At 43.6% G+C, this 121,900-nt stretch overlaps 8 protein-coding genes across 10 annotated transcripts; 6 read left to right on the top strand and 2 right to left on the bottom strand.

Annotated features, from left to right (window-relative positions):
* Positions 1 to 28,446: 28,446 nt before the first annotated feature.
* Positions 28,447 to 34,691, top strand: emc10 (ER membrane protein complex subunit 10). 2 transcript variants are annotated; one of them, XM_071907606.2, is made up of 8 exons: positions 28,447 to 28,596; positions 28,744 to 28,810; positions 29,686 to 29,798; positions 31,084 to 31,197; positions 31,362 to 31,546; positions 32,244 to 32,337; positions 33,652 to 33,749; positions 34,359 to 34,691. In XM_071907606.2, exons 1-7 carry the CDS (start codon positions 28,504 to 28,506, stop codon positions 33,736 to 33,738), a joined length of 753 nt encoding a protein of 250 aa, XP_071763707.1. In that variant the 5' UTR covers positions 28,447 to 28,503; the 3' UTR covers positions 33,739 to 33,749; positions 34,359 to 34,691. The 2 variants fall into 2 exon arrangements, with proteins under 2 accessions (XP_071763707.1, XP_071763705.1); XM_071907604.2 differs by lacking the exon at positions 33,652 to 33,749.
* An 8,003-nt stretch (positions 34,692 to 42,694) lies between these two features.
* Positions 42,695 to 50,633, top strand: LOC139918268 (tripartite motif-containing protein 16). The gene is made up of 5 exons (XM_078284892.1): positions 42,695 to 42,768; positions 47,975 to 48,001; positions 48,179 to 48,241; positions 49,070 to 49,209; positions 49,777 to 50,633. The coding sequence occupies exons 1-5, from the start codon at positions 42,714 to 42,716 to the stop codon at positions 50,179 to 50,181; spliced, it is 690 nt and encodes a 229-aa protein (XP_078141018.1). The 5' UTR covers positions 42,695 to 42,713; the 3' UTR covers positions 50,182 to 50,633.
* A 598-nt stretch (positions 50,634 to 51,231) lies between these two features.
* akt1s1 (AKT1 substrate 1 (proline-rich)) lies at positions 51,232 to 56,463 on the bottom strand. The gene is made up of 6 exons (XM_071907613.2): positions 56,332 to 56,463; positions 54,963 to 55,795; positions 54,590 to 54,875; positions 54,394 to 54,477; positions 54,098 to 54,273; positions 51,232 to 52,889 (listed from the first exon to the last, which is right to left on the bottom strand). The coding sequence occupies exons 2-6, from the start codon at positions 55,374 to 55,376 to the stop codon at positions 52,752 to 52,754; spliced, it is 1,098 nt and encodes a 365-aa protein (XP_071763714.2). The 5' UTR covers positions 55,377 to 55,795; positions 56,332 to 56,463; the 3' UTR covers positions 51,232 to 52,751.
* Positions 56,464 to 58,311: 1,848 nt separating this feature from the next.
* On the top strand, positions 58,312 to 68,727 carry tbc1d17 (TBC1 domain family, member 17). The gene is made up of 17 exons (XM_071907597.2): positions 58,312 to 58,383; positions 59,816 to 59,911; positions 59,998 to 60,075; positions 60,206 to 60,317; positions 60,464 to 60,647; positions 60,848 to 60,959; positions 61,737 to 61,907; positions 62,085 to 62,210; positions 62,323 to 62,426; positions 62,529 to 62,623; positions 62,722 to 62,838; positions 63,430 to 63,530; positions 64,402 to 64,501; positions 65,047 to 65,144; positions 66,752 to 66,868; positions 66,966 to 67,052; positions 67,784 to 68,727. The coding sequence occupies exons 1-17, from the start codon at positions 58,357 to 58,359 to the stop codon at positions 67,949 to 67,951; spliced, it is 1,893 nt and encodes a 630-aa protein (XP_071763698.2). The 5' UTR covers positions 58,312 to 58,356; the 3' UTR covers positions 67,952 to 68,727.
* Positions 68,728 to 72,570: 3,843 nt separating this feature from the next.
* Positions 72,571 to 74,621, top strand: ccndx (cyclin Dx). The gene is made up of 5 exons (XM_071907583.2): positions 72,571 to 72,629; positions 72,699 to 72,861; positions 72,991 to 73,206; positions 73,610 to 73,915; positions 74,472 to 74,621. Exons 1-5 carry the CDS (start codon positions 72,571 to 72,573, stop codon positions 74,619 to 74,621), a joined length of 894 nt encoding a protein of 297 aa, XP_071763684.2.
* A 780-nt stretch (positions 74,622 to 75,401) lies between these two features.
* Positions 75,402 to 81,349, top strand: nucb1 (nucleobindin 1). 2 transcript variants are annotated; one of them, XM_071907595.2, is made up of 13 exons: positions 75,402 to 75,503; positions 76,550 to 76,688; positions 76,842 to 76,949; positions 77,098 to 77,230; positions 77,968 to 78,071; positions 78,483 to 78,668; positions 78,761 to 78,851; positions 79,075 to 79,133; positions 79,468 to 79,560; positions 79,685 to 79,774; positions 80,543 to 80,716; positions 80,814 to 80,931; positions 81,044 to 81,349. In XM_071907595.2, exons 2-13 carry the CDS (start codon positions 76,554 to 76,556, stop codon positions 81,127 to 81,129), a joined length of 1,377 nt encoding a protein of 458 aa, XP_071763696.1. In that variant the 5' UTR covers positions 75,402 to 75,503; positions 76,550 to 76,553; the 3' UTR covers positions 81,130 to 81,349. The 2 variants fall into 2 exon arrangements, with proteins under 2 accessions (XP_071763696.1, XP_071763697.1); XM_071907596.2 differs by having other exon boundaries at positions 81,047 to 81,349.
* A 5,684-nt stretch (positions 81,350 to 87,033) lies between these two features.
* LOC139918267 (liprin-alpha-3) lies at positions 87,034 to 109,332 on the top strand. Its single transcript, XM_071907584.2, has 31 exons — positions 87,034 to 87,095; positions 87,195 to 87,378; positions 91,485 to 91,586; positions 91,764 to 92,034; positions 92,088 to 92,122; positions 92,585 to 92,713; positions 92,896 to 92,988; positions 93,659 to 93,711; positions 93,822 to 93,915; positions 94,131 to 94,265; positions 95,048 to 95,131; positions 95,433 to 95,564; positions 96,241 to 96,303; positions 96,393 to 96,472; positions 97,281 to 97,449; positions 97,828 to 98,021; positions 98,860 to 99,100; positions 100,048 to 100,181; positions 100,277 to 100,431; positions 100,607 to 100,706; positions 100,832 to 100,913; positions 101,058 to 101,258; positions 102,806 to 102,871; positions 103,438 to 103,461; positions 103,633 to 103,808; positions 104,252 to 104,349; positions 105,913 to 106,088; positions 107,170 to 107,238; positions 107,338 to 107,506; positions 108,634 to 108,695; positions 108,985 to 109,332. Exons 1-30 carry the CDS (start codon positions 87,034 to 87,036, stop codon positions 108,684 to 108,686), a joined length of 3,624 nt encoding a protein of 1,207 aa, XP_071763685.1. The 3' UTR covers positions 108,687 to 108,695; positions 108,985 to 109,332.
* A 1,986-nt stretch (positions 109,333 to 111,318) lies between these two features.
* On the bottom strand, positions 111,319 to 118,924 carry ntf4 (neurotrophin 4). Its single transcript, XM_071907610.2, has 2 exons — positions 118,523 to 118,924; positions 111,319 to 113,807 (listed from the first exon to the last, which is right to left on the bottom strand). Exon 2 carries the CDS (start codon positions 113,786 to 113,788, stop codon positions 112,268 to 112,270), a length of 1,521 nt encoding a protein of 506 aa, XP_071763711.1. The 5' UTR covers positions 113,789 to 113,807; positions 118,523 to 118,924; the 3' UTR covers positions 111,319 to 112,267.
* Positions 118,925 to 121,900: the final 2,976 nt, after the last annotated feature.

The following is a 121,900-nucleotide window of genomic DNA, read 5'->3' on the forward strand; positions in this document are numbered from 1 at the left end:
AGATTACATGTGAGCAAAGTTTCAAGTTTAAACCCTGTGTTAAACAGAGACAGAGTAAGAGAGACTCAGACTCATCCTGCCACAGAGAAATGAAGGATAAACCTGAGCGATGGCACACCATGCTTTTATGCCATATACTAAATGATGCAACATACACAGTTTACCTCAAAAGGCAGGGAAACAAAACCACAACAACAAGGAATCAAACACTGACCCATAAATGTATTATTTACTGTAGTTGACTCGAACAATATTTCACCAAGATTGCCTATACTTTTAAGTGAACCAATTGCTTCGCTGCAAGAGAAGGCAGAACATCTGAATAGACTGAAAGCTTCAGCTACAGTAACATTTATCCTGTACAAGAGTGCAGAGTGTCGGTGCTGTAGCTCACTCTGACATAATAGCTCTACACCAGGTTGGGCTTTTGTCAGTACGAATGACAACAGTTCAGTGGTTTACACACACAAACGCACATACACACACACTAACCCTACCCAGTCAGTCACACACTCATCGTCCAATCCTCTGCTGTGGCATTCATCATAACACCATGACACGGTCCGATCACACTGGTGCCAATATGGTCGCCAGTGCGGAAAACTGTAAGCGTGGAAAGAAGCCTATCCACTGGTGGCAGCACACCTTTTACTCATCTAACAGACTTATTTGCATACAAGCAACACAGCTGGGATAAACTGTCAGATCCAAGAATATAAATCTACAATTTACAAGCAAGTCATAAAAAAACATGGAAAGTGTGTCATTCAGAAAGTGATCGACATTTAACCTCAGTTTATTTCATTTAGGCTACATGAGGCATTTCAGCAGGTTTTTGTATATGTTGAGTCTTCTTAAGGTGCTGTGTGTAGCATTTTTAACATCAATAAGTCATTGTCAAATCACTGTAATTGTAATGCCTTGGTAGAATTACTGTAAACAAATGAGACCATGGTGGAGATGATTGGTAGCCTCTATCCCACGCCAGTGGTGTTGTAAGTTCAAGTGTTTCTCAAAATTAACACGTAATTTAATTCTTTGGCTTTACTGAAGAGGATAAACATGTTGGAAGTGATTTTTCTTTTTACTCCTTCCCAGTGGTGTAGCCAGGATTTTATAACTAAGTGGCCAAATATAATTTGTGGTTGACCTGCAATAGCTTTAAAATGTAGGCCACAGATCTAATTAGGTTGAATGAACAGTGAATTTCTTCCATGCAATAACATTGTAGTTTGATCCTTCTAAGGTACACATACCCTGACACATTAATAACCAAATCTTGTGTATTTTGCAACTCCGCATACTGTAGATTTATTATGTAACATCACAGACTACACTTTTATCTGTCTACCTGCTAGTGCACCTGCATTGTAGGTAATCGAGTAAACTATGGTAAAGGTAATCTCACACTCATGTCTGTTAAACAGCATCTAGGCTACTTGCTTACTCACTTTTGGAGCTTACATTTGAACAAGAGCTTACATTTGCAGTGTGTTTAACTTGTTCAGCAAACACAGCTAGTGTCTTACAAGAGAAGTCTACGAGGTTTATAACTTCATCATAGTTGAGGGAATCTGTCAAATCACGTCCAAAACTTAATAGGCTGAGACAATTCAAACATGTTGTGAGCACTGAGCTCCCAAGAGAGAACTTAATGAGACTGACGCTTGAAAATAGTCTCTCATAGGCGCTATCAATGGCGTCAGTATGGGATACATGTCACAGTCACGTGAATCTAATGAGCGACGGAAACGGCTCTCCTTGCTCACGCTTGTAAATAATATGTTGTATAAACACAGACAGTTCTGCGTCTGGTACATTAATGTTCAACAATTTCGTCACAGCAGCAAGTCTTTGTTTAGGAGGAGGATCTGTGTGTTTGAGTGGGTTCATGAAAATAGCAGCTCACAGCAGAAATGTGGCCAAAGCCTACGCTCCTGCTCCTTCCTCCATCTGCCATCATCACCACAAACTCTGAAAGCTTTAGCTCAGTTTGCTCTGGAAGAACAGCGCCCTCTTCCTGTTTTGTGCCGTAAAGCGATCCAGCAGATTTCCCGTCAAATCCGATCCAGCGGCACACAGTGGAAAATGCAGTGTAGCGGCCGCTTGAGGCTGACTATCTTCTCGGTGATGGTGTCATTTGTTTACAGTAATATACTGTGACTCAAACAAAATGTATGTGGTACGGATTTATTGATGTTTAAATGCTACATGTAGCACCTTTAAAAAGAAAAACGCACCGCACTACCCACGTTCAGATATGGGTAGTGTCAGGTCTGGGTAATGGCTTGGCTGCTGTATGTATCTTGTTTTAATGTCACTCTGATAAAGACAATCTGTTAGCTTATTGTGGTTAAAAATTAAAAAACAAGGGCCGTCCTAGTGGCTCAGAGGATTAAGGCGTGTGTAACGATGTACGATGTCATGGGTCTGAATCCGGCCCAGGACCTTTGTCACATGTCATCCCCCTCTGTCTCCCAGTCTTTCCTGTCTCTCTCCACTTTTATCTGTCTAATAAAGGCAAAAAATACTAATAATGACGATAAAAATCATACAACTGAGGTCAAGGCATTTAGGAGAAGTTTTTGGAGTACCGCCACTACCATGTTCTTTATGCCTTGCTGTTGACTTATACTAGTCAATAGCAATAATTTAACTTGGCACCCAGCCAGTAGGTTGAACACTGAAGAACTGCTGCTATAATTTTCCCATAAAACAATTACTTTAGTGTTCTCAAAACCACAATTCAAGGGAATAAACCAACCTCTTGGCCCTGGCAGCATGCATAACCTCTACTAGATGTAACAGAAAAAACACCAGTATCAGACCGGACAACCAGGGAATCTAAATATAGCTGCGATTAAAACTGTCACAAAACATCTTCATACCACAGTGTTGCTGTGCAGGCACATATTTCTGAATAAAAGCTGCAATCTCTGTTTCCCTAATCAACACAGGGCTTTAATAAGTCAAGTTAGGTCAGGGTGTGTGTGTGTCTGAGTCGTTTGTCTTATATAGCACCATCTGTAGCTGTTACTCTTCAATAAACTACAAGTCACCAATGATGAAAAGGGTAGCTTGTTGCTCTGGCCCCTCTTTAAAGACTGTGCATTTATGTAACGACAATAATAACAACTGCAACAAACAGATCTACCTTAACCACTCATTAACATCAAGTGCTGAGGTGTATATAATAAAAACATTATATTCTACAGGCTAATATAGAGATTTTACATAGACTCCCATATCTACTGTAACAGGAAAACAATTCAAATCTACCCTTTACCTCAGCACACAATACTGAAAACAAAATACTGCACACGCCTTTAAATGAAAAATCCATCCGCACCCAAAATCCAATCCAATACTCCAATACACTGTTATGTATCATCAATCTGTGATGTTCAATGCATTCCAGGGGTTATTTTGTGATGAAGTGTTGTTATTTACTTTTTTTTTTTTTTTTTATTGCTATACCCACTTTCCATCAATCTGCCTCGTCTAACTTCTACTTCAGTTAGTGATTTCCTACTTTTCCCAGAATGCCTTTCAACAAGCGCCAGGGAACGGGCGTGAAGTTGTTGCCTTCAGCTGTGGGTTATATGTGTAGGTGGAGGAGCGATAGCGATAGCAAATTAAGAGGAAGGGAGCGAGTTTTTGCTGCAGAGGAAAAAGTGAGTGTCGCACCCCTGACTCACGGCTGCAGTGCGTTCTGGTCTACTGAGGCTGCTGTTGGTGGAGAAATTGGTCTCTCTGCTCCATACAGTGGATTTCTCCCTGTATGATTGCTGAGCATCGGTGCAAAATGGCGGCTCTAGAAAGAAGCCCTTTCTCTTTGATTCTGAGGCTCTGACACATTTACCGTTAATGTTTTAGAGCTGTTTAGATCCATTTCCATTCGCCAATAGTTGGTTTTTTTTTTAACAGTGTTCAAATATTTGAGAGTGGATTTTTCCTTTAAATGCTAAAGTTAACAGAAAAGCTCTAACCCTCTATTGTCAGAAAAACCTGAACTTGTTTTTTCTTTTGTCTTTGAACAACCATATCCTCATATAACCTACATGACTTTGACACTACTTACTATGATATGAACGATTAATTTAGGTTGTACAGATTTATGTCAGCTTAAAAAGGTGAGTGAACTCTATTCTGTAGCCTACATAAAAAGGTGGGTAAACTTTGATGGGTTTCCCCTCCACTGCATCCCTGCTTGTCACATTGTAGAGAATAACGTTTATAATGGGACTTCAGTTAACCAGAAATTGCACTGGCGGTGTAAACATGTTGCTAGCCGCAAGCTGGGCCCTTAGCTGCAGCCAGCAGCGCCCATAGGTTTAAATGAGGAATGCTAACACTGCTAACAAGACGCTTTTATTGTGGTAGCTGAAGGACAAATGTGAAAGATTAATATGCATGTACTGTATGCATTCCAGAAATAAGTCTATCTAAGCTAAAATAAGAAATTCAAATATACACAGACACACATACACACACACACACACACACACACACACACACACAGTGGCGCTTACCCACAAATAAAGCAAAATCTGCGTTGCCTCTTAACACCTAATTCAATTTGCATCTCTGGTACTTAAAATAAACAAGTGTGAAAACTCACAATCTGTCCTAAATATTAATGAAAGGATAGTGAACAAACACTGAGCAGTAAACCACTATAGCACTTACAGTACCGGTGTGAATGTGTTGTGAGTGAGGTGAGTGTGTGTGTGTGTGTGTGTGTGTGTGTGATGCGTCAGACTAGCAGTGACAGGTACAGTGAGGATCATGCATCTCCACGCTCAGTCCCATCACCACAGAAGAGAACTTCTGTGCTTATTTCATCTGTGAGCCTTACCCTCCTCCTCCGCCGGCTTCTCTGGATGAGGGGAAAGACACACAGTATTTTGAATGAGGATGATGATGATGATGATGATGATGATGATGACCTACAGACAGACACACCTACAGGACAAACACACACAGACAAACAAACACTGATCGATGTGTTTTTCTTACCCTTCTTGTCTGCAAAAAAAGAGAAAAAGAAGAAGAATCTATTAGAATATTAAACCATCTTTATGAGGTGCTAATAATAAAATATTTGTTTTTCAGTGGTTATTGTAGTTTAACCGTATAATAACTGATTATTGCATGCGTAACTCAATAGTGTAAATTGGATTTCAGGAGCACAGCTTGTGGGCTTGGATTAGATGTCATGAAGGGACTTACCAGCAGGGGCTGCTGCAGCCTTATCGCCCTTGGCTGCTGCAATTAAACAACAATTATGCAAATTAATTTTTACATCCTCATTATTCCATATCATACAGCACCAGCAGCCCAGCGTCTGGATAGTCCCTGCTGCTGAGCTCAGGCTCAGTAAACTGTTTAAAGAACCACATCTTGTGATCTGAACCCTCATGAGACTGAAAATCATTTCTGTACAACACTGAAGGTACTTGTTCATCCATCTACTAATCTGCGATGCTATGCACTGAGTTTTTTAAATATGCATTCTGCTGCACAGTGTGTACACAAATGCTTTCAGTGAACCTGTGGAGCCATACAGTAGAAACACAGTCTGTCCTCCGCAGACAAACAGAAACCAGACCGAAACACACCTCTATAAACACACAAAATTATGCACAAAATATACACTTTTAAATAAACAGTTTCATTCCAATAACATAAACACACATTCACAAGTACCCACAGAGGGGAACTGCATTCAGGCAACCTTGCTTTGTGCACCTCTTACCGATTTCTGCAGGGTTTGCCTCTGGCAGAAGAGAGAATATTGGATTTCAACAGGGGAATAGAGCATGATTCAAATGAGGCATGGTTTATAGAAACAGTGAGGCTGAGATAAATATAAGTAAGTTTTTCAGAGATCATGAGGAATAATTGGGCTTAAAAAATTCTGAAAGGGGCGGCCTCAAGACAAAAATGCTTTTGATAGGATAAGTACATCAAAGTTCCAGGATCCCAGATCTAGGTTACTTTAGAAGCTCAAGGGTGTCTAATGAGATAGCAGATTAGGAAAGAGTTTCTGTCTGCCAGACAAACTAAAGCACACAGCTGCACAGTAATAATTTAACTTTGGCAGCATTCACATCTTAACCATCCATTTCAATAATTTCACAGGTCTGCGCCCTCATTTAGGCCCCAGTTTAAGTGTCAACAAAAAAAGGCTTCATTGCCTGACTCTGCCAGGAAGTTAGAGTCAGCACAGAGCGTTAATCGGCCCAGCCACGGAAATGAATGAGGACATCATCTTGACAACCATCGTCTCTCCCAAACCGCCAACAACAAGCCACAACTGACGCTGCAGAACTGGTGTCCCATGAGTCTACTTAACAGTGGGTTTAAGATATCAAGGCTTTGGCCTTGGCACTCTGCTTGTGCTCAAGGCTGGCATACTATGTCTGGCATACTGGGAGGGGGGGGGGCAACACGTCTATTTTGGATAAGGTTTGTTTTTCAGGCAGCAATCTGTTAACGCCTCTCAGCACACATGTAGCTTTAGTTCTGCCGTTGCCCCCATAGTGTTCGATCCAAGAGGGGGTCCGTGACGCACCAGGCGGGACAAAACTTTCTTTAGGCCATGGTTCCTGCCTTGGCATCAAGCCCACCCCCCGAAATGAGAGGGAAGTGGGTCACAGCGGAGACTAGTTGGGCGTTCTGGTCCTCGGTTCAGTATGGCCGCTTTACCTCGACGACAAGGTCCTGTTCTGCTCAGAAGGATTTGCTCTCTGACTCAGACAGCAGGAACAACCTTCACCCAGAGAGACAACTGAGGCGTTAAGTAAATGTCAGAAAATCACCATGGAAACAGCCCTCTACTGTTTCTCTCTATGTCTGATTAATAATATAGACGTTTTACCAAAATGTTCTGAAATTCAAAAGTGTGCTAGAAGAACAGCCCCATCGGAGTGCGGCTATTCCAAAAGGAATATCGCTTGCTTTGAGCAGGAAATTTCATATGAAAGAATGTTAAGAAATGCTATCAAATCCCCGGTCTGATGTCAGCGCTGCCTTGATACTTTAAAACATTTAAAACGACTGTCAATAATGATACTGCAAGCAATTTTGCACATTTCTACTTATTCCTGCTTGATCATTGCCTTTATGTTTTTTCTCTTTGTTTCAAAATCTGGATTGTCAGTGGTGTTTTGACAGATAAATAGCATAATAGTTTAGATAGAAAAAAGATGTTGAACCAAGTCCAGCGAAAACATGAATTGGATTCCATTGAATTTTTATGCGAACTGACAAAATGCGCTGTAAATGTAAAATAGAAAAAGTCAAACACATAGTCAAATACACACACACACACACACACACACACACAGCTCTCCCAACAGATCCACCCACCAACTCCCATAAGTAGGATTCCCTTTTGACTTAAATGGGCCTCTGTGTGGCGTGAGATGAATGTAGAACAAAATCCGTTTGTTCAGGTCAATCAATATGTCACAGACTTACTTACTTACTTACTAGACTTAGCTGAATTTTAGCCATTCATATGTGCTATCCCTGTGTGTCAGTAATATATATAAAGATATAAAAAGAATTCTTGGACATGTAGAATGAATAAGGGAAAAAGGAAAAGGTGACTATGGCATTAACTTGATATTTTTGGGTGATGACTGAACATTTTCTGACTAAAAACCGATGATATAAAGCTTGGTTGGATGTAAAAGCTCAATGAATATGCAAAGTCTGAGCCTTATTCATTCTCAATTGCGCAGTTCCAGGCTGCACAAATAAGAGTTTTGGCTCTCTGAGTTGACGGAAACATATTCATATTCAGGAATGGCACATGTGACTTCTTAAATAATGCGGTACGATGCTTTAACTAACTTTAACAGGACTCCTGCAGGATTGAATACAACTATGTGGCTGAGGAGACACTAATGCAAAGTCCTACTGCAGTCTCTCAACGATAGCTATTACTGCTCCTCAATATTAAATGAATAAAGTCAATATTTTGGTCACATGACAACCTGAAAAAAGTGTTGGATTAGAATTGCTAATTTGTCTGTGAGGGGGGGGGGGAAATAGCCTGATTCTTACTCTACCTGCCAACCTCTCCTTTACATCATGACTTGAAAATCTGATGACAAAACATCACAGGCCATAGCTGGGATGTGAACAAACATAAGGTATGAGATGTGTTTGGCCCGGGGCACGGCGCTGTCTCACTGCACAGAGGCAAGATAGCTAGATTCTCAGCAATCACCCTGCGTTTCCCTCTATTACTTCCAGCAGCGTTTCTGTGTGCAGTAAATTGAGTTTCCACAAAAGTACTTGAAGGTCACCACTAGCTCCTCTACGGATGATTACACGGGAAGTTTATACATGTTATCAGTTCCATCCTTTCATATCTAATTTATAAGCTTTTTCACTGCTCAGTATTTTTCCATTTAGACAGTTTACAATAAGGGGGGGCTGGGTATCTAGCAAGTGCTTTAGAGCTTCAGTGCGTCGCAGGTGAAAGATTTTATGCAGTTGACCACGCAAAAAAAAATGCAAATTATTACACATCAGAAACAACATACAGAGAATGCTGAAAGATATATTTAAAGCTGCAGCGAGGCAGCGAGGGGTAACTGAAAATTTGAATACCCAGAAATCATATAACCAAACAAACTGCACACAGCTCACTCATGTTTACCAACCGGCCGGTCTGTGATGCTTCATATCAAAGGAAACCAAAGAGACAAGAGAGGAAAAGATCTAACGCTGATGAGTCCAGCTTTTTCTGCTCACTGCTGTTTAGGAGACAGTTTGGATTTGTATTCTCATTACAGAGCATCAACATGTTGAAAAAGTCATGCTTTTGGGGTTAATTTTTGGAGTTTCCATTGATAGATTGGAGAGCCGCACACAGGCGTCAAGATGTGAGTAGCACTATAATGATGAAATTGATGAGATTTTGGTCAGAATTGCTCAATATGCTGGAAAATGATGTGAAAATAGGGTCCAGGTTGAAAATGGTGGAAGTTATGTTTTAAGTTTTGTCACTTCCTCTGGGTGGAGAAGTGGCCATACCCAACATCTGAATGTAATTTCCTTTTCATTTCTAATTCCTCTAAAAGGCTAAATAAATGAAATCTGAACTCTGAAATCTGATTTGGGCAGACAGGACGAATCTCAATTAGTGGGGCTGGGACGCTCCTCTCTGTTGCAGCCCCACTTTGTGATTTAGTCTGATAAGACGGGTGGATTCTTACATGAAATTCTTGCCTAGTGCAGCTTTTAAAAAACTTTCTGCAATTATCCACAGGCGACCTGTTTCTCCTTCAGCCCGGTTTGCCAAGCCTTCTCTCAGGTTGCTGTCAGCACTCCCTCCATCACAGCCCGGCCGGCCCCCTCCCTGCCTCTCTCTGTCCCGCTCCATAGGGAAAGCTCTAAGCGCAGCGCTAAGTCACAGCCAGGACAACTCTGACCCTTGAACCTCAGCGCTAATGCTAAAGGTAATGCACAGCGGATGGACACTCTGTCTGAGCGGATGCATCTCCCGGTCTCATCCGCGCTTCATTGGCGGTCTTCTCTGGCCTACATAAGTCCGCTCTACAGCCGTCTGCTGCCCCCCGTCTTCGAGGTATCTCTCTCTTAAATGGATAACGTCTCTCTCTCTCTCTCTTGCGGTCTCCATTCCTTCCTCCTTTTCACTTAATGCAAATCCCTACTCTCAGCACTTTCAGCACCGCCGTTTCTTTGTCCTACTTTAATCTGATTCCACTTTCTTCTGAAGAAAAAAAGAAAAAAAAAAAGAGTTGAGCGGGATCGAGAGGAAAGAGCAGGCGAGGTGAAAACTGTAGCGGGGGAAAGAGAAGAAGAATGAGAGAGGCCAAGAGGGGTCAGTGACGGTGTGAAGCCCAGCATTAAGAGCCTGAGGATTGGGTTCTTCAAATTGGGCGGTGGGGGAGATGGATACCGGGTTTATATTTAACAAATATCGTGTGAGATACTTGATGAAAGATGGTTTTATTTACTCAGTTCTGGCTGACCCTCGTGCTCGGTCCCTATCAAGACTTCCTTTAAATATACACATTACTCGGCCCTCTATGCACGCTTAATTATAGACTGTGTGGTTTTTTTCCTGTGACAGCGAATATTAGTAAAGCTTATCACTAATGCCATTTTAAACTCTCAGGAGCCTTAATGCCCTTACAATATTGCTCTGACCAATGATCATTTAAGAACTAAGTGCTAGGAGTAAAAGAGCCAGAATAAAAGCTAAGGAGAGAGATGGAAGGGATTTTTTTTATTTATACAATAGGTATGCATTGCCCTTTAAAGCTCAGTTGGCAAAGCACAGCTCTAATGCTGCCTGGGTTAAGGATTTGTTTCTCACCCATACTTAAAAATGTATGCATTCTCGATTCTGTAAGGTGCTTAGGATATAAGCGTTCACTAAATGGCATGTAATGTGCAACATATATTACACAGAATTACATGGTAAGACATACTAAAATCACGATTATACGCTTTGAAACAGCGTAGTGTTACAGTTTGATTGTCGTAGCAAATAATGACAGAACTAAATGATCTACATTTTCTTAAGAATCAGGGATTTTCGCTGAGCTACAAGTTGGGTTGAGTGATTTGGCCAAAATATCAATATCAATGGTGTTTGACAGATTTTGGTTTTCAAATATGAAAAGCACATGAATCTAGGATCCCTACACACAGGTTTCTCCTCCAGTTAGACTGTTTAAACTTCATAGTGTGCTTAAAAAATAAGTAAAACTGTGGAACAGATCAACCAAAAAATATGAAGTGAAGTACGATATATTGCCTAGTTCCAGCTGCAGCCTACTATATAAAAGAACGTTAAAGTGGTTATCCGCAAGTTCCTTGTTGTTTTTGCTTTTGGGCGCCATCTTTGTTGCTAAGCGCTCGTTGCTGTGGTGTTTCTGCACTGCTCTTCCCACAGATCACCTGTCAATCAAACAGTGTGTCCAGCACTGTGACGTCTTGTTCTTTGGATTTTCTGTTGATGAAGTTTGAGTCTCTGTAGGTGGCGCTCTTTTATTTGTCTGTTCAGCCATGGTGGCTCTCGCTGCTCATGCTAACTACACAGTTCTTCTTCTATTTAATCCAAACGAATGTGAATTGTAAAACGCATCACTTCCTGTGTGGCAGAGGATTTTTTCCCAGCAAAGACCTACCAGACACCAGGTGTTAACAGCAAATGTGAAAGCTTTCATGAACTGGATATGGGCTGAATCACTATTGTGTTATAGCAATTGGCAGTGGAGAGTATGAAAAGGAACATTTATTCATGTGAAAATGTTAAGAACCAAGAAACTGTATCATGTTGCTTCTGGTCTATTCTACAATAAAACTGAGTATCAGTAACACTTTATGTTTTACATTATGTTATGACCGATAAATAATGAGTAATGAGCACATGTACACAATTCCTGCAGATTTACAGTGCTCCTCCTGCTCCTGCTCACAGTCTCTCTCTCTCTCTCTCTCTCTCTCTCTCTCTCTCTCTCTCTCTCCCCCTCCCCACCCCTTTCCCTTTTGAAGGGTAACCTCTGTGGAATGTTCTTAGTTAATCTCTCTTGACATTTCCCTGTCTTCCTTCCCTACGCCTGTCTCCCGCTTGTTCAGTTGGATAAGCCAAAGGAGTCAGGCCGAGCCCAGCATTTCAGTCGTCAACTCTTTCTCTCATTCTCACCACTGGCCGAAGCCAAAATGGGCACAAACTCCTTATATGCATTTGTTTGTGTGTGTGTTTCCCGATACTACATACTGAGCAGCTGTCTCTTTAAACTAAGAGGCTGATATGTCTAGCGCTGCTGATAAATGCAGCGCTTAAGTGGTTTTGTTTCTGTTGGTGCATGATGTTGGAGGTCTGCTGAATACATTTAGTCACTTAAGCAGGTCTACAACCGTAAGCTATGGCAGCAGCAGACGTGTTAACTAGAGACCGGGGCCAGCGTGGCCTCCTCTCTGGCTGAGCGTAAGACCCATTGGTGGCAACATGCCGCCCCGCTGTCCATATAGTGTTAACGTTTCCTGGAGCACTTTTACACGCCGTCCCTCCTCTACACACGACATACAAGTCTGTTAGTCACAGGTGGAACTCCAAGTCACAGTGTATTTGTGTAGTTGTATGTAGTTGTTCTAGTTGTACCTATACATGTAGGTACAACTGGAGTCTTAGTTACTCAAACGTATTTCAGAGTCAGACCTATTCTAACTGAAAAAAATCTAGGTTAGCTACTTAGCCTAGCTGACCTTCCAAGTTCAAACTAGCCATACTAGCCTATAGCGGTCTAGGTAAGCTAGTTAGCTGACTTTCCAACACAATGAATAACTTGGTCATGAATGAACGGAAAAAAAACAACATTGTCATTTGTATTTTTATTGATATTCTGACCAGAGTTCCTTCTTTCCCGTTCATGTTTGTCAGTTAGCTTGCACTCCTATGGTTCTCCTTCTAAGTGCGTTCAGTACCTCGGCCTGTAGCAGCGCGCTCTCTAGCGCTCCAACCACAGATGCCTCGCTATGTTGTCAGAGAAGCGAGGGTTACGTCATGTAACCCAGAACATCCTTTAGCTCCGCCTGTTACCTCAGCCAGTGAGATTATTTCTGCCTCCAGAGCAGCTCTGCCTCTGTGAAATGTTTGTACAACTAAAACTCCAGTCTGCTCCAACTTCTACACACATTTCCCAGTGCAATTAAACCGGGAACCGCTGAGCACCTTAAGAGCAGCTCGCTCCATTATTATGTCCCATGGTCATACAAGGCCAAACTGCTACTGTACTTAAAATATATGATGGTGTGACAGAGATGCGTCTTTTATTTGCATAATATTCAAATATAGATCCAAGGGGGGCATATTGGCACAAGGATATAAAGGGAAGATTAATATTCAAATGCTCTATTTATAAAACTGAGCATGTGGATGAGTATCAATGGTATTATTGGCACTTGGCTGGCATCCATGCTGGGGGCAGAGCGTGACTGATGGAGTTTCACCATTTTATGATGAGGATGGAGACTGATGCTGTCGGCAGTATCGGGGTACACTTAAGCCTCTGCTCTGTCTCTATTGCTCAATCATTTGCCAAGTTAATTTGACAGTCCTGGTGATATGACTTACAGATATATCAGATACTGAACAGAACGTCACCGGACAGTAGGAGGAAAGCAGGAGAAGGTAAGGGGATAAACTCGGAGTAACGGTGAAGTAAGGGCAAGACGTGCAGATTAGTAACGGATGCTGTAAAGCCGGTGTCAGAGGACAGACAGGTCGATTCCAGTAATTCCAGTTCTTGGAAATGTAACTCCGATCATATCAAGAACTATAACCACATAAGTGTCACAGTAAGCGTAACTGCAGTAGCTTTTCATGAAATCGTTCTGCTACATAAACGGGCCTCTTAACAGCTTTAGTAGATCCAGTTGGGAGCATTTTGCAGATCTAGTTTCTCTGACAAGTTAAAGCATTATCAAATAGCAGTTACTATGAGTATTTAATTTGAATTTCAGACGATTCATTCTGTCACACGGTTTCGTTTACTTTACAGCTTGGTCATCCCACAAATGACGTGACCATTAAGCTATCTGAAATATCATGTTCCCTTCACCTTAAAAAGGTCTGTCGATCTTTTCCTCTACATCCCCGTCTGTCTTCCCTCTCTTGCCTCTAAATTCAGCCATTTTGTCAAACCAGGACTTGAGTCTATACAACAGTGCCAGATTAAAGTGTAGCACAAAATGCTGCAGGATTTTATTCTTTTCTGTTCTATTTTAGATACATTACTGTGGCATTTCTCCAGGTAGACGGAAGCATGATACAGAAACTACTTCCAGCCGTTGTTAATGTGGACCGACCAAATGTCAATTTACATCCTGACTGTGGCCTTTCAACTGTAACTGCAACTGTCAGTGAGATGGTTATTTCATTTGATGGACAAGTGCACACAATTTTAAATGGACGGACCGTTCAGGAATGGCTCTGGGAAGGTGTTGGATGACCCACTTTATGCTTTAGGCTGCTGAGTTTCAGCTAGAGGTGAAAATATATAGAAAAGTTATCTGCCGCACCATTAAGGTCCTTTGTCATGTCCTTGTATCAGAATTCATTAAAGGTGCGATGAAAAACTTTTTTTCAGAAGATCCTGGTAAAACTCAACAGATGCTTCTACCTACAACCTTCTGTGCACAAGACAAACATAAAATAAAAATAAAAGACCTCTTCTGAGTGTGTGTGTGTGTGTGTTGGATCACCTGACATACCTCAGAACCATAAACTTGTCCAGGACAAAATTTAACTGTTGACATTATAGAATAATTAATTGGAACTATACATTATTAAATGAAAACCGTGATCAAAATCCTTTCAGTCCTTTTAAAGGGAAAAACATAAAGGCTCCATGGTTAAAGAAATACATCAAGTATAGTACAAGTTTTTTTAGGTCTTTTTTTTAGTCAGCTTACCTGTTATCTGCTTAAGTGTTGGCATGGAGCACCAGAGCAAACATGGACACATTTGGTGTCTTATGGTGTCATCATTTGACGGGTAAGTTGACCAAAACTCCTGTGTATTACTCTCTCTGAAACCTTTCCTAATGTACATCCATCAATAGTTCTCTGACACCTAAACAGAGGTTTTGCTTCTTTTTTTTATAGTGGCACTAAGTTGTTGTTGCTGCATTGGGGGTGTAAGCTGTTGGGTTTTGTGGGTTTATGGCTTGAGAACTGCAGGTATTGATGATCTGATACAGCAGGTTGGTGGCAGATAGATTATTTTTAGGACACTCTGCTTTATTTTCTGGCATGCAGCAGACAGAAATAGGAGAGAGAGACTGTTCAAACGCACTGTAAAATGCAACATAACTGGAATGTTCTTTGTAGGTGTGAGGTGATAAAATTGCAATGATTGGTGAAAATTGCCATCCCAGTCAATTTTTGAGCAATTTATGGGGTATAAATTATGTTGAAGTGGGAGGATTTGTCTTAACCTTGTCATATTTGTAAGCAATATATATAATAGCAAATTCCAGGAGGGACTGGACTGTACTTGAACATATGAAAATATTTTGAATCACTTCTATCTGAACGGTGTTTCTGACATGAGGGTCCTTATGTTATTCAGAGGTTTATACCACAGGCTATTATTCTGTCATCTTTTTCCATAACTGAGATATTTGGTAGCCATTTTGTGTTGATTTATTATTGCTACAGGGCTGCAACCTACAGTTTATATGACAACATACCATTCAGGAAAAAAAATACCTTTCTTCCTCTATTTTATCTAGGTCTCAGACGCCGGCACTGAGATCTACAAAGACCTTTGTACATAGAAAAAGGTCAAAAAATGATGTTTCTCCCACTGAGACGAGTTGATAAGCCTCTAAAGGTGCTGACATCCCGGTGTTATTTAGACTATGTATGCCGTAACGGTCATGTATTAAACCTGTTGTGGTGTAGGACGGAGGGATTAGACACGCAAGGCCGTGGAGGGAGCGCGAGGGACGGGACGCTCGTATATAACACTGGTTTATAGTGATGGTGATAAGAATTATGGCTTGTATGGATTCCGCCCGTGATGTCTCTCTCACACCCTCCTCCCCTCGCCTCTCCCCTCTGCCACACATGTGAGGAGGAAGATTTATGGATGAAAAAGAGGAGGAGAAAGGAAAGGATATGGTAATAGGGTTGGAAGACGGGTAAAAGAAGAGTGAGAAACTGAAGATGAGATTTTATGGCATTGCTGTAAACTTTTCCCCGACTACAGGAATGAATTATTATTATTATGTGAATAAAACAGCCCCAACATAAGAAAACAATTGGTAAATGCAACTCCAATTTGGGGATGAGAAATCTGTGGTATTCGGTAAACAAAGGCCGCTTTAAATACCGTATTAAGCTGTCAGCCACCTCAGCTTTCCATTCATTTCCTTTTGTCTTCCAGCGCGCATCAACATAGCCGGTGCTCAAAATAGGCCAAGGCCTCTCTCAGATCACAGAGGAAGCCTTTAGAGGAGAGGATAAATGAACAAATTCTGGCTGTGGATCCGCTGCCAAGCGCTTTTGGGTGTGTTTAGAAAGTCTTAGTTAATGATATATCAGGGCTCAGTTAACTTTTCACACTCTCTTTGTAAGCTCTGCTGGCACGGTCGGTTGACTCTGCATCTGTCTGTAATCCATCAGGGGACGGAGGCATACCTGGGGGGACTTGATGACGGCCTCGGTATGAGGTAACGCTACACTGGACCAGTTGTGAGACGGCGCGGTGGGGGGTGGGTGGGTGGGGGGTGGAGCGGGGGGGTCACAGGACGCCAGCCTCCCTCTGCCCTGCAGCCTAAGGGCGATGGGGGGGGGGGTGGAGGTTGTAACCTTTCCAACTAATCAACTGCTACTCTCTGAAAACAAGGAGGTGGGCTTTCCTCGGGCTTCATGATGCCCGGTATCCGGCTCTCGAGGAGGAGGGAGGGGTGGCGGGCGGGTGATGGAGGGGTCGGGGGTGTAAAGATGCTGACCTGTAGCAGCATTACAGTTAATTAGGATTTGTGTTGTGTTATTTCTGCACACCCACAGCAGTGGGGCAGCTCCAGCAAACCACCGCCGGCTCCCTGCAAGGTCCAGTTTTCTAATTGACTCGTTCCAAAGAGTCCGCTGCTTCATCGGCCAACAAAAAATGGGAAAAATCCACAGAATATGCATAGAAAGGTCATCAAAAGAACGGGGGATTGGTTATATTTTATTCTTTTTATTTTAGTTACCTTTTATCTTTCTCTTTTTGTGAAGCACTTTGTAACCACGGTTTTGAAAGGTGCTATATAAATAAAGATTTACTTACTAATATTCCTAGCCATGTAACCAATAAAGGCTTTTTAACTTTTGGAAAGAGACAGAGTGCCTTTGATTATATTTTTTGGGATTCCCTTTTGATGATCTTTCTATGCATATTCTGTGGATTTTTTTTCCCAATTTTTGTTCTTTCCTACTGAACTCCCACTTCCAAAGAGCACCCATCCATTCCACACTGAGGACCCATTGCACTCCTCATCTTCTGTCCTACTCTTTTTTTTTTTTTTTTTTAAAGCTGGGTCAACCAGGGACTAACCAAGTGGACACATTCCCCCCTCCGGAGGCGTCTTTCCCCCTGCGGACCCACGAGGCCACCACCTTGTTCCCAAGCAGCAGAACTATTCTTAAGGCTGTTTATTGGGGTGCGTGCTTCTTCCAGATCCCCACGGCTTCTTGAGTACCAGACGGTCTTAGCGGCGGTGAGCGAGCCGCCGCCGCGGGGGGAGGTCACATGAGCCGTAACCAGCTGATCGACAGGGGCAGAGGGGCTCCAAAAGCTGAGAGGCTGAGACTGAGTTCAAAGGAGGGGCAACGATTCAGGATGGGTGGAAACGCAGGAACAAGAGGAGTCTGAGGGTCGGTAGTAATGTGGTGATAGGAACATGATACACATGATGTCAGGATGTTGGATTGGCCACACATTGGTAAGACACAGACATGCAGGGATGGAATTACTTAGTGATAGAGGATAAAAATGGGAAGGGTGTAGCACCGATTAAAAAGAGAGATTTCAGGCTCTACAGGCTCTTCCAACTGGATTAATCTTTTTTAATATATTTTATCAATAAGAAGAAGAACATATACACTACCAGTCACAAGTTTGGACACACTTGAATGAGTGTACTATGTTTTTCATTATCTTTAAAGCCATTTTGATCTAAAGGCTTATGCTTAAATGCTTGAAATTTGTTTCTTAGACAAATATAAATAGTGAAGTTGATGCCTATGTATGAATTTCTTTCCAGAGCCTTTGCCTTTCCATCAAGGCAAAGGGCGGCTACTTTAAAGAATCTAAAATATAAGATAGTTTTGATTTGTTTAACACTTTTTTGGTCACTGCATAAGTCCATTTGTGTTGTTTTGCAGTTTTGATGTCTTTACTTTTATTATGAAATGTGGAAAATAGTAAAAAGCAAGAAAAATGTGGTGTGTCCAAACTATTGACTGGTAGTGTAAGAACACATCATCATCACTGTCAAATAAACAGCCTTGTCTTTAGCTTGACCACCATGCACTTTTGAGTGTTTGAAAGGGTTTCATAAGCCCGAGAGGTCGGAGGATTTTATCACCCATAGAGGGGCATGTGATCTTTCATCTGGATTGAAACATGTAAATCACCATAATGGGAGTTGCGAGCTTTTCACAGGACAACAGCGATATGATGAACGTCCCACAGACTGCAGCGTGTGTTGGCTCGGCTCGATGAATGCCAGCGGAGAAAGCAGCGTAACAGAATGAGGAAGGCAATCAGGGTCAGATAGATTAGGTGTCTGAGGTGGAGAGATACGATGCAAGGTAGTTACACCTGACTTGGCAGAGGTCCCTCTAGCAAATCATCCAGCTCATCTCTCCGCTTTTATCTGTGAGCTCCTCCCCTCCCCCCCCTCCTTCCCTCCTGTCCTCACTCCTTTGCCATCGAAGCATTCGTTTCTCAGATTTCAAGCTGCAGGGTGATTTACGGCGCTTTAAGGTTGCCGTTGAAAAGGCAGCGGGGCATATTTTAGACCTCCCATGACCGATATATAAACATTACAACATACAGTACGCCCAATGCCTTTCAGTATCACTTATTGCAATGTTGCATCAACAGCTGGTTAAAGTTTAAATACTTTGGTTATAAAAAACATACAGTAAGGTCATACTGTACTGTTGGAGGAGCACATATAAGAAACACATAAATCAAAAGCAGAAATACTTGGTTTCTATATGAAACACATTGATAAACAATATTACAGATTACAGACAGCAATGAATTGATTAATTGATTGATTCAGTTATTGCTATCCAATAGTGGTGTCATGACATGACAGTAGGGCCGTATTCATCTAACCTTGAACTTTACATCATAAGTTAAGTATGCTGACTTCTGCCCCTTCACCAAACTAATTCCTGCTTTCCTCAGCACAGTGAAGCAGACTCAGGGCCTCGCCTCTCACACAAGACATTCATCCCTGCAAAAGCCGTTCTGTTATCATTAGCAGCTCCCTTTTCCAGCACTTCCAGCCATTTCTTTCCATTTCATTAGTCTCATATTATTTTTTGCTTACCCCCAATTCATCTAATAAAACAAATAATAGATAATAAGCAAACAATAAAACAAAACAGATAATGATTCCTCCCTCTAAAAACATTATAAAAAATGGTTATTAAAAGAATCAAGTCAAATACAAGAGTTACAAGAGACAAGAATACAAAACAGAATTCAGATTCTGTTCCTATGATCTTAGGGAGTTTGGCCTTCATATGTTAACATGGAAAAGTTTCCCTCTAAGCTAGAAACAAGAGAGCCAAGACTCAGGATAATGTGATCAAGAGCACTGACAGCAAATGGGAAGCCGACTTTTTAAGGACACAAGGTCACTTCTGAGGGTCGACCCATGAGGACTTGAGTAAGTTTTCTTGTTAATAACAGTTAGCGTTACATTGGAGAAAAGCTAATTTGGTTGTAAAAGCACATAAAACACTAAAAACACTTCATTAAACTACAGTTCCATCTCCAAGTTTTGCCTCTTGGTGATTTCACAGATTTTAGCTTTTGTTGTTCTCGTTCACAAATATTGATGCAGTTGTACATGACTGAATAGCATAGAAATGTGAATTTGTTCTTAAGGTTGATTTGGGTGCAATGTCATCTGTTAGCAGTGTTTCCAGAAGTGGTGCAGCAGCAGCTGCTTTGCCCTGACAGCTGCTGAACACTGGGACAGTCTCTTGACTTAAATTGACTATATTAGAGTTAACACTTCTCTTCCTTGACTGCTGCTCTGTAAAAAAGACCAAACCGGACCGGGTTTCCCCAAAGCATCTTACGGTACTTTGGTACCAAATGGACTAAACGCAATTAACTACTAATGTTCTTTTTAGAAACCAGGCTCTGACTGAAGAAGAAGTGAAGAAGACAATACTACAGAGTCAGTGACACATCATGATACAGTGATACAGTGCAGCCTCATTTATCCAAACCTCAGACATTTCAATTAACCCATCGACCAAATGGGCTTTCTGAATGAAATGCTGCGTCACACAATTATATTTTGTTAAGAATGCACTGTGGGTTGGAAATTCATTGCTATCGCATTTCAGTTTACTTCAGTCATCCAAACATTTCACTAGATCAAACGATGTCCACTCCCAAAACGGTTTCTACCATAACGGCACAGTTTGGACCTGCTTACCTGGCTTCTTGGGCTCAGGCATGTCTGTCTGTCTACAGTGATCCTCTGAACGCGTCCTCCTCCCTCCTTGTCTGTGGGTCTGTCTGCTTTTCCTCCTTCATCCCTTTTTATCACCCCAATCCCCCCCCCCCCCACCACCACCAGTCACCCCCTGGGGGGGGACAGTGGGAAGGGACAAGGAAGGAAGGGTGACAGAACGGCTGTCACATGAAACCTTGGGAAGAACTCCAGCGCTCTGAGGAGAGAAGGGAAGGGTATCGGTTCAGGAGGAGAAGAGGGAAGGAAGACGCCACAGAGGTGAAATAGGTTCAGCGCCATAAGGAAAAGCACGGCCCCTCGGGAAAACCTGCCAACTCATTAACTCGTTAGGACCTGGAGCCAGGACATTAACGAACTGATTGATGCTAATCAGCACCGACTGACACGTTGAGTGATGCTGGAGTGGCCGAACTGGTCAGATGTGTTTTTCGTTTGAGCCACTTTGGCCAAAAATTGACACTTAAAATATCTTTTCTAACTGAACAGGATGAGAGGGAAAAAAATCAGAAATGAAAATGAGAGCAAAGCAGCAGCCTTGTGTTCCCAGGCTATGACAATCCCATTTGTTCTACAGTAGCTGCGGCTGTCAACAGGCTATATTTTATGGGGCTCGCGCAGAGATGAGAGGAACAAGGTCAAAGACAGCAGAAGGAGGTCTCTGACCTCATAAGTTCCTGGAGTGGTATACTTTCCAACCCGGCACAGACATGAGCGTATGCACACACACAAACACACACACACACACAAACACACACACACGCTCGCACAGAGGATTTATAGTGCGTTTTTCATGTGTTGTTGAATAATTTTGCCATTATCCTGGAAGATTAAGTTGGCGTAGCAGCAGTATGCTAATATGTGCGACAGAAGTGTGTATTTAATTGCATGTACAATCAATTGTGGCCTTCCTCCTCCTTCCATTGATCATGTACGGGACAATATGTTTTACAAATGCCTATTCAGGCCACAAATGGGTATTGTAAACATGGGTGTTAAATGATGTATTTAGGCAGCTTTTCACATTCCACTTAGTCTCCTGTACACAGTATCTATTCTGGACTCGCTCTCTTTATTGTAGACCAGGATGTGTGTCTGCAGGACTCATTACACATGGCTACTGCTTCCTCACAGGTTTTCTCTCGGCCCAAATTGCCCAGGCAGCAACAACCTTGGCTATAACAATAAACACTCTTGTGAACTTTAATTTGGGAGAGAGAACTTAAGTCAGAAAGATAGACAGAGATTGAAGAACGGCTATTTTAAGCAAGTGCAACTTGAGATTCAGATGTTCAAGGAGAACAAAATACCCTCGAGGAAGATATGGAAGGGGTGAGGTTCTGAGCAGGACAAAAAAGATCTAGATGTGTGTTAAACCTACAGTGTATTCTAGCTTTATCTTACTCAACTTTCAAGTAATTTATCATTAATAAATCTTTCTCGTAAGTTCACAGCTCATCGGTGATGAATCGTAAGGGTAAAACTTTGGGCCAAGTGATTTATACTATGACTGAACTCTTTGAATAGGTTTAAATAATTCATATATTGCAGACATTAAGTGGATATAGTGTAATATAGGTGTCCTACATGACCCAGTGATCCACTGCAGAGGAAGACAGCAGACTCTTTAACACTTCAGGGTTTAGACACACTCTGTATTGAGGTACAGGTTAAGCCAACTGAAGCAGCTATTCTCCATCTTCACCTCACTAAACTGGTACAAGGGAGAAGTTTGAAATGAGGGTTCGATCAATATGGGTCTTTGGTGGCCGATACAGATTGATATTTTTGGATTGAATCTATCTGTAGTAGATATTTTGTGCCAATATTTCTACACTGGACAATTTTTGAGCCAAAAAATTAGAAGGATCCAGTGTTTCCCCCCAGAATTTTATTCCTGTCAGGGTGGAAAAGCCTCTGAAACAGCATTTAGACCATCATGGGACACTAAACCTCTCCACTGAAACCCATACGGATTTTCAGGTGGGACAGCAGCTCCTTAAGGGTGAGGCGGGTTTCATTACAGATTTTACAGACTGTTGAGTAAAATCCTCCCACGCCACACTGGAATGATTTCTCTGGTGAAACATCTGATCTAAACAAAGTATATTCCTGCATAATTGTGATGAATCTGAGCAAAACAGCGCATTAAAATTAGGGTTAGACTCATGTATCGATTTGGACTGGCTGTGGTTATGGAGGAGCCTCCATCATATCGGAGGAAGACAACATGACAGGTCGATATCGGTGTGATGTATCAGAAAATCAATGCATCCAAGAGGAAAGCTTGGAATTTAATAGTAATTTAGGCTAAAACACACTTCAAATTCTCTGTAACACCAAAAAAAAACAATGCTCAATCTGAATTTTGGAGTTATAATGACTCATATTGTCTTCTTTTGGGAATATAAGTGGCTTGACTTCATAGAGAAAGGATTTTGCTAGAAAGGTAAGCAGTGAGATGCCGATTGTGGCTGATCAGACAGTGATAAACCAAAAACGTCCCTTCGAAATGAAGCTACAAATGAGCTGCTGTGCTGCGATAAAGTATTCACCACCTGTTTGATTTTCTGCATTTCTGTGTTGAATTTGGTAATTTCTCTTTTCGGGTTGTGGTACTTTATAGGGAGAGAGAATGAGAGCAAAAAATGATACCACACTTTGGTGTTTCTGTCATTTGTTTGGTGGTGATCAAACATATCTTCATCTTCAGGTGTGAAAGAGTAACGCCACCGTCCTCCAAACCCAATTAAAGGGATAATTAAGGCAAGCTGTTTCAATACTTTACTTTTTGCTTTTTTGCAAATCTGACTAACTTTGGCCCTTACCAGCAGAGTGTCAGTAAACAAGTTGTTTTCATGCCCGCTCCCATCAATACATCTTAATAAGATTTTAGGGAGTAAGGTGTTTTCTTGCTTCAGAGTGATGCAGCACAGTGTGAAGTACCTTTGTCACTTATGGATGGCACTTGATTCCAGCTCAGAGAGAAATTAAATTATCACCCCTCCATCACTACATGTGGAAACACAGAGGCTGCACTCTCACTGTGCCTCCTCTCCCTTAATTTCACTATGGAAAGTCAATGAAGAAATTGGACAGAAAAAAAAAAAGAAACTGCTAAAAGTGTCCCCTCTGTTCACAACACTGTATATCTAACAAGCAGCATTTACTGTAAGGCTCTTTCTGTCACTTTTTGCACACGGTGTACTTTTACTTTCTGGAGTGTTTATGTGTGATATAGTGATAATATGAATAACCATCTTAGTGGCCTTGTGGCTATCTGCTCTGACTGGGCGAGGCAGGTCTCTTGCACTATAACTAACTTTAGACAGAGAGTATCAGCAGACATTTCAGAAGGGAAAGTGTTTCCAAGTTTTGAGATGAGAAATCTGACTCTGACAGGTGTTTATCGGCACTCAAAGTGGTGTTTCAAATCACTCAGTCACTTGTTTTATTGCCCCCCTCTGAAATGATAACATCTCCGGTGACGTCTCAGACACCACTGGTCTGATTTGACGAAACCTGAAGGGATGATGCAGCTTGGCACTGTGTTCCAGCATTTAAAAATTACACTGACTGATCTGAAGGGGGCGCTATAATTCAAGGGCAAATTTCAAACATTGAAAGGTCGTAACGGCTACACCACTGGTCCGATTTTGACAAAACTTTAAGGGATGATGCATTTTGGCACCGTGTTCTTGTGTTTAAAAACATTACACTGATTGGCCTGGTGGGGGCGCTATAATTAAAGGTCAAAATTTTAAACTTGAAAACTTGAAGGGATGATGCAGCTTGGCACTGTGTTCCAGCATTTAAAAATTACACTGATCAGATGGAGCCGCTATAATTAAAGGGCAAATTTCAAACTTTGAAAGGCCATAACAGCTTCACCACTGGTCCGATTTTGTTTAAAAACTTTGCACTGATTGATCTGATGGGGGCGCTATAATTAGCCCTAACTCCTACACCATAAATTCAATCAAGAGGACACTTGATGCATAAGTCCAACTATCCTTACAAACGACACTGACTGGCTTAATGAGGTCAAAATTTTGAACTCAAATGTGATATATCAGACACCACTGATCACATTTTAACAAAATTTGGAGGGATGAAATATTTTGGCACGTTCTGGCTTTTAAAAAAAAATACTACTAATACTATTAATAACTTTAAATGATTATCCCAAGCAAAGACAGCGTCATGCGTGGGGGACGACGTGTTTACTGTTGTTTAAATACGACAACATGTTTCAAAACATTTCTGTTGAGTGTCACGATGCAGCGTCATTTTTCATAATGCTCTATTTTAACGCCGCACACATGAGGCCCACAAGACATTGACAAGTGTATTCCTTCAAAATGAAAGTCCGGTTGCAGTTTCTCATAAATATACGTGCTTTCATATTTGACTAAGAATAGTAAGGTGACACCGTTGTTTGGAGTGGTGACAAAGAGTAATGTGCTGTCCCAGTAAGGGGGAACAGATACTGTATAGGCCGACATAGTTTCAAAGGCAGAACCCGGGGGAATCGCATGCCTCAGTCACCATATGCTCCACACTGAGCCCCCACATTCAAACCCAACTGGAACCCAGGGAGGAGAGACAGGCTGTGTCCATAGAGAGTCTGATGATGATGATGATGATGATGATGATGATGATGATGATGAAGATGCCAAAAGCCCAGAAAAACTATAAGAATTACACAAGACATTCTATATCAGTCATCACTCATTATGGGGCTGAGACTCAGAGACTCATCGAATCTAAACCAACTTGATTCAAACTTTATTTATGACTTTATTGGACATATAGACAAGAAATCCTGAGGTCAAGAAGAATCCATCTCAGATTTGGGGGATTTTAAAGGGAATGTTAAGGAATTATAGAAGGTTATAGTATTAAGAAAGACCTTCAAGGGGAAATTAGGCTGCATTATCAGACAATTCCTTAATATTCCTTTTCAAATCTTCCAAATCTAAGACAGATTATTCTTGACCTCAGGGTTTCTTGTCTATATGTCCAATAAAGTCATAAATAAAGTTTGAGTAAAGTTAGTTTAGATTCTCTCCTGACTAGATCTTTGCTTGTGTTGTATTAAAATCTCATGTGTACGTCGCTTTGGATAAAAGCGTCTGCCAAATGGGAAATTGTAATTGTTTACGTCATCCTAAATTGGAGGAAGACAATCCATTGAGTGCTATAAGCTGTAGTAAGAGTAAAAAAAAAAAGTAAAGTAAAAGAAAACTGAGGTGAAAACTTTCTGGATGTCCAAAAGTGCGTGTTGGCTTTGTGATATCCTGAACATTAAAGGGTCAACATGAGATGACTTGCATACAAAACTGCTTCAAAACACATTTTCAGGACTCTAAGGCTGAAACACTGAAGTTAAAATGATGGATGCCTTTCATTTGTTTCCCAGTGGGCTCTTATCTGAAGGATTTCTCCCTAATCTGAACAGGTTTGAATACAAATTAGTTGACATTTCCTCAAATGGTCTATACTTTAAATTTTGAGTAGTAAGCATCATTGGCCATCTGAATAGAAAGACCCAGAAGACACAGTCACCAACTTATAACTATCACAACTTATGGAATATTGTAGGTTTCCTTTTCCTACCATCAAAACATGAAAACACTGCCATTTTAAACAATGCTATTGTTTTTACACTGCAAAAATTCTGCATTGACTAAGACACACATTCTGAGTTTACTGCATATTAATGAAAGTCTCCAGTCAGGAATAAGAGCTTAATGGATATTTAGGTAAGAAACCCAGGCTGAGATGGACCACAGTGCTGAATAAAGCTTCTAAAACCAACAAAATATAAACAGCTCTGCTCATCATTGGACCGTGTCAATATTTATTGTTCAGCTGAGAAAATTGTATTTTTAGAGCCCTTTAAAAATGGAGGTGGGGGTGAGAGGAAGGTTGAGTGCTTTCTCTGGTGTGTGAGCGTCATCTGCTGGCCCCGGATGTGTCGGCACATCCAGAGTCAAGGAGGTGATGAATACTAAATAGATCTACATTCATGGGTGTAGTTTAGGTTTGGCAGAGTCTATGGTATTTGCAAGACCCGAGGGGCAATAGTGAAATCTATTTTTAGGCAGATAAGCTAGAGAGTACACACGTCTCATGGCAAAAATTAAATACTTGTGGTCTTTATTTTATTTCTGTCCAACTGATTAATCAACAAAAAAAATGCCCTGAAGAAGACCTACAGTGGTCGAAACATGTTGGCTTTTTTAATGATTTAGCCACTACAATAAAGGCTTTTTAAGTATTTTCTTCCTCGTGGTTATATATTTTTTTTATTTGGAGTGCCTGGACTGTCCTTTTGTATGTAGCACTCTTTTTTCCCCCGCTTTCCAAGAGCACCCGATACATTTTTGATCCTAGTTTGACAATATAGAGCAACCAGTCATTTCCTTTTTTCCTTTTTTTCTGATTAATCAACAAACTGAGGCATCTGTGGGCGAGAGTGATTATTAGAAAAATGATTAGACTATTGATCGGCCCAAATAGTTTGTGTATGCTCACCACCTGGCCGTCAGTTTCAACCACCAAGACACAGTGAAACTGTTAGCCTTGCAATTGATATCATTAATTAAAACAAATTTCCACATATTTACTTATCTAATTTGAAAGAAAAACGTTCTGTGCATTTCTAGGCATTAAGGCACAAACCAGTGGGTGATCTCAAAATAAACAATATTAAAGTTTATTTATGCTGAATTAAGATTTGTTTTTTATCTCCTGTTGCTCCTGTTCTAATCTTTTTCATTTTATGGTTTTACAGAATACTGTGTTTTAGGATGTTGTGCCCTCAAAAGTCACCAAAATGACTATTTAAGAGCAGCACCCCCATAGTTTTGATATTTACAGCTGTTTATGCATTGTTTAAATATGTAATAATGTATTTAGGCCCACTGCTTGGTCTAAAACCGGGCTATACATTGCCAAAAAGATCCTGGGCTTTATGAGAGCTAAAGCATAGACACGACATAGGAGTCACATCTAGTGCTCAGTGTGTACAGTGTAACTGTAATCTGCCCAAGCAGGAAGCAGCATGGTCAGTCTTGGTTCTCCTTCCTGTGAGCAGCAATAAAACATCTGGCTGAGCAGTTTTGCCTTCAAAACAAAAGCACAGAATTTGAAGGTGCATTAGATAACGTCTTAACTTCCACTACTAGGGGATAGTCAGAAGCCCAGAGCAAAAAATGTGTCCCAGAAAATTGCATATTAGGTCAAACAGGTTAGTAAACATCACTCTTTTGTAGCTCCCACCAAAGTCAACCCATTTAAGATTATTCTAGCAAACCATCTAAGGCCACTGCCAAGTCCAAATCAGAATCAGAATCACTTTAATTTGCCAAGCACAAGATAATGTTTACCTCGTCACCTAGCATTTTAAAGGATTTGTGCATGTAAAGCTGTCAATCATTTGTGGACCAACCAAGTGTTATTAGGCAAGATGAGAATGTAAACAAAGCTGTGAGATTTGAATGGTGCAGGCCTCTCTCAACTTAAAACAAGGGTGTTGTAACTCAAATACAAAATAAATACACTTTGTCATTTTATAATATTTTTATTCACCACTGTGGTTACATTTTCAGATAAAATTTGAGTAAGAAACTAAGAAAATGTGATCTAGATCTACAGAAGTTCCCTATTGAATCTTTAAAACATTTCTAACTTAAGTATGATTATTTTGTCTCCATTATCACGTTTGGGTGTTTTTTGCAGTCCTGTTTGCAGTCCTATCCTAATAAAAGGATTCTGATTCTGATTTATATGCCCTGTTGGCATAGACCAATATGATTACAAATATATTTTGTAATGGAAATGCTTTTTATATTTTTGCTTTTTTTATTGCAAAAGTTCAAAAATTACAAACATTTATACAAATGTAGTCAACACTGTAAACATTAGTAAGCTTTGTTGTAGTAGAAGTAAACATAAAGGATAGAGGAAAAAAACAAGATAAATAATATAAGAAATATATAAGAAAAAAATAAAATATATGTATATATATGTTGTTTTTGTTTTTTCAAAATTATTTCAAATAATATTTCAAAGCTCCTTTAAAGAGTTATAAACATCGCTGTGAAGCTTGAATCATTTTTCTGGCAGACTTTTATCATGAAAAAAAAAACAATCCGGAAGTGCTAGTGTTGCTAGTGGGTTGGTCTTCCGGTCCAGCAGAGCTCCCTTCCTGATTCCTGTCAAAATGGCTCATCTATCACCATTTCAGATTTCAATTTTTTCCACTGTTTCGTTCTTCTTATGTACGAATTTTGTATGTTGTAACAACGGCAGGAGGGTAAGTGTAAATGTCTTTAATTTAACCGCTACATTTGCTTGCAGCGGAGCGGAAGCTGCACCTGCTAAGCAGCGACCAGCATTAGCTAACATTTCGATAATATGACTGGCTGACCAGCTAACGGCTAGCCTTCATTTTTTGTCCCAGGTTGGCGATGCTCTGGACACTGAATTCGGTGGTTTCTCGGTGCCTCTTGAGCATTCCTTTGAAGTCGGTGAGGAAATTTTCTGTACATTGCTTATTACTGTTTATGGTAACGTTATCCATTAGCTTTTAGCATTGCTAAAGCTGGCAGGCTAGATGCTAGCATCGATACGTGCCGTGCTCTTGTATGGAGAGAACCTAACACCAAAATCTATTAACAAATCTGGCAGTTCGTTTCCTTTTTTACTGGCAAATGTTCGTACCTAGTAGAACATAGCGTAAAACCTTATCGGAATATTTAGGGTCTTCTGTTATAGGCCTACTCGGCACATATATATTATCAACGTTGGGAAACGTTAGACGATTGGGGGAGTAACAGGCGAATTCATTCTAATAATTCAAAAAGTAAGTGCTGCTTGTTGTATTTGATATATGCCGAATTGAAAAGTGGCCCCTAAATATGCGTAAAAGTTTTAAATCATGTTCTACCAGGCGTGTTCGGTTCCCTTTGCCGATAACCAAAGCAACATTAAAATTGCCAGATCGTTGAATGAAATTTGGCGTGATGTTCTGTTCATTCAAGGGAGCACGAAATGTATCCCGGCTAACTAGACGCTAAATGAATAGCCTTCTGTTGTTATAAACTACATGCTAATCAGATATTGTTGTTGCTAAAGTTAGACTCTAACTGCGTTCTTTCAAAGAATTTAAATGTGTAGCTAGTGTTTGCTTTCTGTAGATAAACTGTCTGTTATGTTAATACGTAGTTTATTTTAGGTCAGTTGTCATTGCTGTGATATCTACACTTCTAGTCAAATATTTGAAATATTTCACAAGTACCACTTCCGTGACTGACCCATGCTAGTCCAGTCACTGGCATCTTGCCAGTCAGTCATGTTGTTTGCCCCAGACTTAACTCGATGTCTGTCATCCTCCTTGTCTCAGATGATGTGGCTAAGTTTCGGGTTCGTGGAGCGCTGGTGTTGAAAGCTGGAAGGGAGCCGAGCGTCTCGCTGTCTCAGAACCAGCTATCAGAGGAGGACAGGACCAAACTGAAGGTGAAATATGAGAGTTCGGTTGAAAGGGTTTGGGCTTACAACTACTGTGGCCTTGTCCAAAACAGTCACACTTCTGAGCTTGGCAGGGTCGGTCCGACTCCTCTTGTTTCAAATAATTGGTTTTTCTTTTTAGTTGACGGTTCTTAGCAACCTAAACTTGTTGTTGCAAACACCCAAGCGCCTACTCTTGATCTCACAGACCTTTATTTACATAGTAATAAAAAGCAATAAATAAAATTAATACCTTCAGCGCATCTGTAAAGTATATATATATGTGAAGTAAAAACCATATCACCGGGCATCCCTACTATCTACCTCAGTACAATTTAACAAGGTAATGAGTGAGTTTCAAGCCATGGTGGGCAGGGCAGCCTAGTGAGAGCCTATTGAATAAACAGACCTGTACTGTAGTAAAAACACCACTAATTTGTAAATCACTTCTTTAAAACTAAACAAAAGACCTCATCAGTGTTTATGTCTGGGAGGACTCTCTGGACAATCCATTAGCAGCCACAACCATAGACCAACAGACAGCAGCAAAGAGCTCATAAACTAGTGCTTGAAGCAGGCTACTTCCCCGTGTTATGTTCACAACACCGGCTACGTTAACTTGGGCACAGTATACTGGATACTGGCTCATATCCCGGTTAAGGTAGTGTTCGGGATAGGCTGTTTATATGCACCTTTTAATAGCCCACTCTTGAATATCGCTGTATCCATGATGTACCCACGAGTAAACAGAACTTCCGCCTATCGGTGTTCTCCTGCCAATGATTTAGCTAGAGGAAGAAGCTAGTTACAGCTACAGTGAGCTTGAACTCACCATGAAAACCAGGATACATACATCATTATCCCAGATAATATGGGAATATCCCATGTAGCATATCCATGTTTCTCATAGCCGGGATAAGAGCTTATCTGGGTTGTTGGTAAACAATATTCCATTTACATGCAGTACTTGAATATCCTGAATGTTAAGGGAATATTAGTGTGCATGTAAACATAGCTAATGTCTACATTAGACTAGTTAGTATTTTAATTTTGTTCATGTTGTATGGGTAAATATATAAAATGTGCATCTTAACCATTACAGCATTATTCACAATAGATGATTTTATTTTTACATAATTCAGGATGGCAATAATGTAAGAATAGCAATTTCAGCAACACATAAAAACGGTTTACCCAGAGATGGGTACAATAGGATTTGACAAGTGTAAAGTCAGGTTCATGGCTTGAATTTGTGTGTTTAATGAGTTTGTTTTGAACTTCATCGACTCCTCAGGAAGTGGCGGCGGTGGACGGTCTGTACAGAATCAGAGTGCCTCGTGTTTTCCTGCAGACCGACAGGCAGACCGAGCGGCAGATGGAAGGACACCTCACAGCGTTCGTCAGAGCCGTATGTATTTCACTCATCTGCTCATCACTGCAGCAGACAGACTTAAGACAAATGGACCTTTTAACATACGACGCATGCCATTGCTAAAAAAGACCCTTATTTCAGCAAAGCGATATATACCGGTCTAACCCCAGCATCAACCTTTATTCTCCTCTGCTCCTTAGTGTGCCATGGTTGAGTCCCATCTGAGCGACGTCATCAGCCTCCACACGGACGTCTCTGGCTACCTCATCGGCGTCTCCATTGTGACGCTACCCGGAGCCTGCAGGGGCACCGAGGTTGAGGATGAAGTGGATCTTGAGGTTTTCAACAGCACACTGAGCATCGTGGCTCCTGTCAATGCACCTGGGTCAGTCCTAAATTATATGTTTGTTAATTGTTTTTTCTCATAATACTCGCTGCTAAAAAAGAACCATGTCCACGTAGGGCTCGGCGATATGGTTGAAATCCGTATCATGATATGTATAAGGATTTTTTTCTATATCGATATATGTCACGATATGGCTCACGTATGCAAATAGCATGCTAAGTAATCAAATTAATATTCATCAAACAAAACTGAAATTTTCAAATAATATTCCTTAAAAATATACCTCATTTTGTCAGAGTTTTAAAATAAAATTAGCTTGTTATCATCAATTCAGACAGCAGAATTGCATGTCACAATATCCCAAAATCAAAATATCATCACGATATGATTCAACTGAAAGACGATAAAGGATAACATTGTATTATCGCTCGGCCCCATGTCCGCGTCTCACTGTGGTTTTACTTGCCGCCTGCCTCCACTGTTCTGTCATGCTTGGCTGCCGGTGTCTTGGTTTCATCCCTGCCTGCAGATGTCTGCTGTGCATAAGTGAAATCCTCCTGTGCACACAGGTGTAGCTTCTCCACATATCTTTTATTCAGTTGTATTTGCCTTGGCGTAGCAGCACTGTCTCTTTTCCCACAGGTAGAACAAGGCTTCGTACACCTTCTGCCTTTCGGATACACTTTCTGCCTCGTCTTTGGGTTTGTTTGAATGCTAATTGCCGCCTTTCTTCCAGGCCTGAGACGGCTCTGTTTCTCGAACGAATGGAACAGGAAATGGAGAAGAAAGGGAAGAATCCGCAAGAGCAAAAATCCTTCTTTGCTAAATATGTAAGTACTCATGCTGAATACTTCTGACAAGACCACCGGTGTGTGCCTTAAGATGTTCTCTCTCCCTTCAGTAACAGGCTCTGATGATTGTAATTGCCCATATAGTGTATGGATAAAGGAAAATGGCTGTTTTGAGTATTTAGCTCATCCTCTCTATATTTTTTTGCTACATCAGACCCACGCAAACTGTTATTCAGTGCATACAGCATGTCTTGAGACATCGCAGAAAGTTCACACCATTACTGTGGTTTGAGAAAGTGCTATTTTAGTTCACTCTTTGATGTTCACTGATTTGATGGAATTCATTTAAAGTGACCATTCAAATCAAAATGCTGTGGATGTACAGTAAATAATATAAAATAAAGGTACAGTGTAGGATTATCTCCCAAAATGTGGAAATGGCCGCGCCTTTTTTGTGCTTATCGTCTGTTGGATTGTGTGTTTTTGGGTTCACCCTACCATGCGCTTCACAGTCTTCCCTGTTTAAGTCCTTGTCGCCGCTTCAGGCTGCACAAACAGTCAGGACCCGCTTTGTCCCGCCGTGTCTCCCTGTCTGTGCTGTCGCTCTGGACCCGTCATCCTAGATTATTCAAAAAAGAGTTCCACTTTTCACTTTAGTAGTGTAAAAATAAATAATCTTTTTGAATTTTGAATCTTTTTGTTTGTATTAAACTTAATATTAATTAATATTAATATAACTTAATTTAACTATATTAAACAATTTGTTAACCTGATATTTATTTATTTTTATTTGCATTTTTGAAAAATGTATGTACAATAAAGCAAGAATAACAGAGCATAACTGAATAAGACACAGTAAAAAAAGAGGAAATAAATCAAATAAATGATCATGATAATCATAAATAAGGAATAATAATAGAATATAAAAAAGTACATTAGTTATAATAACAGATAATAGGATACATTACTAAATGGGTAGAGTATGTCAAGTCAGAGGATAAATCATATCAACCTAAGTAAACGGTGTACAATGTTTCTATTTGAGAAATTTAAATAAATATCAAAATATACTCTATGCTGTCTTCTGATATTTTAAGCACTCACTGAGCAGCTTCCAAAGAAGCTGTCTGTCTCCACACAAGCCATATTTTCTTTAAAGTATTCCCATGCAGCTCCCGGTCTCGTGTCCCGTCCCGTCCCGTGGCTTCGTCTCGCCTGAGCTCCTTCCCGGTCTCTAACTGTGCTCTGCTCTGTGCTGCGCTGTATCGTGCCGTGTTCAGTGACCTGTGTTGACTCTGTGCTGCGCTGCATCCAGTGACGTGGTGTTGACTTGCTGCTGTGCTGTTGTTCCAGTGGTATTTGATTCTGGGAGGTGCAATCTTCCTCATGGCCACCAGTTCGGCACAGCCCCCAGCAGGGGGAGACAGAGAGCAGAGCTGATTCCCACTCAAGTACTGTTCTCCCTTTTGGCTCGTTCAGCAAACTCACTCTGGGCTGTCTGTCTCCCTTCTCCCTCTAGCGAGTTGTGTGTTTAACTTCTAAGCAGCGTGACTAACTGAACTCCACCCCGCTAGTTCCCCCACTCCTTCCCTCTTTCCCACTCTTTGATTCCATCCAGGTTCAATGCCAAAGACGTTTCAGGCTGGTTACCTTTTCTTTATCCACAGTTCTCCCATTCTGTTGATTTGAAATACTCTACAGAAGCCTGTAATTGACTCTTTATAGGAGGAAACGCTCGAGTGCCTCCCTCCTAAACCACCAAGATAGTTAACACGTTCAAAATATAATCAGAATTACATAAAATGTCACTGTGTAAATGTTTAGCGTGGGAATGTTTTTGGCATTTGACCCTCATATGTGTTCTTCCTCACTGCTCAACAGTCTCTCACCCACCTGTACACCTTTTTTTCTTCTCTTCTGTTGTTCAGAAAATGACTTGGACCTAATCTGGGATGAAAGAATCAATCTGGAATTGTTGAAAAGAGGTTTCAGTGAAGTTAATTTGTTGTCTTGAAACCAAAGATATTTACTTTGCTGTTTCTCCCCTTCTTCTTCTCCAGTGGATGTACATTGTGCCTCTCGTTCTCTTCCTGATGATGTCCGGCGCCCAGGACCAATCAGGAGGAGGAGCCGGTGGGGGAGCGGCCAATGGAGGCGGCCGATGATCACCATGCCAACATAACATAACTCTTTTTTTTTTGTGAACAGTAGTTTGTTGAACATTAATTCTCTTGAACAGTTTCTAGTTGCTGTACATAATGCTATTTAAGGAAGATAAATTGTTCTCACACACCAATTAAACTTGTACAGTTAGACAGATAATCTGCCCTCCAGATGTCAAGGACTGCGTTTTTAATACTGATGGGGAAAATAAAGTATTTATTAATACCTGACATGTTTTGGGTTATGTCATATGTTATTGTATTCATAGTAGTGACTCCCTGCTGACTATTTCACTCAAGATAAGAAGCTGAGACCGGTTGGTTCCTCATGCATGTTGTCCAGACTGATGGAGAAGCTTTTTTAAGAAGCTTATTCTCAGTTCTCCACTAGAGGGCCTCTCCTCTGAGGCTCAGGTTTAGGAGTAACACCATTACAGTAATGTGATTACAATCTAATCTGTTGCAAGCAAAAGGCTATTAATCAGAAAACAGTGTGATTACTTTTTAGATAACTCCTAAATATGAACAGGAAAGCCATTTTGTGGAATTTTGAGCAACCTGCAACCTGCACCTTGAAATAATGGATAATTGTTTTTAGATGGTAACACTGTTGAAATTACTGTCTGCAAATTGAAATAGATTTTCTGTTTACTAACATACTGAAAGGGGATTTTTAGAGCTGAAAGGAACAGGAAATCATATTGAGTTTAAACAGTGAAATACATTACTGATTACAAATTTAATCAAGTAAACTGATTTATAACAACATTTTTAAAGCAGCCCTAATGTAGGAATTAAATTTTCTTCTTATTTATGTACATATATGATCAAAGGTGTTTAATAAAGACACAAATCAGATTTTGTTCGAGTGGTTAAACTTAAATATGCTGCCTTTTCAAAAATCTCCTTTTTTACAGGCAGTTTCTGACTAACTCCAGTAAACACATCACAACTGGACTTGGTCCTGATTGGCTCCCTTATTAAAGAATCACTGATCTGTTTAGTTATCTGTCTGTCGGAAAGCTTCCAATCAGGGTCCAGTATTGTGACTGCAACCATCCAATAAATGTCCTTTAAACTATATTTACTTGCAAAACATCATGAAGATCATTATTTTTTATTTTGAGCCGTAGTATATTTGAAAACAAAATCCTGAAAAGTGAATAATATGGAACCTTAAAAGTGATCTTCACTATAGATGTAGCCGTATCCAGTGAATATCACTCAATTGTACACAGAAACATTTCATAGTATCCCACCAGATATTTAATTAGGACATTACATGTGCATGTTGATAGAAGCCAACCTGCAAAGACTGTTTTAGTTAGCAAGACAACCACTCTGATCCCCTTCAGATTTATAGTACATAACCTTTCCTATCCTCAAGTTCTGCCTTCTCTCCCTTCTTTATCCAGAGTTCCCAATGGTCAGGGAATTCCTGGAATATCATGGAATAATGAGAGGGGTGTATTCTAGACAGGGAAAGTTGAGGAATTTGATAAATTCTCTGGGAAAGTCAGGGAATATCAGGCAATTATACAAATATCGTACAACTTGTTTCACACATTTGTTGCGCTAGATGGTGGATTTGAAGAAATTTGCTTGCATACTTGCTTATTTATTTATTTAAAGATACAAAACATTTTAAAAGAATAATATAAAAACATTTTAGGTTATGGGAGCACTTTAATTAGCTGACTTAGTCATGGAAAGTCATGGAATTTTACATCAGGGCCACGATGAGAAACCACATCATTTTCAGTCTCATTTACTCCACTACATCCTCTCTTCCTCCACTTCTCTTCCCCTGCCTGTGAGCCTGACTCCTCCACCTCTCTTCCTCCACCTCTCTTCCTCCACCTCTCTTCCTCCACCTCTCTTCCCCTGCCTGTGAGCCTGACTCCTCCACCTCTCTCCCCCTGCCCGCGAGCCCGACTCCTCCACCTCTCTTCCTCCACCTCTCTTCCTCCACCTCTCTTCCCCTGCCTGTGAGCCTGACTCCTCCACCTCTCTTCCTCCACCTCTCTCCCCCTGCCTGTGAGCCTGACTCCTCCACCTCTCTTCCTCCACCTCTCTTCCTCCACCTCTCTCCCCCTGCCTGTGAGCCTGACTCCTCCACCTCTCTTCCTCCACCTCTCTCCCCCTGCCTGTGAGCCTGACTCCTCCACCTCTCTTCCTCCACCTCTCTTCCTCCACCTCTCTTCCCCTGCCTGTGAGCCTGACTCCTCCACCTCTCTTCCTCCACCTCTCTCCCCCTGCCTGTGAGCCTGACTCCTCCACCTCTCTTCCTCCACCTCTCTTCCTCCACCTCTCTTCCCCTGCCTGTGAGCCTGACTCCTCCACCTCTCTTCCTCCACCTCTCTTCCTCCACCTCTCTCCCCCTGCCTGTGAGCCTGACTCCTCCACCTCTCTTCCTCCACCTCTCTTCCTCCACCTCTCTTCCCCTGCCTGTGAGCCTGACTCCTCCACCTCTCTTCCTCCACCTCTCTCCCCCTGCCTGTGAGCCTGACTCTCCTCCACCTCTCTTCCTCCACCTCTCTTCCTCCACCTCTCTTCCCCTGCCTGTGAGCCTGACTCCTCCACCTCTCTCCCCCTGCCCGCGAGCCCGACTCCTCCATCTCTACTCCCTTGCCATTTTTGGGAACTAATGTGAACCTCGGCTTCTTTGCTCTGTCATCCTGCCACCTATCTGTGTATTTATAATCATGAGTCAGATTCACGACAACATGGCTTTAGAAACAGAACGTTCTAAAACCCCTGTGTCAACATCGCCCATCCCCTTCTCCGTGTCTGTCAGTCAGTCTGGCTGTTTTTAGTCCACGTGTCCAGCTGTGAGGAATATCCTCTTATTTTCGGCGGCTCAGCGTTGAGCTTCAACACTTTAGTGCCCTCTGCCCCTCCCTATCACCGGCTGCACCCTTCTCAGAACGACCCAGCAGTCTCACACACACACACACACACAGCGTCCCGCTCTGTAACCTCTCCTCCACGGCCTCTTCTTGCCATCTTGCTTGACAAAGTGAGGGATAAGGTGATAAGAGCAGCTGAGGGAAAGAGGAGAGTTTGGATGAGGCGAGCGGGAGAACGACAGACATTTGTTTGTAAAGAGATCTGCCTCTGTGTCAGATGGGGGGCAGAGGTTGGAATGAACGAGGCTGGTGGTCAATCCATGTGTTTTCCATACAGTATCATCAGAAAACAGGATGCTATGTGGATTAAACATGTTGCACATCACCCTATGCCGTTCTTAATGCTTCCATCACCACATATAGACCCCAAGAAACCAATCTCACCTGCCCAAGCTGTGTCTATATGATGAAGAAACATTTTACGTTCACCGTAAACACCGGTGATTCATGGGACAGCTATCAGCGTGACGCGTGATAAATGTCCATCTACCAGGAAGCCGGGGACGCTGACACGGAGACACATGATTGTTGTGATCTTCAGGAATGGAATCGGATTTTGCTGCTAAGAAGAGGAAACACAAAAACATGTGCGGCTTCCACCGGGTGCATAGCAGATGGGAAAATGCGATGAGCTACGCAGCATTTAAAAATAAGCACTAATCCCTGTCTTGGTAAAATTGACTTGAGACTTAAGCTTGAGACTGTGCTGCAGTGAGTGGGAAAGCAGCATCTTACAGTACAACTCTGGACTTCTTCTTTAATTTATGGAGTCAAAGTAAAGGTATGAGCATCTTTAAATGGTGCTATGTCTAGCATTTTTAAACATCAATATATATATCTGTCAAATTGTGATAACTTGATATAATTACCATGAACCCCCCCTCCCCCTACCTGACGTTTTTGTTTTTACTGAAGAGGATAAACATGTTGAAAGTGATTTTTCCATCGGCCTTTCATTTCACCATCTGTCATTGCCAGAAACTCTGAAAGCTGAGAACACCACCATCTTCCTGTTCTGTGTCGTAAAACAATACAGTGGATTTCACCAAATCTGACCACATGAAATGTAAAATGAGTAGAGGCCGGTAAAGGCTCACAATCCTCTCGCCTCATTTGTTTGCGGTAATTATACTAATGTGTCAAAATTAATGTGGTAATGATTCATTGATGTGAAAATGCTAGCACCTTTACCTGTTAGTTGACAGATACCACTTAGCCTACATGATTAATGCATGGTAAAATATTGGTGAATGGATAATAGGTAAATAATGTAATCAAGTGTGGAAGTAACTAGTTACATTTACTCACGTTACTGTAATTGAGAAGCTTTCTTGAGTAGCCTACTACTACAAAGTATTTTTTCAAGTGAGTAATTTTACTTTTATTGAAGTATTGTATTGTACTTCACTACATTTTAAATTACATCCATTACAGAGGACAGATTTTGTGGCTCTCCATAAACAGAAACTGGATCAATGTAAAATGACAAATTCTTGCAGTGCATTTGCAGTGAACAGTCAGTCAACACAGAAGAGAAGAGTAATCTGGCTTTACTTTTTTGTGCATTTCATTTTGTAATTTCCAAATTTTCCAAATAAAACAATCTAGTTTGAACTCTGTCCTCTCATCATGTTAGAATTGCATGGAAAAGATCACAGCTAACAACTTTCTCTTTTCTAAAAAGTAACTCAGTAACTTTTACTCTGAGTACATTTTAAATGAGCTACTTTTTACTTTTACTGAAGTAGATTTTTACACCAGTACTTATACTTATACTTAAGTAAAATATCAGCAAAGTAACAATACTTGTACTTGAGTAGGATATTTATACTCTTTCCACCGCTGAATGTAATACAGGGAAAGACTGCAGGAGAAAACAAGCTGTGGAGCGGGGAGGACGGCAGGACAGGGGGGAAAAGAAACATACATGAAACAGGCTACCGCTTGCATACCAGCGGTCACTCATAAATCTCGTGGCTCTCTGTCGCTTAGAGACCACCAATGTCACCATGACACCGTGTGCCAGGCGGGGACGCCCCCCTCATGACACCTTGTGATTTAGGAGCGGTTACAAGGTTTATGTTGCACTAAAGCTGCGGGGGCCTTGTTGATTTTGGCCTGTCATTTTCACACTGTAAATCTCAACACTCTAACCATGCGTGGTTTTTGGAAGATGCTCAGTCATGATCTATAACTAGGTAAAACCTCTGTAACATTTACCGTATCTCATTATACAGTTAAACATCCTTACTTGCTCTCTGGTTACTAGCTTTTTTACGTTCACAAAAGAAATTCAAAGCGATCGCAATAATATGTGATTTCCTAAATTAAGTGGTAGGATTGTGTATTGCTTCCTATTCAATTGTGGTGACACTGTCATAGTTTGGAATATGGGGGAGCACACACACACACACACACACACACACACACACACACACACACACACACACACACACACACAGAGACACATACAGTACATACAGAATATTTGAATCAAGCTGAACTACTATTAATTTTCAATGTTATTCAGGTTGTACAAAGGTACTGACGAAATAAATATGTTAATCGCTAAAAATGAATACAGAAATGTACTCAAGCTCTTTATTACTTCCCAACAAAATTCTCCACATCCTCCACCGGCACATGCTAAATGTTTGAACTGACCCGTGCTATTTCTCTGCCCTGCAGTGGCTTTGTTAGGAAGGAAATGACAGTCTCACATTGGGTTATAAATAATACTTGTTTCACCAGCGCAAAAACAACTCCTACGGTCACTTTGAGGTAAACACAGGCCACAGCGTTCATGCTGACATCCAAATGCATGTGGACAACAACACTCTGGGGAAAAGCGAGAGGAAAGAAGCAGCTGGCTTGTCAATCAGAGGAGAGGCGAGAAAACTACGAGGGAAAGACTCCAGCGTCCCTGAAAAGCTCCCCGTCCCGCCAGGCCTTCACAGATTACAGCCTTACACCCACTGGATCCCTTGTGTCCCATCATGCTATACGTTTCACCGTAGCGCTGTCATGTTAGCATGTAATGAAGCAACCTGATAGGCTATTGGACGACGGTGCCGCTTGTTAGTGTAGAATATTGCATAGTGATCGTGGGCTGTATGAGGTTGTGCATAGCGGCCCTCAACACACCCAAAGGTCACGGAACAATCCGGTTTAAGCCGGGCCACTGACAGCATTAAGCTACAGGTGTTGAAATTTATTCGCGTGCCGCACACTGGACATATCTGGTGTTATTGGGGCCAGCGCTAAGCGAGTAGTTACACTTCATTAAAATTCTTCTTTTAATAGCTTGGGTTGCCAGTGAAACACTTTCTCGTGACAGGAAGTTATTTTCTATTTAGTATCAATTAAGACGTGCCAATGAAGGAAACCCAGCAGCCTCAAGAGTGTGTGCTGTCTGCCCAGGGAGTGTGTGAGGATACACACATGGAACGGCTTGATTTCTAGAGGGGGATCCCACTGAACTTGAGCATTGAAACATGTCATCTGTATACTCTACTGCATGTCATTTTGAATATTTACCACTGTCTCCTGAAGGCAATGAGAAGGAAATGAGAGAAAAGAGATTGTCCCGCCTTTTAATCTGTGATGTCACTGCCAACAGCTACACACGAGATACATTTTACATAGAGGGAGACTAATGTTATGGACACCATATGATTGTGACTGAGTTTTTACACCCAAATCTGTTGTGTGACATAGTAGTACCTGAAATTCTGAACCAGAAATCACCCTACCCACCCCAGATAATCACTCTGGGTCCCCATTTCTAATTTTGCCATTTGATTCTTAATATCTTCATACAGTTACACATCCTTACTTGCTCTCTGGTTTCTAGCTTTTGCTTATGTTCACAAGTGTAAAAATTCAAGGCGACCGCAATAATATGTGATTTCCTAAATTAAGTGGTAGGATTGTGTACTGCTTCCTAACCAATTGTGGTGACACTGTCATAGTTTTGAATATGGGGGAGCACACACACACACACACACACAGACACACACACCACACAGAGAGAAACAGTAGGCCTATATACAAAATATTTGAATCAAGTAGAGCTACTATTATTTAAGTGAAAAGTTTAATGTTATTCAGGTTGTACGAAGGTACTGGTCTAGAAAATGAATATTATCTTGCATTGAAATATATAGAAGAAGAAATTCATAAATTAAATATAAGAAGAAATCAATTTGTTAATCCATAAGAATGAATAAATAAATGCGCCTAATTACTTCCCAACAAAATTCATTAATATTTAAGAATGGTACATTTTATTAAAGAAAAAGCAAAGCGTTGTTATAAAATGTGTGAGGTAAAAGCCAGGATGTAAACGACAGACCTCACAGTACTCCTTACTGTTGAGATAAAATAGATAAGATAGATAAAATATACTCAACGTATAAACGTGGAAGTCGACACTTCAGATTGCCCAAGTAGACATAGAGACTTCTGAAAAGCAGCGTTGCCAAAAAATCTGCTCAAGCAGTGTAGTTACAAGCTGTTATTTTCGACCTCTGACCACACCAGCAGTTCACTTCACTTCACCCGCAGGTTCGTTGCCAAAGAGCACTTATGGCAGCGGTGATGGATGATATGTGGGACCGATGACAACTTTCCAGTGAGTAGCTGGCTGCTACCTTTTAAATCCCGACTACCTGCTCTGCCTATACCCAAACAAGCACCTGTAGCTTGTGTCAGTTGTTCAGAGCTTTAAAAATCAAGGCTCTTTACTTCCTTACTTGGGCCAAAGTTCAATAGCAAGTTCCTGTGAGTCAAAAGAGGTTATGTTGCTATGGTGACACAACAAAGTGCAGAGCCCACACCATGTGAATGCTCACACCGCACTTTCTAGAAATATTCCAGAGATGCGTTTGCCACCTTTGACCCCCCCAACCCCCCCACCCCCACCCGCCCGGCTGCAGAATCCCCTTTCCATTCGTAGGTGGATGTTTGTTAAGTTTGTTTGTGTCACGCTTTTCACATGAATGTGTGCGTGTGCACCTCCCACACATGCCCGGTCCATGTGTATGTAAATGAGATTGCATACTTGGGATATACTGGGTATTTGCTTGTCTCCATCTATCTGATCCCTAGAGGGGATCACTGAAGTCACAGGAGTTTCAGATGTCAGGACCATCCCTTCGGGTAAGCGTTGCATCCAACCAAAACGTACGCACATCCCCTCCTCCTGATGAACCTGCTTCCCCCCCCGCATCGCCCCCCCCCTCCTCCGCCCCCCTCCACACCCCTCCCCATTCTTTTGGAAGTAAATAAGAGTGATCCTCCAGAGAGACACGGGCAGTATCACATGCGAAGACCTTAGAGTTTGATGCCAAACAGCGCTGCGAGCACCAAGGGAATCATGCCTGTGCCTAATAAAGCGGGTAAGAAACCATCCTCTCCTGAATGTCTATGGGCTCCTCTGAGGGACATTATACTCTGAGCCATGGGAGCAAAAGCATCATTTCTTTATTTAGCATTTCTCATTGAAACTAGTTTACAGTCAGCTGCTATTTGCAGTAGCCACATTCAGGGAAGTGGTACCAACTATGCTTATTGGGATGCATGGCATTTATATTTTGACTGCTTTTGATTCTGTGGCATACATATTAAAATATATATTTAAAAAAGCTGTGCATGTGGTGTGCATGTTCATACAGCTTCGAAACGCAGGATAATTAATGGTGACTGTGAGTGCAATTCATGATACTTTTAGCCTTCAATTGCCTAATGCCATGTGGCCTCTTCGCTCACTGTTCAATTACTTGTTCCAGTCAAACTAGTTCTTTTTAAAGCAGTTTATCTTTTTTCTTACTTAAATGCATTTGCAGTAAGATTCACATAAAGGAACTCCTATCGTACCCATACCTGGGGTCCTCCTATTTAAAAAAAACCCCATCACTATTTGTTCTCATTTGTTCATTATCTGTGAAATGTCATCTGTGAATGCCCAAGTTTTCCATTGAGAAACATCAGTACTGCTCTTTGTTGGAGAAATGCTGGTGTAAACTATTCAGAACAAACATGGAGTAAATCTTCTGTACCGTCTGCCGTCAACAATTCACCCATAAAAATTGTACATTCTAGTCAGCATGTCTCGCAGCTTGTTTGCTTGCTCAGTTATAGATAGATTAAAGACGTACTGTAACTGCACCTCGCTTTTTTTTGCCGCCTGTCACTGTGTTTTATTACTAATTTATGATGTGTTTCTCATGTTGTTTATTTGATGTGGTTAGGTTACCTCGCGCTTATCGTCCCCGTATGTCAGCTGGGTGCCAAACATCCTTCCTCACCTCCCGTGCCGCCAGCTTTCTCCCCCTCATTAATCATCTCAACAAACTGCATGAAGCAGATTCTCCCCAGGCCGCTGTGTTTCTGCATTTGCACACTCCCTTACTCGGTTCCCTCCAATGTCACGGCCTCGTCTGCCATTTCAGAGCTCACATTTCTGTCTGTCTGTCTGTCTGTCTGTCTGTCTGTCTGTCTGGTCTCTCTTCCTACGCAACATGGCGCACCGGTCCCGCCATACCTCCCATCGCTTCCCCTTTCTTTCCCCCCATCACTACAGGTCGCTGCTCGATACCCAGCCTTATCGTCCCCTATGCCTTCTCATGCTCCTTCTGGATATTTCCAATCCCATGCTCACTGTCCGCCATTTCATAATAGCCTCAATAACCCCCCCTCCCATCCCGAACGTTACTAATCCCTCCTCTGGCACCCATAGTAATGAAGTGTGAAATGCTGCACAGTAATTCAAGTCCCAAAATGTAAGAGCCCATCTGGGTTTTATTTATGGCTGTTTGGTTCTGCCATTATGTAACATTACGCCGCTCTCCCAGCCTCTGGACCCTGACCGCTCCCGAGGATCACAATTAGTACCAGAGCTGAGAACCATCAAAAGTTTATTTAGTCACCGTAGCGAAAGATTGGATTTGCGTCAAATGCGGCAAGTCTAATGAGTTAATGTAATTAGCTAATGTTGGTTGCATGAAAAAAAACACTAAACATAATTGAATAAGATGTTTAATATGGAAATTCTGCATTGGGTGTTGACAGGAGGGTTCGCGTTCACGGTTCAGTCACTTTTCGTGTATCAGCCACTCAAAAGGCTTTTCCTCCTCCTCTCTTCTCTCGCCTAAAATCTTCCTTTACTAGAATAATTCTCCCAAAATCTACATCCATCTGCCCCTCCATGCTTCGCCCCCCGCCCTCCTTCCATCTCCATTTCAGGGCTCCCAGCCAGGGGGTTTTGACACTTAACAGGAACCAGAAGGATGAGTCTAGGCCCTGGCCGCCTCCGCCCATCCTTCTCTCTCCTCATCTCACTGTCAGTGGCTTCTCTGATCTCGCTGTCTCAGTGGGATGTTTCGAACCCGATCTGCCGGTCCCGCTGAGAGGGGGGTTGAGGCGGTCCGCCTCGTTCGCGATCGTCCAAAACAAACAACTTCCTTGCCGTGGCGTCGGGGGGTCCGGCGCTGACCTTTGACGGGGGATCTGCTGATCTGGCCTGCCCTCCTGGACACGTACACAGAGGGATAAATCATTAAGTGCTTTCTGTCTGGCTACACATCTCTCTCAGGCTCTGTGTCTTATTGTTGGAGTGGGTCAACACCAAAGTCCAAAACATTCCCCTAGATGTACTTTCCTCTAAAATTACTCTCTTGACGTATTTCGCTCAACTTCTGCTCTCTTTCACAAGTTCCGTTCACAACTGCCAGCTCAATATTTTTCACTCGATACACTCGATATTCAAGGCCAGATACATATTCACTTCCCCTGAACTATTCATGATCCGCCTTGTTTTTCTGTTACATTCCCTTTGCCCCCACATGTTCCTCTCCCTCACACCTCCGTCCCGTTCCATGTCTCTTCCATGTCTCTATTGCCGTAATGTCAGACCATCAATCTTTTTGAGTATCTGTTTATCCTCCTGCGGATCTCCATGGGGCTTTGCTGTTGATCCCGCTGAGCGTGGACGGGCATCTGCGGGGGCTTAACCTCCACAGAGAAGCCAGAGAGCTGTCAGATCGACATACAGTCCACGCCTCACCTCTCCCGCCCGGCCTGATATCTCACTCCAAGGTGACTCCAGGCGCTCAGAGAGGAGCCAGAAACATCTTTGCACTCTTATAGATTTGAAGATGAGTTTATTTGCCGGATGTCTGTCGCACGGTGTAGTATTTCTCTGAATGGCTGTCTTCTAATCTGCCCTTGTGGCGACTCAATAACTCCCCTTAATGCCTTGATGAACCCTGCGTCGGTGCCAGCGCCATTCCGCAAATCTTTTCCTTCGCTGTGTCCCTGTCTCACCCGCTCTATTCCTTTAAGGGCGAGTTCAGGGAAGAAAGACGGATGAAGTGATCTGTCACCAGCCTCTCTCTGCTCCACCAATTTCCAATGAAGACTATATGACCTTCACTCTATCCCTCTCTCTCCTGCCAAATCACGCCTCCCTCATGCTATCTGCATCTGTTGTCCAGCGTTATGTACATAACAGTATATGCATAGTTTACACTGAAGTCACACATTGTACTCCTGTGGAGCACGCTGCTCAGTCAATAAGGACATGTGGACAATATCCAAACTCCAATCTGGTCTGCAATTGGATCCTAAGCTTCACTAGTGTCCAATTAATATTCCCGCATTCCCTCGTCAATTAACTAATTTTCTAGTCTTAGTGGCTGTGGGTCAGGTAATAACTGTGTTTGACATAATGGCCCCCTGCATAGCTGTAATATATATTTAGGTTTTTAATTACATTGCCCAATGACACATAGTAATTTGGGCTTTTAAGGCAGAGGCTTGAATCTCTGCATTAAAAGCCAAAGGTTTTAAAGTTAGCTCAGTCAACTGCTGGCATCCTCACTACCCTTCTCATCTCATTAGCCTCACTTAATAGAAACCCTGGCCAAAACGATTCAAGGAAAGCAACGCCTTCTGGCTCCGCTCAGCTCCCCCCGACTCACATCTGATGTTTGCAGATGTTGCAACAGGCTCACATTTTTCCTCCCGGTTGTCATGCTGTCGGATTCTTCCACGGCTGTGGGCCATGCAGACCGGAGAGGTTATGTTTCCCCGGGCTCAGGCCGGAGCCAGGACGGACTATCCTAGCTGAAAGAGCTGACTCCCCTCTCCTTACAGATGGATGGCTGCACCGCCGTGACCAGTGACCACCTGTCACCCACAAAAAATTCACTGGTGTCACGGGCTTCCCAGGATCACTGCAACAGCCCGGACTGTAAAGACGAAGCATTAGGATGATCTCTTAGACCTTTCCATCACTGAGGGATATCATGGGTTATCTTTACGCATATTTTTTTCCACAATCAAACACTGTCACCCCGTCTCCTTCGTATGCGCAAAGGTGTATTGACACATACATCACTAAATGTCAGAGAGAAGGGAAAATGTTTAATGCTTCTATCACCTGTTCCCTTTCTTGCCATACTGTAGGTACTAAATTATTAACAAAGCATGCCTCTGAGCAATAGCATACCTTGAGATTAAGCATGACAGATAATGAATGGATGGCATTAGTGTGACAGTCCACAAGGCTTACTGCATGCTGCTGACCCTACAATGATATTGGTGCAGTTGCTGCAAACTCTCAACTATGGGGCACTCCGGCAGGTCTGCACTGACATAAAGTATAAGCAAATATGTCACAAATTAAGTAGGAAATGTCTGGTATCAGTCTCGCCTTGTAGGAGAACCACAGTTAGAATCACCCTTATATGGAACCAGAGCTGAGGAAAATCAAGGCTGTTCTGTCTAATTTTGGCAGCCGTTGACGTGATTGGCATGGAAACGGCCAAATCAACCGCATGCCGTGACGTAACTGTCTGATAGGCGAGTAAGAGGGATGAGACTGAGGAGCAGGTTGTCTCGGTGACAAATGAGAAACCGTAACTTGAGCGCCGATCCCCCCCCACCCAGGAGCGCGATGGCCGACCACAGTGGCCCGGTATTAGATCCCGGTTTTCTCAGAATGTCAAAGGACACACTGACGGACTGGAGGAGGAAGAAAGCGACAGAGATTTCACACACGGCCCGCCACTTACAGACGCTAGCTGAGAGAAACATGCCTTCGGCGGTGTGAAATAACGGCATCATACACAAAGTATATTCTTAGAATGAGCTGGCACCCCCCCCCAAGCCCCCTGCTGTCACGGACTGTGATGTGTGTTCTTAACGAGTGCAGGCCTTTGCATTCCTCCTGCTGTAACCTAAACCCTGGCCCGCATGGGGAAACTGCATGAATCAGTGCTGAGAGAAAAGACTGGACATAGCGCGCATACCCCTCTGTGATCTAGTCTACTGTATGGTGCAAGACCAGCAGAAGATGTAGATGAATGACAGCCTGGCGGAAGCACTGACAAAGGATGATGAGAAAGAGGAGGGAGACAGATGAAAAGGTTTTAGCTGGATGGCTGGATTTTACTCTCTTGAATTGTTTCTTGAGCCTTTTGTACCTTTGTCACACAAACCTAGTGAAGCTATGCTGGTATACAATCCAATCCTTTCTCTCTCTCTGAACTGTAGCGGATTGCACTGAAATAACACATTTGCTTTGTCTTTTTTATTTTCCAGGAAGAAAAAAAAATGGTGCTGCAGAAGGTAAAGAGCAACACCGTGTATTGCTGTTGGGAAGCCTTTGTAAATCCCCAAAGGATAATGAGATCCCATAAATTAAATTAGACAGGTGGTGTCATGTAAATTTGATTATCCACTTAGGATGAAGTTTAATGCATTTCCCTCTAATTCCCTTGTTATCTCTCCTGCCCGTCACCTCAGAGAAGCTGCCTCCGTACGAGCCCAACATCCCCGAGCCAACCACCAGGGCAGACTTCATGAAATGTAAGGCTGACTTTTTATCCTTTAGGATTGATGCCATACAATAGTGACTCAACTTATACCAAGTTCATGAAAGCTTTTACATTTGCTCTTCTAAACTCTTAGGAAGGGGGGTAATGTGTTTTATGCCTATACAGTATAAGCAACAAAACTGTTTTTTTTTTTCTCTTTTGGAATAAATATAAGATGGTAGAAGAAATATAAGAAGCCATCTACAGAGTCTTTGTTAATACAGTATGTTGGGTCAGTGCCGACGTTGAGTGCAAAAGTCCAAAGCAATGACCGTTTATCACCCAAGGTGTCGCCAAAATAAAGAGTAACAAGAATCTTGCGGATCATCACTTTAAATCCTTCTTTTCGTAATACTATTAAGGTAATGTGAACAAGGCGCAGGTTTCCCACTGTGGCCCTGATGGAAAATTCAACTGCTTTTCCATGATTTTCCAAAACACTTCCATGATCTAAAAATTGTAATCCTTTCTGGTTTGTTAATGCTGTTTTTCTAAGGTGGTGAACAGTCTGATTTCCAATATTTGTAAAATTCCCCGATATCCCCTGACTTCCCCAGAGGATTCATCAAATTCCCCGACTTTCCCTGTCTGGAAAACACTTCTCTCAATTCCATGATATTCCAGTAATTCCATGACCAGTGGGAACTCTGAATGCGTGACTTGTGGATATCTTATCTATATCACTATTTATCGGCCTTGTCTCCTCTGCCGTCTGCTCCTTAGATCTTCCCTGTCCTCTCGACCCCATCCGTATCTGCACTTTCTTCACCTTTAGTGTCGCACTTTTCCACTTGTAATTTCTCCATCTCTGTCCTCTCAGATTGGCTACCCGTCTCTCTGGATGACAAAACTGCACAGAAGCTGCTGTGGATCTCAGAGGGCGGGTCCAAGGTGGCCCGTACATCAGATGCGGTGTGCCCATATCCCAACAGGCCTGAGAGATACGAGCACTCACCACAGGTAGACCTGGCTGCAGTTTCAGCTACACCTAAGGCTTGTTTTCTTTGGTCCGAACCACAGTTGAAGTTGAATTTGGTTCATTTAGGTTCACACTGCCCAATTACCAGCAAACCGGGGCTTGTAAACAAAAGTCACACGGACTCACAAGCAGCTTGTTTATTGGATAGAGTTTTGATAACCTGTCATCCCGCCAAGTCACAGATTTTGGCAGCAGGGGAGACAAAACAAATCTGATTCCAGTTGCTGTGCATGACTCGTCTGTGTTCTTTGGCATAATTTCTCTTCTCTGGTGTTCATACCAGCTAAGAACACATGAAGAAACAGCTGAATATGAGCATCAGTCCAGACTTTCCAAGCATGAGGAACTGCTGGCTATCAGATGTCAACATCCGTCTCCTCATACCCATAAAACCTTGTGTTACGGGTGTAAACACTCCAGAGTTCAAATAAACCGCTCCAAACATGCTTGGTGTGAACGCGCCCGTAGACTCTGCACACACTTCTCATGTCACTTTGGGACTGTAGTTAAATCATTTCCCTGTCCTGTGCTTCCTCTCTCTCCTCCAGGTCCTGTGTAAGGAAGGGCTGCTGGGCTCACGCGGGTACTGGGAGGTGGACTTCGAGGGCTGGGTAGTGATCGGGGTCGTCTACGAGAACTCGGGCCGGAAGGGCCAGGACGGGCCCTGTGGCCTCGGGGAGAACGACAGCTCCTGGGGCGCCGGTTGGGCCGGCTCCTGCTACCACGTCTGGCACAACGGGGAGAACGTGGAGGTCCAGCTCCCCCTGATGTCCACCATGGGCATCTACGTCGACCAGCCTGCCGGCATCATCAAGTTCCTCCTGGTGGAGGGAGAGGCTGAGAAGGAGGTGCGGCTGATTCACAAGTTCAAAGCCAACTTCAAGGAGAAGCTCTTACCGGGGCTCTGGGTCGGCACAAATTCATTCTGTCTCCTCCGGAAACAAGATCAGTAACACACAGTAGAAGGTGCAGCGAGCAGAGGGAAGAAGGGAAAATGAGGATCAAGTTAACAGAGTGTTGAATCTAGCAGGGAGACAGAAGGGAGGAGAAAAGCTTCTGATGTTTGGGGAACAAGTGTTGGAGTTATAAAACAGAACTGAAGCACAGGATCTTTGCATCATGACATCTTTGCAGATTGTTTTTTGGTTTCTCTAATGCATGAGGAAAGCTTATTTATTTCTGTATAATGACAATATCCATAAGGATGTCTAATTATTTAAATGACTATTGTATATCTATTTATGTATTTTATTTAGCGTAGGAAGGTTAGGCGAGGTCTTGAAAGTTTTGTTACGTACGGGACTTTGTGTATGTTAGAATGCTTATGTAACTTTAGAGCCTATATAATTTTCTATTTGTGTTTATGTGAATGTAGTGAATAAAAATAACTATTGTGTAATAACAACTCTGTGTAATGCTGTATATCGTGTTGAAATAGAAATCTTCTAGTGTTCATTGAATTACACACATAGGCTTGCACATGTACTACGAAACTAAACACCTTAATTTTATCCCTGAAATGTCCTTAATTTCTCCATTACATAAACATTATCTAATCATTAAAAATAGCATAGCTTGAAAAAACTAAGGTTTAGTATCATGGATCTATTGAATGGGTGGATTCATGGAGATACTAGTAATTAAGGGATTTTTTTTATGCCTTTTGTGCATGGATTACAGGGTTATTAAGGAGTTATTAATGGAAAGTTCCTGTCTCCCTGAATTTTTCATCATATTAAAAAAATGGGGGTGATTGAGGGGGTTTCGATGGGGTCATTAATAACTCCCTTAACTAATTTTAAGGTGATTTTGCATGAATTATGGGATGAATTAATGTAAATGAATGTAAATGTAAGGTTATTTTAAGGGATTAGTGGTACAGTACAGTGTTGAGTCAGTGGAGTTTTAGTAATTCAAACACAGATCTCACAGCGCCCTCTGCAGGCCTTCAATCATATTGCACCCTTGAATGTGTTAATGTTCAAATAATCACATTATTCTGTTGTGTTGCTCCTTTATTTGAAACATAAAAGTACTTAAACTGAACATTTATCCGTTTTTGAAACATTGGAGATGGACGCATTTCTTTCAAATCAAACCATCTCTCTCTCTTTCTCTCTCTCTCTCACACACACGCAGTCACTTTCTCATTCATTCAGTCAGTCAACAAGATATTTGGAGCAAATTATCATACTGTCCTCCACACCTCAGATAGTATTGATTTACAATCATTCTATCAGTCAGTCATTCATTGGCAAAAGTACAAATAGGCATGTTATGGGGAGGCGCGGGCGTCCTCCACTCACATTTTCAAAAGCCACAAGCTTCATGTTGACCCAACCATTTCTGTGTTTCCACCCCGTTAAAAGGAATACACAGGGTTTTGGGGAGACTGTCCTGTTGGGCAGCTTAGCTGTTAAGAGATGAGAACATAGACGCCAAAACCATCCATGTGTCCCCGGTAGATCGTTCACTTTGGTGCTCCATGCTAACTCTTTAGCATACACAATGTTGAGCGATAGTGGGCGGTTAGCATTATCATTATAGAAGACTGACCTTTTGGTAATAAAAAAGTTAATTAGTTATATTATATGGCCTGTAGACTCATAAATTAAAAAAAATAAATATCATTAAATCAATATAGCTGACGTAGCCAGGTTTATTTTTGGAGCTATTTCAGGTGAGTATTCATCCGCTGCGCAGTAATTTTTAGCCCTTTTAGCCCTATTCCCTTTGCCCACCACTTCCACTTCCTATGGAAACAGGAAAAGTAGTCCCTACTAGTTCAACACATTGTTATTTTTGGATTGTACTCAATGTAAATTTTTTAAATCTTTGACACAAAACTGCCAGACTTAGCCACATATCATTTCAGATTACTAACCATTTAGCTTTAGCGCAGCTGTAAGATCTCATAACGCTACTATCACTCAACATAGTAAATGCTAAAGTGTTAGCATGGAGCACTGGGGGCCAATGATCTACCGGGGACACATGGAGGATTTCGGTGTCTCTGTTCTCATCACTTACCAGATAAGTTGACCGACGGGCCAATCTCCCAAAAGCTTGGTGTAGCCTATTCCTTTAAGCATCGCCCCACAAGGTACATAACAACTGGCGGTGTCAGTTAGTCATACACGATGTTTTAGTGTCCATGTTGGTCAGTGCAGCGGGTCACTAAGCAGACATCCTGAGGTCCGATCCTAACGCTGTAGGATGTGTAGTAGCTAGTGTTTTGAAATGTGTAGAGTGGCGAGGGGTTTAGTGTTCAGAATGGTGTTAGTGTTTCTAACAGCATCGCTTTTTCTCAGTTATTCCTTGAAGCATGTGCCGTTACTTTTGGTTAGTGATAAATAAATGGAGGTACTAGCTTTCTTACACTGTTTTCGAGTCACATACTTCACGTCTGCCGGCCAATCAAGGTGTCTTTCTCTCTCTCTCTCTCTTTCCAATTATCTCCCTCTATCCCTTCCTCCCTCCCTCTCTCTCTCTCTCTCTCGCTCTCTCTCTGCGCCCCTCTCTCTCAGTGTTTGAGGGAGAAGTCCCCTGTGTTGAGCCGAGGGCGGGGCAGGGCTCCGAACATCTCCGTCCCGTCGTTGGCTCCGGGGGCCAGCAGGGCCTTCATACTGGCAGCGATGTGTTCCAGGTCCGCACAGCCCACCTGCAGGACGGAGGGAGGGTCTGGGTGTCAGCACGCAACACGAGGGTGGTAGTTTCACGTGAATTATGATGTATCGATGTCCTCAAATTTCGCAAAAAATGTTTTTACAGTCGCTTGAGGCAGAAATGATTTTTTTGTCAATAAAAAAATAGTGCATTAATTAGCAATGGAAACTCACTTTGAATAAATAATGGCATAGCCCTGGTTCGTTTTTATTGCCCGACAGATGAAAAGTGGCTTTGGAAATGTTACTTGTAAAACATCTCTCCACCATGCTTGCCCAATTATCCATTCTAATCAATTCTTTCTTTCTTTATCTGTTTCGTTTCTTCTCTTGGATGGATCTTTTTGGCATTCAGGAAGTTGCTTCAACTCAGCTGATGAAAACACAGTGAATTCGCATTTTATTTTTTGCGATATTTCAAAAAGGTTGTTTAAAATTAACAACAGTTTGATGGAAACAAATTCTCTTGCCTTGGGATCCAGGCTCATGAAATCTACTCTTACTCTTGTCACACCAGCATAATTCCCACAACCCATTTTGCTTCTTCACCAATAGTTCAAAAACACAATACACTATGAGAATTTCTTAGATGCAGTGACAGCATCTGAAGTATTAGGATCAGCGCTGACCCGGCAAATGAAGTTGTCCTGGTATTAATAAATTAATGACATGAGCTGCGGCTCATTCTAAAACTTTTCCACTGGGAGCAAAAATGTCTCCTGAGGTGAAAATGATGAAACGCTGCTTCACAGGCAGAGCAGCTTCTGTTTAGAAGAGCAGTCTTGGCTATGAAAGATAAATACCATTCTGTTTTATCAGGCCTAACCTACTACACTATTCTTTATCTATTAACCTATTCTGACTAAAACAATGAGAAGCTATATCCTCTAGCCTATGTTATGTAACCTATTTTCTATTTTTACTATTATCTATCACTGTTATTAGTTTATTTGATTGAGGATTGTTGGTCACAGACATCGGTCACAGCATAATTTCCTCAAATGACAAATAAACACCGTTGATGCACTTATTCCTGTAATTGTTTTATACTAGGCCAATACTAGAATGACTGAATAACTTAATGCACGTCGAGTCGTAACTTGGTTTTGGTCATTTTGGTACCGGTGCACCTCTGCACATGCAAACCATGTCTGTACTGTTGTATTACTGTATGCAACACTCAGGAAAGCTCCTGTGCACTGACCCGTTCTCCACTGTTGGCGTCTCCCGGAGCCCCTCGGTTCCCTCTGTAGCCCCACACCGGCACAGAGACGGGCAGCGAGCGGGCCAGGGCCATGGGGTGGGGGTGACGGGACGAGAACGCAGCCTGACCCACAGCCATGCTGCGAGAGGGAGGGGGGGCGTCCTCACTCAGCGAGCCTACCACAAACAAACAAACAAACAAACAAACAAACAAACAAAGACATTAAAAAATACATCCTGATAACACACAGACCCGCATCCGTGTCACCGCTTTCAATCCGCATCCCACGCTCTCACCATCAGTACTCTCCTCCTCGCCGTCGGACTCGAAGAACGGCTCACAGTCGCGGGACAGAGAGTCCTCGTCCATCGAGAAAACGCCTGAAGCAGAGAGAGAGAGAGAGAGAGAGAGAGAGAGAGAGAGACACAACACATCAGTACTCGATGCACACAGACCGACTGAAAAGTGCAGGTTACCAGATTCAACCCTCACCGGCGCTTTCGTTCAGATTGCGTCTCCTCTCGTCCATGTCCTCCTCCTCCTCCTCCTCTTCCTCCTCCTCGTCCTCACACTCCTCCTCCAGGTCCACTATCCCGGGCCTCTGTCTCCCTCTCTCCGCCTCCTCCAGCGCGCCCCGCTCCCGTTCCCGCTCCCCGTTGCCGTTCTGCCCGCCGGCCTGGCCGGTGACGGCCCCGGCGCTGTAGATGGACGGGTAGCTTTGGGAATACAGTCTGGCGTTGGGGCTGACTCCGCCCGCCCCGCCGTCTCCTGTCAGGCTCTGCAACGACAACAAACATTCAGGACGCTGACATCAGAAATAAACAGATACCACAGTGCAGTCCGGGAAGGCGGGCGGCACACTCACCCCCCTGGTTCCCCCCTGGGTGTCAGCGGTGAGGTCGACCACCAGCTGGGCCCCGCCCTCCCCCCCGGGCTGGCGCGTGTGCCTCTGGGCGGTCAGCATGGTGGTGGAGTGCAGCACGGCGATGTCGTCCATGTAGCGGCGGGCCGACTCGCCCAGCGCCCCCTGACCCCACACGTTGTAGGAGAAGTCGCACTTCCGGGGAAAGGCGCCGCCGCCGCTCTCCCTCTTCCTCACGCCGTCTCCCTCCGCCGCCACCGCCGACGCCAACGGCCGGAACTTCCTGCAGGCTGTGAGTATGGCCAGGTCGCAGCCGGATTTTTGGCAGTAGGCTTCCGCGGCGGAGAGCAGCGCCAGCCAGCTCTCCTTGTGGTTGTCGGGGATCTCCGGGTCGGACGACTGGGTGATGGAGGCCATGATGGTGCAAAGTACTGCCAGTCGCTCTCTTTTAGACGGGTTTACTTGATGAAGGAATGTAACAATGCTGATGAACGCCTTTAGAGGTGAAGAGTGTGGAGGTTCAGTCGAATCAGATGCAGGTTTGAGAGATTTTGTTGATTTCGGGCGCCGAGCTTAATCTTGACAATCAACTTGGTAGCTCTTAGATTTGCTGTGGCGTATCGAACTTTTGCACAAATTGCAGGTGGATAAATCTGTATGGCAGTTCTGTTTCGTCGGTCTTGCTGGTTTAAGCCTACTTTTTTAAAAAAATGAAAGATCTAGCAGGTAAAGAGGCACTAGGTGACTGTTATGATATGGTGTATTAGGCCTGCGTGTCCTTATGCATCAGAGAGCCAGGGGAGAGCCGGGGAGACGATGCACGTTGCTGGTGATGCCTGGAAGAAAAACAAAACAACATCAGTGACATAGAAATAGGGAAAATGACAAGAGCAATCACTGGAAATGGATGCCTCTTATTTCTGCTCTGGGATCAGTTTATGAGCTGGAGCCCGTTGCACTAATCAGATTGAACCCCCTGCAGATAAATATATAAATACGACCTGGATAAACTGATCTGTCCTCTACTGTCGCAGTCCCCCCCCCCCCCATCTCTTTCTATGGTTAGCTGCTAGCAACCACTGCTGCTGCCCGATGCCATGTAACGACGCTGCTCTCGATTTATCCTCTTTTTGTTTCCACTGTCACCTTTGCCAACCGTCCCGCCTTGTTTTAAAGTGCATGCTACGGACTTTTCTGCACGGCGGCTGCCGCTGCTGCTGCTGTTGTTGTTGTTGTTGTTGATCTTGTTTGTTCAGTGTTGTGTGCAGCCTCCTCATGATGGGACCCACATTTCACCTCCATGTTTAACGCTTTAGCAGGAGCCCAGACGCGGAAGTATAAATTGGACAAACGAGGGCAGAAGTTCGCCTACCTGTTCGGTTTCTTCCTTCCTCGTTGCCAGATATTTATCTTTCCTAAACTTTGCTTCTTTTAATCCTGCGTTGTGTGTCTTCTCCCTGGGTTTCTCTCCCCTAGACTCCTCACCAGTGGCAAGTTAGCCAGGATAAAAATATAACACTTCCGGCCAAATCTTTCAAAGTAAAAGCCCTGTTGACGAACACGTGTTACAGTCTACGGTTGCAACTTTTTTGTGTGTAATACGAAGTGCCAAATTGAAAAGAAAGGGAATATTTAAGGAGGAATTTGTGATAGTTGGGAATACAACTGTTGCTTTTTGCCCAGAATCAGCCCTTAACCAATGTGAGTACCATGACCCCAATACGCACTTAATCCGTTTTTCTGACAAATCTTGGTTTTATTTTGAAGGTGGAATCGGTAACATCCGGTCTTATGTCGGACTAACTCTGACTAACTTGACGCAGTTTTGACGTCGCCTGTTTACAGACGTTCCAATCGAACGCACGTTGTACACGTGACTGGGCTCAGTGGGCGGGCTCGTGCTCGCCCTGTTCTCGTGCACGTGGACGACTCAAGGCCCCGTTCAATTACAAAGCCCTCTCCTCTCTCCTAGCTCCTCTCCTACTCCTCCATCTTCACCTCGGCCTGCCTGCCAGCTGGTCACAAGTTGAATTAATTCCTCACTGACAATACAATCGAGGCTTTGTGCCTCTCGGGTAAATTTCATATTCACAAGTCCAGAGTGTCGCACACCAACCTAATTATTGCTTGTTTACCATCCACAATAAAGGTGTTGTGGACTCACTAATTAAATTATCTGATAGTAAGAAGGCAATTAAAGCATGCATAATAATAATAATAATAATAATAATAATTAAAAAAAGATTGTCAAATATATTGATAACAGAGACAGGCTTTAAAGATAATACTGCAATTCCTTATTTCATCCAAACTTTACTTTGTTGGCACATTTTTTCCGTTTTCTTGTGTTTTATTTAAAGAATTGTCATTTAATTTGATCCCTCCACCTTAGCCTAAGTGTTTTTATTATTACACTGACGAGCAAAGATAAAGCAAATGGCAAGAAATTTATGTGGAAACCATATCGAAACCACATAAGGGCAGCATTCAGGATCAGTTTTCCCTTTAAGCTGTGTGCGTCTGTGCAAGACTGTTTAGTGAATTAAATTCATTCATGATCAGTGACCAAAGACGTTGTTCCACTCTGCCCGCAGAAAATTAGTCGATATAAGCGGGTTTCTGTGGCAAATGCTATTAGATGGCGGGCGTCACTGCAGATAGATCAGGCCTACCAATGGTAATTTTGTGTAATAATGGATTCTGTCAACATTTGTGTGAGTAAATGATACATTCGAGAGACAAACCGCTGGCTTCTTACCTGCCTGTACCTGTCAATGCTAATGCTGCGTTTAAGTCGTATGGGAAAGAAGGAAGCTATGAGCTCTCCGTTTTAAAATAACGTTCACGCTAGATTTCAGGTGAAACTACACTTGGTACACTCGGGAGTTAGGGTTAGATGGACCCTATTTCTGATCCCTGACGTCTGATGTCACCAAAAAGGAATACTGGCAGAGTAGAGGATGACATATTAATGTCAAATAAAACCATCAAAAGGAACAATTTTCATCGCTGGATTTTTCGTTTGTGGTTGAGGTTGCAATGTTTGTGAAATATACACTCAAATGTATCACTCACAAAGTGCATGTCTGTTAAGTGTGGAAACAAGATGATCAGCAGGAGTAACCAAAGACCACAGGAGACTTAAATCATGGCGGCTTGACACGTTGCTTTTAGCTTCCAACGTTCCCGCAGTTATTCCTATACGACTTGAATGCATCATAAACCTATGGGCTACAAATTTACCTACAGTTGTTACATATGTTTGACCTCTGATTGGCTCCTTGTAGCCCATATGTGTAATGACGTCTCTCGTGGGGGCGGGGCTTCTCGGAGGGAGGAAGTGTGACGTAACTTTTGTTTTGGAAAAACCGAGCAGAGAGACACAAGCGACGGAAGAATGGAGCCAAAGGTGGAGAATTATAAGGTATACCTGGGTTGTCACTGGCAGCTTGTACATTTAGTTTAACGTAACTGTTAGCAACTTTTCTGCCACTTGGTTGTGATATTTTGGGTGGATCTGTCACCTTCTCAAAGTCATACAAATTGTATGTAACGTTGAACCAGCCGATCTGGTTGTTAGCTAAACATTATACTAGCCAAAGTTTGCGATGCATAAGTCATAACCAATGGCAGTTTCTACAGACATGAATGCCGTTTGTCTGATTGTAACCACTCAACCTGAACTCCGGTGTGTAGCTTCTAGCTAGCGGCTAGCTGTATTACCATACAGATAGGATAGCTAGCTAACTCAGTCGATGGTGTATCATAGTAAGGTCCACCCAGTTCTTTTTTAGATGAATCCGATTCTGTTTAGCTGGCTCGGCTTGACCGACTGACCGGACAGACAAAACGTCCTTTGATCATGTGATACATCTCTCACTTGCTAGCTCCTGGTTTTGCTATCTCTTTCATCCAACGTAGCTACTTGTTATGTGATAAAGCGTTTGATGCCCCAAATCTATATTATGATGTTGTTTCTGGTCAGTTATGATATTGTTGATGCAGTAGTTCTACACCCGTTTTGTGTTTACAATATGATATGTCCTGCTTTCTTGTATGGAGAGAACGTGACGCCACACTCCCTTCAAAAATCTAACAATTTAATGTTGCCTTGTTTATCGGCAAATACACAAACCTCGTAGAGCAAGACTCGGGACTCTTAAGGAACAGTTAGGAGCTACTGTTCAATTCGGCATACTTCCAATCCACCAAGCAGCACTGGTTTTGGTAAAACGTCAACTTTATAATTGATTGGCCTATTTTTCCTAAGCTATACTTCCATCAAAATACTCCACAGTGGGCGGTAGTGAGCACTGAGCAGTGTGATCCAATTCTAGAAGTGGAGATATTATTGAAACAAAGTGCTGCTTGATGAATCATACTGTAGGTATGTATGTCGAATTTTCCAAAGTATCTGTGCTAGTGATATGTAACTCTCACTTACTAAGTGTTAGTTTTGCTAACTTTCCTACCAAGTAAGTACTGGTTACATAATAGCTCAGATTTATGATCATATTGTTTATGGTCAGTTATGTCCTTGATGCAATAGATCTATATAGATGTCGTTTCCAGGGGGAGTCCCCACACAGATCAGGTGGCATGACTAGGTGATTTGCTTTCATGTGACTAATTAGAGATTAGGTCAACCTCTTATTATTACCATAGCACATACCAGAGTCAATCCCCACCCCTCCCCACAGATTTAGAATACACTTGCCATACTCTTGCCCAGCCTGTTCCTATGACTGGAATCCAGTGTAACTGGAAGTGAGGCGTCTTATTACAGCTCAGCTTACCCTTTATAATGGATATTGCTGTTTTACATTCTGTATGTGTGGGGTTTTCCTTGTCCTCAGCTGATATTTGAGAAGGAGGGGGTTTACCTCCACACAAATGCCAAGAGGAGCAACCAGGACACCACCATCCCCGGGTTCATCCGCATTGTGGAGCGGGTAAGAGAATCTGTGTGAGTCAAGTCTACTGAAATACAAAGAAATTGATCAGCAAAGCACTGGGATAACTGTGTGTTTGTGTTTAGGGTGGGGAACCAGCTTTAGAGTGGAGCCCGCTAGAGGATGAGGGTCGAACTGCCCCGGCCGTATTCTACACTAAAAAGGTCAGCGGTCATCTGTTTGATATTCATGGACAGAGAAGAAATACTTGTCGCTCTCCTCTTGAAACATCCTCCTCCATCCTCCTCTTGAAGCTGAAACATAATTCTAATTTTTGTGCTTCCTACCCGTTAGGATGGAGAAGGAGGCGAGGAGGATACGAACTTTGACCCTGGGTATGAGCCGGACTGGGCAGTTATCAGCACAGTGAAGAAAGATCGAGAGCATGTCCCAGTCAAAGAGTCAGGTACAGTTTGCATTTCTGTCATATTAGCTGTGATTACATGCACAGGGGATGTGTGTGTTATTTTCAGTCACATATGGAAGGGTGTAAAATATGAATCAGAGGAGAAACTATGAATAATGGCTGTGTTTTTGCCTTTTTGTTTTCAGGCCAGTGGTCGTTCTCCTTGCCTCTGTCAGAGCTGTACTCTCTCCGGAGGGCCCGCTTCTCTTTGGGCCGAAACTTCCTGGTGTTGACCAGCAGGGGGGGCCACCCACTGCCTCCTCTGCACTTCCACAGAGGGGGAACCAGGGAGCTGCTGCGGGCCCTGCAGCGTTACATCATCCTGGCTCCGTAAGTATGACCAGACGAGCCTACCAGCGGCTCTCTGTCTGTCTGGGTCGTCCTGTAAGTGTGTGAAAGTGCATCTCATGATGATTAGCTGAGCAGCTGATGTACAGTACAGTGTTGTTTTATCTCCCTGTTGATACATCACATGATCGGAACGGCATCACATGACTCCTACTGTTTGTGTGTTTCTCTGTTATCTTTAGGTCCCCGGTGGACGGGCGGCTGTTCCTTGCCTACCCTCATGACTCAGGCGCCCTCTCTCAGTCCTTCGACGAGCTGCAGCTCCTTGATGATGGAGGCTCTGATCTTGTCTCGGTAGTTGTTTTGTTTTTTTGTTTTTGATTGAAAGAAAAGGAGGTAGGGGAGAGGGTCCAAGTTAAAATGTGTTTATTTATATAGCCCTTAATCACATGCATGTCTCAAAGGGCTTTACAGACAATAAGTCTAACTAGATCCAACTGATCAACAATCAAACATAGAACAGAATGGTATAGGACAAACATAAAGATGCAGGACAAAGCACAAGACACACAATAGCAGATTTTAGCACTTGGTATGCTTTGTAAACTTGTAGGGTAGCGCATTGTGCATTTTAAAGGGGCAATAAGTACATTTTTTACCGCCCCATAGCACAAACAGACCATAATATATCTGCAGGGGGTTGATAGGGTTGATGATCAATAACAATGACTCAGCAATTACTTGGTCAGGGTTTGAAAACTCACTTTCCAGCCCGTACTCTATTATAGAACAAAAACTCCCCACCCACTGGAGTTTCAAGACACCCACCACCCCCCACCTACTATTTCCAACTGCTCAATGATGGAGGATGGTGCTACGAGCAAGTGACCGGTGTCGCAACACATTTCAGCCACAAAGCCTCAAGCCAAAAAAAGCAAATGACAAAGCAATTCTATTATTACAGTATTTCACTTGTGTAGGAGGAGATAAGTTAAGCCAGTGTTGTTACAGTTCCTATTGGTCTCAGCTAGAGGTCGATAAAGGTCATAGATTACTTAATGCCACTTTAAATGAAAAAAAGCCTCTACATCTGTTTCTGTTTGTAATTCTTTTCTCTGTCTACTTGAATAGAGATTCATCCAGGACCCCTATGCCACTACTTTTGGCGGATTCTCCAAAGTCACTAATTTCTTCAGGGGTGCCCTGCGGCCTCCAGATTCCCCCCTCCACCCTCGCACTGCTCAGGACCCTAATGCGCACCCCCCACCTGACGAAGAGCCCGGCTTTGAACTCATCACCTGTGTAAGAATAAAGAAAAACAATAACTTTTTGGGGCCGAAAGTCTATTCATCTGTAATCCTGTGGAAAGCAGACGTCAGTGTGGAATATATCGAGATTACAGATTGTGATAGCATACAGGGAGACATCAGCCCGAGTGATGAATCACATGTCTGTGTTTGCTTCTGTCTGTCCATCCAGGGGGCGGAGCTTGGACCCAGACCCGAGGTGAGCAGGGGAAAACCTCTGGACAAGTGGGAGGAGTTTCTGGACCCTGAGGGCCGAGTGCAGAACCCAGAGAGAATCAAAGAGCTTGTGTTCAGAGGGGTAGGACCGTAAATCTTACAGTACATCATTTCCCTCATCTGGAAGACCTCTCACTCTGTTACCTCCCTCAGCCAGATGTGTGTGTTTTGATGCCTGTCTTACCCTCTTCCAGGGCATCAGTCCGTCCCTGAGGAAAGAGGCGTGGAAGTTCCTCCTGGGCTTTTATCCCTGGAACAGCACCGCCAAAGAAAGGGAGGACATTCTGCGGGTTAAAACGTTAGTGTTTTATTACTGTGTGCCCCTTTCCCACCCCCCTTGATTCAAATGTTACTACACATTAAAGCAGTCCGCCAGTTCAACGCCCCTCTGTCTCCTCAGGGATGAATACTTCAGAATGAAGGTGCAGTGGAAGTCGGTCAGTGAAGAACAGGAGATGAGGAACTCCCTCCTCAGAGGATACCGCAGCCTGATAGGTCAGACCAGCTGTCTGTCAAAAAAAAAGAGAGATTTCTTCACTTTATTGGTCAGCAGTAGACGTTGAATTTTAATGGTCTTTGTTGTGTTGTGGCAGAGAGGGACGTCAGCAGGACAGACAGACACAACACCTTCTTCTCTGGGAACGACAATCCAGGACTGACTCTGCTTCACGACGTGCTGATGACATACTGCATGTACAACTTTGATCTTGGTATGTATTTATGAATTGTTTGCAAGCACAGGTCCACCGATAGTAACATTTCTTAACCGATATGAGTACAGAGCATTTATCAATACACAGGACACGATGTTGCTATCCCATGTGCCATGATCCAAGTACATAATCCGAGTACTTTATTAAGTAGATCAGCCTAAATGAGTAGTGATCCACATTCTACTCAATTTACGACTTCATTGTTCTAAAATAATACAGGAACAAGTGCATCAATTGCATTTGTCTATTTATTTATTTATTTATCTATTTACTGGTCAAATGCAGCTTATTGATGGAAAACCAGTTTATTCAGAATAGGTTAATAGATAAAGAACAGTGTACTAGGTTAGGCCTAATGAAACAGAATGGCATTCAGCCTTCATAGCCAAGGCTTTTCTTCTAAACAAAAGCTGCTCTGCCTTTGAATTAACCAAATCCTGAATATACTACAGATGCTACCAGTACACCTTTATTACAAATGATTTTCACATCGTTGAAGTGTTTCAAATGACCTCAGCTGTCACTGGTCAGCCGGCCAGACAGATGCCAGGTCCCTCTGACGGTGTCTTTGTCTCCTCTTCTGTCCAGGCTATGTCCAGGGCATGAGCGACCTCCTGGCCCCGCTGCTGTTTGTCACCCAGAACGAGGTGGAGTCCTTCTGGTGTCTGACAGGCTTCATGGAGCTGGTGGTGAGTAGTCAGGATCAGTCACAAACCCGTGGCTTTTACAGAATTCACATACAATTTTTGCGATATTATAACAGGTGACTTACTGATGGCTAGTGCTGAAACGATTAGTCAATTAATCGATTTGTCTATGAATTAATCGTTTTAGTCATTTATCAAGTAAGAATACCAAACATTTGCTGGTTACAGCTTTACTAATGCAAAGATTTGCTACCTTTCATCACTTTGGGATGTAGTAACTTGTGATGGCCATTTGTCATTATTTTTGACATTTTATAGACTAAATGATTAATCGAAAAAAAGAATCAATAGATTATTTTTTAGCCCTACTGATGGCATCATCAGCCAGCGGCAACTACAAAACAGCAGGGACTTAGAGTGCAGCTCAGCGCATCACTAATGCTAAAACAATAGGTGTCGATTAGAAGTTTACCGCTATTGATTCCAATGCAAATGTTATTGTTCTTGCTGAGAATGTCCATTTAAATGCTTCCTGTTCGGAGGCTCAGTGCCTCATTCTTGGCTTAAAGGAAAGAGTAAACTATGCAGCAGGCAGACACCACTAAATATGCAGCGGTGCATTGTGGTCCAGACTGATGAGGATGTCTGTCAATGCGATCTTTGTTGGAGTTTCAAACTGAATGGGACCTTATGAGCAGGGAAGTGTGATGTGCCTTTGAGCTGCATATTTCACACCATGCTGTATTCTCAAACTGCAATATCTGGCTGTTATTCACACTTTATCCTCACACACACACAGCAGCAGTATTTTGGAAGGTGGAAGACATTTGATATGTGTTTAATTAAGCTGTTACCACAGGCTACTGAGTGAGTAATGAGTCTTTCCTCTCTCTCTCTCTCTCTCTCTCTACAGCACCAGAACTTTGAAGAGTCTCAGGAGGCCATGAAGCAGCAGCTCCTCCAGCTCAGTATCCTGTTGAAGGCTCTGGACCCGGAGCTGTGCGACTACCTGGGTTAGTCGGCTAATAGTCATGCAGTCAGATTGGATTAGAGATCAGATTAGAATAAATCTTAATGATCCCCGTGGGGAAACTGGGTCGCTGTAGTGGAAGATAATAGGATACAGCGAAGAAAAACTGGATATAAATGGGAATAGAGCAAATGGAGGAGGGGGTATTAAACACAACACAGCCGACAATTATAACACTAGAGTCCATTAAGTAAAAGTATATGAATGAAAATATGAATTTCCAGCATGAATTTCCCTTTCATGTGTGCAGGGTGTGCAAAATAGCAGCAGTAGAACATACTGCGACAGAAAAATAAACAAAAAATGTGATATGAAAATGAATATGTTCCAAATATATCACAAATGATTTCCATATACACAGGAGGAGCATTGTATTACATTATCATGATAGACTGTCACAAAGTATCTCTCAATTTTGCTCTATCCTTGGATTATTACTCATTCATATAGATCTAAATATCCTTTAATTCTTTTTTGTCAGTTGATAACTGGGGGGAAAAAACATCTCTGTCTCCTTGTGTCCGTCAGACTCTCAGGACAGCGGCTCTCTGTGCTTCTGTTTCCGCTGGCTGCTCATCTGGTTCAAGAGAGAGTTTTCCTTTGAGGACATCCTCACCTTGTGGGAGGTGAGAGCACAACGGCCACAGCATGTTATAGATGTGTTACGGTTCATGTGGAAAAACAATGTTGTCAATTTGTATATTTACTGACTGGTGTGGTACATGTATACATGGACCGGTCAGTTTGTACATTTACCAGAGATGTGGTAAATGTACAAATAGCTCTCCTTCCCACATATCCCGGTTTATCTGCACATGCCTCAGTTCATGTGAAAACTACTTAACATTTACCGGTTTGTGTACAGATTTGCCTCCGCACTTCTTGTTCAGCGATCTCTCAGAGCTTCACTCCAATGTAGACACATGTGTTTATGTCCGATCACGAAGCACCATCTGATTGGTTTAGCCGTTGGTTCATGCAGCTCAGTCCTAAAAGAACTAAAGGGGCAGTCATAATGTTCGGAAATACAAATTGACGATTTGTACATTGTAGTACACTGGCCATTTTTCCACATAAAGCGGAACATATATAGATGTATTTGTGTGACACTGAAATAGTTCATGTACAGTCGATGAAATCAGCAGCCAGACGTCAGACACTTCACTCCTCAAGCTTCATCACGGTTTACAGCACTCGACAAAATCACTTTCTGCAAATCATTTCTGTCGTTTATAGAGCAGTATAGAAGGAAGTTTTATACTGTTCTGTTAGTGGGAAACTTTAACCTTAGCTGTGAGTCTTCACATCTTCGCTGAGAAGTTTCACACAATTCCCGCAATCCTCTTCTCGTATTCAGAAAGAACTATTCCATCTACTCTCGTCTTTGAATACTCGTGTCTGAGGAAAAATCTCCTTCGGTTTGTTTTTGCATGTCGGGAATATATATTTTACATATATATTCACAATTCACCACCCAGTCTGACAGGGATTGTGGCTGATATTTGCACTGTTACAATAGGATTTGAAATCACTGCTAGCTAGCTGTAGCTGTAAACCACAAAACCACGAATGCCCCATGGACCTGTACAGAATCTGTAATGTAGTCGTGGTGGAATCTCACTCAATCAATCAATCAATCAATCAATCTGGGTTAATGTAATATCTTATTTAAGCAATAAGCCACAAGATGCTTTACAGTGATTTTAGAACGGCTAACAAGCTGTGTTAATGTACCGTTTCAACCCATCACTTAGGCCAACATAGCTACTGCAGCCATAGGGTTCACTGGTGTCATTCCTTTGTCCCATAACACTGGTGGATAATATGGTAAGTCGGCACTTGCTTGCTGTATTAAAATCAAAGGCCATGTCTTGTTTCAGTTCTTAAAACAGCGTGCGGCCCACATAGTGTCTGACGGTGCCAATTTGATTCTGGAATTTCTCTAACTCTTCAGTTTTTCTCTCATGTATTTCTTGATACTTCTCTTCTTCTTCTCCATACCAGTCTTCCATTGACAGCCCCTCAAATAAGTCAGAATTTACTATCATTTTTGCTTATTCGTTTTAAGTACCGTCTGGTGATTTTCAGTTAGTGCATTAACATTTCAATTAACTTCTATGTGATCACCGGCGTATATTTATCGGGTTTTTTACAACGTCTTTGATCGCGACCCAGCCAATCAGAGATGAGGACCGGTACTGTTCAGTTAATAACGTCCTGTTTTGCTCCTCAGGTCCTCTGGTCTCGTCTGCCCTGCGACAACTTCCACCTGCTGATCGCCTGCTCCATCCTGGAGTCCCAGCGAGGGGAGCTGATTGGCTCAGACCATGATTTCAACACTATTCTGAAGGTGTGTGTGATGGGTGTTACAGTTACTTTGTACATGGGAAAACGCAGCACCATTTCTTCATCGTTAAGCACCAAATGCATTTATCTATTATCCGCAGCACATTAATGAATTGACGATGAAGCTGGACCTGCAGACTGTGCTGCGGGGAGCGGAGGCCATCTACCTGCAGCTGGTGCAGTGCAAGGTAGGAAGTGGTGCGAGGGTTGGTGCACACAATACATGGGTGTCATCTGGGTGCGGCTAGGTGTGGTGCTCGTCATACCTGAGTGAGTCCAGATTTCATTGTGTAGTTTTTATTGTTATAAACCAAGAGCAGAAATCCTCAGAAATGAATTTTGGACTTACTAAACATTATAATTCAAACAATATGAATCAAATAAAAGACAGTTAAACAAATCAAGTACATTCAATCATAATGTATGTATTACAATTACATGTTATACATCAAACACCACCTGAAAGGAACCTTTAACAATTTATGATATTCCGTATTGATAATATATAACACTCACACATTTATCTGTAATCTCAGATTTGAAAGACAGATTGAAATTCCAATTCTGTTTCCTGTAAGTTTTTTTTTTTTTTCAAATTTCAATTACAGTTCCTCAGTTGAACTGGAGTTGACGAGTTCATTCATGAATTGATCCCAACCCTGATGCACACAGTGATTGCGTTAGATGATGGTTTTCATATGTTTTCCTTCACAGCAAAACCTACTGTAGTAGAAACCAGAAAGATTTCCCCTTTAAAAAAAAACAACACTAACAAAGTAGGAAGGAATCTAATTTTCATGTCATGGAAGCGCTCCGATTTAACTATGGAAAGTCGTGTAAAAGTCATGGAATTTTCCCTGCTACTCTCTCCTCCTCCCCCCACGTGCTGACTCCGTCTCTCCTCCTCTTCTCCCCCCAGGAGCTTCCGGTGAAGGTCCAGGAGGTCCTGGGTCTCTACGTTCCCTCCAGCTCCGAGGAGGAGAGCCCCGACTCGGAGAGCAGCGAGACGCAGCGCCTCCTCAGCCAGTCCCAGGCGGGGGCGGCCGCGGCTATCCCAGCATGCACCGCTCCCCCCACCTACCCTTAACTCCCGGGAAACGGGGGGGTTTTGACATGAAGAGATGTACGAAAGATATTTATATATGAAATCTATATATACATCATGGATATATGGGATCCAATGAGGGAGACTGATTATACTATACTGAGCAGTGGAGGAAGAAGACTGTTGTTACCGTCTGTAAGAGGCAGGGGGCGTTGTCGAGGCTTTTTCTTTTTTTTTTTTAAATGTATGTTTATGAATGTTATTATCCAAGATGTGTAAACACTATAGCTGTATTTGCAGTGCTCTTTTTTTTTTTTTTTGGTTCTTTACGTATGTCGTCCTCTCCTCCGTATCGATGACGTAATAGCTTGTCATTTGTTTACATGTCTTTCCGTCTATGCGAGAGAGTATTGCCATCCTTTTTTTTCTCTTTCTTTTTTTCCCCCCTCCCTCTTCCTTTTGTATGATGCTGCTATTTTACATTTCCCCGCATTATTTTTATCGTTGTCTCCTTCTCGGTTTGTCGATTTGTGTTTTTCGGCATACATGCAGCCTGTTGCGCTTTGTTTAAATTTCCCTGTCCCCCCCCCCCCCCCCCCCCCCTTTGCCACTGTCACTCAAAAGGGATGAAGATGAAGGATCAACCTACTGGCAGCGTGTTGTTAGTACTGTATAATGCCATTCCAGCCCTATGCAAACTTTTGCATGCCTTATAGATTTTACATGCAGCGTGGCAATGTTTTTAGGTTTGTAATTATCTGTATTATGTCGTAACATTTTCACCCACTGATTATTACCAAATAAATGGTTGAATCTTACCAGAACGCGGTTATTCAAACTTTACATTTCTGATTTTTTTTTTTTTTTTTTCACTAGAAGTTGCTCCTTTTACATCATTTCAAACCTTTTCAAAGTGTCTCTCAGCAGTTCCCACAGACATAAACGGATCTGGACACTCTCACTCACTGAGACACAGACAAGAGCTGAATGTGATGAGAGATAAAAGTGCTTAGAGTGTCACAGCTCAACACACAGATAACTGCTTCTGAGCAGCTGATAAAAGTCAGACATTGGACAGATAAACAAGGCTGAAACGGCAAATGTGAAAAAACCGTGCGGCATGTTGGGAAATCGAACTCTGGGAAATCCTTGCTTTCCCCCCCATTAAAGAAACAACTACAATAAGATGCGTTTGTTAGTTTTTATTTAGTGTCTTAACTTGTGAACTGGTTAAACTTTGGCCTTTCCCCTCTCCTCCCCCCGCTGACCAGCAGGTGTCTGTGTGAGGTGAAAGGCTGGGGGGAAAATAGGGACCTCTGTTCTCCACTGTCCCGGGAAATGAGCTGGAAAATGAGGGGCGGGGATCCACACACCCCCTTCACAGGACCCGCCGCTCTCTCTTTCTCCCTCCGTCCGTGTTGTTTGAATACAGCTGCGACGTATGAATTTAGTGGGGTGCTTAAACAGGCCGACGATCTGTCACACTGTTTCTCTTGCCCGTCCCACCCCCCTCCTCCCCCCCCGACCTGACCTCACTTGACTGGCAGAGCCAAACTCACTTAGTCCCACATTCAAACTCAATCTGCTTTCAGCACCGCTCAAAGCCCGTTTTATGGGCGAAGGCCTTGTCAACAGCCTTAAACCCCATATTCTCTCACTAATGCTACAATCGGCCAAGTGTCTGAGGATTACGGCCTGTTGTTGCTGTCATTATGCTGGGGGTCTTGGAAAAGCTTTTCATCCGCAGGAGATGATGTGGCTGTAGATCTACTCTCTGATGGGAGATCTGAGCCTTGGATTTGTTGTTTAAAAATCACGGCTGTGATTCTCTTAAGGTTTCTCTATGTGTGTGTTTGTATGACGATTTTACACGTGCCATGATTATGTTGTTATTGGTCTTTTTGGGGGGTTTTATCACTTGTGTTTCAAGCTGCGTACATTTTTTTTTTTGCTTAAATGTCCCCAACGCTTTGTTGTTGTCACATAAATGGAATAAAGAGGGATGAAGTGAAGGGTAAACCCAGCCGATCTCAGTTTACCCTCCTCTTTAGGCTGACATTAATCTGTATGAGGTAAATTCACAGTACAGAGTAATATAAGGGGGAGAAAGCATAAAGTAATGCATTTCTGAAATATAATTCATTTTTGTTCATATTGGTGGATGTTTGCCTGAGGACTGGAAGTCATAGTTTTTATTTACCACTTCACCACCACTGACAGGCTGTTAGTCTGTTAGTCATCTGTTTATCTCAAATTAAATATCAAGGCCTCAGTCCTCCAAGATGATGTCTTAGCTATTTGACAATCTGTTGAAAATTGTTAAAGCCAGCACACTATTAGTGCCTTTTCCCTATTTACCATGACAAACACGTTTCAGTCAGTATTAACAGTTTCTCCTGAACTCAGCATCTACTCTGTATGAACCTGTTTCAGTAGCCCTTTAAATTACAGGCCACTAATTACACAGTAATGACCAGAAATAACTAAGTAAAATCCAAGTAAAACAGATGTAATAACTAGCAGTGAGTAATTAATTTATTTTACTTGGATATTACTTACTTATTTAGCCTAATTTAAAGGGTTATCCCTGTTTCTGCTCTTCACTATTTGAGTAAAAACGGTCGTCACCTGTATGTTGAACAGAACATGAGTTATTGACACTCTGCTCAAATCAATTCAGCGTGATCACGGTGCGTTGTCATCGTCTCCCTCTCTTTAACGCCCAGTTGAAACGCGAGCCGCCAGTGAAACCTTAATGTGCGAAAAGCCACCTGTAATGACTGTGTCAAATACAATCTGTATTCTCCACTGGTGAGTGCGACCCCATTGTGACCGGCAGGGGAATCCCCGGGGAGCGTGTGAAAAGTGTGTCTACCCCGTGAATGTGTGAAGTGTGTGTTTGTGTGTGAGGAGGCAGCAGCAGGCAGAAGGCCAGGGCCTGTTGTCTGACACTGATTTGTAAAGGGAGACAATACAGCTCATTGACCTGCCTGGGCTCCACTGTCTGTTGCACATACCTCCCCCCCCCCCCCCTCCCTGCCCCACCCGGTGGCTTCACTGCTCTTTAAACAGGGGGAGCAGATTGCCACAAGCACAGGGAGGAGGGGGGAGGGGAGGGGGGGTGACGGGACACAGGTTGCTTTGACAATGAGATTCCTCAGAGAATAGAGAGAGAGAGAGAGAGAGAGGCAGCTCCGGGCCAAAACTTTGATGAACACATTTAGTGAGACAGGATTTACACTTCCAGTCAAAAGTTTGGACACACACACATTTTTCTTTATTTTTACAATTTCTCACACTTTAGAATAGTAGTAAAGACATCAAAACTATGAAATAACACAAATGGGATTATGCAGTGACCAAAAAAGTGTTAAACAAATCAAAACTATCTTATATTTTAGATTCTTTAAAGTATCATACCTTTGCCTTGATGGAAAGGAAAAGGCTTTGGAAAGAAATTCATACACAGACATCAACTTCACTATTTATATTTGTCTAAGAAACAAATTTCAAGTATTTAAGCATAAGCCTTTAGATCAAAATGGCTTTAAGATAATGGAAAACATAGTACATTCAGTCAGGTGTGTCCAAACTTTTGACTGGTAGTGTATTCCAAAATCTTGTTTGCTGTCTTTTATTTTCACTGTGGAAAGTGTGACGATGTCTCCTGTGGTCAGAAACAACATTGTTACAGCATTAGAGGCCAGTGATGCAGTGTTTCCCCCTGGATTTTATTCCTTGTCAGGGTGGAAAAGCCTCAGAAACAGCATTTAGACCATCATGGGACACTAAAACTCTCCATTGAAACCCATTCTAATGAATTTCTTACAGGGTTAGCAGCTGGATCAGGGCAGCTGGATCAGGGGAAATCTGCAAGAAATGTATCAGAATTTGAGACCATTTCGTTTGCCACCTCAAAATATTTCACTTCTTATTCCTAACAGTTGACAGAATGAAACATACGTCCAATGTTTGAATTATTTCCTCCCATATTCTCCTCGTAAACAAACACCCTCATCCCTTTGTTATCCATTCCCATTGTCAGAGTCTGGAGATGACCTTTTCTCTCCCCTCTCTCTGCCTCTCACCCCTCATAGCCTTTTCTTTTTTTTTTTTTCCTCCACCCTTCTCTTTTTCACTGTCGAAGACAAGCTGTTGCCCCGTCCCTGCGGGCCACTCCCTCTCTTGTCTGCTCCTCTTACTCCTCTCCTCCCCTCCCTCTCTCTTTCTCCCTCTCCCCACCTGTTGAAGCAATTGTTGCACAGGCCGCATTGTTGTCTTCTTCTTATTTTATGTCACTCACTCGGTCGCCGCCCCTTTCTACGATCTCTCTTTTTTTTTTTATCTTCCTCCCCTCATTACCACTCCCTCTCTCTCTCTCTCTCTCTCTCTCTCTCTCTCCGCTGGGTATAAAACTCAGACAAGATAGTTGAGGAGTAATATTCAGCACAGCACCGCAGGGAGACACACTCACAACAGCTACAACACGGAATAAGGAGCGATTTCCAGCATTAACAGAGAGCTGGATCAGGTGCAGCAACACTTTCGGTTACGATTCAGTTTCCTCAGCTGGCAGAAGGACGCGGACTGTTGCGTTTCTTTCTCGCTGGAGGAAAACAAGTGTATATTTTACCCAGCAGGCCGTGTGGATGGACAGAGGCATGTCTGTGTCTCTGTGGTGTGAGGAGGTGGAGGACGACCAGAGCCAGGACCGGGGCCAGAGCAAAGCCCAAACCCAGGCCCAAACTCAAACCCAAACCCAGACCCTGGACCAGGCCCAGATCAGCGGCTCGGCTCAGCTGCGGGCCGCCTGGGACCCCACCGTCTCCGGGCAGCGTGTGATCCAGAGGCTGCTTCAGGTGGAGGAGAGGTACATGCCCTCCATGCTCTACATCACCCTCATCCAGCGGGATCCAGAGCGCAGGGAGGAGCTCGCCAAATGGGCCCTGGAGGTACGGATTCTCTCACGCTTTCGCCGTCACGCCCCCCAACTTCTCCATTTCCCTCCTGCTAGTTTGAGAAGTTTGTGTCAGTGTGGCAGCAGCGGAACTGATTTCTTCCATCTCCTCTCTCCTCTCCAGGTGTGCTGCGAGTGCGGCTGTGACGAGGCGGTGTTCCCCCTGTCTGTCTCTCTGCTGGATAGGTACCTGTCTGCCTCTCTGTCCCTGCCCGTCTCGCCCTACTGCTTGACCGCCGCCTGCATCCTCATCGCCTCAAAACTCACAGAGTGTGAGAACGTCACCGCCGACGCTCTCTGCGCCGCGGCCGAGTACAGCTTCCTGCCCTCCAACCTGCGGGTGAGTCAGTCAAAACAAAACATACAGAGCAATGTGGGTGAACATTTGATCGTTTGAGATTTAAGATGCCTTATAATCAGGGATGTAGAGGAGGGTAAACCCACCTAAACTCAGTTAACCCAACCACTGACATGTGGAATAGAGTTCATGAGTTGAATACAATTTATGAGAAGAGTATACATCATAGTAAGTGGTGTCAGACTGATGTAAGTTATACAAAGATAGGGTCTTTAAAGGGACAATGCATAAATTGGTTGTGATGTCTTCTAATGATCACCAACTGGAGAACACAGTCAACCAGCTTTTAACTTTTATTTACAGCTGCATCACTGCTTATAATGCGTAACTACTCTACTCTATTCTGACTCGTGCATTCTACCGTTCCCTCTCTTCCCTCCACCAGGAGATGGAGCGTGTCATCCTCGCGGCTCTGCGATGGGACACGGCAGCGGTCACTCCTCAGGACTTCCTCCCTCATTTCCTGGCCTCTGTGGAGGAGAGGGGAGGCGGGGAGTCTGACTCCACGCTGCGGCGGCACAGCGACACGCTGGTCGCCATGTGCATCTGCGATTCCCGTTTCCTGGGAGCGCCTCCGTCGTTGGTGGCCGCGGCGTCGCTGAACTCGGCCCTGCGGGGCCTGAGCAGCAGAGGGGCCGCTCAGCTGGCTCACATGAGCGAAGCTCTGGCGGAGCTGTGCCACACTGACCTAGTGAGTGCTGCAAACCTGCTTTTTTATTTTCAGCTGATGGGAGAAGCAAGATACGGAAGAGGATTAGGGCCACATTAGAAAAAATTATTTGAGTTCTGAGTTTAAAGTCAGAATTCTAAGAATAAAGTTAGAATTCTAAGAATAAAGTTAGAATTCTAAGAATAAAGTCAGAATTCTGAGATTCTGAGAATAAAGTCAGAATTCTGAGATTCTGAGAATAAAGTCAGAATTCTGAGATTCTGAGAATAAAGTCAGGATTCTGAGTTTGAGAGTTTGAGAATTCTCAGAATCTCAGAATTCTGACTTTAAACTCAGAATTCTAACTTTATTCTGATAGAATGCTGACTTTATTCTCAGAACTCCAATACATTTTTCACATGTGGCCCTAATCCTCTTCCACAGCAAGCAGATGTAGCTTCATGCATGCAAACAGACAAGGGAAGTGACTAGTGAGCAGCAGCAGAAGATCGCAGAGGGACAGATTTGAATGGTAATACCAAATGGGGGAGAATTGCATCAGTTTCAGTAATCATTTTCTTTCTCTCTTTCATCACAGACGGTGTTGCAGTGCTACAGTGAAATGATCGAATACGCCCTCAGACAGCGGCTGAGGAGCGGGCTTCAGGAAGGACCCATGGAGAAAGATGAGGAGGTGGAGGACGAAAGAGCAGGAACTCCTACTGATATGAGAGAGATTGATTTCTAAAACAGCCAATCAACTGCTGCATTGAAAGTGTGAATCAATCAAAACCCTTCAAGTTCATCAGTCAAACTGATATAAATTGATTATGACCTCAATTTTAATTTAATCTTAATTTATTTTTGACTTTATTTATTTATTTGTGAACATTTTGGCAACTGTGTGTTATTTTATTATTATTATATTATTGTGTTATTGTTATTGTGCCATATTTTATGATATATTTCATTGTGATTGCAACTGTAATTTTATTTTAGGCCTAGATGTCATTTTGATGCATTATATTTATACATTTTATTTATTATCGTGTGCAATTGCATGGACTCTTTTAATGTTAATTTATTTCAATCCGCCATGGCTTTGTCTTTGTGTTATGAGGTACTGAATTAAATATACAACAAATCTATTTTTCAAAGCAATTAAAAATGTTTGTACATACTTTGCATCCATGTATTATTTACAATTAACCTAGACTGCTAGACTTCAAGAAGAGGGATAATGTTGCCTTCAAGTGCTCTTTGTAACTGTCTAGTTCTGACATCAAAAGTCGTAAATACTAGTTGTCACGCATTCAGCTGCTTTTGGTGGGAAATAATAACAAAATGGACCCTGAAACAAAAAGCAGTTTCTTGATGGCTGTTGCTTTATGTCATAAATCAAGTGTTATATGGCTACTTTGTGCTGCACCAATCACAGAAAATCTCGACTGGATCGTTCATGTGCTTCCGAATCGTAATTGCAATATTTCCGACAGCACGTTAAGGCAGCAAAAGTCAAAGTTGTTCAATCGTCTCGTGCGTATGACGTCAATTTCCACCGACGCAAAATTCATTTCGGGTTTGGCAATACATTGGAGGATTGGGTCAGATATTAACAATAACACATACGGTAGGAGAATATTGAGAGACGTTTCTGTATTATAACATTTTCTGAGAGAACACTTTTGATATCTGAAGAATTTATGTAGTGAATTAAAAAAAAACATCGAGTCACAGTCAGGAAGCAGACGTTTGTAGCCTATGACTCCAGGGAAAGGATAAAGGGAACCTGTAAATCATATATAATGTTATTAAAATTGTCAAAGGATATTTAAACGTTGTGAAATTAAACATTTACTTGGGTTAAGTGTTATAGGTGACCACAGCAGCTACGGGAAGATCCGTTTTTGTGCTACGTCCTCTTCTCTGTAACGCCTTATCCGCATCCACGACGTCCGTTAACTAACGTTACAGTCAAACACGAAAAAATATCTCATAGTAACTTCACGGTAAAACTGTGTTATACGTGCTTTTGTGTAGGGCTACTGTCGCCGTACATTGTACCGACCCTGTTTATTTAGCTGGCAAGGTACGTTCCATTCTCTCTTGTACGAATAGACCTCATCGCCGAACTCCATTCAAGACATCTGCTAGTTCAATGTTGCCTTGCTTATCAGCAAATACACACAGTTCTTAGAAAATAATGTCATCCGTTTTAGGAATGCGTAAGGTCTTCTGGTTAATTCGGCATACACGTGATCCACCAAGGAACACGTATTTTACTAAAATGTAAATTTTTAGAATTGGTCCTCAGTGGTGTATTTTGGTTGGAAGATTGTGGGAATAACAGGCGAACAATTTATGTAAGTGGAGATTTTATTGAAATAAAGTGCTGCTTTGTGAATTGGATGTGTGCCGAATTGAAGAGTGGATTCTAGGGATTCGTGAAAGGTCTTAGATCGCGCAAGGAAGTATGAAAATGACCGATTTTTTAATGGAATTTGGCGTGAGGTTCTTTCCCTACCAGAGAGAACGGGAGGTATCGGCGCTAGCTGTCATGGAAACACTGACTGACTGATTCTTAATCTGCTAAGATTATGGCTTGTAAAATTAAAGATGTAAGATTAAAGTGGTGAAATATTGTCAGCTTCATTGTTGTTCATGCATGTATTGAAGGAGGATGAACTTGAATCCTCGCTGGCTGCTGCTGCTGCTTCTATCCATCTCTGCCGAGGTCTGGTCGGTGCCTATTGATCGCAATGGAGGCAACCAGGAAGCCCAGCATGTTGAAGAGGAAAAACAGGAGGAGAATGTGGTAATACTCCATACTCATATCCACTGTAGATCTACATCTACATCTACCATTAGACTTACTTTCATGATGCGAGGAAGTCAGTTTCTGTGTGTTTGTGGGTGTATGTGTGTGTTTGCTGCCGATAACCTGTACATTATACCTTAACTGTTGCAGGACACTGGCTTATACTATGACCGGTATCTCAGAGAGGTGATCGAGGTTTTAGAGACAGACCCTCACTTCAGAGAGAAACTCCAGACAGCCAACACAGAGGATATCAAGGTTGGCATTCATCTCTCTTACTGTTTCTTGCTCTCTCTCTTTCTCTGTCTGTTTCATTCTCACTCATACACACACGCCTACCGTCTTCATCTAAAAGGTATTTGATATTGAATGCGTTCTCATCTGGATGCATTGCGTTGTCCGTCAGAACGGGCGTCTCAGTAAGGAGCTGGACCTGGTGGGTCACCATGTCCGGACCCGCCTGGACGAGCTGAAGAGGCAGGAGGTGTCCCGCCTCAGGATGCTGCTCAAGGCCAAACTGGACAGCACCAACACACAGAGTGAGCGGGTTTGCCTTTCTCTAGGCCAGTGACGAGTGAGTGAGAGAGTGTGTGTGTGTGTGTGTGTGTGTGTGTGTGTTTGCCCACGTTATGTGTAGATTAGATTCAATTTGATTAGATTTGATGAAATTTGTGGGGAAATTGGGTTGTTGCGGCAGCAGAGAATAAAAGACAAAGATAAAAATATGACAAATCGAGAGTTCTGAAGGTAGTAAAACAAATCATTAAAACAACATGTATTGCAAATAATACAGAAACTAATAAATACACAGAAAGACACAGCATCTTTATTGACAGAGTTACAGGTTGAAATGGATGTGCAAGTATGCATTTCTAGCTGTTCACATTACAAAGTCTACAGATGGGAGAACAAATATACAGAAATGTGTTCAGACTTGTGAATATGCATGGCAAGCTGTTCACGTTATCGTCAACAGATTTAAAAGTGGAGGTAACATATGTACAGAAATGTGTGCAGGACTTGCAGATGTGCATGTCCAAATATGCAAATGTGCATTGTTGCCCTTTATTGTATACAGATCATGTGCACAGATGCAGAGCAGATGGAAGTAGCATAAGCACAGAAAAATGTCCTGTACTGGCTCATATACAAAGATACAGGAATATGTTCAAGTCATGTCAGACACGGATCAGATGATCCGAGCGGTCCAGAGCCGATCACAGATTCACTGATGAATCATGGTAAATGTCCTGTAATCCATCTGTCTGATCCCCAGGTCTGCAGATGGACCACGCCTCCCTGCTGAAGCAGTTTGAACATCTGGATCCACACAATCAAAACACCTTTGAGGCCAAAGACCTGGAGCTGCTAATTTCAACGGTAATAACCTGCAACTATAACTGAAAAGCCCGAATTCTTAATTTTCTCTTATACCCAACGTTGAAAAGAGTCTCTGTCCAACCATATGTTGTTGGCTTGTTTGTTCTTTCATTCGCCTGTTGGTCACACACGATATCTTAGACATCACTAAACAGATTTTGACGAAACTTGCGGAAATTATGCATTGTACCACTGCCTTTGACAGTGGTACCAAGCATCACTGATGATGACACTGATGGGACTAAGGGGGGCGCTACAATTACAGGTCAAAACAACTCTCACTTTACTTTTATAGCTGAAATGTTTCGTCAGTATAAGAGTGGCGATCTGGACGGAAACGCGTTTGCCGTTTTAGAACCGCTTCAAAGAGTTTCACGATGACGGCTTCTGTCTCGTCGGCTCTCTGTCTAGGCCACCAAGGACCTGGAGAACTACGACGCCGAGAGACACGAGGAGTTCAAACGCTACGAGATGCTGAAGGAGCACGAGAGACGGGAGTACCTGAAGGGCCTGGACCAGGAGAAGAGGGAGAAAGAGGAGAAGAGAATGAAGGAGCTGAAGGAGAAACACCGCCAGCACCCCAGAGTCAACGTGCCTGTACGTACGGAGGCGTCCGTGTCGGTTCTCATCGGAAGCAGTTGGAAATGAATCGATCTTTCTCACACGTTTTTCTCTTTTGTCACATCCAGGGTAGCGTCGCTCAGCTGCGAGAAGTGTGGGAGGAGACAGACGGACTGGATCCACAGGAGTTCAATCCCAAAACCTTCTTCAAACTGCATGGTCAGTACCACCTCTTTCTTTAATCCCTAACCCTCTTTCATTATGAAGAATAGGTTCACCCCTTTTTGACTGATATTTTCCCCTTTGTCTCATTTTTCTGTCACAATGTACTATTTGTGTGTCTGAACTATTTTTATCTTTGTACTATTTGTATTTCTGTTTTCTATCACTTTGTATGTTCGCAATAGAAAAAAATGTGTTCTAATTTGTCTCTGCTTTTTAGATACAAATGAAGATGGTGTTTTAGATGAGCAGGAACTAGAGGCTCTGTTCACTAAGGAGGTAAGGAGCCCTTTATTGCTGCTGTCACCTCGTAACAATTGTGGTGATTTTCATGTTTTTACTCAAACTGAAAGTTTTACACGCTCAGTTATAGATTGAGCAAGTGGTTTCCTTACCTGAGGGTCCATGAAACCCATTCAAAACCCCAAATTTGACAAAATGTAAAAATTGGATGGTCATTAATTCGAAAATAAGGCTGTTTTCCCTGTTACTGAAAAGGTTGACTTTTTGAATATACAAGATTTTAACCTGACATCAGTAATATGCACAGTGTCCCTGTAATATGATGCTGTTCTCTATATCTGTATCTGACATGTTAATTTTCCTCTTCCAGCTGGAGAAGGTGTATGACCCGAAGAACGAGGAGGATGACATGATGGAGATGGAGGAAGAGAGGCTGAGAATGAGGGAGCATGTCATGAAGAACGTGAGTCTTATTGTTTTTTTTAACCATTACGTTTTTAAAATCTTCCCTGCCTGCTCTTCTGTAGCACAACCATCTCTGTTTTGCTGACTGGTGTACTTTCTGTTTATCTTCCTGTTGTTAAAAGGTGGATACAAACAAAGATCGCCTCGTCAGCCTGGAAGAGTTCCTCAAATCCACGGAGAAGAAGGAGTTCAACAATCCCAAAGAGTGGGAGGTAAAGACCCCGGAGGAAGCCTGAGGGTTAGAGGAGTGGGCTTGTGACTAGCAGGTCGCTGGTTCAAATCCCAGGACCGGCTGGGAAAATCTGGGTGGGGGAAGTTGGATGAGTAATGCTTTCCTCTCCCTCATCAACTCGCTCCCTTGCAACTGCTCCCACAAGCGATTACTGTACATAAAAATGTGTTATCAGTTAGCTTGCTTGGGTAAATAAGGGCGTGTGTACAATAGGGTTCAACAGATATAGCCAGCCAATATTGGCCTTTTATTAAAAAGTAGATAGCAGCCAGTCGGTGTCTTCCATCTCCAGTATGATGGATATGATAGAGCTTGTGTTTGAGTACATATTTATTGTATAATTGATCAATACTCTACTGGTTGTCTATGACAAACCCCTAACCTGAATTGACTCTAATGCGACACTTAGATTGGATTCCACGTATACATAAATATGATATTATTATTATTATTATCCTAGGTTTTAGTGTCCCATGATGGTCTAAATGCTGTTTCAAAGGCTTTCCCACCCTGACAAGAATGAAAATCTGGGGGGAAACACTGAATCCTTGTGCTTTTTGGGATTTTTTGGCATGAAAATAGTCAAATTTAAAGATATGAACTGTTGGTACAAAATAACGGCTATAGGCAGCTTCAGTCTAAAAACACTGGTGTCGGTTTCGGCCTTCAGAAACCCATATCGGTCGAACACTAGTGTACATGCTATGTTACATTAGAACCACACGTATGTTCCCTGCCCTCCCTCCAGACTCTGGACGACACCAAGCCGGTGTACACAGAGGCGGAGCTGCAGCGGTTTGAGGTGGAGCTACGGGACAAAGAGGAGGAGCTGAAGAGGAGGGCGGAGACGCTGCGGCAGGAACAGGAGCTGCTGAAGGAGAGAGGCAAAGCCCTGGAGGCCCAGAGGAGAGAGTACCAACAGGTGACCGTTCCATCACAGTCTGTGATAACCTAACACTGTAGGATGTACAGATTAAAATTGCGGGACTTAACACATCTGTCGTCTCTTTTTGCCTCAGGCAGTTCTAGAGATGTCTCAGAGACAGAAGGAGCAGCAGGCGGCGGGGGGGCAGCCTCCTGCGGGTCCGAACGGAGAGCTACAGTTCCACCAAAACACGCAAACATTGGAAGATCAAGGTAAACGAGCGGAGAGGCTGTAGAGAGGGAGTCTGCCATAGCTGTTACTGTTGCCGTGGGTTTCTGTCCTAAGTGTTTCCAGTAGGTGAATGTCTCTTACCCTCTGTTCCAGAAGCAAAAGCCCCAGCTGAGCAAGAAGCCGACGGCCAGAATAATCTGCCTGCAGAGCCTCCACAGAATCTGCCTATACACACTTAATGCAGCATGCTCTGACAGCCTTCACACACACACACACACACACACACACACACACACACTCTCTGATTTGCACTGACACAGATATCCAGATGGGTTCTGCAGACTGAATTATGTGAACTGTATGTATAAATTTGGACAGATTGGCATGTCTAATATAGCATATTATTCTCGGTGTTCATTTCTGTGGTCTACAGTCGAATAAAGATCTCAAATCACTGGATATGTGCATCTATACCTTTCTTATCCTGCTCATTCATACTTTCAAATCTTTCATTAGCTATGTTCAGTCAGAAAGAGGCTGTTTTTCTAGCTTTGTTTCTTTTTCTGGGTTTTTAAAATTAGTCTTAAATTCAATTCCAGGGAGCATTAAAAAGGTCTTAAAAAGTCTTAAATTTGGCTTTCTGAAACCTAGAGATGATTTGTTACAGTTGCCTTTATGTCTTTGCACCAAATGTTACATATTTGAGAGGCAATTTCTCAGGATCTTTTATTAGGTAATATGTGGAGAGTTTTCCGTCTAGTAACTCATCCATCAATCTTTACTGCTCAATCTCTTCTCCAGTGCTGGTTTTCTGTTGAACTGTGTTGTATCACACAGTCCTGGCTCCCTGTTCAGTTGTGTTTGCAGTGTGACCTCAGCCTCCTCCCCGGGTCTCACCGGGCCTGTTGTCCGGTGAGACCCCCCGGGACGAGACGCTCCTTGTTGTTGTCCTGAGGTTTGGCCCCCTGGCCGCCGCACAGGGCATTCCTATCAGCATTCCTCTGACCCCTCCCGCCCCCCCCGACCCCTCCTCCCCCAGCTGCCTCCTGTCCGTCACTGCGGTCATGTCACCCAGGCAGACCTGTCGTAAGAGTTTATGTTTATCATGATATGATCTCCAGTAGGGCTGCAACTAAACATTATTTTCATTATCGATTAATCTATCAATTATTTTTTTGATTAATTAGTCTATACAATGTAAACTACGGAGCGCTGGAGAGCTCATTTCCAGTTTAGGCAATATCCGCCTTGCCAATTTTTCCAAAACTTGGTCCAGTGGTAGAAGGGCAGCACTAATGGCCACTGAACAGATATAGAGCTGGCTGGCCATGTGGTGTTGAGATAATCGGCTAAAATGCTTAAAAGTGGCGAGAATTTGAACAGGCAGGTCCCATGTCCCATTTCAGGTCCAGTCATGAAAATGTGAAACAAGTTGATAATGTGGCATGGAAGAAATTATTAACTTTTGGTGAAGATCCGTAGATTTGTGGAACTGGCATATCTTGACAATTGCATAGTGTTGGTGGAGGTAACATGTGGAAATGCCAAATGTCCCTCAAGATGCTTTTCTGTGACTAACAATGCCAGGAATTAGAGGAATTGAGGCGACATGCCTGTGTGACACAACGGGATCTACTGACTTCTCTTAATGGGCTTTGTAACTCAGTGGTGCGATGTGTGAGCCGCAGATGGCATCGTCCTCACTGGAAGCCCTGACATTTAATAAAACCAGAGGTGTGACCAAGTCAACTTTGCTCGAGTCCCAAGTCAGTCTTGGGGCACAAGTCTCAAGTCAAGTCCATGTCATTAATGTCAAGTCTCAAGTCTAAATGTAGAACACCAAGTCAGAACAAATCAAGAGTCCTGTATCAATTTAATATCTGAAAGAAAACTAAATATCTAGGACTTTTCAGTGCAATATGGTTTTAATAGGATAAAAACTTGGTAAGAGCATCGTGAGTTTGATTTCTATAATCAGTTTCAACTTCAATACATTCAATCATTCCATACAAATTCAGAAAACACAATTTAAATTCAGTCGTCTGCTGGAACAAATCTCATCACTTTCAATCTGAGTCATTTACACAAACACAAGATCTCAAGTCAAGACTTTAGAAACCTTTTCAAGTCATCAAAGTACAAGACAAGTCAAGTCTCAAGTCTTCTCTTCATGCATCAAGTCAAGTCTCACGCAAGTATAATTGTGACTCGAGTTCTGTGTGTATTTCTGTCTGTGTACTGGACACCAAAATCTTCAAATCACGAAATCAAGGTCTGGGAAAAAGTCTGGAATTTTGGAATCCAGACTGTGTAGGACTCCTGACTTTGGACGCTGTGCTGAACTGTCAGTAACACGCCTTATTTATTTATTTTTTATTTTTTGCCAAATCAATGTGTGGGCATGTTTCCTCTCTGGCCTGTTCATATGTTTTTAAAATCTTTATCCAGTCTGTCCAAGTAAGTTTTCATCTGCTGCTGTCTTATCTGCGGGTCCCTGCACCTCATGTTGGATACTTCAGCAGCAGTTAATCAGGTCTTTGGTTTGGTAAACTGGAGAGTTTTCCATTCGCTGACTCATCCATCAGTCTTCACTGATTTGTCTCATCAGTAATGGACTTTATTCAGTGAGAGGGCTTTTGCTAAATCATGGTGTGGGTGTGCATGTTTTTTTTTTTTGAGAAGATGGATGTCAGCTCTCTCTCTTTCTCTCTTTCTTTCTTTCTTTCTTTCTCTCTTTCTTTCTTCTCTCCAGATATTTCGTCCTTCTTCCTTTCCTCCATCTCTCCATAATATTTTGCCAATTTAATTTGGATGCACTTTGAATTTCAGTGGAGGGTCTACATCACTCTCCAGGAGGACATTACGTCATCTCAGCCCCCCACCCCCTCCCAACCTCCCAACCCCATGCTTTAAGCCCCGCCTTCCCTAGCCACCGATTGGCTGCGGGACAGACCTTTCACTGACTGCCCATGGTGACTGGTTGAATTTTACTGGCACTTCTGCCATGAATAGCGGGTGATTTAATTGTAGGGAATAAATCCTTGCTGTATCCAAATGTTTTAATTTATTATAATAAGTGCATTTAATTCTCACAATAGGCCTTACAGACCTAAAAAAGCCTTAATGCAAGTTTTTACAAAAGTCAATGTTTGGGTAATTATGAAGTTATTCGTTGCTGGGTGTGACCTTTTGAGAATTTCTCATAGCATAGCCTACAATTTCACAAATTTACAAAAATAATTGTCCATGATGTTTGCCTTAAATCTACACATTTGCCCTGAAACCTTCCATGGGGGAAATGCACTGCAGTTCTCTCATGAAGGCACCAGAGGGTGCACTTGTTTCACAAGCCACAAGTTATGGTTTCCAATGTCACATATAGCCTATATATTTTGAAGAATTAATTTTCACGTGTAACTGCATTGATACTGTGTATTGGTTTTGTGATTTAACGTAGGCTACAAAAATACAATAGGCTCACCGTCACGGGTGAAGTGTGAGGATGTGAGGGTTTACACAGCCGAAGCCGGTAGCAGGTTGTTCCTTTAAGACCCAGCATCTTCCTAGGAGAAAGGAGAGATGAGGGAAGATAAACGATGGGAGGTTGTCAAGCTAGCCAGAGGCAACCAGAACGAGACCGGAAGCAAGATATTCTGCCTTCAGAATAAAAGCACTATTACTAAAAATATAAATGCATAAAAAAAAACATCAACAACCTTGCAACCAGTGCTGTGCTCTCATTACTCATAAAAGTAATGTATTGTTCATTACCATTCACTAATTAGAAAGATTACGGGAAAATAGCGTTGATGTCCAATGTTCTTGTCAGTCTTTTTGCTTCATAAAATAAAAATAATGGGAATACTTCCACCTGAATAAACTTTTCAGAAACTTCTCATTAATATTATTTGATTTGTTAAATTAGGTTGCAGGTTAGCTATAAACCAAACTTACACCTCTCAAGCTCCAAATCAGTGTTTTGAAGTAGCCAGACAAGACTTAGGCTACTGTTACTGAATCACACCCTGAATTTGGAAACAAATCTACTTTAGATATTGACTTTACCTGAGAGTGAATGGACCGACACCCACAACACCACCCTTTTCATTTCTTTTTTAGGCTACATATTTCACCATTATTTTCACACAGCACAGTTTGGTTGGATTGAAAACCTGCAGACTCCTGGGTGATGTCTCAATACATACTAGTTGAGCTCCATGATGGCACCAGGCATGGTTGCTAGGAGATTTGTGACGGAACGACAAAACCGTTTTGGATTTTATTCTGAAAGTCTTGCCCGGAAGCTGTATGTGTTTATTGTGGACCATTGACGCAGCCGCTCAGGCTGAGGTGTACCGTCGCTCCCACAGCTGAGAGAGGGAGGGGATGGGAGGCTGGCAACCGGGTTTTAACGGGGATAGCCTGCAGCCTCCGTCGGTCAGATGCTCTGATGGAGTGAACCGGGGGATGATAGTCGTTTATTTTCTTTCTCTCTCGACCATGGAAAGGGTAAGATGCTAAATCGTTTAGCAGCGGCTAAAATTCACGGTGCTATATGTTACATGAGATGTAGCCGTGCATTAGACCGTCCAGCTGTTTTTATGGGAGGGGGGGCGGCGGGGTGTTGATAGGAAATAAACGCCTTGCAGTCGGCATACAGCCTGAGCGACAAATAGGCTAACCTGTGCCAAAGAAAATGATCAAATGGCGTAAAGGTTGTATTGAATCTATTAATTAGGCCTACATCATTTCCAGGATGATTGGCACATCCCACCATGATGTGGTAGCGGTAGCCTATACGAGGCTATCCTGTATAGCCTAAATGCATAAAATCGGCTGTTTTCCATTTAGGCCATTTATTTCGTTATGACAGCAATCAATTTACCGGCTTAACATCCTGAAGATAATCAGCATCCCAGTTCACCCCGAATATTTTACAGATGGATTACGGAGCGCTAGAAAGAAGCCCGTTTCCTCCTGGATACAGCCCATAATTACAATTCATGATGACACCCTTTTTCATATTGAATGTATGAAACAGCGCCGCATCAATACCTATAGGCCTGCTAATTGTTCTCCATATGCGTTACAACGCTTTGGAGGCTGCTGATATAAAGCTACCTTTCATGACTCATTTCCGTATATCATGCGCATTCATTATTAGCATTATGACTACGCTCGGATGCTCGGATATATAAAGCCGAGACATGCACCGATGGATGAATTACTCCAGACGCTTGAGTATCGCGATGCCATTGAATATAGCAGACGGAATTACTGCAATACCAATTGGTCCGATGGTTATATCCGTTTAGGCTGAAAAAGGCTGGAGAAAGGTGCGTGCCCTTCTGTGTGTGTGTGTGTGTGTGTGTGTGTGTGTGTGTGTGTGCGTGTGCCAGGAAGGATCCGCGTGAGTGATGATATGAGAGATTATAACGTGGTGGGAAACACTATGGCTTCTTACATTATGCAACCTCTAGTGTTCTGCTATTCCAGAGAGATGTGGAAATGTGTGGCGTCCATGTGCAGACAACTGTCCATCATTTTATTCCATCTCTCTCTCTCTCTCTCTCTCTCTCTCTCTCTCTCTCTCTCTCTCTCTCTCTCTCTCTCTCTCCCACTCTGTCTCTCTCTCCTCCAGCCCCAGTTACAATCACATCCACAGTGACACACATTTGCCTAAAATGACCTCTCCCTATCTTTTTCTGTTTGCTTCCAGGTTCCTGTCTCCTCAGAGTGAAGCCTGTCCTGGGGGTCAGAGGTCGTCCACCTGACCTGCACTCCTCCCTCCTGCCCCTGCACTCCCTCCCCCCCTAAACCCTGAGTCCACCCTGCTGTCCGCACTACTGCCCCAACCACTGGCAACCTTTCCCTTCACCTCCTCCACACGCACACACACATCCGTCGTCCCAAATCTGCCCCCTTCAGTCATCCTCCAGCTCTAGTTCCTTGCCTCCCAGCCTCGGCCAATCAGCTTGAGAGGAGAAAACGCCTAACGAACGCATCGACTGCTGTCCGTTTCATGAGGAGAGCCAGCCGGTGGTTCGCCACACGCCGCGCACCAGTGTCCTAGAGAGACCGCCGGGCCGTACGACGGACAGCCCCCGCTTCTCGGACGACGCCTCACGCGCTCGGGCCTCAAGATGATGTGCGAGGTGATGCCCACCATCTCGGAGGATGGGCGCGGCGGCGGGGGAGGCGGCGGGTCGTCCTCCCCGGCCGGGGGAGGAGGAGGGATGGGCGGAGGGATGGGAGGCGTCGGGGGCGGCTACGGCAGCCGAGAGCCGCGGGGGGGCGGCGGCAGCGACGAGGGCGGCAGCACGGGCAACCTGGAGTCTCTGATGGTGAACATGCTGACGGAGAGGGAGAGGCTGCTGGAGAGCCTGAGGGAGACGCAGGACAGTCTGGGCACCGCCCACCTGCGCCTCCGAGAGCTGGGACACGAGAAGGAGTCGCTGCAGAGGCAGCTGTCCATCGCCCTGCCGCAGGTACGACTGCTGAGGGGGTGCACTGAGGGTGTGTGTGTGTGTGTGTGTGTGTCAGAGTTTCCCCTAGCACTGAATAGTTTGGGTCTCCCTGCGAACCCTCCTGAAAGAATTTTATTACTCTGGGTTTCAGTGGAGAGTTTTAGTGTCACATGATGTTTCAGAGGCTTTTCCACTCAAGAAGCATATTCTAGAGGAAACACTGGTGTGTGTGTGTGCACGTGTGTGTATGTGTGTTTGTGTGTGGCAGTTTTGTCTATACACACATGGGTCAACTCTGCCACAACTCGCTCTTTGTCATCCTGCCTGTACATCCTGAAGGTAACGGGATGATATTTGAGGTTGAAGGGGACTTTTCTCTGTGTTTTCCCTCAACAAAGTCAGAGTGAAGGCGTGTGTGTGTGTGTGTGTGTGTGTGTGTGTGTCTGTGTGTTTGACAGGAGGAGAAAGGTTATGTAACGTGTAACTGATATGTGTAATAGACTTGAAATTACATGCTCAGTCGTAGTAGGTCTGATGGTATTGCACAGCCTGAGGCACAGAGAATTGTGTGCGCACATCCCAGATTGAGCTTAAAGGAACAGCTGACCCCAAAATGAAAATTCACTCATTATCTAGTCAACCTCATGTCAGTTGAAACTCCATTGAAGTTGGTAGGACCACCGAACACACAGCGAGTTAGTTAGCCCCCCTTAGTTCCATCTCAGCCAAAATATTAAAGTTAGCTACAGCGCCAACAAAAACGCAGAAAATGTCCATAAAATGTCTCCAAACAGCTCCTGCAATATAACTCAGATGTTTTGTAGCCAAACGATTCCACTGTAGGTCCAGAAGTTCAACATTTACCTCATTATCTCCCATATTTTCCTTACTGACAATGCACGCACCCGCCGTACAGCAACAAGAAGAGCAAGAAGAGGTATACAGTCTGTTTGGAGAAATGACTGACTTTGACTGCATTTTATTTTGGGGTGAACTATTCCTTTAATCTTAGGTGCAGGGCAAAAAACGACTTAGGTCAGCAATGAACTAAGACTGAACGATACCAGCTTTACTTGTGCAACAATTCAAACCAATGAGAGTCTTTGTCAAGCAGCGCCACTCTCATTGGCCAAACTCTGGTCTGTTCGGTGCTGGATAGTTCAGTTTCTGCTATATTTTCAAGTTGCTCATAATGCATATTAACCAAAGCTGCCTGAAACTTTTAGATGATGTCAAAATGTTGCATTTGGTAGATTCATTCCCCTCAGTTGGGTCCTTGTAGGCTACAGATGCCAGTATTATCCCACATCCCGATGCCCGAGAGCTAATCATTTTGTAATTCCACTCAACATACAAGGACTCCATCTCTATTTTCAGACAGGCGACATTGTGGGATGCCTTAGGCAGCGATGATGCCTCCCTCATTGTTAGTACCCATTTTTCTTCTGTTGCTATGCCTGAAATATCAAAATGAAATAACAGATACAATAGTGCTGCTGCACATTCTCACAGAGAATGACTGGACATTAAAGGGCCATATTACCTCACTGAGAGGGAGATCAATATGGCGCACACATCTGCGGAAACACACACATATACGCTCACTCGCACGCACACACACACACACACACACACACAGAGAGGCACACATGGAGTGCTGTGATACATTCTACAGTAGCAGAGTTCATTGAGTGCGTCTGGTGTGTGTGCAGACGTTGCCAAGATTGGAGAGAGAGAAAAATAGGAGAGAGGGATGAAGAGAGCGACAGCGTGGTACAGAGAGAAAACTGGTGATATGAAACACACAGAGACTAACAAATCAAGTCCATTTGCATATTGCTGCATACTAATAAGGTGGCTTCTAGAGTCTATTTTAGGTGTCGTGGATTACGACAGGGGGAGATTGAGATGGATGAAGGGGGGGAAGAATGGGAGGATTGAGACGGGGGGGAGTGTGGAGTCGGAAGATGAGGGGAAGTGCAAGAGGTAAATGCCACAGTACAGCGGGGGAACATGATGATTTGCATCCTCTATCTGACCAAAACGATGGCGGATGAGAGAGGAATGTAGAAGGTGTGAGAGAGGCTCGGCCTGGTGGGGTACTGGTGGTCCACACACCATCTTTTACATGAATCAATCCCAGAATTATGAAATCCTCCGGGCCCAGAACGTGCCATCTGTACACGGCAATTTCCCCCCTTTTTTTTCTCTCTTCCATCTCCTGTAGTCTTTCCAATAAGCGTCTTCCTTTCACTCCTGCCTTCCATCCTCCCCAGCCCGGCGAGGGCACCGACTAACGAGGGGCTTATTATGCGCTGTATCTGCTCGCTTGTGCCTCTGTGTTTTGTGGTATAAATATAAGTGTTTGTGCGAGGGAAGATACCTTATTTGTTGCTTTGTGTGTAAACGGATCAACACAGAGAGAGGAGATAAGAGCAGCAGCATGCATCACTGCCCTTCAGTCGCCAGTTTGCATACGCATGTGAAAACACACATGATTCAGCCGTACACGTGTTTGAGGACGGGTCGTGCGTGCAGCATATGTGTGTCACGCCATCATCGCACACGAGCAGAGCAGCGCCGAAAGCTGAACGGCAACCGGGGCATGGGGGGCGGGGGGGGTGGGGGTTGTCGTATGTGTACACAGTCATGTGTAAGCTCAGACAGTTAGCGAGCCGAGAGCCGCTCAGCGGACTGTTATGATTGTGAATACAGAAACGCGGACATCATCTCGCCGCGGCGGATAATCACCGCTGAAAGTTAGACTCAGTCCAAGTGGCCTGTGCTTGATAATGTCAGTCACGGTCTCTTTGTTGATTTGTTCCCATAGATACAATACAGTTACACAAAAGAGAACAGATTTTAATCATGACCATCACCATCATACCTCACAATTATACATAATTGGCAGTAAATTGCACAAAATCAAACTCGACTGGACCGCCGTCAATGGGAAATGCAGGAGATTACACCGCGCTGGCGTAAATCCCGTCTTCTCATGCCTCTTTAACCTCCAGGCATTTGTTTTAATGACGGGCAAACGCACACAGTCAGTCATGGTTATTATGCAATTAAACCAATTTCAGGCGCAACGTATGCAGTAAACCTGGCTGTTAGGTTTTATGTCGAGGTCTGGTTTAAGACTCCCCCAGGCCGCCAGCCATGAGCACTGTGGTAGATATGGCAATGTTTATATGTGCTATTACAGCGGTTGTTAGTGAGACGTTTCCTGTCTCAGCCAAAATATAGGTGCAATTGTGTGTGTGTGTGTGTCATGCTTCCATGTGTGTGTTCAATGCCTGTGTGTGTTTGCCTGGATGCTTGTGTCAGTCTGAGCGTACTTGTTAATTGCTTGTTATGAGTGTTAATGAAATTAAGACTTGTCAAGTTGTTTGACTTTGTTAATTGGACTGTATTGTTAAAGGAAAATATTGGGAAAGTACCTTTTATTCCTGGGTCTGTTTTGTATTTTTCTTATTCCTGCCTTCAACTGGCCAAATGTAGACGACATGACGTCAAGTAGAGATATTTCCAGCAGCTATAATGGAGTTGGATAGCAGAAAATTTCTGATCTGAAACATCAGTGGTAAATGTCAGGTTTTGGTGTCAGTCCCTCAGAATCAAAGAGCAAGAGCTTCTCTCTAGACTCGCCATTTTGCACCGACATTCAGCAGTCATACAAGGAGAAATCCATCGTAGAAGAGGAAGAGATGCCAATTTCTCCTCTGACAGTAGCCTCAATAGACCAGAATGCAATGCAGCTACAAGACTCTCACTCTTTCTTGACTGAAAACTCTCACTCTCTTGCTCTTTCTATCTCTTTCTATTGTTATTGCTCGCTCCACCTACATGTAAAACCCAGCTGAACACAACAATTGCACATGCGTTCTCTGGGGGTTGTCGAAAGGCATTCTGGGAAATGTAGGAAATCACTAACTGAAGTAGACGAGGCAGGTTGAGGGAAAGTGGGTACAACAGAACAGTAAATTGCAACACTTAAATCACAAAATAACTCCTGGAATGCTGATACGTTACAGCGATTTTGAGGTGGATTTTTTCTTCATCTGTACTCATGACCTCATGCAGCAGCGCTGAGTCGATAACAGCACCCCCTTGTGATCCTGCAGGAGTTTGCAGTGCTGACCAAAGAGCTGAACGTCTGCCGGGAACAGCTGCTGGAGAGAGAGGAGGAGATAGCAGAGCTGAAGGCAGAGAGGAACAACACACGAGTCAGTACACCTCTTTGTCCTGTAGTGAAGTGTCTGTGTAAGAGCGCCATATGTTCCTGTGTTGATGAATGCTTAGTTTAGATGTTTTCTTGTCCGCATTTTCATCTCTCCCCAAATTCTTAAACGTGAAGAGGCTTTACTGTACCTGAACCGCGTGTGTTTCTGTGCGTCCCCTAGCTGCTGCTGGAGCATCTGGAGTGCCTGGTGTCCCGTCACGAGCGCAGCCTGAGGATGACCGTGGTGAAGAGGCAGGCCCAGTCTCCGGCCGGGGTCTCCAGCGAGGTGGAGGTCCTCAAGGCCCTCAAGTCCCTGTTCGAGCACCACAAAGCGCTGGACGAGAAGGTGCGGGAGCGGTTGCGGGTGGCTCTGGAGCGGGTGTCTACCCTGGAGGAGGAGCTGCAGTCTTCCTCTCAAGAGGTGAGTTTCACGTCTCCTCGTTCGTCTCGCCGCTGAGCCGCTGATGGAGGCAACTCCTGACGATTCTCCTCCGTGTCGGTTTAGGTGCTGTCTTTAAGGGACCAAATCAAAAGACGGCAGCAAGGACTAGACAACGGCAAAGAGGTAATGGAACGTACTTCACATTCCGGTTCTGTTCGGGAAATCTTGACCACACAAATGCAGATGCTAAATTTCAGTCAGAGAGTTTGTATTCGATTGTGACACTTATAGGGGCATTAAGTAATCTATAGGGCTTTTAAGTGCTTTCTTAGTCCTGGGTTAACTTGTGTTTTAGCCCTGGACTAACAAACATTTCACACAGGCAAATTGCATAATGCGATAACCCCGACTTTAGCCCAGTGAAAATCCAGTGGGTGGGGAGTTTTTGTTCCAAAACGGAGTACAGGCCAGAAAGTGAGTTTTGAAAGAAATCTCAGCACCCGTGAAGTATCTACTATGAACACACCGCACATACATTATGGTCATTACGTGCGAAGACACACACATTTTACTCATTGCACCTTCAACTAAACCCAGTTTTTATTTCACTCTCCACACAGCGGCTTCCCAACGGCCCTTCCTCCATCTTGGACGATGGAGACGTCGACAGGCAGCGAGAGGGGGAGATAGAGCGGCAGAGATCAGAGCTGGGCCAGCTGAAAGAGAGACTGGCCCTCATGTGCAGACAGGTACTTGACTGGGGGTCGCTGCTGTGTTCAGGGCACGGTCTGACGCTTTCACCAAAACAAAACAAAATATTACAAGCTGCGGATGCTGTGGACAGAGAGTGATGTGTGTGTGTGTGTGTGTGTGTGTGTGTGTGTGTGTGCGCGCGCCCGACCTTGTGTCCCGCGTTCTCGCTGCTCGGCAGGTCGGGGAGATAGAGGAGCAGCTGACGTCCGCCAGGAGGGAGCTGACCAGATCGGAGGAGGCCAACCAGAAACTGCAGCGGGATGTGAAAGAGGTGAGACTCCCTGACCTGTTGATAGAAAATAAACCGCCGCTATCTGGGTCTGTCGCAGCGGCACAAAGAGTCTATTTTGCTCATATGTGACAGTTTGCTATGGCAACAAAGCCATTTGCCTACTTGGCAGCAATAACTGCTACTGTACGCACAAGAGTCTCTACTTGCCCTGTAGCCATGGTGACAGTGCCATCGGCAGAGCTGCAGGCGTTTTGTATGGATGCAGCGCCGTTAATCACCCGGTGTGGTGGCAGCTGACTGAAAGGCATGCGGGGCATTTTGGGGCAAGAGGTAGTCGAGCCAGTTTACGCACCGGGCCTTTTGCCTCTCCGCCCCTTTCCCTCCGCTCCATGCTGTATGTTATCCTCGCCTAACTGCTTTACCTTACCTGCTGCTCCTCTATGCTTCCCGCCGTCTTCCCCCTCCCTCCTCTATCTCTTGTGACTTGTGCAATAGCATAAGTGGGTGCTCTTGGAAACTGTCAACAACTACTCTCAACCAGTCATTATCATTCTTAAGCTAATAGGTGTTCAACTCTGCTGAATTCCCCTTTGATCAGCAGCAACTTGACATTTGCCCTCTCCTGCTCGCTCTGTCTGGTCTCCTTTCCCCTCTGTTTCTGTATCTAAACTTTGTTTGTGCCTTTTCTCTTCTCTTTCACTTCTCCCAGGCGCTCTGTCAGAGGGAAGACATGGAAGAGAGAATCACCACATTAGAGCGCAGGTTAACGCTTCCCTCCATGTCCATGAACACTCAGACATTTGCTCTGTTCAGCTTTTGAATGCGCTCTACTCACGGCCCCGTCTCGTCTGCCGCTGTGTTCTGGCTTGCAGGTACCTGAGTGCCCAGAGGGAGGCGACGTCTCTCCATGACATAAAAGACAAACTGGAGAACGAGTTGGCCAGCAAAGACTCTCTCTACAGACAGGTGGGAAAGTCTCTTTGATCCCCGTGTGTGTCCGTGTCTCCGCCGCCGATCGACACCTTGGCCGTATTTCACATTGGCAGACAGAGCACGCCATTCATGCGTTTTCTTTCTCCGGGTGGCTTCAATCATGTCTGCTGCCCTTGGCGATCTTCACTCATCCTTCCCATGTTTTCTTCTTCGCTCCCTCACATCCTGTTTTCTTCTTCTTCTTCCAGAGCGAGGAGAAGAACCGGCAGCTTCAAGAGCGTCTGGACGATGCCAAGCAGAAGCTGCAGCAGACCTTGCAGAGGGCCGAGACGCTGCCTGAGATAGAGGCCCAGCTCGCCCAGAGAGTGGCGGCGCTCAACAAGGTGTGTGTGTGTGTGTGTGTGTCTGTGTGTGCACCTGCGTGTGCACGAGGAGTTACGAGGTTTCCACACGACAACAACAGCAATATGTGCATGCATGTGTGCATAAGTACATGCATGCATGAATGTGCATTTGTGCATAGACGTGATTGCGTGTGAGCGCGTTTGTGTGCGCATGTGTGTGCGTGAGCGTGCAGGCTGGTGCAGGCATGAATGTGTGTGTGTGTGTGTTTGTGTGTGAATGCATGGGTGAAACGGAACATGAGATATAAAATGACAGATGGATACCAAACATTTTTATCACGCGGTGCCAGAAATTCATAAGCAAACAATCTTAAGCCGAAACCCTCTTCAGGTCACAGAATCAGCACAGCCAGTTGATCCTTGGGTACTCAACACGTCAAGCACGAATTCTTCATGACTGGCTGATTTAATTGCTGATTTAGATGTTAACCTTTGTCATTCCTGTAAACACACTTTAAAGTCCTGCCACAAAATTTTGCATACACTCTCCTGCCAGCAGCCTAGCCTCTTAAATGGCTACACTTACTTAAACATGTTCAGGCAAGACGGCTTCCCTGTGAGGATAAGATTGATGTCGTGTAAGACATAAGCAAACAAAAGAGGGATGGTTGAAACAAACTTTCCTGTTGCACTGTGATCTGTACAGACACGTAACTAATTGGTAGACTCGGTCAACAAGCTATTTCCTTTGTGTTAATTTGTATTGGTGTTGCGACATGGTGCGTGTTGTAACCCCGTTTCCTTCCTCTCCAATCATTCAGGCGGAGGAGCGTCATGGCAACTTTGAGGAGCGACTGCGACAGATGGAGGCGCAACTGGAGGAGAAGAACCAGGAGCTACAGAGAGTGAGTCATGCTTGCTTTTCCATCTCCTCTCTCTTTCTCTCTTTCTCTCTGTTTTTCATCCTCCCCCTCTTTCATACCATTCCTCTGTCAGTCTTTACGCAGCACAAAGGCGCGCTAATTTTCCAAAACCCTCTGTTTGACCGTGCACATTCAGATAGAAATCTTTTTCTCTCATTCTCAGTCAAGCAGAATGCTTGTTATTAACTCTCCGCCCACCCTCCCTTTCTTCCTTCTTGCGCTCGCTTCTTTTTTTTTCTCTCTCTCTCTTTCACTCTCACTCGTCTCTCTGTGTTTCCCTCAGGCGAGGCAGAGGGAGAGGATGAATGATGAACACAACAAGCGTCTCTCTGACACGGTGGACAAGCTGCTGTCCGAGTCCAACGAGAGGCTGCAGCTCCATCTGAAGGAGAGAATGGCCGCTCTGGAGGAAAAGGTGGCCCGCTCAGACCACACAAACATCCACAACAACATCCACAACAACATACACAACAACATCCACAACAACATACACAACAACACAACAGCTCTTCATTTTGATAAGAAACCACTAAAGCTGCACAAGGCAAGATTCTCATGTCAAATTACAAAGTGGAAAAAAACAGAGAAGAGCGTCCCATTCCCACTAACTGAGATCCCAGAGATTCATCCTGTTTGCCTAAATGAAATTCTGGTGAGGGGTATGGACACTTTTCCACTTACAGTTAGTGACGAATCAAAACTTAAGAGTGAAATCCAAACTGTCTCCTAAACAGCAGTGAGCAGAAAAAGCTGGACTCACCAACATTAGATCTTTTCCTCTCTCGTCCCTTTGGTATCTTTGGTATAAAGAATCTTTTTTAGAAGGTTTACTGACAAGACGTTACAGGATTTCTGGGTGTTGAAGTTCAAATTTTTCAAACAGTTACCTTTGGAGACACCAGCATGCAAAGATACCTAGTGCAGCTTTAAATGACAAGAGCTGTGTTGTTAAAAACAATCCTGTTAATAACCAAGACTAGTTCTGTAATCACACTATCCACTACTCTCTGTATCTGACTTGTGATCTGAATTTATGAATATATTGTTGTTGTTTATAGTAATATTTTTTCCCATCCTCCCCCCCCCTCCAGAATGCACTATCTGAGGAACTGTCTAACATGAAGAAGCTCCAGGATGATCTACTGGCGAACAAGGTGGCCACGCCTGCAGGCTTCATTCTTAGTTGAAGACCTTTGACATAATGTTTCTGCTTTCACCAACTCCGTCTCTTTTCCCCTCCCAGGACCAGCTGATAGCAGAGCTAGAGCGGATTCAGCTGGAGTTAGATCAGCTGAGAGCCAGGCCTGGGGGGTCTTATTCCAGGTTGGTCCCCATTTACACATCAACACCACAGAGAGAGAGAGAGAGAGTGAAATTCGAACCGTTATTTTGTTTTGTTTTGTGTCTCTCGCGTTGCCTTGGCTCACTGTATAGATGCCAGCGATGAATCTGTGATCGTTTCAGACATTATGGATAAATCACTCAATGATGGAGGCGTTTAACACGTCAGCAGTCCCATAACTGAAACTGTGTTGATATATATATACACTCATTGACTGATGGCGCGAAACACACACATGCATTATCAGACACTCGATGCTCGCTGGCTCCCCCCCCTCTCGTCTGCACGTCTAGACACTTTCTGTGCATTTTATGGCAGAACTGTGAATGTGATGCACAACTGGCACATCCTCCATATATGATGTCAATTCACTTATTTGTTTTTCTTATTATTAATTTAATAATTTTAATTTAATTATTATTATATTCTTCTCGTGTGTTATATAATGCATACATCTTGATGTTTTAGTAATTTTTTACCCATTTGATACTGCATATATTTCAGATTTTTATTTTATATGGTACATATTTTTTGGATTATTTTTTTCTTTGCCCCAGTATGTTCTACTGCTATCATTTTGCACAACCATATAATGCTGGCATTTTCATTCTCGCTTTTCTACTTAACACATTCTAGTGTTGAAAGTATGTTGCCCTCCATTTACTGTATTCTATTTTTCTTTGATGTACTCTATTACTTTTTCCGCCGCTGCGAGCCAGTTTCCCCCACAGGGATAATTATAGTTTCGTCTTATCTCACATCATCTTATCTGCGGCTCTGTCTCTGTAGTCGCTCTCTGCCAGGCAGTGCTCTGGAGTTGAGGTATTCCCATGGAGGCGGGTCCCTCCCGGCAGGCTCCACCACTCACCTGGATCACTATGGCAACGCCTCCAGCGGGGGCGTGGTCCGGCGGAGTCACCGGGCCCGCTGGAGCTCCGCCCGGGAAGACTCTACCAAGGTGAAAATCTAACATCCCCAGGGTTGAGCTTCTTACTCCAAAATCGGACTCATTACATTTTAATCATTACTCATGACTGAAGAAATCTTATTACTTTACTTATTACTACCTGGGAGCCGTGATTCATGACACTACACTTTGTGACATTACTTTTCCATTACACCATCAAACTTATTTTTTTGATGCGTAACTACTGTATATTATTACTTGAAATTTAATAATTTGTTACACTACCCGTTACACATTAACATGTTAACCACTCAATACTGATCATCTGGATTTCTAAAATTAGTTTTTGTCCAGGAACAATAAATAACGGTACAAGGATCAGATGATGATTGTCTGATATATGTTGTCTTTCTTGCTGCCTGTGTGCAGTACCCAGACTGGGAGAGCGGGGCTCTGCCGGGAACCGGGTTCGACGCGGGCATGGAGGTGGCCTGCTCCGACGAGGAGGAGGACAGGGAGACGCTGTTTGGCTCCGAGCTGCTCTCCCCCAGCGGACAGACGGACGTCCAGACCCTGGCCATCATGCTGCAGGAACAGCTGGAGGCCATCAATAAGGAGATTAAGTAAGGAAGGGCAGCAGGAGTCTCGGGCTGGCTGGATGCAGGGAGGGAGGGAGGGATACAGGGGAAAGTGAGACAAACAGATGTCCGCTGGGCGTTGCAAGGTGAGGCGCTCGGCATACCTTAGCCTCAGTGACTCCAAACCTGATCTTGTGTTTTTTTACATTATAATACAGAGCAAAAATAAGCATAAATTGAATTCAAACTAATAAAAATCACATCAGGGGAGCATTCAAGCCCAGTCTTCCTCTGAACTCATAGTTTGGTGACCTTCGTCTAATAATTTATCACATCCCTTACAAAAAATAACAATAATAATACATTTTAGAAGGGTACTATACAAATATCACAGCAAAACTAGTCCCTGTAGGAATATTATATAAATACCATAGCAGATAAAATCCTATAAAGTACAAAAAAGTCACTAAAAACCCAGTATTGAGTACCACAGGCACACATAGTCCCTATAGGAATGTTAATGGAATATAATAGTGATATTTTGTTGGGGATTGACCAAATATTAACATTTTGTCTGTCATCGGTTATTGCTCTACTTTGGCCTCAGAAATGTAGTTGATATAAGAAGGTTTTTGGTTTTGCTAAAAGGTTAAAAAAATAATGGAAGAAAAGTTAGTAATTCATACCTAGGAATCTATAGGTGAGTTGATTTTGGCTGATTGTCACTTGCATGTTGAAGAGATTACATATATCCTAATCTTCTACGGCTTAGTATTGGATGAACTGCATATCGCTGAGTATTTCACCTTTTATTTTTTCATCCAGTTAAGGCACAAACCCCAATTTTTCTCCCTTACGCTTTCGTCTCCCCTCTCAAAACCAGACTGATCCAGGAAGAGAAGGAGAACACGGAGCTGCGGGCCGAGGAGATCGAGAGCCGGGTCAGCAGCGTGGCTCTGGACGGCCCGCCCATCCCTCCGTCCTCCCTGGGGAGAGACAGTACGGGACGCGGCTTCATCCCCTCCTCCATCACCTCCTCCACCCTGGCCTCCCCCTCTCCCCCCAGCTCCGGACACTCCACCCCTCGCCTGCCCCACTCCCCCGCCCGCGAGACCGACAGACAGGTACGGTCCGCTCACGTGGCCGCATATGCTTCAGTGTGAACTTCTGTTTCTGTCTGTGTGAACTTTTTGTATCTCACCTCGGTGTTCACATCCCCATTTATGCTTCAACAGCTTGTCCTCCAGACAGTGAGTCACATAAAAATAAAGCATAAAGTATAAAGCTTGCAGACAGGGTCAAGAAGTTCAGTTACTGTTCAGCTAAGGACAAGTGCGCGATTTAAACGACTTTGAACGTGGTTTGATGGTTGGTGCCGGACACACAGGTTCCAGCATCTCAGAGACAAGCGCTCTACTGGGATTTTCTGCACCACAGTGTCTAGAATCTACCGAGGATTTACTGAGTCCTGAAGGTGAAAATGCCTCATTGATGGTGGAGGTCAGAGGAGACGTGTTCAAGCTAAGAGGCGGCCCACAAGTCTGCAAATAACAGTGATGTGCAGAAGGGAATCTCAGATTACACAACTCGTCGAACCTTGAAGCAGACGGGTTACAGCAGCAGAAGACCGCGCTGGGTTAAACTCCTGTCAGCTAAGAACAAGAAGATGAAGCTGAAGTTGGCACGTTAAAACCCAAACTGGACGACTGAGGAGTGCTAAAAGGTCCCGTTTCCGTCGCGATATGCTGATGGCAGGGTAAAAATTTGGCATAAACAGCATGAATCCATGGATGACTCCTAATGGAGTTCAGTCCTTCAGATCTCAACCCAAGAGAGACCTTTGGGATGAGCATGAATGCGCCGCTGCAACTTCTGCAGCACTGCGTGACGCTATCAAGTCAGCATAGATCAAGAAACGTGTCCAGCACCTTGTTGAATCCAGGTCTCGGAACAGTTCAGGCTGTTCTGCAGGCAAAAGCTACTAGCTACCTACTGAAGTGGATACTGCCTGTACATATGTGCTTGTAGACTTTAATGTTCTTACTCAAAAGGTTTCAATTCCCTATTTCAGAACAACAAAGACGACGATCGGTCCCTTGCCCTGCTCGACTCTACGCCTCCTCCCACTCCTCGCGCGCTGCGACTGGATAGGATGACCCTCACCCACCCGGGGGCGATGCTCGATGACCCCCGGGAGTTTCGCAGGTAAGGCGGCCGGGGCGCTGTATATCAAATGCGATGCTTTTCGGTGCGTAGGTTTTTTTTTTCTCTTCCTCATGCTTCCTCTTGTCCCTTCCCAGTCTCTCAGCAGATGGCAGCAGCTCCAACAGCAGCCAGGATTCTCTCCACAAGTCCAGTAAGAAGAAAAGCATCAAGTCTTCCATCGGTCGGCTTTTTGGAAAGAAGGAGAAGGGACGGATGGGCCAGCCTGGGCGGGACGGATCTGCTTCTCTCGGTAAACAGATGGAGGATAAGAGGGGGATATCAGCGACTATAGATCATTAATCCACATTGCCATTATTTTGGTGTAAATGTGTTTGAGCAGCTGTGGCTTTGTTTGAGGCCCAGTGGGTTTTAGGTATCCATATTTCTAGTTCTTATGATCTTTGACCTCCCTGTGTCTCCCCTAGCTTCTACACCTTCTGAAGACCTGGCCTCTGGAGACCCTATGGGGATGAACAAGACCGGGACTCTGGGACCAGCGGATAAAGACCGCCGCAGCAAGAAGAAGTGAGTGTCAGGGAATGATATCGCCTGTTTTGTTTCCCTTTGGTTTTTAGATTAACATTTGGTTCACATTCTCCCTCTAGAATAGCACCAAATAAGACATCTGTAACTCTTCTGCTTCCTACCAGGCACGAGCTGCTGGAGGAAGCGTGTCGCCAAGGCCTTCCCTTTGCATCCTGGGACGGCCCCACGGTGGTCTCCTGGTTGGAGGTACTGTACAGCCACAGAAAAATAACAAGATGAGAGAAGTCTGAGCGAGATATTAACTCAAGCAACAAAACTTCAATCCGAATGACATTTTTTTTTTTGCTCATTTCTTCCTCTTTCCTTCGTCTGTCATCTGTTTCCTCCCAGTTGTGGGTGGGGATGCCGGCCTGGTACGTCGCGGCCTGTCGCGCCAACGTGAAGAGCGGCGCGATCATGGCCAACCTGTCGGACACAGAGATCCAGAGGGAGATCGGCATCAGTAACCCGCTGCACCGCCTCAAACTCCGGCTGGCCATCCAGGAGATGGTGTCCCTCACCAGCCCCTCTGCCCCGGCCAGCACTCGCTCTGTGAGGCTCCTCACCTGCTAAACCTGCTACACTGTGGCCGCACATACAGTCAACTTACTTACTTACTTGAAAGAACAAAAGGAAACATTATGACCACAAATGTGTTCTCATGACATAAAAAAAAAAGTCCAGGCACTCATATGGGTTTGAATGTTAACAAGGCTTTCATTGGAGAAGGCTAATAATAATAATAATAACCTTTTTTTGTATAGCACCTTTCATACACAACATGCAGCTCAAAGTGCTTTACATCAACAAAAGGCAGATAAGAGATAAAAAGATAAAATTCATATAAAAGAACAAGCAAGATGCATTGCATTAAAAGAATCAAATCAAGTAAAATAGAAAGATAAAAGAACACAACAAATACTCCCACTTTTAGATGCACATTGTGAGTGAACCCATATGTTTTTCTTAAGGCTAAGACATTAAACACCTACCTATATCCACCTATGCCTTCAACAGGGAGTTGGAGTACTTATTTACTTACCAAGGCCTGTTGTGAAGCACAGGCTTTACGCTGGGAACACATAAACACTGCATTCATATTGTAGCAATATGAGGTAGACATAAACCAGATGTTCATTGTTTTAAACTAAAATTAGATTACATGTTTATGATTCCTGGTGGAAAATTAGGTCATTGCAAACCACAACAAGTAACAGGATACAGCAAAGAAAAATTGAATATAAATCAGGATATATCAAATGGGGCTCATATAAAGATGCAAAACCAACAATTTCAACAGTAGAACTTTCAGGTAGAATGTGCAAATGAAACGTCTGGGAAAATTAGGGTTTGTGAAATGGCAGCAGCAGAACTTACTGAGACAAAGAGAGAAAGGATGCAGAAAATGTATGATATGAAAATATACCAAAAAACATGAAATGTATGCAGTAAAAATATGAGTGTATTTTCCATAAGAGAACGATGGTAAACTCCACCAAAAGCCTGCACATGGAGCTTGGTAATAAAAGTTTCCCAGTTTTTGCCTTCTGACACAAAGAAAAACCAGATGTTGAAAACTCTAGTAAAATGGATGCACGCACATACATTTGTGCTCCTGCTCTTCTTGTCTCCTATTCCACAGAAGATAAAATAGTGAATAAGCAAAAGCTTTCTTCTTCTAATTGTCCATTTTGGAAAAAATATATTGCCAAATTTTGGTTTGGCATTCCAGTTCCCTGGTTTGGCTTCCTATTCATTTACAGCGGGAATCATATTGAATCATTTTGCAAAAAAGACATTTTTCAACGAAATGCAATGCTGAAAATTAACAGTCATACAATTCAATTAAACAAATCGCTTCTTACTGCATCAATTCACATAAGTGGTTGAAGTTGAAGCTCTTGTTTATCAGAATCACCGTGGCAACGGGAAAGCAGTTTGCCATTGCGGTTAACTGACATCCCATGATGCCGACCCGTATGGCTTTTTTTTTAGGCCGCAAAGTGAACGCAGCCAAAGTGCACAAGCAACCTCACTGCATGCTGACACACTTTTTCTCTCCTCATGGTTTCATTTTGCTCTTTCTCCGTCATCCGCAGTCGACGAGCAACGTGTGGATGACCCATGCGGAGATGGAGTCGCTGAACGCCGCCACCAAGCCTCCGGTTAGTGAGCCGCCCGTCCCGTCTCCGCTCGACAAACCCTGTTGTATCTGTTGGTTCCTGCCAGTCATTCGTTTATGTTTTCACAACGTTTCGCTCAGTTTTGAATCATGTTCAGGGTCTGTCCAGTCTGAATCATGTTGATGAGTCTCTCCCCCTCCCCCTCCTCCTCTCTCTCTCTCTCTCTCGCTCTCTCTCTCTCTCTCTCTCTCTCTTTATATCTCTCTCTCTCTGTCTTTCTCTCTCTTTGTGGGCCCAGGCCATAGTGTTGAGCATCTTCTTCTCTCCCTCTGGTTGCTGTTTCAGTGTGAACTGCTTCCAACTAATTACCCGTTCACTAACACGCTGTTCCTCCCTTTGTCCTCCTTTCCTGTCGCTGCTCCTCCTCCCTCCTCCTCCTCCTCCTCCTCCTCCTCCTCCTCCTCCTCCTCCCCCTGCTTCTCCTCCATCACCCATCCATCCGTCCATCCCGCTCCTCCTATCCTGCTCTCCGCCCTCGCCACCTCCATATCACTCTCTCTGGCTCTCTCTCTGTCTACCTCTTCTCTCTTCTCTCGGCACCCAAGGAGCTGAAAGAGTTCAGCTGGGACCAGGTGAGGATCGACTGCACCTTTCGAAACACAACATGCCGCAAATTAGTCAATACCATTAATAATATCTCTCCAGAGAAACCTCACAAACTAGCCACAGTGAGTCATGAGTCGCTGACAGATACGAAGCCAGCCGTGAATCACTGTTGATCATCTGCGACTGTCCCCCTGTAGATCCTGGCCTATGGCGATATGAATCATGAGTGGGTGGGCAACGACTGGCTGCCCAGCCTGGGTCTGCCACAGTATCGCAGCTACTTCATGGAGTCCCTGGTGGACGCGCGCATGCTGGACCACCTGACCAAGAAAGAGCTGAGAGGACAGCTCAAAATGGTGGACAGCTTCCACAGGTAGAGCTCAGCCTCCTGCCCCACCCCCCCACCCCCCACCCCTCGTCTGGTTTCTCTCCGCTGACAGACACGGCCATAACTCTCTCACGCTCTTTCCTCACTTCTCCTTCTCTCACTCATTCTTTTCTGTTGACTCTCCGTCTTTGTGTGCGTGTGACTGTGTGTGTGACTGTGTGTGTGACTGTGTGTGTGTGTGTGTGTGGCATGGGAAGTATGACGGTGTTAAAAGATATGCTGGGAGTGCTCCTGCTGTTGTGACACTCTCACTCCGCAGGTGTGTGTCTCCAGGCCCTCTGTAAGGCCCTTTAAGAGTTGAGGGGGGGGGGGGGGGTGTCAAAGGCACTGGGATTGTGTTAATGTTATCTGAGCACAGGTGAGAGTGGGACCCTGCCCTCAATTAACCCGCTGATCCGCCGACCTTTTGGCTCTTTGACCTCTCCCAGGGTCAGTTTGCATTACGGCATCATGTGCCTGAAGCGTTTGAACTACGATCGCAAGGAGCTGGAGAGGAGGAGAGAGGACAGCGCCCACCAGAACAAAGGTGAGCTCGTTTTCTCCGCCGTGACCTCACCTACGCCCCAAACTTAGCCCACCCATCTTTTGCTCTTTTCATTCAGTGACTTTGTTTTGTTTATGGCATGCATAGAATTAGTGATTATTATATAGAGCCTTACAAACAGATCCAGATCCATTCTTAACACAAACATTATTATTATTCAAACATATGTTAACCCATCATTTTTCTTCTTCTTCTTCTTCTTCTTCTTCTTCTTCTTCTTCTTATTATTATTATTATTATTATTATTATTATTATTATAAGTAGTAGTAGTAGTTTTTGTATCATTAGTAGTAGTAATAGTAGTAGGCTTGTGGTAGTATTTGTATTATTAGTATTATTATAGATTCGTTGTTAACAACCCTTAAACTTTTTTTAAACTTTACTTAATCCCCTAAACTTCTTCCCTTTGATTCTTTATTAGCACAGCACAAAAATACTTTTTTTTTTTTGGTAGATCAACTTTAGCATTTCAAATAAAATAGAAGTTTGGCTCAGACAAAATCATTGGCAGCCAAAAACAAAAATTTTAACAATTGTAATAAATTTAATAAAACAAACATTCCCTTTTTAATTCTGATGTCTCCCACATTGCTGGAAGCAGTTTCGGACCACCCCTGTGTTTTTATTTTTATTTATTTATTTATTTTTCTCTCATGCCTTGAGCAGATTATAACCCACAGCTCTCTGGTGCAATGTGGCTGGCCTAATGATTACATAAAAGTCAACAAGCTCAGCCATTAAACAAACCCAAATCTCTCGCTCTCCCACTACTGCGCCCGGGGATACACATGTTGTACATTTTCAGTCGGCTCGTCTTGGCTAATTTCCTCACAGAAGAAATTCCCCAGTGAGGAAATCTGTGAGTTTTGGGCTCGTCTTGACGATGAACTTGACATGTACAGTCCACGTCAGAAAATAAATCTGTGAGGAGGAGCATTCCTGCATTCCTCCTCATCGCTCATCAGCACTTACAGGGAATGTGAAGGTTGTTGTAGTTAAGTGTAATTTGTGGTATCAAAGAATTTGTCTTGTCCAGGACATTTTTTAATGTTTGAAATTGCGTACAAAACATGTTAATCTATGAAGAAAAAATTTTTTGTTCATAATGTTGAAAATGAATGCAATGTACACTACCAGTCAAAAGTTTGGACACACCTGATTAAATGCACTATGTTTTTCATTCTCTTAAAGCCATTTTGATCTAAAGGCGTATGCTTAAATGCTTGAAATTTGTTTCTTAGACAAATATAAATAGTGAAGTTGATCCTATGTATGAATTTCTTTCCAAAGCCTTTTCCTTTCCATCAAGGCAAAGGGCGGCTACTTTAAAGACTCTAAAATATAAGATAGTTTTGATTTGTTTAACACTTTTTTGGTCACTGCATAATTCCATTTGTGTTATTTCATAGTTTTGATGTCTTTACCGTTATTCTAAAATGTGACATCTTGCTGTGATGTCTGCAGATGCTTGGTTGTTTTCTGACTCTTATTTCTCGACCCCCCTCCCCTCGCCTTCTTCTTCTTCTCCTCCTTCTTCTGTCCCAGATGTGATGGTGTGGTCCAATGAGCGCGTGATGTGCTGGGTGCAGACGATCGGTCTGAAGGAGTACGCCGACAACCTCAGCGAGAGCGGCGTCCACGGCGCCCTGCTGGCTTTGGACGACACCTTCGACTACACCGACCTGGCCCTGCTGCTGCAGATACCCAATCAGAACACACAGGTAACCGGCAGAGCGTCAGAGGCGGCCAATGGGAACGCTTTCTGTGTTGGCACGTACATATTACCCACTCAGAAAATAGAAGCCATTTCTACTTCTGAAGGGCTTTCTTGCTTCTGAAGTTGCTGCTATTCAATATGTTGAAATTTGACCATTTCCATTTCCAAAAATGGTCCAAAAGTTTTCTCCCCAGAATTGTATTCTCTGCAAGATGGGAAAGCCTCTGAAACAGCATTTAGATCATCATGTGACACTAAAACTCTCCACTGAAACCCATGCTAATGAAACTCTTTTAGACTGGTGATCACTTATTACCAGTTTGTGTGCCCGTTCCATACCTCATGTGTTTAAATAACAAGCGGAGGTACTGTCTGTGGGTAGAGATGTCTTATTCCCTTAAAACTTCCAGTAATGATCGGAGGCTTTGTTTACTTCAACTGGCTTTTGGTCAGGTAGTCGAATTAGAGCTGCAACGATTAATCGATTAATCGATTAGTTGTCAACTATTAAATTAATCGCCAACTATTTTGATAATCGATTAATCGGTTTGAGTAATTTTTTAAGAAAAATAAGTCTAAATTCTCTGATTCCAGCTTCTTAAATGTGAATATTTTCTGGTTTCTTTACTCCTCTATGACAGTAAACTGAATATCTTTGGGTTGTGGACAAAACAAGACATTTGAGGACGTCATCTTGGGCTTTGGGAAACACTGACCGACATTTTTCACCATTTTCTGACATTTTATAGACCAAACAACTAATCGATTAATCGAGAAAATAATCGACAGATTAATCGACAATGAAAATAATCGTTAGTTGCAGCCCTAAGTCGAATATTGGCTCAATATATTGCAAACCAATATATCAGTCTAACCCAACTTCCTCCAATAAGAGCAGGTATGTGCCTGCCAGGCTCTTCCAAATCACAAGCCTCAGCTGATTCATTAGAGCCAGGACATTACTGGTTTGATGCCCGCATGAAATTCAAACATGAACTAACCAGTAGTAAATCATCATCATAAAACATGTGTCATCTGCAGCGTCCAAACTAATGTTGATCCTCTGCATCACTTCCCTCCTCCAGGCCAGACAGCTCCTGGAGCAGGAGTACAACTCCCTCATCTCCATGGGAACCGAGAGACGGCCTGATGAGGTCAGTATGCTAATCGATTCGCCTTCGCATTGTTAAAAAAATACAAAAATGCAGACTTGACTGACTGACGGTCACACAAACACACTCTGTCTCTGTTAGGATGGAACGAAGACGTTCACCCGCTCGCCCTCCTGGAGGAAGATGTTTAGGGAGAAGGACCTGCGGGGCGTGACCTCTGACTCCGCCGAGACCCTGCCTGCTAACTTCCGTGCCTCAGCCATCTCCACGCCCTCCGTGACCCTGAGAAAGGTTCAGAGTGATGGTGAGTGCCGCGACCCGCGACCTCTGACACCTTCCTCCGGCTTCGCTCTCATGTTCGCATTTTGCTCGACTCGCCGGAGCCCTCCAGGCGCGTCTCAAATTAACACTCGGCGTTCTTCGTTTACGACGATGAGTCGAATCCTGCTACTCTATATGGCGTTGCTCATGTGAAGAACATGACTGGAATCAGGGCGACTTGGTGCAGGAGAGGGGAGCGAGCTCAGATCAGGTGCAAACTGTTTCGAGTCTCTGCTGTTGTCGTGCAGATCTGATTGTCCCAAGTCAGTCTCAAGTCTCAAGTCAAGTCTCAAGTCTAAATGTAGAACACCAAGTCAAGTCAGAACAAATCAAGAGTCCAGTATCAATTTAATATCTAAAAGAAAACTAAATATCTAGGACTTTTCAATGCAACATGGTTTTAATAGGATAAAAACTTGGTAAGAGCATCATGAGTTTGATTTCTATAATCAGTTTCAACTTCAATAAATTCAATCATTTCATACAAATTCAGAAAACAGAATTTAAATTCAGTCGTCTGCTGGAACAAATCTCATCACTTTCAATCGGAGTCATTTACACAAACACAAGATCTCAAGTCAAGACTTTAGAAACCTTTTCAAGTCGTCAAAGTACAAGTCAGAGTCAAGTCCCAAGTCACCAGAACCCAAGTCAAGTCAAGTCTCAAGTCTTCTCTTCACGCATCAAGTCAAGTCTCAAGCAATTAAAACTGTGACTCAAGTCTGACTCTGAGTCCAAGTCATGTGACTCCACCTCTGCTGATTGTAAATGAGCCATGCACTCGAATCTTAATTTCTTGCAAATGAGGCTAGAACAGCAAATCATTTTGTCTTGGGGCAGCATGCAGCACGTGTTATATAAGAGACCGAATGCAAAAGCGGAGTCACATGCACACAGCGGCGCGCTCCCGGGTTGTTTTCATGCTCCTCTGCCATTAGTTTTCGCAGTGGAATTTCACAATAACAAGGACCAGACGGCTCTAAGTACAGAGGAAGACTATTATCCCTCATTCCTCTGCTTAATAGGAATGCCTGCTGAAGGTCAGTGTTGTTTGAGACGTCGCGGTTATGATAATGACCCCTTGTCTGTTGTCTTTCTCCCGGTCTCTTAACGCAGCGAACTCCGGAGCCCGGGGTGAATCCGCCTCAGTGAGGACGTACTCCTGTTGAGCGGCCGAGGTGAGAACCGCCGCAGCCAATTAAACTCCCGTCTTGTCGGGCTTCCTTCATTTGTGTGGGGCGACAAAAACCAGTTGCTCCAAAACCTCCGAGATAGCTTGCACATGTGCCGGCCACATTTTTAAATTTTTTTTTTTAATGTATTTGTTTGTTGTTGTGGTGGATTGGTTCGAGCCTGGGATTTTGGTAGTTTCCTTGAGGTCTTCAAGCGGTGGGTTTGGTCGGTGGGGATTTGGGCAGAGGCCATTGGAGGCAGCGGCGCGGGAATAACGCTGTGTTTTCTCCTCAGGGTGCTGACTGGATTGGGACTGGAGGACCCTCTCGCTCGGAGAAAGAAGCAATGAATATAACCATTTACTTAAAAAAAAAGAAATCTATCGGTCTGACCATTCTGCAATAACAGAAGTAGAGAGTACAACGCTGAAAGGAACAAAGGGGAAAATGACATGAAGAATGTATGAATGTATTATCAGACTAGACGTTCGTAGGAAGGTAGAATGGGGTCAGCTGTTTTATCTCTCTCTCTCTCTCTCTCTCTCTCTTCCTGTCACTCTGTCTTTGTTCTCTCTCTCTCTCTCTCTCTCTCAATGTGACTGTGCTGTGGAGTTAAAGGATAATACCGGTGTTTTTTTGTTTTGTTTTGGGTTTTTTTACGTTTGTGCCAATCTTCTAGGCTGCCCCTCTCCTTTACATCACACCTGGTGCCGTCTGCACATAGTCAGCGCAGTTGGAGATATCAGGGCTCATTTTCCCACCTTCAGATGATGCTGCCATTCATTCTTGTACAGTATAAAAAAAAAACAGCTTCTGCAGGCTTGAAATTTGCCCAAGCTAGATAATCCATCACAGTTAACATGAAGCCTTAATTTGATTTTCCCAAAGTCTCTGTTTCGTTGTTATTTCATTGTGCCGAGTTGAGCGTTTTCATATCGGTGTCAATCAGCTGACACCCACAGGAACAGATGGAAATAATTCCTCAAAAACACGTCGCCTTACAAACTCTTGTCACATCCATGTCTGTTTTTATTTAGGGCGCCTCTGTTAGCCGGGACAGCAGCTCACTTCAAGCTAGGTTTGCCACTGTAAAGTTTGTATTTTAAAAACAAATGATTACATACAGCATGCGTTGCAAAATGATTGGGGGAAATGTAAACTAGAACGCAGACAGAAGTAAACAGGGCTATAACTATAAACGACGCCGGTATTCTCCTTTCTGCTGATGAGGCGACTGGTGTCCAGTGTCAGCCATTGTGGCTCTATTGTTGGCTTCTATGGTGCTGTCAGGGGTATCCCTAAGTGTCCCCAATTGGTTGGAGTGGTGTAGTAAAACACGTCCCCATTCAGGCCGCCATTTTAGGCTCCGGCCACATCAGACGGACCCTCCTCACGGTTTGTCTTTTGGCACCTTGAAAGCCGAGAGGCTCCTGGCTGAGTAATCTCTTTTGAAGGGACCCCATTATAGAGATCAAAGACCACGGCACAGAAGTGGATGGGACGGGGGGGGGGGGGGGGGCACACAGAGGCATTGTGTTCAATGGGTGTGATGTCATTCAGTAGTGAGTAGGAAATCCATAAAGTGGGTTTTAAATATAGAGGGGAGGGCATGCTGTTGAGGCCAGGTTACCTCCTGTGGCTCGAATTCAAAGTCCTGGCTGGCCCTCTGCCATGTGGTCGCGTAGTTTATGACTTGTAATCATCAGCTCAGGGTCTTGGGGTGCTCCTGATGACAGGAAAGGTGGCAGAGAGATAAAACAGCGACCCAAAGGGAGGGAGAGAAAAACGAAAAGAAAAAGGATGGGCAGAACCCAGTCATTTTACTGCGCACACAAGCCATAACAGAAACCAAGAGCTAGTCTCTCTGGGGCCGAGGTCAGAGAGAAGCAGGGAGAGAGGGCGAGACGGAGGAAGTCCAGGAACAAAACCTTTAGCCTCTGTGTTTACGATGCATGTCAAACAAACAAGACGACAATGAACTAAAACATTTTTTTGGTGGTGAAGATGATATGAGGTGTCGTTTAAAAAAAATATATATCTGTATAATAAACCTACGAGGGTGGGAGCCTGGGGATCAATTTGTAAAATGTGTGTATTTTTTTCAGTTGTATTTTTTATTTTCTACGATAACTATATTTATTTTATTTATGTATGTATTGGATAAATGTATGTACATGTTCCGTTTCTTCTTGATTCTGACTTAATTTGAACTAGTTTTAAAAGTAAATATGAAACATTGAAAATGGTCATTCAAATACGCTACTGTATGTGTACATTTTGAGAACAAATTGTGCAATGATTTAACAGATTTCCATGATAAAAGTGATAGTAATACAAATTGAAAATATCATCTGGAAAATAAACAATGATGATGATGATGATGATGATGATGGTGATGTAAAAGAAAAAAATAAAGTGATCCAGGTGGATCTGCTGATCATCGCAAACTTTTTTTCTCTCTGGGGGGAAACTGCTTGATTGCAGAAGAATACATTAGCAGTGTAATATATGAAATTCACTATATCATGATAATATTTTACAGATAAAACCCAGGTGTTTAGAGTGTTGTTATGTACAATATACATGTGTAACCAGTTAGTAAAATTGTGTGAAAAGAATTTGCTGAATACAAAGATCCTTTATTACCGTGTTTGGTAGGCAAACTGAACAAACCAGCAGCTGAAGAACTGAACTCTTTAGGTGTCATATAAGTTAACAATCACATGGTTTTAAGAGTATTTCGATTCATGAACCGAGTTACACAGAGAGAGACGGGATGCAGAACTGCAAACTGTCGGCGTGGGTGAAATCACGCTAAAGTGTGCCCATAGCTTGAATACCATGTACAAATTCCCCATCGGACTCGGTTGTAAAAGGACTATTGAGGCATCCGTGGTATAATCCATATGGGAAGAGTGCGGAGCAGTAAAATAGACCCTCAGTAGGTGGCGCTCCTTCCTCTAACAAGCCGGACAGACCAGAGGCTGGAATTATCATCAGTTGTGCACTGCAGTGACCTACCACTCCAAGAAACCTTCTTCTATAAATACACACAGATATACATAGCTTTATACATAAAGGTATACTGGTCTCATATTGTACACATACAAAGTAATATATTAATATCAAAGACATACACATGCTTACATACTAATCAAAAATAACTTACATTATGTAAAGATGATAAATCATAAAAAAAACAGTACTTTTTTAAAAGTAAAATCTCTATCTTTATATATGACAATTTTCCCTAAGATCTAGTATTGAGGTCTTCTTGTTTTGCTGTAGTCCGTTTGGGTTGTGGTGGAGGGAGGGTTTGGAAAAGAGAGAGACAACTGAAAAAAAAAAAAAAAAAAAAAAAGTGGATGAAGGCAGGAATAACTTCCGTCATTTTTTGAGGAAAGGCCACTTAGTCCAGCAAGAGAGAGCCCACAGAAATATGTCACAGCGGCTCTGCTCTGTGTCAGATTCCACTTCTCACTTCTCCCAAACACTCTGCTCTGACACCTTCATCTCTCTCTCTCTCTCTCTCTCTCTCTCTCTCTCTCTCTCTCTCTCTCAGCCTCCCCTCCTCCTCGTCACGCCTTCCCCCCCCACTGCCTGTTCGCTCTGGACAGCAGCACGCAAACGCAGGACGAGTCGATGCGGATCCACCTCCAGCCGGTTCTGTTGTTGTCGTCCCTGGTGAGCGCTCGGACGAAGGACTGCTTGGCTTTGCACTCGCTCACCCACTGTTTTTTATCCACGCCCAAGCAGCCGGCCCCGGCGACGCCCGGCCCCGTCGACCCCGCGGCCCCGCTGGCGTCCCTCGACCTTCGCGGCGCGACGGCGTCCCTCTGCTCGGCCCGGCGGCAGCGAGTCTCGTAAAAGTACTGCTTGAGCGGCCCCGTTTGAGTCTGGATGTCCTGCAGGATGGTGACCGTCTGACCGTGGGAGTCGGTGGCGGTCTTCTTGTCGATGACCCAAAAGCTTTCCGACTCGCAGACCGACCTCTCCCCTCTCCTGGTCTCGGACAAGTGCGAGCGTTTGTTCCTTTTGGCGGGACGGGCGACCTCGCCGGCGCCTCTGATGGCCTCCGCCCAGCTCAGAGGCCCGCTCCTGTCGATCGCCCTGTCGCCGTGACCCTCGATGTGTCCGTCCACGTCCACCAAGTCCTCCTGCTCCTGCTGCTCGCCGTCCCCGTCCTCCGGCAGCATGCCGGTCTCCAACATGAGGAGGAGAGGCGGGTGCTTGGGGGGCGACGGGGACGGGGAGAACAGAACCCGTGGGTGTGCGTCCAGAAACATCTCATCTCCTTCCTGTATACCGTCCAACCTAATCCCCAGACCGAGTCCTGCTTCCAGGCCCAAGCTCTCCTCGGCCGGCTCCGGACCTCTTCCGGCCCCTGGTGTCCCCCGCCCCCCCCTCCCCATCGCCGCTACGTTTCCCGGCTGCTCCGACGGGACAGTCGGTTCCGGGCCTGTTTGACCCTGGACACTAGCAGCCTGATTACGGGTGTCCGCCCCAGAAACCTGTAATGGTCTGATGTCATTTCTCTCGGTTCTCGATTTCTCTATAGAGTCGAGAAGATTGTCCTTCTTAGCAAAGTCTGCAACATTGGTGTCATCTCGCCTGCTGCTGTCCGCTTTGTAGTCCTGCGGTAGAGAATTATCCTGGGAAACAAAGCCATTACGACTATTAACGCCGGAGGTCCTGAGTTTTCCTCCTTCTGTGGGAACATCTAAACTCACGTTGCTTATATTATCGCTGTCCGAGTTGCTATTTGATTGGTAGCTTCCTCGATTCTTCCCTTTGTGCGCGGAAAGCCCTTCATGTACGGAGGATTTCGCATAATCCTCATAGTTTCGGTGGTTTTGTCCGTTGGCGTCTCGGCTGCGCGCGGCAGCCGTGTTGTAGTCCTTCTGCGAGGCATTTCTCTGGAAGTCGTAGTCCACAGGGGATCGGATGGGAGCTGCGAGGCGACGGGCCGAGTCATGGCGGTCCTCTCTGCGGTCGTCAAGGCCAGGCTCTGTCGTTGCGGCAACGATCCTGGACACGGGGCTGTGAGGGAAGGGCAGGGCCGAGGCGATCACCATGGCAACCAGGGGAAGCCAGTGCATCACTCCCAAGACGTATCAGCTGATGGAGGGTCAGAGTAGATGAGAGAGGGGGGGGGGGATAGAGGGGAGAGAGACAGAGGGAGAAAAAGAGAGAGACAATGTTATGTTAACAAGGCAAACTGTGGCTTATACAGTTAAACTAGCACCTCAATTAAAATGTAAAATGAGAGTTTTTACTGGTGGCCTGCAGCTTTATGACCCTAGTGTTTTAACTGCTGAGGTATGGCTTTAAAATCTTGGCAGAACTCTTGGAAAAAAAGTACAGCAAGGTCGCCCCGGTTTCTCCATGTGGGAAGATGGAGTTCGGTTATGAACGCTGACCTTCGAGCGGAGACACTGACAACCTGGTATGTACGCAAGTCAGAAACTTTACAGCCAAAGGAAACGGATTAAAGCACAACAGCCACCCAAGAAAATGGACCTTCTGTTTCAGCTTTTAAGGGCATGAATGTTTTTGTTGTTGTTCATCCGTGACTCTTGGTGAGAAGTGTCTTTGAGTCAGCGGTGACAGATTTGGTTTGTATTGTGTCTGTTTGCCAAAACACACTAATTAAAAGAGAAGAATCAAAGTGTTGCTGAGGTACACCTCAATTATTCTACCTGATCAGACCTGGGTAGGTACATCAGCGTACATACATTTGTTTTTTTCCACCACCGGGTGCCTGAACATGATATAACACATCTGCTGCCTTGGATTGGCAAGGTTTTTCTTTTAAGGACTGTCCTCTAGGTGAAGTGCAACCGTCGCTAAGTCTTAATACTGCAGGATCTTCCAAGCAATTCTTCTTAGGGGTGGAGCAAAAGTAGGTGACATTTACGTTGCCAAAACTGTACAGTATGTTGTAAGGGGAAAATAAAAATGATTTTGCCTTTGATGCATTGCTTTGCTTGAGCTACTCAAGCACTATTACCAGCAGAGGGCAACTGAGACCGTCCAATTGGGTCTATGAAGTGATAATTATTGAGGTAAAACAATTTGCGCATTTCTTTGAGAATATCACATCACTACATATAAAACTTGTGTCTATTGGTAACAAAATAGGTGTCTGTGTGAGTAACAGTCACAGATTTCGTAAGAAGCATCCAATGTGTATTATTTACAACTTAAAGATGCGCTTCCTTCTCTTAATTGCCGTCTGATTCTATGTTAAAACAATAATCGGGTCATGTCCCCATAATAACTGTGGATCAACAAACACTGTACCATAAAAAGAAATGGAAAAACTGCTTCATGTGAGGCAATACTTTCCTAGCGTGCGGAAAACTTCTGAAGCATATCGGTTTGTCAACGTCTGACATAAGAATTTTAATGAAGGAAGAAACAAGTAGTAAAGATAATTAGTTTGGCTTTTAAAGTTAGTCTCTGACTAACTGGAACACACAGTTGAGTCACCCGGTCCATGTGACATATATACAGTAGTGTAGCGTTGCAGGTAGAGCGTGAAACAGAAACCTTGGGCACAGGTGAGCGCCAGTTTTGTTTGTTATTTGTTTGGAAGCAGGGAGGAGGTCAGTTGGAAAGAGTTAAAATAGGTGGAATGATCAGAATGTGAGTGATGCGGCTTTACTGCGGAGCCTCCTTCACCGTTTCCTCAGGCAGCAGAGGGAAAAAAAAACAGGGTGACAGAATGAGTGAGAAGTGAGTTTGTGTGTTTGCTTGCTTGTGGTGGGTTTGGATGTATCATCGGTGAGGGAGGGGTGCATGTGAATGAGTGAGAGGTGTTAAAACAAACCCCCGCACACATGTACGGAGCGAGGCCACACCCTGGACACAACGCCGCAGCCGAAGCAGTAGCAGCAGCAGGGTTTGGGTGACACATCGCTCACGCAGCCACCCCAGGGCGCTCAAAGTGCCTGCTTGTGTTTTTGCTGACGATAAATCACATCAAAGCGCGGCGAGCTTCCTGTTTTCTCTCCGACTACCTGTCGGCGAAGGGCCTGCCAAACAAAACCCAGGTGTTTCGGCGCGATGGGACGCAAAATGAAACGCTGCTGACAGTGACACGCCCCTCAGACACAAACGTGGAGCGCTCCGCCAAAACTGCCATTTAAGAGTTGTTACACCAAGTGTGCAATTAAGGTGACGCTCATGTCAGGGAGGCGATGGGAAATTTGAATTAGGTGGAACAGGGGCGGAGGGATGGAAACTGAGAACTTATCAGTCAAGGAGGTATGGGAAAATCTCTAAAGTGTGTGAGTGTGTGTGGTAGGAGTTGTGTGTTTCTTTAGGGCAGCTACACACCACACAGGAGGCAGGCAGGCAGGCAGGCAGGCAGGCAGGCTGTATAAGTGGTTTCTGTGTAGCACAGCAGCAGCAGCACTTCATCACCATGCTCCATTTGCTACAATGACACGCATCATTTGCGCTCCCTGCAAGGCTAGACAAGGACCTCGACGCTCCTCCGCCCCTCTGGACAAGACCCAAGCACTCTGAACCCCCCTCCTCCTCCTCCTCCTCCTCTTCCTCCTCCTCCTCCTGCTGCCCCCAAATCCACCAACCGCAGAAAAAAAAAATCCCAAACACTCTCTCTAAAGCGAAACGACAAAGCTCGCTCAGCAAATAAAAAACCCCACTCAACGCTCCACACTCCACACTTAACTTAATCCTAATCTCCAGCTTGCCTAAATTCTCCCAAATGAGCTGAGGGGGGGAGCGTAGGAGGAGGAATACCCTAAAACCACAGGACACTGCCTGAGCAAACAGAAAAAACACACCCCGACTAACTCATCCAGCAAAAACGAAGGAATAAACACGCTGAACTAAACAAACAAAGACTAAAAACTGGGACATGAACTTGAAGGCTTCCACGAAACCACCTTGTTGACGTGCAAACGGCGAGGCCTCGACCCGCACCGGAGAGCTTCCGCACGTGCTGCAGCTGAGTGTGAACATGAAAAGAAAAACAATAAAAGGAAAGTGACTTGTGTGTAAATCTGGGTTGCACCTGGCAACTGGATTGACTTCTGTTCGAGCGCTGCCAGTGTGAACCGTGGGGGTCTGAGCCAGATAAGGCAGCGTGAGTGAAGGAGGAATCAGGGGGAATTAAGGCTCCGGCTGTGAGACCCTCCTCCAGGGAGCAGACGCCACGAAGCAGCTCCACACCTGGCACTGGCTACTGTGCTATTAGCCTGTTAACTAAACTAATCCATAACCCCCCCTCCCCTCATGTGTGGCTAATATCAGGCCCTGTCCACCTGACAGAGACATAATGCATTCTGTGTTAGTGTTGTAGCACCAGGCCCCCGTCCGCCTAATCCTGCCTCTTTGAAGTCCTGTAACCCAATGAAGACGTCTGGAACCTGCCGAATGGAGGAAGTCCCCACCCCCCCCCCACCCCCCCACCCCCCCCCCCCCAAAAAAAAAAAAAGATGTTTCACCTCCTTCTACAAATTGAAATGACAAGCTTGATCCCACATGGCTCAGGTCAGATTAGAGGATGAAATGCGTGGCGTTTTTTAGGCATCGGAACCGGTGGCAGAGGAGTGGCTGCGACGCCTCGCCGTGTGACATGGAAAACACTGGCAGCCAGGTAAATGTTTGTCTTGTCTCTCTCTCTCTCTCTCTCTCTCTCTCTCTCTCTCTCTCTCCCTGTATAGAGGTTGCGTAAAAAGCCTTGGCCTCACATGTGCTCATTTACAATGCCTGGCTGTCCCACTGTGCAAACAGCCCATTAATTCCAGGTCTATGATTGTTTCATACCACGCTCTGCCTGCGAGCTCCAGCCTCCTAACCTTGGCTCCATATGGGCGGCTGCATCAATGATATCTCCCTCAAATCATTAGCACATCCCTCTCTCTCTCCCCCTCTCTCTCCCTCTCCCTCTCTCTCTCTATCCCCTACATACACATACACAAGACATGAGTACACACTTCAGATCAGCCACTGTAAATACAGTCACAGCAATTGCATTTAAATAGAATAACTGACTTGTCTTTGCTTCTAAGGAGAAGCCTGTTCAAACCTTTATGACCCTTTCAAATACAGACAAACAAGATGTAATACCTTACTACTGTGTGTTAAGGGAAATTAGATTAGACTCAATAGACTGTGAATTCTTTATTATTAGGTTATGCCTTATTTTCTGGTTTATTAAGTAGATAATAATTCACTTGCAGTTGAAGCAGTCGCCCAAAATCCCCAGCTAGTCTACTGAGCCTCATCTGTTGACAAGATTAAATTAAAAAAGCATCAGCGGGCCTGGTTTAGGGCAACTTGTGTGATCTTAACCTGCGGGTTTGGATTATGAGTCGGTAGCTCTCGCCTCACCTGAGTGACTGCCAACGAAAACAAAATGTGAAATATGACTACAGGTTTGCCAAAGAAAATAAAACATGAAATACGACTAGGACTGCTGTGTTTCAAGTGGCCTGGCACCGGGCAGGAGCAGCTAGAGTGAGGAAATGAATGTCCAAAAATACTGAAGAAACTCCATATGATTTAATATAAATAAATAAATACAATTTAAATAGATTTAAATAGCCTAAATCTAATAATACTAAAATCTAAACAAATACATAAAAATCAAATAATCGCATAAGTAGGCCTAAGTAAATAAATAAATACACAGCATGAGCTAATTTAATAGGCTAAATAAATTAAATTAAATAAATAAACAAACAAACAAATAATTAAATAATTAAATGAATACATAGCCTACATAGATGCATAGCCTACATACATATAATACTAAAACACCATTTTATACAGACAGTTAGCATGATTTAATCCCATACCGTTTAGGTGAGATCCGGACCCCGCGTCCTTCCAGCTGACACCACATTGATTATAGAGTCCGGTCGCCAGTTGCTCAACTGGTTAAAAAAAAAAAAAAAAAACGGGCTCAAAAACACTTTCTATCAGCAGCCACAAAACGAATCGCATGCATTTCTATCTTCTTTTCTCCTTTCAATAGTCCGTGACATGGCATGAACCAAAATCCGACGAGGAAAAGAAAAGTAAAATCGTTAAAAGGCAGAAAACTGTGCAGTCCCGGGAGCGCTTCTACAGGGAAAAGCAGCAGCCTGGTCGGTGTTATGCGCCCCAAAACTGTCAAAAAAATGCAAATGCGCCTCAAAATTGAGATATTCCAGAAGTTGTTACTCCTCCACGACAGGCGAGGGAAAACATATTTCACTTCAAATATGTGAACGAAGAAGTGGAGAAGTGAAGAAGTTTGCCAAATGTTTCCAGTTATCTGAACTCCGCCTGAAACGCGTAAACCCAGAGCAAGCCGTCAAGCTAGCCGGAGTGAAAAATACCACTTCCGGTCGTTGCTTTCAAAATAAAAGCCTTATTGATGAACGTGCGTTGTAGCGGCGTATTTCGATAAGAATGACGCTTTTATTTGTGAAGGCAGATTCGTCGCACCTCCTGTATTGTTCTTTGTTATCTGTTGCTAGCTTGACGCAGCTAACGACTCCGGTTTCTGGGGAAGCGCAAAGACAAGACGGAGCAAGAGGGTTTTTTTTTTTTCCTCAAGAGGTTATATTGAACTGAGGCGTATAGCACTCATCGAGTAACATCTGTGAGAGCAGATGCATCTAAACCCCGTTTCCTAAAAAATACACATATATAATAGGCTATGATATGATAAGTAATCGATGAGAGCGAGCAAAATGAGCATAGGCTACAATTCTTCCTCACTATTGATTCATTCAAAATATCATTTGGGAAGTCAGGCTCGAGATGTGCGTGACAGAGACATTTTTTTTTTTTTACCTTTACCTCCTCCCCGAAATACCCCGCCCCAAAATTCCCAAGAAAACAATTTGATCAATGGCCAACAATCCCATCTTGGCTCGGATCCGTATGTGATGTGGGTTTATTATAGTAACTTACAGTAACTGAGCAACTTATTATAAACAAGCTGAAGGGAAGTGGATGGCGTGATTCGTTAGGATCTATGTTTTCAAGTGCACATAGAGCAACATAATCCCACTTGGCACAATCAGCCCTCTGGATGTAACCTTTTCTTTCACTGCCAAAGTCAGCTTTAGATTGCTTCCTCCCTCCTCGTGCCAGATTGCTTGTTTCACATGTAAAGCTTTTAGATGTCTCTCACATCCAGAGTGACTTACAGTGAGTGAGCACAGAGGGATCAGTGTCTTGCTCAAAGGCACTTCGACACGACATCTGGCTCCTGCTGGAATCCGTGGCTGTTATGAGGATCGAACCTGAGATCTTCTGGTTATGGGACAGTATTTACTGAAAATGTTTTTTATCCTTGTCTGAATGTTTTCCCATAAGCAAAAAATATATGGCTGTATACACCACAGACACACATTTATGAATAATATGCCCTGGCAAGCTATTTCAAAATGTAAGCATGCCTAAATATACTTTATAATTTATTGTGTAATATATTCTCAGATGAGAACATACACTTTGAAATATCAGTGTATATTCAGTGTGTCCTCGGTTGGATAACATATCCTGGGATCAGCTACATTTAAGTATATTCCATGTTAAATGTATCTCTGTAACATGTAAACATGTAAATGCATAGCCTATAGAACATGAATATGGAATTTTCATTTACATTTCCTCCATATTGTACATAAGTGTGCATATACAGTTAAAAGATACAAGACATATAACTTGGTTCCCATATATGTCAAGATATAATATAGCCTATATGATGTTAAAATGTTTCTTTGTGTGTGGGTTGATTTGTTCAGTGCGCTCATAAAGTCAGAAGGATAGAAACACTGAGACTGTCTGGTCTGTTTCACACAGAAAAATAAGGGTGTCAACTGGAACTGAAAATGGTTCTTCAGAGCGACGCCATAGAGGAACGACTTCTGGTTCCACAAAGAGAGACCGAGGTTCATTAAAGAACCATTTCTGTATTCCCTTGCTTAGACACCTGCACTGTGTTGCATGGAGGGGTTTGGTTACTGTGTGGCAATGCAGCTGTTTTATATTCCATGTTTTTATTGTTTTAACATTTTATCTATTTTTGTCTATCTTCATTGTTATTTTATGTATTCTATGTATTTTATGTATTTTATGCATACCGTATGTATGTATTGTGTATGGTCTAACGTCTTAAGAGTTGCACTGATGCAAATTCCTATCAACTTTGTTGACAAGGCAATAAATTGTTGAATCTTGAACAACCATGAAGTGATTCTTTAGTAGCTGATGGTTCTTTGTGGAACGCAAAACCTTTTAAAGTCAGTGTAGGTCTGGATGAGACACAGTGGAGGGCTAGGAGAGAGAGAGAGAGAGAGAGAGACAGAGAGAGAGAGAGAGACAGAGAGAGAGAGAGAGAGAGAGAGAGAGACAGGGAAGCAGACAGACAGACAGACTGTGAAGCAGACAGACAGACACACAGACAGACAGACAGTCAGTCAGTCAGTCAAACAGACAGACAGGCAGTCAGACAGTCAGACAGACAGTCAGACAGTCAGTCAAACAGACAGACAGACAGACAGACAGACAGACAGTCAGTCAGTCAGTCAAACAGACAGACAGGCAGTCAGACAGTCAGACAGACAGTCAGTCAGTCAGTCAAACAGACAGACAGTCAGACAGACAGGCAGACAGACAGACAGGCAGACAGACAGACAGACAGACAGACAGTCAGACAGTCAGACAGACAGACAGACAGTCAGACAGACAGACAGTCAGTCAGTCAGTCAAACAGACAGACAGTCAGACAGACAGACAGACAGACAGACAGTCAGTGAGTCAGTCAGTCAGTCAAACAGACAGGCAGACAGACAGTCAGTCAGACAGACAGTCAGTCAGTGAGTCAGTCAGTCAAACAGACAGACAGTCAGACAGACAGACAGACAGTCAGTCAGTGAGTCAGTCAGTCAAACAGACAGTCAGTCAGACAGACAGGCAGTCAGACAGTCAGTCAGTCAAACAGACAGACAGTCAGACAGACAGACAGTCAGTCAGTGAGTCAGTCAGTCAAACAGACAGTCAGTCAGACAGACAGGCAGTCAGACAGTCAGTCAGTCAAACAGACAGACAGACAGACAGTCAGTCAGTCAAACAGACAGACAGTCAGACAGACAGACAGACAGACAGACAGACAGACAGACAGACAGACAGTCAGTCAGTCAAACAGACAGACAGACAGTCAGACAGACAGACAGTCA

Source organism: Centroberyx gerrardi, chromosome 7, assembly GCF_048128805.1.
Source record: "Centroberyx gerrardi isolate f3 chromosome 7, fCenGer3.hap1.cur.20231027, whole genome shotgun sequence".
NCBI lineage: Eukaryota > Metazoa > Chordata > Actinopteri > Beryciformes > Berycidae > Centroberyx > Centroberyx gerrardi.

What these genes read in the sequence shown, in the direction of transcription:
- emc10 (XM_071907604.2), top strand. Translation starts at nt 28,504, where the DNA reads ATGGCTCATCTATCACCATTTCAGATTTCAATTTTTTCCACTGTTTCG. An exon ending in GTTGTAACAACGGCAGGAGG is followed by an intron (nt 28,597 to 28,743) that starts GTAAGTGTAAAT and finishes TTTTTGTCCCAG; the next exon opens with GTTGGCGATGCTCTGGACAC. An exon ending in TGAGCATTCCTTTGAAGTCG is followed by an intron (nt 28,811 to 29,685) that starts GTGAGGAAATTT and finishes TCCTTGTCTCAG; the next exon opens with ATGATGTGGCTAAGTTTCGG.
- LOC139918268 (XM_078284892.1), top strand. Translation starts at nt 42,714, where the DNA reads ATGCCAAACAGCGCTGCGAGCACCAAGGGAATCATGCCTGTGCCTAAT. An exon ending in AAAAAATGGTGCTGCAGAAG is followed by an intron (nt 48,002 to 48,178) that starts GTAAAGAGCAAC and finishes CCGTCACCTCAG; the next exon opens with AGAAGCTGCCTCCGTACGAG. An exon ending in CAGGGCAGACTTCATGAAAT is followed by an intron (nt 48,242 to 49,069) that starts GTAAGGCTGACT and finishes CTGTCCTCTCAG; the next exon opens with ATTGGCTACCCGTCTCTCTG.
- akt1s1 (XM_071907613.2), bottom strand. Translation starts at nt 55,376, where the DNA reads ATGGCCTCCATCACCCAGTCGTCCGACCCGGAGATCCCCGACAACCAC. An exon ending in CAATCTGAACGAAAGCGCCG is followed by an intron (nt 54,478 to 54,589) that starts GTGAGGGTTGAA and finishes TCTCTGCTTCAG; the next exon opens with GCGTTTTCTCGATGGACGAG. An exon ending in ACGCCAACAGTGGAGAACGG is followed by an intron (nt 52,890 to 54,097) that starts GTCAGTGCACAG and finishes TCCGTCCTGCAG; the next exon opens with GTGGGCTGTGCGGACCTGGA.
- tbc1d17 (XM_071907597.2), top strand. Translation starts at nt 58,357, where the DNA reads ATGGAGCCAAAGGTGGAGAATTATAAG. An exon ending in TCATCCGCATTGTGGAGCGG is followed by an intron (nt 59,912 to 59,997) that starts GTAAGAGAATCT and finishes GTTTGTGTTTAG; the next exon opens with GGTGGGGAACCAGCTTTAGA. An exon ending in GACATTCTGCGGGTTAAAAC is followed by an intron (nt 62,427 to 62,528) that starts GTTAGTGTTTTA and finishes CTGTCTCCTCAG; the next exon opens with GGATGAATACTTCAGAATGA.
- ccndx (XM_071907583.2), top strand. Translation starts at nt 72,571, where the DNA reads ATGTCTGTGTCTCTGTGGTGTGAGGAGGTGGAGGACGACCAGAGCCAG. An exon ending in CAGAGCCAGGACCGGGGCCA is followed by an intron (nt 72,630 to 72,698) that starts GAGCAAAGCCCA and finishes CCAGATCAGCGG; the next exon opens with CTCGGCTCAGCTGCGGGCCG. An exon ending in TCGCCAAATGGGCCCTGGAG is followed by an intron (nt 72,862 to 72,990) that starts GTACGGATTCTC and finishes TCTCCTCTCCAG; the next exon opens with GTGTGCTGCGAGTGCGGCTG.
- nucb1 (XM_071907595.2), top strand. Translation starts at nt 76,554, where the DNA reads ATGAACTTGAATCCTCGCTGGCTGCTGCTGCTGCTTCTATCCATCTCT. An exon ending in TGGAGCTGCTAATTTCAACG is followed by an intron (nt 78,072 to 78,482) that starts GTAATAACCTGC and finishes CTCTCTGTCTAG; the next exon opens with GCCACCAAGGACCTGGAGAA. An exon ending in GGGAGCATGTCATGAAGAAC is followed by an intron (nt 79,561 to 79,684) that starts GTGAGTCTTATT and finishes TGTTGTTAAAAG; the next exon opens with GTGGATACAAACAAAGATCG.
- LOC139918267 (XM_071907584.2), top strand. Translation starts at nt 87,034, where the DNA reads ATGATGTGCGAGGTGATGCCCACCATCTCGGAGGATGGGCGCGGCGGC. An exon ending in GAGTGGCGGCGCTCAACAAG is followed by an intron (nt 94,266 to 95,047) that starts GTGTGTGTGTGT and finishes CCAATCATTCAG; the next exon opens with GCGGAGGAGCGTCATGGCAA. An exon ending in ACGCCGCCACCAAGCCTCCG is followed by an intron (nt 102,872 to 103,437) that starts GTTAGTGAGCCG and finishes GCACCCAAGGAG; the next exon opens with CTGAAAGAGTTCAGCTGGGA.
- ntf4 (XM_071907610.2), bottom strand. Translation starts at nt 113,788, where the DNA reads ATGCACTGGCTTCCCCTGGTTGCCATGGTGATCGCCTCGGCCCTGCCC.